Here is a 144,179-nt window from a genome sequence, read left to right as displayed (position 1 = left end):
GACATGCGGGTCCCATTTAGCAGCAGCGGTCTCAACGTTTGCAAGGCGGCAAGGGATCAAAAGAAAAAGGAAGTAGCCAGAAATCAGGGGGTAAAAAAATCCAAGAATAGAAAGAATTTTGGTTCATAGAGGATGACATGCGGGACCCATGATCCTGCATCGTAAACGGCTCGATCGGAGAGCGTTGAACGAGATGGCGCGATCGAGAAAAAAACAATGCCAGAGAGGCTGCCATCTGGGCCCTACATCCCTCGGCGGTGCGGATTTGCGTTGACTCGGCCGGCGAACCCGAGAATTCGATATGCACCACGTCCCGAGACACCATACGCAACGTTTTGGCCGTTTTCGTCGGGCTAGGTGGCCTCAAAAACGAGAAAAAAAACGTTTTGACATGCACAACGGACAGACCCAAAATCGTCGGCCATGGTACACCAGCAACCACGGCGCGACTTCAATTTCGTCGGCCATGGCAACTTTTCTTGTAGTGATAGACATTTTAGTTGATGTGCTTACTCATCGCCTCTAATCATGGCGAGCCGCTTTATTGCGTCTTAAATAATTGGAATGCATTTTTTCCATATTATTTCTTTTTATTTCCATACCTTGTTCAACCTCGTCTCCGATAAGTACTCTTTACTCGTACTGTGGTATATCATCTCTTGTGAACCATTCACATGCTTGCAAGCTAATCAGACGACATTCCACTGAGAGGGCCCATAGTATATCTATCCGTCATCGGGATGGACAAATCCCACTCTTGATCCATATGTCTCAACTCATACTTTCCGAATACTTAATCCCACCTTTATAACCACCCATTTACGCAGTGGCGTTTGATGTAATCAAAGTACCCTTCCGTTATAAGTGATTTACATGATCTCATGATCGAAGGACTAGGTAACTATGTATCGAAAGCTTATAGCAAATTGAACTTAATGACGTGATATTATGCTACGCTTATTTGAGTGTGTGTCCATTATATCATTCACCTAATGACATAACCTTGTTATTAATAACATCCAATGTTCATGATCACAAAACCATGATCATCTATTAATCAACAAGCTAGTTATACAAGAGGCTTACTAGGGACTCCTTGTTGTTCACATAACACACATGTATCAATGTTTCGGTTAATACAATTATAGCATGGTATGCAAACATTTATCATAAACACAAATATATATAATAACCATTTTATTATTGCCTCTTGGGCATATCTCCAACAGTCTCCCACTTGCACTAGAGTCAATAATCTAGTTTACATTTGTAAAGATATAACACCTTGGCCTTCTGGTGCTTATCATGTTTTGCTCACGGGAGAGGTTTCAGTCAACGGATCTGACATGCTCAGAAACTTATGTATTTTGCAATTCATTTGCGTCTCAACACATCACTCATTTTCCAAATGAGTCGGCATTAATTATATATGCTTAGTCCTCTGGTGGAACCTTAATTCCGTGGTCTGAAATAAGTCACTAATATTGTCACAAACAATATAGCTTCAAAGTTCTGACACTATCGGAACTACACCAAGTTCTCAAAGAACTTCTCGACTCAACATCCTCAGTCATTGTCAAAACAATGACATACTCTGCCTATGTATGTAGAATCCGTCACAATATTTAGAACTCATCTAAATCTAGCATAGACTTATTCTAGCTCATTGTGCTACCTTTTAAACAACACTTAGCCTAATTGAGATTGAAATTCATTTTTATATGTGACCAAACTAATATCGGTGTAACACCTTACAACGATTTGTTTGTCATTACTCCATATGAAACTATATATCCTTGGTTCTTCTAAAGCACTCAGGGATATTCTTACTGTTTGTCCAATGATCATCACATGAATCATTCTGGTATATGCTCCTAACTCTTTTAGAGCACAGGACATCTGATTTTGTACATATTATTCGTGATCTAAAATCACTCATGTGTTTTTACTCATCAAGTATCAAATACACTCAATTCTTGTTAAACCTTCACATGGAAAAGAACACCTTCTTAATATTTTTATATTGAACTACTTCTATATTCATTCTATGTACTTTAACTTAAACTTATTATGTGTTTCAATCTATCTTCATAGATCTTGACACTAAATATGTTTCAGTCCATATCCTTTCATTGAAGATAATTCCCAATGAAACCTTTTTAATCAATTATATAATTACATTATTTATAATCAACGATATGTCATCTACATAAAGTATTACAAATATGTCCCAGCGCTCCTGATACGTCCAAAACGTATCTACTTTCCCGAACACTTTTGCTATTATTTTGCCTCTAATTTGTGTATTTTGGATACAACTAACACGGACTAACGCTGTTTTCAGCAGAATTGCTCTGGTGTCCTATTTTTGTGCAGAAACTCAACTTTCAGGAAAATCCCCGGATATAATCGCAATGGGCCTATTTTCACAGAAGATTGATGGAGCCAGAAGACGAGAAGGAGGGGGGCCACGAGGCGCCCACCCCACAAGGCGGAGCGGTGGGCCCCTGGGCCGCGCCGCCCTATGGTGGCGATGCCTCGGGCAGCCCCTGACGCTCCCCTCTGGACTACTTAAGGCTTTCGACCTAAAAACGCACGGGGGTTCGACCATACTACCAGAAGACATCCAGAACTCCGCCGCCATCGCGAAACTCCGTCTCGGGACCAGAAACTCCATTCTGGCACTCCGTCGGGACGGGGAATTGGAGGAGATCATCACCATCATCACCATCGACGCCACTCCATCAACCAGCAATGTTTCCCCCATCCATGTGTGAGTAATTCCCCCACTGTAGGCTGAAGGGGATGGTAGGGATTGGATGAGATTGGTCATGTAATAGAATAAGATTGTTAGGGCATAGTGCCTAGTATCCGTTGTTGGTACTTTTATGATATTGTTGCAACTTGTTATGCTTAATGCTTTTCACTAGGGCCCGAGTGCCATGATTTCAGATCTGAACATGTTATCAATTCATGATGATATTCATTGCTTTATGATCTTACCTGCAAGTTGTATACACATATTGCTGTCCGGAACCCGAGGCCCCAAAGTGACAGAAATTGGGACAACCGGAGGGGAAGGCGGTGATATGAGGATCACATGTGTTCACGGAGTGTTAATGCTTTGCTCCGGTGCTCTATTAAAAGGAGTACCTTAATTACCAGTAGATTCCTAGAGGCCTGGCTGCCACCGGCTGGTAGGACAATAGATGTTGTGCAAGTTTCTCATTGCGAGCACGTACGACTATATACGGAACACGTGCCTATGGTTGTTTAGTACTTGGATACTGTTTTATTACTATCTGCAAATGCCCTACCTTGATTGTTACATGAGTTCTCTCATCCATGCAGCGCCCGTTCATCCATCCATGTGCCTACAGTATTTTAATCCTGATGTTTACTATAATCACTACTGCTGTCTTTGTTACACTGCTGCTGATATTTCACTACTGCTACTGCTATAAAACTGTTGCTACTGATAAACTCTTGCGAGCAAGTCTGTTTCCAGGTGCAGCTGAATTGACAACTCCGCTGTTAAGGCTTACAAATATTTTTTGTCTCCCCTTGTGTTGAATCAATAAATTGGGTTTTACTTCCCTCGAAGACTGTTGCGATCCCTATACTTGTGGGTCATCAAGACTATTTTCTGGCGCCGTTGCCGGGGAGCATAGCTTTATTTGCAAGTTCACAAATTCTCCATCATGGGTAAACCTCGCGATACTAAAGTCGCCATATTACCATCCACTACAAGAAAAGGTACAACTCTGAGTACCTCTGCTGCTCTTGATTCACCATCTGTGATAAGTCAACTTGTTTCACCACCACAAGCTTCACATGCTGGTACTTCTGCTGAATCTGAAAATTCCTCTTATAATTTTAATGATGCTTCTACTGTGCTTGATGATGATGGTTCGTTAGGTCCTTTTCTAGATGCTACAATTGCTAGGTCTAGACAAATTGAAAATGCTGAAATTCCTAATGAAAATACTGTTACACCTGTTAATTCACCTGAGTCTGTTGAATACTCTAGTGATGATCTTGATGAAGATTATGTGGAACTTGATGATGATTTTATTGATAAATGTAATGCTACTACTGGTCCAAGTAATATTAAAAAGCTTCTTGCACAACATACTGTTAGATATAAATTGTCTCCTGATCCTAAATTTGCCAAATCTCCTATAAACATTAAGGATAAGGGTTATGATTTTTCTCTTGATTTGTCTCACATATCTATTGTTGAGAAAACACCTTTTTGTGGTACTAAAAAAGAAAGTGCTGTAGAACACATGAATGAGCTTTCTACTTTGAGTAGCTTGTTCTCTGATGATATCAAGAAGCGTACTTATTTTTTTGCTAAATTTTTTCCTTTCTCATTGAAGGATGATGCTAAAACTTGGTATAATAGTTTGCCTCCTGATTCTATTGATAGTCCAACTGGTTTGCTTGATGTTTTCTTTCGAAAATACTTTCCTGCTAGTGCTCAACATATTGCTTTGCAGAGAATTTATAGTTTTGACCAGGAAGATGGAGATAAATTGCCTGAAGCTTGGGCAAGGTTTTGTTCTCTTATCAGAGCTCGGCCTGGACATGATCTAGAAAAGCATGATTTACTTGATATATTTTTATAGTGGACTAACCATTGAGTCTAGGGCATACCTGGATAGTTGTGCTGGTTGTGTTTTCAGGAAAAGAACTCCAGATGAAGCTGAAGAATTATTGGCTAGAATAGGCCGAAATCATGATGATTGGACTACACCTGAACCAGCCCCAACGCCAATATTGAAGAAGAGGGGTATGATTAAATTAAATGATGAAGATATGAGGGAAGCCAAGAAATCTCTTAAGGAGAAAGGTATTAAATCTGAAGATGTGAAGAATTTACCTCCCATAGAAGATTTATGCAAGATAACTCCCCCTTCATCCTTGATTGAGGTACATTCTCTTCAACGCTTTGGTAAAGAAGATATTCCGTACTCAAAACCTCCTGATCAATGTTTAGATTAGTTTGATAATTATATTGTTAAGCAAGATAATTTTAATATGAGAGTAGAGAATCATTTAATGGAAAATTCTTGAGCTATTAGTGAATTGCATGATATTGTGGAGAGAACCTCCAATGATGTTAAGATGCTTGTTAAACATTTTCATATGGTTCAAACTCAAACTGATCAACTCTAAAGTGCAAAATGACTTATTAAAAAATAGTTCTAAAGAAAAACATGCTTATGAAGTAACAACTAGAGGCAGTGTTTCTACTCAGGATCCTCTATATCCTGAGGGGCATCCCAAAAGAATTGAACAAGATTCTCAACGAACTGAAACTAGTGCTCCTTCTAAGAAAAATAAGAAGAAACATAAAGCTGTTGTAGAATCCTCTGAGCCTGTTAATGATCCTAATAGTATTTCTACTTCTGATGCTGAAACTGAAAGTGGTAGTGAACATGATAAAGATAATGATAAGAATGATGCTTCTGATAAAGAAGAGGTTGAAGATGAACCTGAAAAGCATGCTAAAAATAAAAAGTATACTAAAGAAGATTTATTGCTAAGAAACATGGTAATGAAAGAGAACCTTGGGTCCAAAAGCAAATGGCTTTTCCTGCTAAGAAATTAAAATCAAAGGAAGAAGAACACTATAATAAATTTTGTGATTGGATGAAACCTTTGTTTCTGCAAATCCCTTTGACTGATGTTATTAAATTGCCTCCTTATTCAAAGTATATGAAAGATATTGTCTCTAACAAAAGGAAAATTCCTAATGAGGAGATTTCCACTATGCTTGCTAATTACTCTTTCAATGGCAAAGTTCCAAAGAAGCTGGGAGACCCAGGTATACCGACTATCCCTTGTTCCATCAAGAATAATTATGTTAGAACTGCTCTATGTGATTTGGGAGCTGGAGTAAGTGTTATGCCTTTTTCTCTTTACAAGAGACTTTATTTAGATAAGTTGATACCAACTGATATATCTTTGCAAATGGCTGATAAATCTACTGCTATTCCTGTTGGTATATGTGAGGATGTTCCTGTTCAAGTTACTAATAATTGCTTAATATTAACTGACTTTGTTGTGTTGGAAATGCCTGAAGATGATAATCTGTCTATTATTCTTGGGAGACCTTTTCTTAACACCGCAGGGGCTGTTATTGATTGCAATAAAGGCAAAGTTACTTTCAATGTTGATGACAAGGAGCATACAGTTTATTTCCCCAAGAGGATTGATAAAGTATGTGGAGTTAATACAATTTCTAATGTGAGAACTATCAAAGTGGGAGTTATTGATTGTCCTATATATGAGCCTAAAGAAGGTTATCAAAGTATTATGATTGGATCCATATCAATACAATACAAGGTAACATGATTGATTTGAGGTTTATTTCTTCTTATGTCATGTAAAATTTATTTGGTGGCAAACTTGATCAACCTTGTTAACAAGTACATTTTATATGCATGAAAGAGCTAAACAACATTTCTTTCTTCCTCCACTTGCTTTACGTGTTGTAGTACTACTTGTTTTGCAAGATGCTTTAGTTGTTTAGAGGTTTGAAAATCTTTTTCTGCCATGTAATAATAATTTTAACACCCAGAAATGTGCATTTTTCACAGTTTCCAAAAATTTACAAAAATTATAGCGTTGGTCTTATTTTTCGAAAAGCCACCTGGGAGTGCCTAGGGCTGACCAGTGGGGCACCCCAAGGCTGCACCCCACCGGCCGGCGCGGCCAAGGAGGGGGCACGCCACCCTGTGGTGTGGGCCCCTCCTTGCCCCACTAAGTCATCTCTTCCTCCCATTCTACTCTCTCTCCCGAAAAAACTCGTACCAACTTTCTCTCACTCGCGTTTTTTCTCAAGAGCTCAGGATTTTTCGATCTCTTTGCTCAGCCCAGATTTCTGTCTGAAATTTGGCACATTTGCTCTCCGGTATGTGACTCCTCCGATTATCCAAATAGAATTTTGTTTGGTTGAGTATATCTTGAGTATTTTGCTGCTGTAGGTAACATGTTTAGTGAGCTAGTATGCTTGTTCTAAGTTGTAAAAATTAGTTTTGATGCATGATTAGTACTCTACCAAGTTCCTATAGTAGTTTCCCTCATTTATATGTCTCAAAATCAACTTTTATAATGTTTGTTGAAAAATTTCAGAAAATGGAGTGGAATAGGCACCAACTCAACCAACATGAATTGGAGGTGCATGAAGTTATGAGAGTTCACCGCAAAGAGGGAGTATACCCCTCCCACTACCCATGCACCGATTTCATGAGTGCAGGAATCTTTCAAGATGTTCAAAATCTGATTTCCAATGCAGGGTTGGAAGGTTTTGTTGTTGGTGAACCAATATGCAAAACTAACCATGTCAGTGGTGCAGGATTTTGAATTCCATTGGTCCCAATCTAACCCCATGGTTCGATATAAAATCTACAATAAAACTATCAACTTGCCCTTTGATGATTTTTTTGCAGCTATTAAAGTGCCACAATGGGGATCATGTGAGAAGATTAGGGGGCTACCGCATGAACTCTTGAGTCTATACAAGATGATCTGCCAAGGGAGAAGCTTCTCAGATGAGAGTGGTAAAATTCGTAGTATTCAACTCCCAGTTGTTCGCTATTTTGCTTACTTTATCACCAAGTGCGTACTTGCTAGAAAGAATGCAAATAAGTTATCTATCCAGGATTTGGTTTTCCTAGCTACTGCATTGCAACGTGATAGGACTTATAATCTGGGTGCTTTGATAGCCTTTAGACTTGCCACTAACCGTGATAAAGGAGGAATTTGTGGAGGACTCATCGCCTCTCGTTTGCTAGCTATGCATGGTGTAGAACCTCACCCTCTTGATCTTCAGGTCTCCATAGAGAAACTTGATATTGTTTCCATGATAAAACATGACGTTATTTCTGATTGGTCTAATTTGAGTAACCTGTCTTATGAGATAACATTTTACAAGAAAACTTGGAGAACAACTAAAAAACTGAAAGGCTAGTAGGATTGCCTGCACCTGCTTTGATTAACCTTGATTCCAGGAAAAATTGGTCGGTCACAGAAGATGAACTAGATGCATACATAAAGGAAGATGGCCATCATGCAGGGGACGGCACGGAGGAGGCCGAGGAACCCCTCGACTTGTCATCCGATGCAGCGAGTTCTTCACATCAACATTTTGGGCATGTGGAGCCTTCACCCTTTTCTTATGCACAGGGACCTTATTATGACCACGCCATGTATGATCCACCGGCGTGGAACCCTGACCCTCGCTGGGGTTGATCTCCACGTAGGCCAAAAGCCTAAGCTTGGGGGGAGGTATGCCGGCATCACTCATTCATTGCATATTACAATTGTCGGATACTTGTACATACTTGTTTCACTTCTTATGGTGGCCTCTAATAAGAGGGAGATGATATTTGGGGAAGTGCTGTCTAAAAACAGATTCTGGACTGACACAAAAAAATTCCTAAAAACATCCAGAACGCCATTTTGCAAAGCCAATTTTTTTGCATGTTTCCCAGGTTATTATCTAACTTTCATTAGTTGATCACTTTTCGATTTGAGCAGCGGAAGATTTTCGTAAAAAATGATTACTGTACTGCTGTCAAGTTTGACGGATTTCTGCTACTTTGTGTTTATGTGACTCTTTTAGTTTTCATTCTCTTGTTTTTGCTTTGTTTCTTTCCTAAAACACAAAAAGACAAAAAATATTTCTGTTGTTTCTCTTTACCAATTGTTTATTTTGGTTTCTTGTTCCTATTTTGCTTAATTTGCTATCGTTGGTTTGCTATGAGAAAATCCAAAAAGATTTTATTTTGTTTTGTTTGCCTGTTTCCTTTTGTTCTTGTTTCCAATTCGAAAACACCAAAAATATTTGTTGTTCTTCTTTGGTTTTGTAAAGTTCATTATGGAGTTCAGAGGTCTTCGATGGCTGGAGCTTGGTTTTCATTCCATATCATTCAAGCTACACAAGTGAAAGGCAATAATGACGATCTACGACAACTCGACTGTGGTGAAAGGCTGGTATGAAATCTATTTGTTTTCATTTTTGTACATATACTCGTCCATGTGAGCATGCTTAGTTGGTTCATGTGAGGTATATGTTATTTAAGAAAGTCTAGCAGTTCATGATCTCTCATGTTCAGCTCCAATCTATTAATATGAGTAGCATGTCATAAATATTTGCTTGCATTGTTTTATTCATAGATACGTATGACATTGTGGTATCCTCCTCTGAATAATTCACTTGAATCAACTTGGCACATGCTCACGCATGTATATGACTGAACAAAATTCAATTAAGCCTCGATGATTTACTTTGCCTCAGAGTTCTTGTATCACTTTTATGCCTCCGTTAATTTATTTTGTCGCAAGCATGATTATGACGGTTACTGCTCTCTTGATTGTCGCTTCCCAGTCTATTGCTAGCCTTCACTTGTACTGAGCGGGAATACTGCTCGTGCTTCCAAACCCCTGACAACCAAGTTATTCCAAAGTGTCCACCATAAATACCTATGCATGGCATTTCAAACCATTCCAAGTAAATTCTCATGTGCTACCTTTAAACCTTCAAAATACTTCTCAATTTGTGTCGATGTTTTATAGCTCATGAGGAAATATGTGGTGTTTTATCTTTCAACCTTGTCATTTACTCTTGACAGACTTTCATCAATGGACTAGTGGCACATCCGCTTATCCAATAATTTTGAAAAAAGAGCTGGCAACAGGGTTCCCAGCCCCAATTAATTAACTTTCATCAATAATTCTCTTCACATGTTTTGCCCTGATTCATCAGTAAGCAACTTAATTTGCAAATAGACACTCCTCCATGGTATGTGAATGATGGAAGGCACCCGAGGATTCGGTTAGCCATGGCTTGTGTAAGCAAAGGTAGGGGAGAGTGTCATCCATAATAAAACTAAAGTACGTGTGTAAACGAAAGAGAAGAGGGATGATTTACCTTGCTGGTAAAGATAACGTCCTTCATGGGAGCCGCTCTTGAAAGTCTGGTTGATGAGGTAGTTAGAGTGCCCACTACCATTCGTTGACAACAACAAACACCTCTCCAAATAATTTTACTTCTGTTTTAAAAATGAAAAGCTCTAGCACATGTTGATCCCTGCTTCCCTTTGCGAAGGGCCAATCTTTTACTTTTACGTTGAGTCACCATCCTTTCTTTGAGCACCCTCTTGAGAGCACAACTGTCATTCTTAGTATAATATGCTTGTCCCAAAATGTGATTAATTGTGGTATAACTTTGATGCTTTTATCTTTGATAATCTCTACTTCCAGTCTTTACACGAACATCAAAGGTGCCCGGGCATTTATGTTTTGCTGTACAAATACGGGCAAGCGAGATACCACTTTATCATACCCTTTCATGAACATTGCAATCTTGCAGATAGACATGATTCATGATGCTTATCATTAATTTGTTGGTACCTTTTCCATGATTGACATAGCTATTAGATGACTTTATTTGCATGCATCTTATCATGAATTGCTTAAGTACTTGTCCATATCATGAGAATATTTACATCATATGAGCAAATGTGTTCGTGAAAGTTCTTTTATCGCACTCAGTTGTTAACTGAATTGCTTGAGGACAAGCAATAAGCTAAGCTTGGGGGAGTTGATACGTCCAAAACGTATCTACTTTCCTGAACACTTTTGCTATTGTTTTGCCTCTAATTTGTGTATTTTGGATACAACTAACACGGACTAACGCTGTTTTCAGCAGAATTGCTCTGGTGTCCTATTTTTGTGCAAAAACTCAACTTTCAGGAAAATCCCCGGAAATAATCGCAATGGGCCTATTTTCACAGAAGATTGACGGAGCCAGAAGACGAGAAGGAGGGGGGCCACGAGGCGCCCACCCCACAAGGCGGCGCGGTGGGCCCCTGGGTCGTGCCGCCCTATGGTGGCGACGCCTCGGGCAGCCCCTGACGCTTCCCTCTGGACTACTTAAGGCTTTCGACCTAAAAACGCACGGGGGTTCGACCATACTGCCAGAAGACATCCAGAACTCCGCCGCCATCGCGAAACTCCGTCTCGGGACCAGAAACTCCGTTCTGGCACTCCGTCGGGACGGGGAATTGGAGGAGATCATCGCCATCATCACCACCGACGCCACTCCATCAACCAGCCATGTTTCTCCCATCCATGTGTGAGTAATTCCCCCGCTGTAGGCTGAAGGGGATGGTAGGGATTGGATGAGATTGGTCATGTAATAGAATAAGATTGTTAGGGCATAGTGCCTAGTATCCGTTGTTGGTACTTTTATGATATTGTTGCAACTTGTTATGCTTAATTGTAACACCCCTCTTTTTGCTAAACCTAGATTAGGGTTGTTTGTGCATCATTTCATGACCATCATGATTTCCTAAAAAAATGCATAATGGAAATGTTTTGAAAATCCTAAGTGTTGTTTAAATCTCCCTCTCTTTTTCAAATGTTTCAATAATTCAAACAGTTAAAAATGCAAAAGAGTTTGAAAACAAAATGAAAACAGAATTTGAAAAAGAGAGAGAAGAGAAACCCTCTCTATTTGGGCAGCAGCCCAATTCCCCTCCCTTTCTACTCTCCATGCGCAGCCCAGCAAGCGGCCCAGCTCGGCCTAGCCAGAGCCAACTCAGCCCGACAGAAGTTGCAGGGGGTTATCTGCAAAATTTGCTTCTTCCCCGCGCATCCAAGCAGGTGCCTGGCACCTCGCCGGCCCTCCGATCACGCCGCCGCGCTGCGATGCGCGCCGCCGCCCCCGATGGCCTATAAAGCCCCTCCGCCGCCGCCAAGAACCCTAGGCCGCCCAATCCCCCACTCTCTGTCTCTCTTCCGCGCGCGCAGGCCGAACCCTAGCTCGCCGGCCGCCGCTTCTCCCCGCAGCTCCGGCCATCCCCGAGCCCAGACGAGCACGCCATCAGCACCGCCTTGTCCTCTTCCATCTCCTGGCCAAAGGAATCGGCCGGGGATGCCCCCAATCGACGGGGACATCCCCTTCTTCTCCGCAGCCGGCCGCCGGCTACCGGCTCAACGCCGCCGCTACAGCCCTCCTCCGTCCTCCCCGCCGCCTCCATCCTTCTCCTGGTGAGCTCGCAGTGCTAACTCACCTCTCCGCCCTCTCCCTCTTGCCCTGCATCGCCGCCGCACCGAGCACATGTTCGCGCCGCCGCTAGACTGCGTCGCTGGCCTTGGTCCGGCGACAAATAGGTAGCGGCGCTGCCTCCATTTGATTCACCGCGATCTCATGCGTCCAACACGCCTAGTCTTGCGTCCTGGCGCCCCGCTCAATCGTGAAGTCCGTGCTCGACCAGAGAGCTGCAGTAGAGTACAGAGTTCTGTTTCAGTTTGAAGCGTAAGAGAACTCTTTGATCGTTGCTGCTAGTTAACCTGTTAGGTAGAAGTAGAAGTATCGTTCTATTTTGGCTAGAGGCAGCTTGTACGTGATCCCTGCACATAGTACATACACGTTTTCTGAACTGAGGATGTACTGAAGTTCTCGTTCCTGGAAGCCAAGAACCATTCTTGTTCCTGGAGTACATTCTGAATACATCTACTACTCACATGTTTATCTCCACTGAAATTCCTTCCCGTGTTGTGCAAATAGCTGCCAACCTGAGCCATTTCAACAACCAGAGAGAAGCTAACCACTCAGAATACTAGTTGTACATCAACGCCTTTGTTCAGTTTCGTTAGAAGAATTAGACCCAGGGAACCATCAGCACTACCAGGTGTTAAATTAGTTAATGTACCTGTGTTTCCAGTCCAGAAACTACAGTACCTAACTTTTAACTTCTAAACTCGGTGCTTCCTAGCAAATTGGTGAGATCTTTTAGAGAGTTCAAAATAGTAATTCGTATTCTGCTGTTTTTCATTTTCTTTAGAAAATACCGGACCTTGTAAATTTATTAACTAATTCATTTTAGATCATAAAAATATGTATAATATATCAAAGTTTTCAGAAAAATGAGATCTACAATTTTGTTACACAATCATGCATTGTTAAACAACTTAAACCCTAGTTGTTTTAGAAGAACTAAAATGTACCCCTCTGAGGTTCCGGAACTGCTAACCCTAGTCCCGTCGAACCCCAGTTAAATTGATGATCATGTCCTAGGTCTTATTTCAATACCTTTAACATGTCATGTCATCATTCTTGTCTGCGCATTGCATTATGCCATGTGTTGATTGTTGTTTTACCTTTCCGGTATTTGCTTCTTCGCGATCGATAGATCAACTGCCCGTGATGATGAGGATCGACAACGACGCACTTCAATAATTGTCCACTGATGAGCAAGTCAAGTACAAGATCATCAAAGATCCTTATTGGTTTGTCAGGGACAAACGCAAGCCCTAGCCTGGTTCATATTATGATTTCAAAATGCTTTTACTTCTGGTTCCTACATATTGCATTCGTTTCCAATATGTTTTATCGGCAGGGATAGTTATCCTATGTGTGTTGCATTTACCATCCTTGTAGCCTAAATATTCTGATCCACTGCTCCCAGCAAGACTAGGTTTGAGCTCGTGTGCATCGCTAGAGCTGTTATATCGAATATGCTTAGCCATGCTTAGTCGACGAATTCTGATCCATCCGGTTGATGAATCAGAGCTGCGAATGAACCTAGTTTGATAGGATGACGTGGTAAGATCAGTGATGATGTTAATAAACATGTTAAAGGCTTGGATGGGCCGCCACATGGGGATGTGGTGATTTGACTCGTTCTCGCCGATGCTAGGACCTGAGTTCTCGCCTTCGGAACCAAGACTGAGCGTACAGCCACACGGGGCCATGGGAACCCCTTGGCCCGAACTTGTCTAGCTTACCCATGAGTCAATTAGTTTGCGACTTCCATTTGGCATTCTGCATGGCGAAGGCGTGGAAAAGGTTTTCAAAGGTGCATCATACAGGGATGTGGCTAGGGTGAAGGATGCTGGAGGCATTGAACTGGATCCCCTGCGCACAATGACCGGGACCGCCTCGGAGAATGGCTACCTACGATGACGGAGTTCCCCAGTTAGATTGACTCATGGAATAGGCGAAGCAAGGGAAAGGTTTTGGTCGACCACCCTCTGCCGGCACACCAAGGAAGTGTGTAACGTACGGCGCTAAGAGTCGGTCGGCGCGTGTGGGTAAAGTTGTACACCCCTGCAGGGTAAATCTTTTCGAAAAGCCGTGTCCACGGTTATGGACGACTTCGTGATGGATTCTGTGATCATAGACAACATGAACCTAATCGTAAAATTGGAATCAATGTGTGATAAGGATCCCTCCTCAGGGTATCGAGGGGGTGCTCCTAGTTGATAGGTTCAGCAAATGATGAAGTTTTGGTGGATTCAATATGATGATCAGTAGAGCTAGTGATATCGCTCTCTTATCCCTTTTTAAAATGATCTGAATAGGCGAGCTTCTGCTCGCTCTTGTTTATAAAGGAAAACTGGCTTTACGCAAAATAAGCTCTACATAAAGCCTCGCATACCAGCTTTGCTAACAGGTTGTACTAAGTCTTGCTGAGTCCCTGTACTCAGCTTTGCATGCTTTGTTTCAGACGAAGTCGCTCCAACAAATGAAGGTTTCTAGGTCGACATCGACGAGTAGCTTGGGATTCCCAGGTGGCAGCCTGGAATCTATGGGCTGGGACATCGCCGTTATGCTCCTGGCCTCTTAGGCCTTTTGCTATCTTGCTATTTAGAATAGCATAACTTCGCTTCCGTTGATTGATGAAATGTCAGGTCAGTGACCTCTGCTTGTAATACTTTGGTTTTTTGCTCAGTTATGAGCTTGTATTACTCTTTGAGTCGTAGAGTCACTGTTGTGTTACCGATTCTCACCCTGTAGGCCCTAGAGATCTAGGTTAGGCTTATGCCAGATGGAGATCTGGGTTTGTCTAGCCTACGACCCCCGGGGTCGCCCACAGGTTTTGGTATCAGAGCAGGACTGCCTGTAGGAAACCCTTTACTATTGGTCGATGTTGAGTCTAGTGTTTGTGAAAACTATTTGAAAGCTAAAAGTATTTGCGAAAATCTGATTAGGATTCTTTTTATTCCTTATCTGGTATCGCTCTAATTCAGTGTCACACCTTACCTTGTGTTGATTTGAAAAAGTTTTACCATCTCTTCTGGTCTTTCAAAGCTTAGGTGCTCCAAGAGCAGGTCGTTCCTTAACCAGTTGACCTAGCGTTGACTTTTCTAAAGTCCTGTGTGTTCTCTAATCTCTCTTTGTTTTGTTTCGTCAGTGAGATTTCCTTCCATCATGATCTCTCTACTTTGTGGGTTCCACATTATTCTGTTTTAGGCTTCAAAATTTCCTTTCACCTTGGATGCCTCCTTTTCTTTTTATTGGATACTCCTGAAGCTAGGTATGGCTTCTTGAAAGTTATCTTGTGATTGCTACCTCGTAGTGTCCTTTGTGTTACTCAGTTAGTAGTTACTCCTCTCTCTCTGTTTAACCCTTGGACTTGAACCGAAGGTCCCGGATTGTGCTGGGTTCTTTTGAATTCAGTACATGATGCTGACCTTTAACCCAAGATCCATTCCGTTGATCCCTGTTGTCCATGGTCAAACCATACATCAGGTTGGCTAACTTCAAATTCACCTAGCCCTCAAGTCTTTGGTTGTAGTCGTGATTGAATTGCGGCAACAAAAGATCTTTCCTACCATTAGCTATGCCAGAGGTTGTGTAATGGAATCAAATGGATCACGGCAAGAATGCTCTTTGTGAGTCTCACATCTATGACCGTGACTCTGCCACACACACCTCTCTTTTTCCACATAAGTTTTACAAGAGTGTTATCTTGTGCATCTACATCTCAGGATTTCTAATTCTGATCATGTTCCTCCTCTTAGTTACTTTCTGACCTTTGTGTGCTAACTAGCAGCTAAGTTGTAAAGGTGCATTGGTGTTTTCCAGTGCATATTACACCTGTGGTCTTCCAAGACATTTCACTTTGAGATGTCATGAGAAACAAACTCCATCACCTCGTCCATTTCTAGGACCCATTCAAAGTGCTGTAATCCCCAGATTTAAAGGCTTATGTAGCTTCTAGTCTGTTCTACCTTAGAGTATCACACTCTTTTATATCTATAGGTCGTGCTAAGTCTCATGACCTTATCGATGAAGTGATGCTCTTACATATCTTTACTCGCCCTTCCTCCGAGCTACCCGTGCTTGGGAATGTTGGGGTGTTTGTATTGATGTGGCCCTCTGTATTCTTAGCAATTCTCATTTCTTTGAAATCCAAGGACGTTTGTGTCCTTCTTAGCATGATTGTTAACCAATCACTAAGCAAAGTTTGACTGTGTTCCCTAGTCTGTTATCTGGGCACACCTTCTTCGGTCAAAGAGTTAGGTTCATGCCGAAGCTCTCGAGACCACATCATGTGCTTTGTAAAACAAGCTTTCCCCTCGAACTCAGTGACATATTGGTGGTTCGTGATATTCTAGATGTCTTTCTAGAAGTATCTCCATGTTATCACCTAATCGTGTTGTCCAGTTCGTGAGTAAGCAGGTTCTATGAATCGCTAGTTCTCCAAGAAACCGTACTGGATATCCTCGACTAGTTGGTTGAGCTTAAAGAACAACTTGGAGAGTTGTAAGACAAGAGCTCTATCCGACTTGATTCTTCTTAACGGTATGTCTAGTTTTGTTTGTGTTGAAGTCAGGAAGTATCTCCTTTATGGATATGCTATCTTCCCCATGTTTGATTTAAGTTTGGGCTATCGTCAAATCAATCTCAGTTTCAAGGACTATCTTGATGATGTTTATACTCATGGTGTTTTACTTAAATATATCTTCATGTCCTTTGGTCTGACCAATACTTTTGCCTCGTTCATGCAATATATGAGTCTCTCATTGGAGTATCTTGATAAGTTTGTTGTTGAGCCCATCAATGACATTCTTAGTTTCTCCATGTCTAAAGAGGTTCACATTGAACAGTTGGCAGTAATGTTGGAAACGTTTAAGAACCATCTTCGTGATATAACGAAGTATGTGTTCCGGATTTTGGAAGTGATCTTCACTGGTTCACGTGCATTTGCTGAAAGATGTCGCCATGGATTCGAGTAGAGTTTCCTTTGTTTTCCTTGGGAATCATCGCAAGTCAGTCATGCATGTGCAAATTATTCTTGAGAAGTCAGGTTGTTACCTCTATTCCTTGAAAAGTTTCTCTATGCACACCAAGCCACTGATTGGTTTGTTGAAGAATGAGAAGAAGTTTAATAACTTCATTATCCTCTTTGATGTCCCCACCATGACTCAATTGTGTTACATTGCAAGTTCATGTGCACGTAATTGCCTTTGACAGTAGCAACCACATGGTTTTACACAATCTAGCTCAATCTTTTAGAGCTTGACCTTGTAGTCTATATCTTGAGAATCTAGCAGCTTGACCTTGGTGGTAGTTGTTCCAAATTTATATTTGGACATGCGGAGTCTGAAATATATTTACACCTAACCTAAGCTGAATCTCAAGCGGCAAAGATGGTTAGTGTTTCTCAAGGATTCATGACATAGGTCTCTTTGTAAATCTGGCAAGATTGATGTCGTGGTTAACGCAATTAGCCGGAAGATCTAAGGCCATAATCTCTTGAAACAACAAGAATAACCACTCTCCATAAGGATCTTGTGCGACTTATTCTAGACGTTGCCATTATGATGTCTTCTCAGTCCGAAAGTCTGACCTTCACTTGATGACCTACTAAAGGCTATTCAGAAGCCTTCTTTTGGTGTCTAGAACATCAAGGAGAACATTAGAAGCAGAGTTGCTAAGTGTCTCTCGGTCAATCCTTCGAAACCATTTCTCCGGTGAAAACAACTCCGTTAGGAGAAAATTTCACCTCCCGGTGATCCTTGCTACGTCGTTCGACAATGCATTTCCCCTTCCTTTGGATTTTACCTGAAGTTTTCTTTAATTCACACGTTGTGTGAATTCGTCAGCCATATGTGACCCCAGTACTTTTGAGCAAGCTTTAACCGAATGGCAATCCTCTTTTCACATTCAAGGTCAACATCCTGGGAGAAGTATCTTTCCTTAGGGTGCCAAATCTCCGTTGTCTATTCGTTCAAGTAACATGAAGTAATATCATAAACCTTGACCCTTCAGTAGCTAGTGCCTTTCCCTACCTTTGGTTTGTACTTGAAGGTCTAATCAATTCACACGTTGTGTGAATTCATCAGTCATCTAGGCCCTAGGCTTTTGAATACACTTCAATCGTTTCATGTACCCATACCAGAAGAGTGACTAGGATTTTTGAAGTCAAAAGTTTCCCTGGTTGCCTAATCATTTGTGCTTCTACGAGCCACCCTCCCAACGAGTGCCTTGTCATGGAATCAAAAGTAGTATAATCTCCTCGCTACCTTGTCCTTTGTATTCTTTTAAAGCGTGGAGAAATTGCCTACCAAAATTTGAAACTTCTTCAGTCTCCTCCGTTACCTTGACGTGTTTCATGTTTGTCAGCTCAAGAGTTGTTTCTAAGCACTCCTTCCATGAGTTGACCATGAGATACTCGATCTTCATGAAGATCCACCGTCCAGTGTCATTCCCTCTTTCCTTTAGAGTGAAGAAAGCAAAATGAAGATCTCTTCATGGTGTTGTGGATCAACTTCTTCATGATGTCTTGAATCAAGCTCTTCAAAAAGGAAGACCGTCGTGGTATCGACAAGATCGTTGAAGACCGGTGTAGTTCTTGTTACCTTCTCTATTCCTAACTTGGAATCTTGGGACGATTTTCTTTTAAGGGGGATAGATCTGTAACACCCCTCTTTTTGCTAAACCTAGATTAGGGTTGTTTGTGCATCATTTCATGAGCATCATAATTTCCTTAAAAAAATGCATAATGGAAATGTTTTGAAAACCCTAAGTGTCGTTTGAATCTCCCTCTCTTTTTCAAATGTTTCAATAATTCAAACAGTTCAAAATGCAAAGGGTTTGAAAACAAAATGAAAACAGAATTTGAATAAGAGAGAGAAGAGAAACCCTCTCTATTTGGGCAGCAGCCCAATTCCCCTCCCTTTCTCCTCTCCATGCGCAGCCCAGCAAGCGGCCCAGCTCGGCCTAGCCAGAGCCAACTCAGCCCGACAGAAGTTGCAGGGGGTTATCTGCAAAATTTGCTTCTTCCCCGCGCATCCAAGCAGGTGCCTGGCACCTCGCCGGCCCTCCGATCACGCCGCCGCGCTGCGATGCGCGCCGCCGCCCCCGATGGCCTATAAAGCCCCTCCGCCGCCACCAAGAACCCTAGGCCGCCCAATCCCCCACTCTCTGTCTCTCTTCCGCGCGCGCAGGCCGAACCCTAGCTCGCCGGCCGCCGCTTCTCCCCGCAGCTCCGGCCATCCCCGAGCCCCGACGAGCACGCCATCAGCACCGCCTTGTCCTCTTCCATCTCCTGGCCAAAGGAATCGGCCGGGGATGCCCCCAATCGACGGGGACATCCCCTTCTTCTCCGCAGCCGGCCGCCGGCTACCGGCTCAACGCCGCCGCTATAGCCCTCCTCCGTCCTCCCCGCCGCCTCCATCCTTCTCCTGGTGAGCTCGCAGTGCTAACTCACCTCTCCGCCCTCTCCCTCTTGCCCTGCATCGCCGCCGCACCGAGCACATGTTCGCGCCGCCGCTAGACTGCGTCGCTGGCCTTGGTCCGGCGACAAATAGGTAGCGGCGCTGCCTCCATTTGATTCACCGCGATCTCATGCGTCCAACACGCCTAGTCTTGCGTCCTGGCGCCCCGCTCAATCGTGAAGTCCGTGCTCGACCAGAGAGCTGCAGTAGAGTACAGAGTTCTGTTTCAGTTTGAAGCGTAAGAGAACTCTTTGATCGTTGCTGCTAGTTAACCTGTTAGGTAGAAGTAGAAGTATCGTTCTATTTTGGCTATAGGCAGCTTGTACGTGATCCCTGCACATAGTACATACACGTTTTCTGAACTGAGGATGTACTGAAGTTCTCGTTCCTGGAAGCCAAGAACCATTCTTGTTCCTGGAGTACATTCTGAATACATCTACTACTCACATGTTTATCTCCACTGAAATTCCTTCCCGTGTTGTGCAAATAGCTGCCAACCTGAGCCATTTCAACAACGAGAGAAGCTAACCACTCAGAATACTAGTTGTACATCAACGCCTTTGTTCAGTTTCGTTAGAAGAATTAGACCCAGGGAACCATCAGCACTACCAGGTGTTAAATTAGTTAATGTACCTGTGTTTCCAGTCCAGAAACTACAGTACCTAACTTTTAACTTCTAAACTCGGTGCTTCCTAGCAAATTGGTGAGATCTTTTAGAGAGTTCAAAATAGTAATTCGTATTCTGCTGTTTTTCATTTTCTTTAGAAAATACCGGACCTTGTAAATTTATTAACTAATTCATTATAGATCATAAAAATATGTATAATATATCAAAATTTTCAGAAAAATGAGATCTACAATTTTGTTACACAACATGCATTGTTAAACAACTTAAACCCTAGTTGTTTTAGAAGAACTAAAATGTACCCCTCTGAGGTTCCGGAACTGCGAACCCTAGTCCCGTCGAACCCCAGTTAAATTGATGATCATGTCCTAGGTCTTATTTCAATACCTTTAACATGTCATGTCATCATTCTTGTCTGCGCATTGCATTATACCATGTGTTGATTGTTGTTTTACCTTTCCGGTATTTTCTTCTTCGCGATCGATAGATCAACTGCCCGTGATGATGAAGATCGACAACGGCGCACTTCAATAATTGTCCACTGACGAGCAAGTCAAGTACAAGATCATCAAAGATCCATATTGGTTTGTCAGGGACAAAGGCAAGCCCTAGCCTGGTTCATATTATGATTTCAAAATGCTTTTACTTCTGGTTCCTACATATTGCATTCGTTTTCAATATGTTTTATCGGCAGGGATAGTTATCCTATGTGTGTTGCATTTACCATCCTTGTAGCCTAAATACTCTGATCCACTGCTCCCAGCAAGACTAGGTTTGAGCTCGTGTGCATCGCTAGAGCTGTTATATCGAATATGCTTAGCCATGCTTAGTCGACGAATTCTGATCCATCCGGTTGATGAATCAGAGCTGCGAATGAACCTAGTTTGACAGGATGACGTGGTAAGATCAGTGATGATGTTAATAAACATGTTAAAGGCTTGGATGGGCCGCCACATGGGGATGTGGTGATTTGACTCGTTCTCGCCGATGCTAGGACCTGAGTTCTAGCCTTCGGAACCAAGACTGAGCGTACAGCCACACGGGGCCCATGGGAACCCCTTGGCCCGAACTTGTCTAGCTTACCCATGAGTCAATTAGTTTGCGACTTCTATTTGGCATTCTGCATCGCGAAGGCGTGGAAAAGGTTTTCAAAGGTGCATCATACAGGGATGTGGCTAGGGTGAAGGATGCTGGAGGCATTGAACTGGATCCCCTGCGCACAATGACCGGGACCGCCTCAGAGAATGGCGACCTACGATGACGGAGTTCCCCAGTTAGATTGACTCATGAAATAGGCGAAGCAAGGGAAAGGTTTTGGTCGACCACCCTCTGCCGGCACACCAAGGAAGTGTGTAACGTACGGCGCTAAGAGTCGGTCGGCGCGTGTGGGTAAAGTTGTACACCCCTGCAGGGTAAATCTTTTCGAAAAGCCGTGTCCACCGTTATGGACGACTTCGTGATGGATTATGTGATCATAGACAACATGAACCTAATCGTAAAATTGGAATCAATGTGTGATAAGGATCCCTCCTCAGGGTATCGAGGGGGTGCTCCTAGTTGATAGGTTCAGCAAATGATGAAGTTTTGGTGGATTCAATATGATGATCAGTAGAGCTAGTGATATCGCTCTCTTATCCATTTTTAAAATGATCTGAATAGACGAGCTTCTGCTCGCTCTTGTTTATAAATGAAAAATGATCTGAATAGACGAACTATTCCGTGACTCTCGGAGAATCATGCTCTATTTCTATCGGCAATACTGCCTCAGCTCCATGGACCAAGAAAAACGGAGTTTCCTGTGTCGCTGTATTTGGTGTTGTTCGAATACTCCATAACACACTGGGCAACTCCTCTGGCCAAGTATGTCGAGCCTTCTCCAACGGTGCTAGCAGGTGCTTCTTGATACCATTGCAGATAATACCATTGGCTTTCTCGACTTGACCGTTGGTTTGCGGGTGCGCAACTGATGCAAAGTGTAGTTTAATGCTTACCTCTGCACAATATGCCTTGAATTACTTGGATGTAAAGTTACTACCATTGTCTGTGACGATGCTATGAGGTACTCCAAACCGAAAGACGATACTTTTCATGAACTTGATTGCCGACGCCCCGTCTGGTGAATTTATCGGCTTTGCTTCTATCCACTTGGTGAATTTATCGACAGCGACGAGCATATACTCGTATCCACCTGGCAAGGCTTTGTGTAATTTTCCCACCATATCGAGACACCACTGAGCAAAGGGCCAAGACAACGGTATTGGCATCAATTCTGCTGCCGGAGAATGAGGTTTTGCGGCAAATCTCTGGCACGCGTCGCAAGTACGAACTATTTCTTTCGCATCCTCGATTGCTGTCAACCAATAAAATCCTCCTCTGAAAACCTTGGCTGCTATAGCTCGGCTGCTTGCATGATGACCACATATTCCTTCGTGCACATCCTTCAGAATTAGCCTTCCTTCTTCGGGTGTGACGCACCTTTGTAACACTCCCGAAATACTTCATTTGTATAACTCCCCTTTGACCACAGTAAAGGCTTTAGAACGTCTAATAACTAGCCTTGCTTCAACTGGATCGTTGGGTATTTCTTTTCTTAGGATGTATGATATGTATGCTTGCATCCATGGAATTTGTACCATCATTATTAGGTCATGTTCCTCTTCTTCTTCCAGTGCCGCTTTTGTAGCCCCCGAGGGTTTCTCATCCTTCTCCTTCTTCTTTGGTTTCTTCGGCTTTGTAGATCGCTCGACTATCTCCTCCCAGAACACGCCTGGTGGAATCGCGAGGCATTGTGAACCAATGTTTGTAAGAACATCGGCTTCATCATTGCTTAGCCTGCTGATGTGATTTACCTCGCACCCGTCAAACAGCTTCTCTAGCTCATTATACACTTCCTTGTATGCTATCATACTATCATTGACTACATCACATTGATTCATGACTTGCTGAGCCACCAATTGTGAGTCGCCGAAGATTTTTAATCGAGTTGCGCCACAAGCCTTCGCCATCTTCATCCTGTGTATGAGAGCTTCGTATTCTGCCTCATTATTAGATGCATTTGGAAACGTCATCCGTAAGACATACTTTAATTTGTCGCCTTCAGGTGATATTAGTATCACGCCTGCTCCAGCTCCCTCTAATCTCTTGGACCCGTCGAAGTTCATAGTCCAGGTTCTCGATAAATCCGGGGGTCCCGTATTTTTGTAACTCCATCCACTCTGCGATGATGTCTGGTAGAATTTGCGACTTTATTGCTTTTCTTTTTTCGTACGTGATGTTCCGAGGGGAAAGCTCTATTCCCCACAGGGAGACACGACCCGTAGCTTCTGGATTGTTTAATATATTGGATAAAGGCGCCTCATTGACCACTATTATCGGATGCGCCGAAAAATAGTGCCGCAATTTTCTTGCGGTTGTAAACACTCCATATGCTAGCTTTTGGTACTGCGGATACCACTGTTTTGAGGGAGATAAAACTTCACTGATGAAGTATACTGGCCTCTGTACTCCATGGAGTTTTCCTTCTTCCTCTCTTTTGACTACGAGTGCTGTGCTGACCACCTGAGGCGTGGCTGCAATGTATAGCAAGAGGGGTTCCTTCTCCTTAGGCGCCACCGGGATTGGTGGTGTCGAAATTGTGCGTTTGAGATCCTCGAAAGCTCTGTCTGCCTCTTCGTTCCATTGAAACTTCTCTCCTTGCTTGATCAAAGCGTAGAATGGCAACGCCTTTTCTCCCAGCCTAGCGACGAATCTGCTTAAAGCTGCGACTCGCCCAGTTAATTGTTGTATTTGTTTCAACTTTGTTGGCTTCCTCATTGTTGCAATAGCTTGAATTTTCTCCGGATTGGCTCCGATCCCTCTTGTTGAAACTAGGAACCCGAGAAGTTCTCCTGCAGGAACGCCAAAGGAGCACTTTGTCGGGTTCAGCTTGAGGCAAAACTTGTCGAGGTTATCGAAAGTTTCCTTTAAGTCCTCGATCAATGTTGATCCCTCTTTTGTTGTTATGACGACATCATCGATGTACACTTGTACATTTTTTCCAATATGTGTTGCAAGACACTTCTGCATCATCCGCTGATATGTTGCTCCCGCGTTTTTCAGACCAAAAGGCATTGGTTTGTAGCAAAACACGCCATAAGGCGTAATGAACGCTGTCTTGACCTCGTCCTCTTCTTTTAATCTGATCTGGTTATAACCAGAATATGCGTCCAAGAAGGAAAGACGTTCACATCCTGCCGTGGAGTCGATGATTTGATCGATCCTTGGGAGGGGAAAGTGATCCTTTGGACAGTGTTTATTGAGACACGTAAAGTCGACACACATGCGAAGGACTTTCGTGTTTTTCTTCGGGACCAGCACTGGATTAGCTACCCACGTGGCCTCTGTATGTAGCTCTTTGATAAAACCAACTTCTCTAAGTCGATCAATCTCTGACAGCATGGCTTTGCGGTTTGGTTTCGAAAAACGCCGCAAAGGTTGTTTAATTGGTCTCGCTATTGGATCCAAGTTTAGGTGGTGCTCGGCAAGTTCCCTGGGTACTCCTGGCATGTCAGCTGGACACCATGCGAAGATTTTTCAGTGCTCACGGAGGAACTCGACGAGCGCGCTTTCCTATGCGAGGTCCATGTCTGTTGCAATGGACGTCGTTTTCTTTGGATCTGTCGGGTGAATCTGCACCTCCTTAGAATCCTTGGTAGTATTAAAGGTTGGCTCCCTCAGTGGCCTTCCTACATCTGGCAACACATCATAATCAGTTGTTAGCCTTGACGCCATATATTCTGCTTGCATCCCGAAAGTTTCCGACAGTCGATGAAAATCCTTGTCGCATTTATCAGCTAACGCGAAACTGCCTCTAACTGTAATTGGTCCTTTAGGTCCAGGTCTCCTCCACAACTGGTACGTGTAGTGTGGTACCGCCATAAACCTGGCATATGCTGGTCGTCCCAACAAGGCGTGATATTGCGACGGGAAATCCACAACTTCGAACTCCAGCCTTTCTATCCTGTAGTTTTCTCGGGTCCCAAACTGAACGTCGAGATTGATCTCCCCCAGCGGATAACTTGGCTTCTCTGGCGTGATACCATGGAAACGCGTGTCAGTTGGTTTTAGGTTTGCCAAGGATATGTTCAGCTTCCTTAGTGTATCTGCATACATAAGGTTTAGACTGCTCCCTCCATCTATGAATACTCGAGATACGTCGAATCCTGCGATCACTGCTGGTAAGATATGCGCCGACTGTCCTGGTCGAGGAACTTGCTGCGGGTGATCCGCTATTGTGAAGCCAATGTCTTGTCCCGACCAATTTAGGTACTCAATCGTTGGTGGAGGCATCTTCTCTGCCATGAACACTTGACGCGAGATTACTTTCTGAGCCCTGTTAGACGGCCTAGCTTTCTGAATCATCGAGACCGCGCCGTTGGAGTTGGGGTCGATATATGGAGGTGGGTGTGGTGATGCCGCTATTCTGAGCTGGTGCCGATTTTCGTCCGTAATTGCGGGAGGAGGTGGCAGGTGGATCCCACTCCTAGCCCCTGGGGGTTTCTATTTGTTGCTTGAGCATTGGCTTGCCCTGCAAACCTCAACATTGCTTGGAAATTTCGACAGTCCTTCTGCAGATGTCCTGACTGCCTCTTCCCATTATTGTCGAGATAGAAATGCATCTGACATGGCCCGTTCATCATATCCTCGGGAGATACATATGGTCTCTGGAACCTTGGTCCACTATTTTGCCTGTTATTCCGGGAGTCATCTCTATTGTCGCCTCGCTGCTTGCTACTCCTTTGATATTCATCTCTATTGTTTCCTCCAGTGCTTCCCCGAAAACCAGCCGATATTTGGCCAGGAGCATCATAACTCGAGAACTGCCGAGGAAATCGTCGTCTGTTTTGAAATTTTCGACTACGGTCCTCCTCCGGTGACCTGTGTCGTTTATTGTGAACAACATCTTCTCCATCTGCCCACCTGTTTGCTATCTCCATTAATGCTGATACTGTCCTTGGGTTGGTTCTCCCCAGGTCCTCGACAAAATCTCCTCGTCGAATTCCTTCCGCGAACGCATCTATTGCTCTCTCGTCAGATATGTTCTCTGCCGAGTTTTTAATGATTTTCCACCTATGGATGTACTTTCTCATTGATTCATCATGCTTTTGTCTACACGACCTCAACTCTTCTAGTGACGCGGGTTTTTTGCAGGTGGACCGAAAATTCTTGACGAATATATCATCAAAAATGTCCCAACTGTCGATGGAACCTGGAGGAAGCTTCTTTATCCAAGATCGTGCGGCTCCACTCAGGTGTACTTGAATGCTCTGCATGGTTGTTGCTCTGGTACCACCTATCAGCTTCACCGTCTCGAGGTAATCGACTAGCCAATCCTCGGGATCTTGCAGGCCATCGAATTTTTTGAAATTATCGGGTAGTTTAAACCCTGAAGGAACTCGAGTTTTCCGGACTCTCCTTGTAAAGCACGCTTACCCACACATATCCTCTTCATCTATTTCTGTAGAATGCCGCTGTTCCCTTCTATTTTGTCGTGCTCTGTCGACCCGTGCTTGAGTTGTTGTGTCTCTTGCCCCACTTGTTCTTTCGGGACCTGGTGCTGCTGCAGTGGGTCGTGGACTATTTTGCCTTGCTGATCCTTCGGGAGGCGAATTTATAAACATCGTTCCCATGGCTTCAACTCCTGCCATGGCCATATTGTACAATTCTTCTCTTGGATCTCCGGGAGGTGGCTTGGATGCGAGGATGAAGGCTTGCGTCGCCATGTACCCAGCCTCTGGTGTTTTAGGGATAATGTTCCCCCTCGTGTCTATCGACATAAAGGACATGTCGAGGTTTTGAACCAGATTCTCCCTATCTGCCTCAGGTATATTTTGCAAGCGAGATCTTGCTCTATTTTGTGCTGCTCTATGACTATCTCCTGACGTGCCAGATTGTTGACTCAAATTTGCTCTTCGCCTGCTTGACGCAGAAGCTGCTTCCTGCCTCCTATCCAGCTCGATTTTCTGCTTTTCGAGCTCTCGCCTGGTACGTGCAAGCCTATATTGATATGCTTGCAACTCCTCATGTGTCGCTGTTATGGTCATTGGCTCCGTACCATCAATATCTCTTGCGACTTGATCCCATACTGCCTGCGGAAATCGCACCATCTCTCGTGTTCCTGGTCCGATATATTTTGTTCCTAAACCTCGCGTGAGATCTGCAGGATCGACATACGGATTTCCCGCATCGTCGAAGTTCTCTGACGTCTCCTCCTGTGGGTGACTTGGTTCTCCAATTACATAGATCTGATGATATTTTGGATTCTAAACTTTGTCGGGTTTGGTGACACCATCATAGAGATTGGTGAAGACCTTTCCAACAATAGTGGATCTATCGATGAAGTTGAAGCTGTCGATGTTGCTCGAGTCATCGCTTATATCGGAGTCCGCAGATGACTCGAAAGACATGTCGCTGAAGATCTTGGCGAGTTTTTCACTTGCCATGGTGCTGATGAAGCGTGGCGGCGAAATCTCCTCGTCGCTTGACTCGATTGACGATGTTGAACCCGAAAAACCGGGATCGACCGCTGATAATCCCGATGAGATCGGAATTTCGAGACGATACGATCCTTCCTTCTCGATGCGGAAGTGGAACTTTCCGAACGTCATCTCCATGGGATCCTCCAGATACACATATGCATCCAAACGGGAGGGCGGGTGAGGAACAAAATCGACTAAACCAGTTTCGATCTGTTTACCTCTGTCCATCGCGTTGCTTGCAGTTGACGAAGTCGACGATCTTGAACGTGCCATCGAGATCAGCTCCTTGACACCTCTAATCCCCACGGTCGGCGCCAATTGACAAGGAATTAACTTATCAATGCCTACAGATTGTAGACTAGGGTTTTAGTCGGAAGTAGAGGGCAAGTAGATCTCGAAGGTTTCAGCCGAAAAGTACTCGACGATTATGAAAACTAGGGTTACGTGAAACAATGATTTGATCCTTTCTTTGTCCCTCAACTCCCCCTTATATAGGAGGCGGAGCCGAGGGATTCGTAATACACAAGTTACAGAGTCCGGGAGGGTTTCTAACCCGTCCCGTAGAATTACAAGTATGTATTTCCTAATACAACTCTAGCTTTCCTTAGTACTAACTTGGGCTTCCAAACTTTATATTCAGCGAGTCGTGGCCTTCAGTAAACCCCGGGTACCATCTTTGGCAGGCCCATTGGGGATGCCTATGTCAGCTATGCATACCAAAAATTTAAGAAAGGACTATTAGGGTTTATACCCATGCCATAACTCGTATGGTGTCATTTCAACGGATTATGATGATGCACTATTTAGTGTAAAAGCGGTAGTCTCTAAAGCATAATCCACAAAAATATAATGGCGTCATTTTTTCTCATCATTAATCCAACAAGGTTTGGATACGTCTCTCGGATACTCCATCATCACTATGATACTCCAAGAAACGTGAGTTGTAGAACAATTTCATAACTCTCTTAGATGTTCTCTAAAACTCGTAATTCAAATATTTCCACCATGATCCAATCATAGATATTTGACTTTTCTATTACGATGATTTCTACTTCATGCTGAAATTTATTTGAATCTATTCAAATGTTTCAAATTTCTTCCTTATCGAATAAATATATCCACATATATATACTCAATTCATTGTTGGAAGTTTTCATGAAGTAGAAGAATCTCCCGCACACAACTATGCCCAGTGAACCACATACATCATCATGTATGTTTCCACTAAGTTAGTTGCCCGTTCAACTCTTGGCCTATGAACGGTATTTCAATCATTCCTTTTAGAAGAGATTTGCAAGCGCCAAACGATTCAAAAATCAAATGACTCCAAAAATCCATTTGCATGGAGTTTCTTCATGCGTTCCTTTCTAACATGACCTAAATGGCGGTTCCACAAATAAGTGGAATTCAAATCATTTGCCTTGTGGCATTTTAGCGTCGGTGTTATGCATGTGTGTTTCACCATTAAGATTGATAATAACTTTTCCATCGTACATGGTGTAAGGTCATAATTTGAACAACTCATTGTTTTCATTTGACCAGAGCAAAATAACAATTATTAAGTTCTTTATTTTAAATTCTAAGGGCTAGGTAGAATGCCAACGACAAACATAATATATAACACATTATTATGTTCGGGGCGTGCATTATTACCATATTCCTTATCAATCACTTAGGCCATCGTATTCTTGTATTGCGTTGTATTGTATGACATCTCATACGAACCAATCTGGTACAAATACCCAAGAATTTCATTATGTGATCAAACAAGGAATACATCCATAACATGTATATCATCTATATACACCTGAGCTAGACTTTCTAGTCTTTTCTTTCTTTCTGCCAAAATATCTTTTGTAGTTTCTCTTTTAGCTTTCCTCATTCTCAGAAAACACTTCACCTTCAATAACTTCTAGGTCCATTGGTCAAATACCAATAACCTTGAGGTTCTTACTTTGAAGTTGATCATCATATGACAAGTGTTCCAGATTTCGTTATTAGTAACTTTGTAATATGACGAACAATTTCACTCATAATTTTATCCATCATATCATGACTACTTTCTGAGACCATGTCTGTACATGCTAGGCTCGTAAAGTTTAACCTCAATATTCGCATGTGCAAATCTGGCTTGCACCCGTTGTATGCACACGTAGAATCTATAACACCCGATCATCACGAGATGCTTCGAAACGATGAGTCTTAGCAACGGTGCATACTAAGAACGATCACTTCATGGATATGCGAATATCTTTAGTGCCCAACTTAGTTGGAGGATTGGGACGCCTGGCGTCTTCAACCTTCGTACATTCCCATAAAACTTATGAGTTCATGTAGTCTCACTAAATTATATTCTATCATCTTGCAATAAGGTCTGAGATATCACATATATCTCATACCTTGCTTATTTCTGAAAACAAAATTTCCAGCTCCTTACTTTTCAAACGGATTTGAACTTCACGGAGACAAGATGATTTTAGGTACTAATTGAAACCATTGCTCTTTAAATCAACAATGTGAGGTTTACTAAAAGTTTGCAATAGGACTTAATCATTTCTTGATTCTTTAACAATATGGTACCAGTCCGTAAAGTTACTTGTCAGACTTAACAGTATTTCCATCTCAATTACAAGACTAGCGCTTGGTAGATAACGGATGCCAATTCTACAAATTTAATTCAAAATACTATTTAGACTATGTTCATGATAATTAGTTCATGTTTTAATCTTATTACTAATGAACTCCCACTTAATACAACATCCCTCATAGTTATTAAGTGGCACACGATCCATATCCACTACACCAAAACTGATCATCACGTGAGATGATGTAGCTTCAACGGTGAACATAAACATGTTGATCATATCATCCATATGACTCGTGTTCAACCTTTCGGTTTCCTGTGTTCCGAGGCCATGTCTGTACATGCTAGGCTCGTCAAGCAAACCCAAGTATTCCATGTGTGCAACATGGCTTACACCCGTTGTATGTGAACGTAGAATCTATCACATCCGATCATCACGAGATGCTTCAAAAAGACGAACTGTAGCAACGGTGCATACGAGGGGAGAACACTTTATTATCTTAATATTAATGTGAGGGATCATCTTATAATGCTACCGTCGCGATCTAAGCAAGATAAGATGCATAAAGGATTAACATCACATGCAATTCATAATGTGATATGATATATCCCTTTAGTCTTTGCGCCTTTGATCTTCATCTCCAAAGCACGGACATGATCTCCATCATCAACGGGCATGATCTCCATCATCGTCGGCGTAGCGTCAAGGTCCATGGCGCCGTCTTCATGGTTGTTCACCACATGTAGCAACTATTACAACTACATTGAAATAATACTACAACATGAAATATAAAGACAACCATAAGGCTCATGCCGGTTGCCACAATACAATAATGATCATCTCATACATATTCATCATCACATCATGGCCATATCACATCACCAAACCCTGCAAAAACAAGTTAGACGCCTCTAATTTGGTTTGCATATTTTACGTGGTTTAGGGTTTTCGAGTAAGATCCAATCTACCTACGAACATGAACCACAACGGTGATACTAGTGTTGTCAATACAAGTTGCATGTCGAGCGTGGAGCAAGTCTCATGAACGCGGTCATGTAAAGTTAGCCCGGGCTGCTTCATCCCACCATCCGGCAAGATGCAAAGTACACGAACTGAAGACAACAAAAACATCAACTCCCACAAAACCATTGTGTTCTACTCGTGCAACCAATCTATGCATAGACATGGCTCTGATACCACTGATGGGATTCGTAGCATAGAAAACAAAAAAATTCCTACCGCAAGAACGAAAACCAAGCCAAGATGCAATCTAGAAGATGGGAGCAATGAGAAGATCATGAGACTAACCCTCGAAGATTTCCAAAGCCTACGAGATTAGATCTCGTTGTTGCAGAAGATGATCACTTGCTGCTTTCAAAAGCGCGTAGAAGATCTTGACGGTGCCACAGTCGGGCAACACCTCCGTACTCGATCACACGTTCTGTGTTGATGACGACGTCCTTCTCCCCGTTCCAGCGGGCAGCGGAAGTAATAGATCCTCTTCGGAATCCCGACAGCACGACGGCGTGGTGGCGATGGTGGTGGAGAACTCCGGCAGGGCTTCGCCTAAGCGCTACGGGAGGTGTATGAGGAGGGAGGTGTGCTAGGGTTTGGGAGAGAGGGGGTAGGGGCGCCGGCCAGGGGCTCCCCTATGGTGGTGCGGCCAAGTACTTGGCTGCCCCTCCCTCTCCTCCTCATTATATAGGTGGAACCCCAAGGGTTTGCCCAAAGTCTTCGAATAAGACCCCAATTCAAAAACTGCCTTATGGACGAAGCCTAGAGGGACAGGGACTCTCCCCTTCCCCCCTTGTTGGCCGGCAAAGGAGGTGGATTCCTCCATGGACTCCACCCTCCCACTTGGTTGTCTGGTTGGGTTTGGTGGAGTCCAACCGAGACTCCACCTTCCATGGTGATTTCATCCGAAAAGTTCTAGAACATTCTAGCGCCTTCCATAAATGCACCGGATCATTTCCAAACTTGGAAAGTGACTTCCTATATATGAATCTTATTCTCCGGACCATTCTGGACCTCCTCGTGATGTCCTGGATCCCATCCGAGACTCCGAACAAAACTTCGAACTCCATTCCATATTTCATATCTACTTAAAACGACATCAAACCTTAAGTGTGTCACCCCACGGTTCGTGAACTATGCAGACATGGTTGAGACTCTTCTCCGACCAATAACCAATAGCGGGATCTGGAGATCCATAATGGCTTCCACATATTCAACGATAACTTAGTGATCGATTGAACCATTTACATACGATACCGATTCCCTTTGTCTCGCGATATTTTACTTGTCCGTGGTTTGATCATCGGTATCTCCATACCTTGTTCAACCTCGTCTCCGACAAGTACTCTTTACTCGTACCGTGGTATATCATCTCTTTTGAACCATTCACATGATTGCAAGCTAATCAGACGACATTCCACCGAGAGGGCCCAAAGTATATCTATCCGTCATCGGGATGGACAAATCCCACTCTTGATCCATATGCCTCAACTCATACTTTCCGAATACTTAATCCCACCTTTATAACCATCCATTTACGCAGTGGCATTTGATGTAATCAAAGTACCCTTCCGTTATAAGTGATTTACATGATCTCATGGTCGAAGGACTAGGTAACTATGTATCGAAAGCTTATAGCAAATTGAACTTAATGACGTGATCTTATGCTACGCTTATTTGGGTGTGTGGCCATTATATCATTCACCTAATGATATAACCTTGTTATTAATAACATCCAATGTTCATGATCATGAAACCATGATCATCTATTAATCAACAAGGTAGTTATACAAGAGGCTTACTAGGGACTCCTTGTTGTTCACATAACACACATGTATCAATGTTTCGGTTAATACAATTATAGCATGGTATGCAAACATTTATCATAAACACAAAGATATATAATAACCATTTTATTATTGCCTCTTGGGCATATCTCCAACAATGTGGTGATGATAGGTGAGAAATGAGAGGTGATAATCCATGGTGGCGGAGTCATGGTGGTGTTCATCTTCATGGTCGGCGACGTGCTGTGACCGACGGTGTCATGGTGATGTTCGTCATCGTGGTCGGCGATGTGCCCATACTTATGACCGGCGTGACCGGCAGTGTCCTCGTGGTGTTCGTCTTCATGGTCGGTGACATGGTGATGCTTGTGACCGGCGTGAACAAAGGTGCTATGGTGGTCTTCATCTTTGTGGTCGGCGATGTGCCCATGCTTCTGACCGGCGTGACCGACGGTGTCATGGTGCTCTTCGTCTTCGTGGTCGGCGTCGTGCCCATGCTTGTGACCGGCATGACCGGCTTGTGGTCGGCGACATGGTGATGCTTGTGACCGGCGTGAACGATGGTGTTATGGTGGTCTTCATCTTCGTGGTCGGCGACGTGCCCATGCTTCTGACCGGCGTGACCGACGGTGTCATGGTGCTCTTCGTCTTTGTGGTCGGCGACATGTCCATGCTTGTGACCGGCATGACCGGTGGTGTCCTGGTGGTGTTCGTATTCGTGGTCGGCGACATGGTGATGCTTGTGACCGATGTGAACGACGGTGCTATGGTAGTTTTCATCTTCGTGGTCGGCGACGTGCCCATGCTTCTGACCGGTGCGGTGTGACCGATGGTGTCATGGTGATCTTCATCTTCGTGGTCGGCAACATGGTGATGGTTTTGACTGGCGTGGTCGGCGGTGCCATTGTGGTGTCTGCCTTCGTGATCGCCGACGTGCCAAAACTTGTGAACGGCGGCATGAGGCTTTTGTGATAGGTGAGGAGGTAATATCAGCATATGGATAAGTGGTGAGGCTATTACTGGGCTTGTATAAAACCAAACAGACTGAGCCATTCATTTCTGCTGGCCAAAAAATTCTGCACTGCCTGCCAAACAATAGGCCAAAACTGCACCGTGACCCGTCCGAAATGAGATGCGGTTTTTTCCCGCTGCGCCAATGATGCAAAAATTCGGTGGTCCTTAATGGGTCTGATCATCTATGCTGCCCAACTCGCGATGCTTCAGCGAAGCATAACGATGGATGACGTGAAATTGTTTGCGGTAGCTGCCGATCGAACCTAGGATGAAACCAACTGTTTTTTTACTAACCGGTTGAAACTGAAAGTAATTTCTATCGAGAAAAAATGAGGAACCTTACTTCTTCCTTTATTAGTGACTAGTTGAATGCCCATGCTTCGTCACGGCTCAAAAAAATTAACTAATCGGTAGAACAAAATTTATCGTATTAAATTTTAGTTCAAGAATCTAAAGATAACATTCTTGCACTCCAAGGCCTCCATCAAGACCACCTGAATCCTGGCCATCCGTTATGGGGACGTGGCACGCTGGCAACCGTCTGTTTATCCGATCGAGTGGCCCTAGCCATTGGATGAGGATCTGGACACTGCTCATATGGTCCCGGCCGTACATTCCTAGCTTTCCCTTTTCACTGTCCGTACCGTACCCTCCCAGCCACAGACTTGTGGGCCTGCTTTCCGTGGGACTCGTCTGTCAGCGATGGTGGGTACGTGGCTACGTGTGTTCAAAGGCCCGAATAGTAACACGCGGTGGCTGGGCTTGTGGTTCTGCTTCCCGCCAGGGGCAAAAAGGTCTCTTCGCGTCTCATTTCGTCCTTCCCTTGGGAGCCCGTAGGTGCGTGGTGGCCGGCGACGCGCCGCCGGGTACGACGGCCACAACGACGCATCAACGGGGGTAGAGAGGCCCCTCTACGCGTCCCTCCGCGTCACCCTGGGAACCCTATCCTCTCCCTTTCTCCTCCTTTCTTCCCCTCCTCACTCCCGTGCTGTGGCGGCAGATGGCTGTCTGCTAGGGTTTCTCACGAGGCGCGACAAGGTGGAGGCGAGCGACGGGGTGAAAGATCGAGATGTCGCCTAGAGGGGGGGTGAATAGGCAATTACAAACTCTTGCGGATTTGTCTTGTAAGAATGCGGAATTAAACTATCGTTTAGTTTACAAGCACAAACCCTAAATATGCTAAGCTCAACTAAGTGTAACAATAGCAACTAGAGCTAAGCAAGATAGGCACAAGATATATGTAGCACAAGTGATAGCAAGATATATGTACTTCAAGCACGATGGCTATCACAAGGAAAGAGAGCTCGGGTATAGAAATAACCGAGGCACGCGGAGACGAGGATGTATTCCCGTGTTCCCTTGCTTTGCAACAAGGTACGTCACGTTTGGAGGAGTGGAGGTCCCACGAAGGATTCCCCGCGCCACGAAGGCTCACCCTATTCTCCGAACCACACCCACGAAGGATAATGACCCTTTCCTTATGGTTAGCTTTTCCTCCGCTCCGGAGATGGCAAGCTCCACAACCACTTCACAAGCTCCACGAAGGAGAAGCCCGGGCCTGTCGTTGCCTAATCGACGGTACCTCGGAGGAGGGATCCTCACGAGGGGGAGAAGAAGTAGGGGCCATAGGGCGGAGTGCACACGGGACGGTGGTACGCGAGTTACCCAGCTTCGGAACACCTGCACGATGACAGGGCCTACTGCTGCTTGTCTGGAATTATCTGGGCGCTTTCGCGTTGTTACAATGAGTTGTGGTTGTTCTGAACGTGCACGTGAACGTGAACGTGAACGTGCCTCTAGGGCTCCCAGGATCCGGCTTATAAAGGCGCACGGATCTAGGGTTTACATGGAGAGTCCTAGCCGGATTACAGGTTGCCTAACTACGGTACAAGGTCTTGCCGTGTACGTCAAGGATCTGCCTTCCTCCCTACGTCGTACTGGATCCGGGTTCCACATGGGCCTCCATGGATCCGGGTTACTCCTGGACCTCCATGGATCCGGGTTACTCCTGGGCCTCCATGGATCCGGGTTACTCCTGGGCCTCCATGGATCCGGGTTACTCCTGGGCCTCCATGGATCCGGGTTCCACATGGACCTTCACGGATCCGACTTCCTCCGATGGTCGGTTGGGATCCGGCTTCCCTATCCTGGGCTGGACTTCATCCTTTAGGATCAACAGCAACTGGGCTGCCCGGTGGGCCATAAGCCATCACCACCATCTGTGGGCCACCCGGGCTTGCCGGAATCGGACCATGTCGATGGTATACCTATGAAGTATATCCACAACAGTAGCCCCCGGAGTTCTCCAAGATTCACCGTTCTTCCATCCAGCTCAGCTTGCGCATGTATCTTCATCCTTTGGCTGGAACGAATAATAGAGAATCTTGAAGGACTCCAAACTTCGTATCTCCAACCAAGTATTGGTCGGAAACTTCATGATCCAATGGTCAGATTCTTCGGAGACACCATCCAACGTAATCTTCGGTATGGATCCGACTAGCCAAATGTAGGTTCGGATCTGACTAGCCAAAATATAGGTGTGGATCCGACTACCCAAAATATAGGTGCGGATCCGACTAACAAAAGATTAGGTGCGGATCCGGCTACCGAAAATTGAGGTGCGGATCCGACTACCAAAAATTAGGTGCGGATCCGGCTACCAAAAATTGAGGTGCGGATCCGACTACCAAAAATTAGGTGCGGATCCGGCTACCAAAAAAATTGAGGTGCGGATCCGCCTACCAAAAGTTAGGTGCGGATCCGGCTACCAAAAAATTGAGGTGCGGATCCGACTACCAAAAGTTAGGTGCGGATCCGGCTACCAAAAAATTAGGTGCGGATCCGGCTACCAGAAAATTAGGTGCGGATCCGGCTACCGAAAATTGAGGTGCGGATCCGACTACCAAAAAATAGGTGCGGATCCGACTACCAAAAAATTAGGTGCGGATCCGACTAGTTAGCCAGATTTTCGCCATCTTTGAAATTTTTCTTGACATAACCATATGTATGTAGCCCCCGAGCGTTGAGTCGGCTTGCTCCAAGGAGACTCGATGCTCAGAAACTTAGCCCCCAAGCGTCAAGGTGGAAAATTTCCGGCCTATTGCTCCAAAGAGAACTTCATCGGTGTAGCCCCCGAGCGCCAAGGTGAATTTACTTGAAAATCCGGCTTGGTGCTCTTAGAGTAGCTTTATCTTTATATGTGACTTAGGAATAGCGTAAATCCCAAGCATCTAGGCGGAAATTTCCAGCACTGATACCCGAAAGGAAACACACTTTTCACCTAAGATCAAACCGCAGCCCCCGAGGGTTGGTTCCGGCAAAGCATAGCGGAATCAAGACTCAAGTTGCTTTTCCAGCTGTGCACGCCATGGATCCGCCTAACCTCGGGAGACTGTTGTACGTCCAAGTGTCATGTACCTGATACATAAACATAAAAACATATTTGTATTAAATTGTTTCTTTGATCATGTTCAACGAACAAATGTAAGGCGGAACAAAAACGGCCTTTGAACAAATGTTTTAAAGCTGAAACTATGCAGCAGTTGAACAACATAAAACTGTCAAGGCGGAAACAACTCGACTATCTTGAACAGTTAATGTAATTTATATGTTTTAAGCAAGTGCTGGTTTATCCGTTCTTCTGGTTTATATGCTTGACTTTTCGCGAGACGGCAAACTTTAAACACAGAACATCTGCTGAGGCGATAGCGCTTAATAGCGAAACAATCAAGAACCTCAAAAACAGAGGCCGGCTTTAAGTACCGAGATGTCACTACTAAGGAATCCACACATAAAACAACAGAAAACGTGTAGGCCAGAAAACTCAAGCTAACGCCCGAAGGCGGAAATTTTGCAGCGTACTGGAGCCTTAAGCGGCAAAAACAGTACAAAGTTTTTCACGAGCGCAAGGCAAATCGTGGGAAAGATATGACCAACAGCGAAAGCGGTAAAAGACTCAGGATATGAGTGAACCAATCTTAATCTCATGATCATAAAATATTAAAATATTAAATATAAATAGGACTTAGCTGTTTGTAGCGGAGTCAACGTCGGTCGTGGCGGTTTTTCTTCGGCGTTCCGTCGAGCCGGTGCGAGATTGATTGTCGCAGTGGTCCTGTAGGTGCGGATCCACCTACCAAAATTTAGGTGTGGATCCGACTTCCAAAAATTTAGGTGCGGATCCACCTACCAAAATTTTGGCATGGATCTGGCTACAAAAATATAGGTGCGGATCCGACTACCAAAATAGGTATGGATCCGACTACCAAAAATTGAGGTGCGGATCCGGCTACCCAAAAATTGAGGTGCGGATCCGGTTACCCAAAAATATAGGTGCGGATCCGAGTACCAAAAACGTAGGCGCGGATCCGGCAACCAAAAACATAGGTGCGGATCCGTCTACCAAAAACGTAGGTGCGGATCCGGCAACCAAAAACATAGGTGCGGATCCGAGTACCAAAAACGTAGGCGCGGATCCGGCAACCAAAAACATAGATGCGGATCCGAGTACCAAAAACGTAGGCGCGGATCCGGCAACCAAAAACATAGGTGCGGATCCGACTACCAAAAACGTAGGCGCGGATCCGGCTACCGAAACCAGAATTTGAAATTTTCAGATCTAAGGCGGAGTCTTCCTTAGGAAGGTCCAGCAACTCAGATCGAATCTTTGCAGCTGCGTCCTGCTCGGCGGCGGTCGTAGCTACATTACTTAACAGTGCGTTTCCGTCGAAATCAACGGTCTCGCAGATGAAGATGTGGAACCCGCCCGGTTCCGGCCTCCAGACGCCGCAGGCCCCACGGTGGGCGCCAACTGTCGTTGCCTAATCGACGGTACCTCGGAGGAGGGATCCTCACGAGGGGGAGAAGAAGTAGGGGCCATAGGGCGGAGTGCACACGGGACGGTGGTACGCGAGTTACCCAGCTTCGGAACACCTGCACGATGACAGGGCCTACTGCTGCTTGTCTGGAATTATCTGGGCGCTTTCGCGTTGTTACAATGAGTTGTGGTTGTTCTGAACGTGCACGTGAACGTGAACGTGAACGTGCCTCTAGGGCTCCCAGGATCCGGCTTATAAAGGCGCACGGATCTAGGGTTTACATGGAGAGTCCTAGCCGGATTACAGGTTGCCTAACTACGGTACAAGGTCTTGCCGTGTACGTCAAGGATCTGCCTTCCTCCCTACGTCGTACTGGATCCGGGTTCCACATGGGCCTCCATGGATCCGGGTTACTCCTGGACCTCCATGGATCCGGGTTACTCCTGGGCCTCCATGGATCCGGGTTACTCCTGGGCCTCCATGGATCCGGGTTACTCCTGGGCCTCCATGGATCCGGGTTCCACATGGACCTTCACGGTTCCGACTTCCTCCGATGGTCGGTTGGGATCCGGCTTCCCTATCCTGGGCTGGACTTCATCCTTTAGGATCAACAGCAACTGGGCTGCCCGGTGGGCCATAAGCCATCACCACCATCTGTGGGCCACCCGGGCTTGCCGGAATCGGACCATGTCGATGGTATACCTATGAAGTATATCCACAACAGGGCCCCTTCACAATCTTCCACGAAGAGATCACCGGGACACCAACCAAGCCAACTAGGAGATCACCCTCCAAGAGTAACAAGCTCACGGTCTCTCACTCGAACAAATCGTGGTGGAGAGCTCAACACTATGCAATGATGCAAAGCAAGAACACCGGAGGTGTTCAAGTCCTTCACACTCAAATCCCACCAAAGCAACGAATGCTAGGATGAGATTGGAGAGGAAGAACAAGGGGGAAAGTCAACCAAAGACTCCAAGATCTAGATCCCAAGAGATTCCCTCACTTAGAGAAGAAACGGTTTGGTGGAAGTGTAGATCTAGATCTCCTCTCTCAAATCCTCAAGTATGAGCAAGAATGGTTGGAGGAATCAAGGGAGAGAGCAACTTCTTCAAATGCAACAATGGAGGTGAGAGAAAAGGGAAGAAGTAAACAGCCCAAGGTGGAAGAAGGGCTATTTATAGCCCAAGGGAGAAAATAACCGTTGGGGAAGGTAGGGCTTCAAGGAATCCGGTCAACCGGGCCTGGGACCGGGCCGTCCGGTCCAGGGCCCGGTCCGACCGGGCCACAGACCGGACCAGCCGGTCCAAACCGGGGTACGGACCGGACCGAGACCGGAACAAGGAATTGATGCTCAGTGTAGGATCCGGTTGGCGCCCGGCCGACCGGTCGGCACGCCGGGCCGGCCTGTTGAAAGGCCGGCTGACCGGGCGGCAGACCGGAACCGACCGGCGCAGGGGCCGGTCCAACCGGGTCCATGACCGGGCAAGCAGGAAAACATGTTATATAAAAACTGTGATAACTTTTGTGTCCGGACCCCGATTGACATGAAACCAATTTTGTTGGAAATATGGAGACTCCTCACAGAATATTTTATATGATTTTAGAGAGGAAGTCTCCCACCGTCAAGAAACGGTGAAGACGTCCAAACTCGAAAACGCAATAGAAGATGCATGCGGATCCCGTTTTCGATGAACTTGGGCTTGTTGTAAAGCTAGCAACAAGCTCAAGAACCTCACATAGAGAAACACAAAGAAGAAATAAGGATATGCAAAGTATGCAAAGGATTGAGCTCCCTAAGACGATGCGATCAAGTTACCCAACCGAAAGCCCCTCTTAATAGTGCGGCTATCTATCCTATAATCCGGTCTCCCATCAACCACCTTGAGACCGGTAAAAGGAAAACCTATCAAGGCCATACCTTTGCCTTGCGCATCCCGCTTGATCTTGATGATAGCTCTTCAAGCTCCACTCAAGCCGGAATGCCTCACTTGATCATCGTTGCTTCGTGAAGACTCACAAATGCTCCCCCATACACCATGATGGGAAAGCTCTATTGATGCACATCTTCACATGTCCATCATCACCAAATGGACGGCAAGCTTCAAGTATGTGATCCACTCAAGATGCTCAACTTGAACTTGCCCAACTCAACCTTGTATCTTCTCATACTCTATCATACTATCTTGAGGTGTATAAAGAATTCTTCACTTGGAATCAAGCTCTCAAGATCTTGATCATTCATTGCTTATCACATAGGATAGAGCATGGCTAATATTGAGTTCCACATAAGAACTCCATCTTCATTTCTTCTTCTTGATCATATCACATATGTATCTTCAAATCGATGATCTTGATGCCAATACACAAGGTATATCTTTATCTTCATGGCATCCATACTTGAATCCAACACATGGAATACAAGTAGAACCTATGGAATATTCCTTCATATAAACTCAATGAAAACATTAGTCCATGGGGGTTGTCATTAATTACCAAAACCACACATAGGGGCAATGTACCCTTACACGGGGGAGTAACCACCGTGGCCTCCTCTTCTACCTTGAGCCCGTCTCGGAGCGCGGTGACGGCCAGGCTCATGGTGTGGTCTCGGCTATCTCGATCCCGAGCGACGACGACAATGGTGGCCTCTTCTTCGACCCTAAGAGCATCTCCACTCGTTTGGCCTCCCCACGCCGAAATCCGGCGTTTTTTCCGTCCGGATTGGGGGAAAATTAGGCCTGGGGAGGCCCATTTTCCCAGCCGCGAGCCCAGGATGGATCCAAGTTCAAACATAAGCTTAAGGTCCTTTGACGTAATTCGGCGAATTCAGACAAATTTGGGCGAAGCTCATTCAAACATAAGCGAAATTTAATAATATTTAATATATAGAGGCGAGTTCGTACATAAATAGGCCGAATTCGTACATATATTTGAATTCGGCAATTGGCAAACTAAAACTTATACGCCTCCTACATGCCGAAATGGCGGTAGAAGGACGTGTAGTCGCCGCCGTCATCGTCGTCGCTCGAGCAGGCGTCGTCCTGGGGCGGCGGCGCCTCGTACCAGCGGCTCGTACCCTGGCCAGCATCGCCGGCGCGTGGCGGTGATGGCCGGTAGATGTCGTCGTCCCTGCTCTCCTCGAGCTTGATCACCTCCCTGGGCGCGGCGTTCCTACCGGCGGATGGTGCGGCGGCGCGAGCGGCGAGTTGACGCGCGGCGTCCAGATCCAGCAGCCGCCGCTGCTGCTCCGCCTCCTGGCGCTCCCAATCACGCCTCGACCACTCCAGTGCGGCGTCCTCGGGGAGGCTGTTGTCGGCGGGCACCAGGTCCGTGAGCGACCTGGCGATCGCCTCCGCCACGGCGGCATCCTCCACGCGCTTCGCCTCCTCCTCGGCGAGCTTGTTTGCGGCGTTGTTGATGGCGGCCGCGGCGGCCTCCTTCTTCGACGACTTCCTCTTCCGCCCGCGCTGCGGAGAGAAAGGCTGGTCGCGGATGACGAGGGCGCCGCTGCTGCGCCCTCTGGTCGGCGGTGGCGACGCCGGTTCCTTCTTGACAGTCGAAGGAGATGCCCACTCCTTCTTGACGGTGGCCGGCGTCGACCCGCCGGACCTGGACGCCGACCGCGAGCCAGACGAGGAGGAGGATGGGTCCATCCTCCTCGGCATCCAGGAACTACCGTGCCGGCACGACACGGTAGCCGCCACCGGCGGCGGCATCCCCAGGACGGGGGAGTTCCTGCCCTCGTTGTGTGCGAGCACATTTTCAAGGGTGCGGCCAGGCGCGCTCCACCATCAGCGGCGGCCGGCGGCGTTGTTCCTTGCCGGAGGAGGAGGAGGGCCGTCGTACGCGGCGAGTTCGCGTTCGTACCTGCGCCGGAAGAACGCGGTCCACGCTTCGTAGTTGTTGGGGAAGAAGCGTGGATCCGCGCGCTGCTCGTCACTGAGAGTGACGAGCACCTCGTCGATCGCCGCTTCGAGTGCGCCCCCACCCGTTGGCCGCGGCGGGATCGGCACGCCGCCTGCGCTCAGCCTCCATCCTCCCAGCGCGCGGAAGTCTGGCGGCGCCGGGTAGCCCGCCATGTGGAGGAGCCGCCCCTCCCATTGGTGGAGAGAGCGGCGGCCGAAACCATTGTTTGCCGCGCCGTCGTTCGCCATTACTGTGGCCGCCGCGGGTTCGTGCGAGATCGGGGAAGATTTGGGGAAGGTGAGCGAGGAGGTGAATGCGGGACGCTGTAGATCGGCGATAAATAGAGGTAGCTGCGCGTGATACCTAGGCGACGGCATTAATTCGCCGCGTGGAAGCTACGCAGCCGGCGAATACTGACCGGCGGCAGGCTTTTACAGCGCGCGGAAGACGATGCGATGAGGACGACGATCGATGTCTCTCGCCGACAATTTGGGGCCACTAGACGCGCGGGAAGTTTCCTCGACGTTTCGCGCGCTTTCGTTTCGTCCGGAGTTCCCGAGCGCTCCCCGGGGGGCGGGGATGGCGTAGGCTCGCCGGATGAATTTAGGCCCAAATCCGGACTAAATCGAGGAACCGGAGTCCCGACTGGGCCGAATAACGCCGTCCGGATTCGAAAAACGTTCATTGAGGGCCTAGTCGGGAGACGAGTGGGGATGCTCTAAGTCTGACCTGGAGCGAGGCGGCTGCGCCAAGTGCGTCGGCGGCGGCAGCCGTGGCGACCAGCCCATCCCTAGTGGAGCCACAACAAAGCCCCTTCATTGTTGTCCCGTCGGAGGAGAACAACGGGAAGAGGGCTAGCTCGCCCTGGTTCTCCTTGTCCAAACTCCTTCTCCACCCACACGACCGCGTCCCTTCATCTGTGTGTCTTGCTCTTGCCGCTGCAGGTGACGTCCATGGCGACATGGTGAGGAGCTGGCCGGGAGATCGCGAGGAGGATGGAGGGGCACGTGACCGGATGTGGAGGACTATAGCAAAATCGACCCCAAATTCTCATCCCTGTCCCTCTGCAGAAACATGGTGCGTGTGCTCTGTCCTACCTCTCCCTCTTTAACGGGGGTGTGTGTGCTGACATTCAAGAGATCAACAATGTCTCGGAATATACTGCCGCAGGCCTGTTCCCTATCGATTTTGTGATCTTGAGCCACTAGAGCTGTTACAAAAACATGAGTAGAGCTTATTTCCTCTCCTTTTTTATGGGTAGGTTATGTTGCAAGGGACAAAGCTGTTAGCGATACAGGAGCTGCTATTGGTCTGGAAAGATCTCTGATCAGGAATTATTTTTGTATGTCTAAATCAAAGATGCATCATTGTGACAGCAAGCAAACTATATATGTTCAACTAAATAAAAGCTGCTTTCTTTACAGTAGACAAATTGTGTATCTTGAACTAAATAAAAGTTGTATTACTGCAGAAGTACACACATTGTATATACCTTTGATACTATCAGTATTGAATTTTGAGAGTAGGTAATCCACTCTGATTTACTTCCATGCAAAATGCAGAAAGGCAATGGAGATGTTCGCAACAACTTGCCCAACAACATTCTGGTCAACATTCTTGACCGACTCTCCTAATAATTGGAGAATTTGATAGGGAGAGAAATTAGAGATTCTTGTCATGCATGGCATATGGCAAGAGAAAAGCAGCACATCAACAAGAGCAGGGCATGGGTGAGATTAATTTGGTTTGGGCGGCGGCCTATCCCCCGGCCACGAGCCCGAGCAGGGCATCCCTGCAACGAGGTTGCTTATCCATCTCAGCTCTTCTCCTATCTGTCTTTTTGGCTTTCACAATTTGTAGATGTTGTATTAGATCTTAAAAAAGCATGCATCTCACCTCTCACGACCCCGGCCTGCCCCATCTCCCTCCAGGCAAAGTTTTCACCCTCTAATGTTTGGTTTAACCCAGTGGATCTATATTGGTGTATTTTTCTTGGCTCTATTTATTGTTGGTTTGTTGTTCACTGGAATATGCTCGATCTATGAGCAGCAACAAATGGACCTATTTGGCTATTTTTCCATATATTTGTTGCCTCCAAGTGGTGTTGGGTGCAAGGTGAGTTCCCTCTTAACTAGCCATTTAATCTCCTAGATGTGCATTCGTTTCACTTGATATGATTGAGATGAGAATGTGCAGATGCTTTTCATTGTGCAATTATTAAGTGCAACTCTGCATTTATTTTCCTTGTTTACTAGCAGTTTGATTAAAGTGCATAGTTTAGAAATGACAAATGAGGTAAACCATTTTACTTGAGAAAAGAAAACAGGAAATCGCATAGTTGTTGTTGCCTGTATACTGGTTATACTACTTATGAAACAGTACAGTTCTAAATATTTTGGGGTGAGGGCCTCATGCTGATCTGATGTGATGCCATGGTAATTTGACTGGCCCTGCAGGTGGTCGACACGCTAGGAGAATCGGTTCTGTGTGCCATGTATGACTCAGTTCTGTGTGCCCTGTATAATAGTGCTAGGCTTATGACTGTTTGAGATTTTCTAGAGTAGTTTGTTTGATATTTAATGTTAACCGATTAATGTAATTCTTGCAGGACTTTACAGACATGTTTGTCTTGATGCAACCTGGGAGTGGCAAAAGCTTCTAGTGAGTTCCCTGTATTCCATATTTAGTTTCTTAGGATAAGTCTTTTAAGTTTTACCTAGATATTGAACTGCTGAAAAGAAACATGGTCCCTGATGGGTAATGCTTTGCTTCTTTGTGTGTTTCTGATAATGTATACAATTTCTATGCCACTCTTGGTCATACAATTCTTTTAGAGTTTCGGTCCTGTGTATCCCTTTTTCCCTTGTTATGACAGTAGGTGAAACTGTTCACTACTAGCTTGGTTGGCTAAATTAGTACTTGGTTAATTGTTGGATTCAAAGAGTACTCAGCTAAATTCCGTTTTTGTAGTCTACTAGAAGATAAGGATAGTTGTTAGAGCTTATAATCAGGGTTTGGTACTGTATTACATGATGCATGCTAAATTCTTTACTACTCTGCTTTTATTCCACTTAACTATGTTGTATACTAAGTATATGAATTTTGGAGTGCTTGTTTGAAATTCTCATGGTGTATCTGCCTAGGTTGGATTTCTGTCCAGGTTATACTCTAGCCATGAGTGAGATGTTTGTCGATGATACTGGTTATGAGTTTGTGGTTGGAGGGTGTTATGTGGCTGCTAGGGTTTGGGAGGGAGAGAGGGGGCTGCGAGGGCGCGAGAAGGCCGGCCGGGGGCCTTTCGCCCACGGCCGGGCAAGAGGGAAGGGATTTCCTTCTTAATTCTTGCTTGCTTAGATTGATACATCTCCTCTCCAGAAGTTTACTTGACTCCCAAGCAAGGCTTACTTGACCCCTAAGCAAACCATAAGACTAACGGGCCCAGGCCCATGACGTACTCTAACACTACACCCCACCTGGACATGCAACTTGTCCTCGAGCTGCAACCTAAACAAACCATGACTCGACGCAACACAACCCTAACACCTAAAAACGAGCATTTTACATCTCAGCTTGTTTTATTACTCTCAACCTGAAATAGACTGGGACGCTTTATTGTTGACCCCTGAAAATAAAGTGGACACCATCCGCCCGTCGGACGTGCACCTGTACAGCCACCTGGATCCCATGGAAACTAACGGGACAAAAGGAGCTCGTGTGGCGGCCGACGGCGGAATGCAGTGGTGCTACGCGGTGCGCTCCTATCGGTGACACCATGCCTTCTTCCCGCCGGATGACTGTCGATGGCGCAGACTTTGAGGTCTCTACCCGCGGGAAAAACAGCATGTCCGCCGCCCGTGGGGGAAACCGCATGCCCAAGATCCCCGACGCAGCGGACGAGATCGAGGTCCGTTGCGCAACGAAGTGCAACTTGTAGGAGCTGCAGCTGCAGATCACGCATCTCCCGCACATGCCGATGCACTAGGAGGCCGCGCGCAACAGCCTGCAGCCTCACCGCCGCCGACACGTGGCTGATAGCGATCCAAGCCGGAAGCGATGACGGCGACGGAGGGAAACGGACCTGGTGGAAGGGCATCCCGGGCGGTGTCGATGTAGAGCCCGGGGCCAAGGTCGCTCCCACACCGCTGAAAGGCAGGTACGGCGTTGGTGGCGGCAGCAGTCGCGGCTGCTGTGCTGGTGGCGACGGCAGTAGCTGCTGTTGCAGCTGCCCACCGAACGGCTGGGACAGCGTCGGTGAGGACAGCAGCTACAGCGGCGGCGTTGGTGGTGGCGGCAGCTGCTGCTGCGGTGTTGGTGGCGACTGCAGCAGCAGCTGCTGTTGCAGCTGCCCACCGAACGGCAGGGACAGCGTCGGTGAGGACAGTAGCTGCAGCGGCAGCGTTGGTGGCGGCGGCAGCAACTGTTGTTGCTGCTTTAGCGTCCCGGTGGGGAAGAAGGCGGCCGGCTGCTGGAGAAGAGGGACCCCCGGCGCCGAGGTAGGGCCCGACCCGGAGATGGTGGACAGCGGCAACGGGGACTGCAGCAGCCCGGCGTCGGGTGGCGGCGACGACAGCAGCAGCGTCGGCTGCAGTGGCCCGACGATCGCGGCGGAGGCCGCCTGGTGCGTCGGCTGCCACGGCAGCAGCGCCGGCGGCGGTGGCGGCCCGTAGGGACCGGCCAGGAAGAGGCGGATCTCCTGGACAGCAGTGGTGAGATCGCGGAGGGCTGCGGTGATCTCCGCCGGGGAGAGAACGGCGGGGACGTCGGAGTGCGGCGGCGGCGGGTGGGAAGAATTCGGTGGAGGGTTGGACATGATCGAACCCGGGAAAGCTGATACCAAGTGTTATGTGGCTGCTAGGGTTTGGGAGGGAGAGAGGGGGCTGCGAGGGCGCGAGAAGGCCGGCCGGGGGCCTTTCTCCCACGGCCGGGCAAGAGGGAAGGGATTTCCTTCTTAATTCTTGCTTGCTTAGATTGATACATCTCCTCTCCAGAGGTTTACTTGATTCCCAAGTAAGACTTACTTGACCCCAGGCCCATGACGTACTCTAACAGAGGGAGAGCAGATTTTCCTTGAGGCATGCCATTATATTCTCCTGTGAGTAGATAGAAATGATGCAGGAACAAAAGGATCTCGACATGTTCGATGATAGGTAACTGACTGTGTTGATCTCTTGCTCATAGGTTTATGGCAATAGCAAGTGGGTTGTCCTCAGCAACAAGCATGTGTGGTAGTTTTTGTCTAAATGGCATGCCCGAGCAACTTTTAGACTGTAGGTGTATACCTATTTAGGATGAAAATGAATGCATTTAGAGCATCTTCAGTCGCGTCCCCCAAACCGTCCCCCAAACCGCGCCGGATCGAGCGTTTGGGGGACGTGTTTTGTTCGTGCCGCCTTTGGGGGACGTCGCTCCCCAGCCGCGTCCCCCAAACGCCGCCCCCAAACATTTAAATTACTTTTTTTAACACATAAACCATTTATCAAATGTAGCATATGAATAAAAATGTTTGCGAGGATTGTTTTCAAATTAAATTACAACAAACAATAAAACAAGTAATCAAATATAATAAATAGGGCTAGATGCTACATCAAGGTGCCACAGTATTTCCTTTGATCCTCCACAAATGCTCAACAAGATCAGCTTGAAGTTGCTCATGCACATTGCTGTCACGGATCTCTGCGTGCATGGCGAGAAAATCAGCAAAATCTGCAGGCAACTCATGATCAACCTCCGCAAGAGGGCCTTGACACTCATAGGGACCAACATGTGACCTAACATGATTCTTGCGGTCATCCTCGATGATCATGTTGTGCATGATCACACAAGCCTGCATCACCTCCCACATTTGGTCGTGAGACCAGCTTAGAGCAGGGTACCGGACAATGGCAAATTGTGCTTGAAGCACACCAAATGCCCACTCGACATCCTTCCTGCAAGCCTCCTGTCGTGTAGCAAAGTGGGAATTCTTCAGACCTGATGGATTCGAGATTGTTTTGACAAAAGTGGCCCATTTTGGATATATACCATCGGCTAGATAATAGCCTTTGGTATATTGGTGGCCATTGATCTCATAGTTGCATGGTGGAGCATGCCCTTCCACTAGTCTGCTGAACACCGGAGACCGCTGCAACACGTTGATGTCTTTGTGTGATCCCGCCATGTCAAAGAAAGAATGCCAAATCCACAGGTCATAATTTGCCACAGCTTCAAGCACCACACTGCAATATCCATGACGGCCTTTGTATATACCTTGCCAAGCAAACGGGCAGTTCTTCCATGTCCAGTGTGTCAACACCCGGATTTTTAAGTCCAGATGCCTGTCATGCCATACATCGCAATCCCAGGAATATTGTTGTTGCGAGACATAACAGCTGAATATCATAAGTCATCATTCATTACATACCATAGTCGTCTTTACAAATAGGGATCACATGATCCCATAGTACACACAGAGTCGATCTAGGGATCAACATTCACCAAGTTCATAGTTTCATAGCGGAAGCGTAACGTAGAAGGGACTCTCTAGTCCACAGGCCAACGTCTGACGTCAGAAGGCTCCCTAGTTGTCGTGGGCGTCCTGCTGGTCATCTTCTTCATACTGCTGTTCTGCTTCATAATCTGGCCATTTGAATAGCCAGGGACACAGCCGTGAGTACTTTAAAGTACTCGCAAACTAATACTAATGTAAGGGCTAACAATTCTAGTGGGGGGGTGCTAAGCTCTAGTTTATTTTGCGTAAAGCTAATTTTATTTCACAAACATTTTTGTAAACCACTCTTCATGTGCTAACTAACTCAAGTGGGAACATTAGTGTCATTCCCACAACCAGGTTGTGATTCCAAGTCAAAGTCTCCATTCAAGTTCAAAATCATAAGTCATCCTTCAGCATTCATAGTTTTCGAAAAGTTCTGATGACGGAACAGTATGGCCTTTCCAACTGTCCATAACCGAGGACGCGGCTATTCGAATAGGTTTAACTCTGCAGAGGTTGTACACTTGTGCCACAACAATTGCAATAGCTCGTCAGTGGGTAATCGGCCCTGATTTATCGTACGCAGTACGCGAACTACCAATCATAACCTTTCATTTACATACCCTAGTATAGGCACCTCTCCCCATGAGCTTGGCCTCCCAGTGAAGACCAACTGTCAACCTGGGAACTGCACAGGGCTTGGGCCGGACATTCACCTCATCGCGCATCATATCGTAACGTTTCTTTTGTGGTAGAGGCAGCTTTCGGCATAACCCCGATGACGCTTGTTTAGAGGGAACCCATACTAAGACACACAAACTTCTAGTTAAGCCCTACCCAGATTCAGGTATTGTGGGGGTACGGTAAAATTGGAATGGTATCGCATCCGAACCCAACCATCAGTATTTTTGAAACATTCACCAAGTCATTCACCAGTCATATTCACCTTCAAAAGAAATCATTCAATGGAATGCATCTTCATCCCAAGGTTTCGAAACTCCTTTAAAAATCTCTCAATAGAATGACTCGTCATTCCAAGGTTTTCGAAATCATTTCAGTTCCCAGTCTCCCACATGGAGTAGCCACTTTCAAATCAGTACTAGCATCTATGCAAGAGGGATGCTAAGTATTTGGTGTGTTTCTAGGCTAAGTTTGATACTCTTGTACTAGTCCAATACTAGCCAAGTGAATCATGAATCAAAAAGTACTTTGATAAAACAAAGGTAAATAAAGTTTGTAAGTATAAACGGGGAATTAAGATCATAAGCCTGAAGTAAAATAGGGGAAGGCTTTGCTCATCGAGAGCTTAGCAAGTGTGCAAGATTATTATCTTGCAACCAAAATGGTTTGCCTCAAGCTAGCTTGCATTGGTGGTAGCTTGCTAACTTTACTACTTTGATCACCAACTTGTACTTTGACCAAAGTTAACTATAAAAGTAACCCATCTAGAAAAAAACAAGTAAGAATTTGAAAAAAAATCAAAACTTAGGATGGGTTCATATAAATAAAGGTAAGAAACATGGTGCCTTGCCCCAAGGGGCGTTGCACCTTGCAAGAATATTAGTTTGCAAACTACATATCTTAGCTTGCAAACAATATCACCTTGCAAAGGTAATTTCTATCAGTGCTAGCCTGCGTTGGTAATAACTTGCAATACTATCAGCTTGCTACAGATTAACTTGCATCGGTATTGGCTTGCCTTGGTATGAAGTGAGGGTCTAAGTTCTCTTCTCCTTTCTCCTTGTTGTAGAAGTCCTCCCCTTCTTGATGGTCTCCGGTACTAGCGTCTAAAATACGAATACGGGATACACAATCATTCCACCAAACGTACATACTAACTACGCACACACAAGCTTCACACAATTTAAACTAGCATCCCACACTACTATTAAGTGGGTGGATGTGTTCCTCTTATTCAAGCAAAAGATACTTCCTCCCATTATCTTATTAAGATTTAATTTCTCTTATGAACAAAATATGACCTAGGTTGACCAAAGTCAACCTCTTCATACTCCTCATTTGAGAAAATGATTTAAATGAGGTTTCATACCTCATACAATTTAATCCTAACAAGGGTAATGATTTAAGGTCACCCAATACTCAATATGAGATTATATAGACCATGGTCCATACCTCATGTTGAAATACTTGGGACCAAGATTTAAATGAGAGAGAAACCTCTCATAAGATTTAGCACATAGTTGTAACTAGGTTAGCAACTACCATTGAGGTGATTGCACCACCTCAACAATACATTGGCTATTCTAACAATACTTGTACTCACACCAATATTCCAATTACACCTATAATACAAAAAAGGGGTGCATTGGTTGTGGGGTTTGAGAAAATAATTTCCTCTCTCTACATGGAAATGATAATTTCCATCTAGGGTTGGAGAAACACTTCTCTCTTATTGAAAACTTCTTAAGATTTAATTTCTCAAACAATCATACATGAAATCATGTTGACCCAAGTCAACCATTCATCATTATCATTTGAGAAATAGATTTAAATGAGGTAGAGTACCTCATGCCATTTATTAACACTACAAATGATTTAAATCTCTAAGGAATTCATATAGGTGAGTTTGGGCCAGGGGTCCAAACATCACATGAATTCATTTGAGACAAGATTTAAATGAAGCATAAGACTTCATATGAATTACTTAATAGTTTTGGACAATATCAACTAGTTAAACTAGCCATATTGCACATTGCTTAAGTTAGGGCATGATCATGCAAAGTGACCACACCATTTTATTTCATAAACAATTAGTGCAAGTCAAAAGTGAGCTAAAGGAGTTGGAATTTACTCAATAGCTATTTTGGTTGATTTTTAGGAATTATTCTAAGGCAGAAAAGTCCCTGACTTGTTATTTTTGTTAGATTAATTCTACAAAGAGATTGACCATGAGGCCAGTGGCATTGGATAGATATTTTCCTAAGCTTTCCAACGGTATAAAATTCACTAGATTTGGTTTAGCCAATTTGAAATGGTTGAATTTCAAAGTGGAGGCAGTATTACAATTATTTGAAAAAGTTTAAAACCAATTTGAACTAGCTGGGCTGGCGGGAAAGCAGAATGGGCTGAAAGATTTAAATATGGCCCAAGCCAGCCCGGTAACGTTTTGGGCCAGCTGACAAAGGGGCCCGCGCGTCAGTGAGTGAAACTCACCGAAACGGTACGGGAGAAGGTGGGCGGTTGGATTAGATGCAGATCGGGCGGCTGTGGATCGTCGTCGTCGTCGACGAGAGGCAGACGCGGGCACGGCGGAGGTAGGGGGTCGGCGGCGAGCTGGGACGTCGGCGAGCGGCGGCGTTGATGCAGGTCGATGTTGTAGACGACGGCGGTCCTCCGGGTAGCAGTGGCGTCTCCGGGGAGGGCTCCAATCGGCGGCGGCGTCTGCGTCGGCTTGCGGGTCTCCGGCGTGCAATTGGAGGGCTCCGGTGAGTAATTGAGGGAGAGAGATGGTCGAGGAGGATCAGAAGAGAGAGGGAAGCAAGTTTGGTGTGGAGATGGAGGCGGGATCGTCCTCCTTTTATAGCGACGCGAGGTGGCCAGAGGTCTACGGCGGAGCCGACATGGTCGCGGTGTTTCTGGCGAGTAATGGGGATGGGCGAGGGCGGCGTTAGGTAGGCGAGATCCAGGCGAAGCTAACGCGCGTGATGGCGAGGTGGGGGACGGTCTGGCGACGACGCATTGCATCCAGGTTTGCGGCGGCGCCCGCGGGAAAATGGCGAAGGTGTCGACGGCGGCAGGTGACGCGAGGACACGGGACCGTGTCAGGCGGGTTCAGGGTGTGGCGGTGATGCTCGACGCGTCGCCAGGGGGTCCGGGGGAGGCGGCGTTCCTCGGCGTCGCACGTGGCCAGAGTTGGCGGTGGACGCGCCCACGACGTCCACGGCATGGTCCTGGGCGGGGCTGGGCGCGTGTCCTCCGGCGAATGTAGTCGTTCATCTCGACCGGGGCAAGGCTAGGGAGGTAGAGGGAGGTGAGGTGGAGCCAGTAGACATGGGGGGCCGAGCTGAGGATGAAGGAGGAGAGGGGGAGCACGGCATGGCCGGCATGCCATTGGCATGGCCATGGCTAGGCCATGTCTTGCCCTTCCCTAGGGTTCCTGTGGTGGTGTGAGGCAAAGAGGGGGCAAGGGGACAATATGGTGTAGGTTGGGGGAGATTATGGGTAGTAGAACACTATTTCAAATAGTGTTGCATTTATGCCATATTGGTAATTTGCAATATTTGCTCAAATTTGGTTGAGTTCAAAAGGTTGACCAAATTGATAAGAGTGGGTTTGGTTTGGTTCTAAATGACCAGAGGCAAGGAGAGGTGGTGGTGGAATTTAGAAATTCAAAATATGTCAATTTTCACTAAGTGGGAGATTGTTCCACTTAATTAAAGGTGCCAACTTTGGAGGAGCAAAGCAATTGATCAAGAAGGATTGGGGCCAGGTGGTCTTTACAAAAAGTGTTCATCTTGATGTCCTCTTGGATGACATGCAAGGAGTTGGGAAAGTTTAGTTTGAAAAACTTGAAATGGAGAGGCTCAAAGTAGGGACCAGAATAATTATGGCAGATTTGACCATTATTGCATGTGATCCCCAATTGAGTTTGAATTTGATCTGAAAAGGGTTTCTTTGATTCCAAAAGTTGTAATATATGTTTAGTAACATTATTCAACTAATGGTGAAGGCCAAAATGGGCTAGGGTCAAGTTTTAGAAAAATGGCATAAGCCATCTGTGAGGGTTTTGTGATTTTCTCACCTTTATCCTTTCTCTTTTTATTGGCTTCAATTTGACAAGAGGGAGGTTTGTTTGATGCTAGGAGAAGTTGGATGCAAGGTTCCAACCATTTTGAGGCAAGGTTGGTGCCTAGGTCAAGAGTTGATAAATTGGCCCTATGTGTGTGTGAGGAAAATGGAATTATCCCACTATTGGGTTTCTCTCCATTTGATTGGACTTGACTTGACTCCAATGTCATTCTTATTAGTTTAGAAGCAATTTCAAACCATTGAAACCATTCCAAGAGGTCTAGCTCAAAGATTTGTAAAATTGGCCAAAACACATGAGAGATGACAAGTCAAGCTTTCTTATTTTTGTAAGGTGCTCCCCTTGCTTTACTTGAGCAAGGGTGAAGGGTCAAATTAGGTTTAGATTAGGTTCAGAGATGGTTTCACACCATTTTGGTAAAGGTAGAAGTGCATAGGACAAGAATTTGTGAAAATGGCTAGGGGTCACATATGCCTCTATGCATATGTGGCATTTGATTTTTAATTGAACTTGGCTTGACCCAAAAGATGTTGTTGAGAGTTGAAATGGTATCTAGGAGTGATCCCACCATTCAACTTCAAGTCTAGGGTCAAGATCCTTAATTTCACGAATTTGATATTTTGCTCTCATATGCCTCTATGGCATTATTACTCTCTTTTTGAAAACCTTGTGTTCCACATTTGGATTGCGTTGAAAAAGCACTAACTGGGGTTCAAGAAGGTTTTCCAATTCTCTACATCAAGTAGAAAGGCCTAGGGAAAGTTTTACAAAAAGGGCCATAGGCATATCTGCCTCTTTTCTTAAATAAGATTTTTCCTTTTTATTTTATTCTTCCAAGATTGGGGACAAGAGGGGTGAGGTTGAGGGTTTAGTAACTTTGGCAAAGGTTCACCACTAGTTAGCAGAAGAAAAGGGGTAAGGTTTCAGATTCACATATTAGGGCTATAGGCCCACATATAGTTTTTCCTTTATTCAGGGTTTCTCAAAATAGATCAAAGGAGTTTTGAAAAGGTTAGGGCTTAGGGTTCTTCTTATTTGATTTCTTTCTCTTTTTGTTTTTATTTGGTTTGTGATCTTTACTTGATCACTCTAGGGTTTTAGGGTGGGTCACATAAGCATACTAACACTCATCAAGGCAAGAACACAAGTAATAGATAGGAGCGATAAGCCTAATACCTTATATAAGAAAAGTTTTTGTTGGTTCTCATTTTTGGAAAAAGTAAATTCCTTTTTGCTTTGTTTTGAAATTTGGGGTGTTACACAGTGCATGCAATCGATGCTTCCAAGCATTCCAGGAAATCCTCTGGCAGCATTTTGTGCCATGATCCTTGCAGTCTCTTCCTCCGTTGGCCCTCTCAAGTAGTATTTGCCAAACTTTCCCACCACAGCTCGGCAAAACTTGTACATGCACTCAATGGCAGTAGACTCACTCATGCGAAGGTAGTCGTCCTGTGTATCGGCAGGTGCTCCGTATGCAAGCATCCTCATGGCGGCGCTGCACTTCTGAATCGACGAGAACCCGAGGACGCCTATAGCGTCGAGCTTGAGCTTGAAGTAGGGGTCGAACTCTCGAACGCCGTGGAGGATATTCATGAACAGCCCCTTGCTCATCCTGTACCGGCGCCGAAAATTGTCGGCATGTGTTGCGTCGTCGGCGAAGTAGTCGTTGTGCAGCATGGCATGCCCCTCCATCCTCTGCCGGGGCTTCGACTTCCTTCTTCCCATCCTTGATCCTCCGCGGCGCGGCCTCTTCCTCTTCTCCGCCTCAGCGTCAAGCATGTCCTGGAGGGACGCGATGATCAGCTAATGCTCCCGCACGTCGTCGTCGAAGGCTTGCTCGTCCTCCAGCAGCAGGGCAACCATCTCATCGTCGCTGTCCATGGCTACAGCAAAATCAATGGTTAAAATTGCGCCGAGGCAGACGACGGAACAAACAACGGCCAATCGCGCCTACCTGGCAAGTCGTCGAGCACTTTCTGTGCGCGGAGGTGGGGCGGATTTGACGGCGCGTTCTGGGACGCGCTGGCGACGCGGCGGCGGTGCCACGACCGGCGGGAGTCCCAGCCGCGACAACGGTGCCGACTCTCAGCAGAGATCAGACGCCCAAACGGCCGGGAAATTCAGCGGCGGCGGTGGGGTGGGAGGCGCGGGAAGGAAGGAGCGACGAGAAAAGAGGCACGAACCAACGGTTTATGCAAATAGTCGCCGACATGTGGGAGCCCGCCTCACTTTTCGTTGTGTCCGGCGTCCCCGGTGCGTCCCCTGTGGGACGGGGACGGGCTCGGGGCGCCGGACACCGTATGGGGGCGCGCCGGACAAAAATGGGCTTTGGGGGACGCGGCTGGAACGGTTTTTTTGTCCGGCGCGCCCCAAATCCCTTTGGGGGACGCTTTGGGGGACGCGACTGGAGATGCTCTTACCGCTGTCGTAGTAAGATCTCGAAAGTCTTAAATTGTTTCATGGAAATTAGTGTAGACTGATGTCCTGCATCTAGGTGAGATCTGTATTTGATGATGAGTTGTCCAAGCACAACCATCATATGGTTATGCTTAGGTCTTTTAAGTCATGTTGTTAGTATTGTTTCAAAGATTTGTGTGCCGGAATCCTTGGTTTGTTGTGTTTAAAGATTGTTTGGGCTGATCACATATGGCTTGTGGCTTGTGTCACTTGTACATGTTTGTCAATGTTGAGGAACATGGGAGTCACTCTACGTGCATGTAAATGACAGTCAGAGGATTCACATCTTTTAGTCTTCACCGGAAATGCATTTGTACACGCATGGATGGGTGCACGAGGTATCTTGTCCATCCACAGGCAGAGTTTGCTTTGAGATCAGAAAAAAGTATAAGTCGTTGAAAGTTCTAAAATATTGATGTGACTAGGAGGAGACATGACATAAAGTGACTGCTCGTGGACTGGAAAGATCACTGTGGCGCGTAATGTTTTCACCCATTCTTCCCGTCCATGGGCAAAAGCTGCTGCTGCTAATGGCCGAGCGGGTTGACTCTGCCTTCACCACGACATGCAGGAAGGAGCAGCTGCCGCCCGCATCTCGACCTGCCGAAACTAGCGCTGGACAGCGTGCTCGACGAGCTGTTGCCGGCAGGAGGAGGGCGCCTCGCTCGCTCGACCTCCACTTCCTAGCGCGCGACATGTGGTGCCGAAACTCGTGCTTGACTAGCACTGGCCTCCAACATCGCTCGCTGCACCTCCTCCCGCTCCTACCGGTCCAAGACCAAGCCGCCGCCACCTCGTCACCTTCGCACACGCGCTCCTCCCTGTTGCCTGCTCCTCACCGACCCCCCTCGTTCGTCACCCGCCCCAGCACGCCTTGGCTCAGCTGCCCGTGCCTCGCTTCGACGCTCCTGCTCGTGGTCGCCCCCGACCGCCCCGACCAACAGCTCCGCCTGTCACCTCGCGTGTGGCCCATCGCACCCACGCGCCGCCGGCACACCACATAGCGGCGCTCGCGACTCCCGCCTCGCTCGGCCACCTTACGCTCACGCGCTTGCGCACCGCGCGTCGTTGTCTCCCTGTTCGGCCGGCAAGTCCCGCCTCCCCGCGCGGCCTCAGGCCGCGTGCCGCCGCCTCCCATCAGATTACCGTCGGCAATACCGCTGCTCGTCCAAGCCGTGGAGACGTGGAGTCATGGGCGCGGCCGTGGCGGGGAGTCACGGGTACGACTGGGGGCACGGCCTGCGGGCTGCACGAGCGTCGCTAGGCCGGAGCGATGGTCAGCCATGTTGGTGGAGCAGCCGCGCCAGCGTAGCAAGCTGGCGGCGCATGCTGGGGCGGACAGAATGGTGGCGAGTCTGAGGATGCGGTCAATAATTTGGGGAGAGGGGAAATTGCGAGACGGTTCTCTTCTTTCCCTCTTCTTTTCGGTGCAGAGACGAAATCTCCGTGTCGGGCGGAGCAAAGGATGGGACCAGCAGATTGGCCGTGACACGTACGGGTGAGGAATCTATCTATACCGTTCAGACTACCACGGATGGTACAGATTGCTCACACACACTAGTGGAGAAGAGGCCTTTGGTCCCAAGCAAATGTCCCACTGCTGAACCAAACCGGGTCCAATGGGGGCATTGGTCCCGGTTCGTTTCTGCCCAGGACGACCCCACCCGCTGGCGCCTGTCCTGTAGTGGCCTTTGGACCCGGTTTGTAATACAAACCGGGACTAAAGGGTCCACCGCAGGCGCGGCAAAGCCGTGTCGAGCGTGGGAACCCTTTTGTCCCGGTTTGTAATACAAACCGGGTCCAAAGGCCCCCCTCTGGCTATATAACCTTGCCCCTGCCCAAGTGTGAGCCACACTTAGCCATTTTTTCACTATCTTCACAAGAGGGGTGTATTGCTTTCCTCTCTTCTTCACATGCACAAGAGGTGTTCGATGAAATGCTTAAGAGGATTTGCCACTTGAGTTTACACAAATCAAGCCACACTTAACTTGCTTTTTTCTTCTTCATCGAGGTTAACAACTTTATCCTTTTCATCTGCAATTAATAAAATGCATGTGTATATATACATCGTGATGTTCTGTAATGGTTTTGATCAGCTTAATTATATCATGCAGATGAATCGGCAATGGATGTACATTGACCGACGGTTTGACGAGTTCACTGCGGGCCTGGATAATTTTATGGCCGTGGCGGAGGCAAACAAACATGGTGGCTTCATGTATTGTCCATGTGTGGACTGCAAGAATACCGTAAATTACGCTCACTCGAGTCTCATTCACAGCCACCTTCTGCGATCCGGTTTCATGCCCAGTTACTATTGTTGGACCAAGCACGAGAGAAAGAGGGGAAATGATCGAATACAATCACGAAGAAGAACAGGATGATGACGGTTATCCCAATTTCCACAGAATACGATGATACCGCAGAAGGCAATGAAGACAATGAAGTAGAAGATCAAGAGGCACCAGATGAGCCTGCGATGATGATCTTGGCCGGGCCATTCTTGATGCAAGGAGAGAATGTGAAACTGAAAAGGAAAGGTTGGCCTTCGACAAGATGATATAAGATCACAACAAATGGTTATACCCAACTTGCGAAGATGGCCATAAAAAGCTAGGGCAAAGACACTGGAATTGTTGCAATGGAAGGCGAGAACGGTGTCACCGACTCGGGATTTGGAAAGTTGCTTGACAATAATTAAGAGGAAGCTTCCAAGGGGTAACGAATTGCCCGCCAGTACGTACGAAGCGAAGAAGATTGTCTGCCCTCTAGGATTAGATGTGCAAAAGATACATGCATGCATTAATGACTGCATCCTCTACCGCGATGAGTACGAGAATTTGGATGCATGTCCGGTGTGCACTGCATTGCGGTATAAGATCAGACGAGATGACCCTGGTGATGTTGAGGGCGAGCGCCCCAGGAAGAGGGTTCCTGCCAAGGTTATGTGGTATGCTCCTATAATACCACGGCTGAAACGCTTGTTCAGAAATAAAGAGCATGCTAGGTTGTTGCGATGGCACAAAGAAGACCGTAAGAAAGACGTGATGTTGAGGCACCCTGCTGATGGCTCCCAATGGAGAAAAATCGATAGAGAGTTCCCAAACTTTGCACAGGATGCAAGGAACTTACGGTTTGGTCTAAGTACAGATGGCATGAATCCTTTTGGAGAGCAGAGCTGCAGCCATAGCACCTGGCCTGTGACTCTTTGTATATATAACCTTCCTCCTTGGTTGTGCATGAAGCGGAAGTTCATTATGATGCCAGTGCTCATACAAGGCCCGAAGCAACCCGGGAACGACATTGATGTGTACCTGAAGCCATTAGTCGAAGAACTTCTACAGCTGTGGTCCCTAGCAGGTGTACGTGTGTGGGACGAGCACAAGCAGGAGGAATTTGACCTAAGAGCGATGCTTTTCGTAACCATCAATGACTGGCCTGCTCTTGGTAACATTTCAGGACAGTCAAACAAGGGATACAATGCATGCACACACTGTTTACATGAGCTCGAAGGTGATTATTTGGAAAAAGGTCAGAAGGTCGTGTACCTGGGGCATCGTCGATTTCTTAGGCTTACCCATCTCGTAAGAAAGAAAGGCAAGCATTACAACGGTGAGGCTGATCATCGGAGGAAGCCTCCCCATCGTGATGGTGTTGATATATTTGGTATGGTCAAGGATCTAGATGTAATATTTGGAAAGGGTCCTGGCGGACGGTGCATTCCGAATGACGATGCCGGACACGCGCCCATGTGGAAGAAGAACTCTATATTTTGGGATCTACCCTATTGGGAAGTCTTAGAGGTCCGCTCTTCAATCGATGTGATGCACGTGACGAAGAATCTTTGCGTGAACCTGCTAGGCTTTCTGGGTGTGTACGGGAAGACAAAAGAGACACCTGAAGCACTGGAGGACCAGCAACGTTGGAAAGAGCGCAAAAAGCTGCATGTGAGAGTTAAAGGACGTCATATAACCAGCTACGCGCTGACACAAGCAGAGAAGGAAATATTTTTTGACAGTCTTAGCAGTATCAAGGTCCCGTCGGCTTCTCCTCCAATATAAAGGGAATACTACATAGGGAGAACAAAACATTCCAGAACTTGAAGTCTCATGACCGTCACGTGATAATGACACGATTGCTTCCGATTGCATTGAGGGGCTTCTACCGGAACATGTTCGACTGCCCATTGTGAAGCTATGTGCATTCCTCACTGCAAGTTCTCAGAAGGTAATACAGCCAGAAATTCTCCCGAGGTTGCATAATGATGTGGTCCAATGTCTCGTTAGTTTTGAGCTGGTGTTCCCACCATCCTTCTTCAATATTATGACACATCTCCTCGTTCACCTGGTCGATGAGATTTCCATTCTCGGTCCTGTGTTTCTACACAATATGTTCCCCTTCGAGAGGTTCATGGGAGTCTTGAAGAAATATGTTCATAACCGTGCTAGGCCAGAAGGAAGCATCTCCAAGGGCTATGGAACAGAGGAGGTCATTGAATTCTCGTGTTGACTTTATTCCTGACCTTAAGCCGATTGGTGTTCCTGAATCGCGGCATGAAGGGAGACTAAGTGGAAAAGGCACGCTAGGAAGGAAATCAATGATATGTAGGGACGGGATTTCTTTGACTCAAGCACACTACACAGTTCTACAATGTTCCACCTTGGTGGCTCCGTATATCGGTGACCACAAGAACTTTCTATGCTCCCAGAACCCGGGGCAGTCGAACGATTGGATTAGACGTGAACACATGTCGACTTTCGGCGGTTGGTTGCAAAAACATCTCCTGAATAACAAACATATTGAAGATCAGTTGTACTTGCTGGCCCCGGACACCATCTTCGACTGTAGTGACTTTCCAAGGGTACGAGATAAATGGGAATACATTTTACACGATCGCCCAAGATAAAAAGAGCACCAACCAAAACAGTGGTGTCCGGTTTGATGCAATAATGAATGAAGGCCCAAATGACACATATTATGGTTACATAGAGGATATATGGGAACTTGACTATGGACCTTCTTTTAAGGTCCCTTTGTTTAGGTGCAAATGGGTCAACAAAACAGGAGGCGGGGTTCAGGTAGACAAGTTGTATGGAATGATAACAGTGGATCTCAACAATCTTGGGTATAGAGACGAACCATTCGTCCTAGCCAAGGATGTGGCCCAGGTTTTCTATGTGAAGGATATGTCTACCAAACCAAGAAAAAGGAAACATAAGGAAACAAATACATCAAACGATGAGCCAAAGCGCCACATAGTTCTTTCTGGAAAAAGAAACATCGTGGGAGTGGAGGACAAGACAGACATGTCAGAAGATTATAATCAGTTTGATGAAATTCCACCCTTCAGAGTGAACATTGATCCAAGCATCAAGTTAAATGATGAAGATGCTCCATGGTTACGACCGAAGAAGTTTAATTAAATGATGAAGATGCTCCATCATCAAGTTAATTGAAGAATGTTCATGGCACAAATGAGTATCTCAACATGGCAATCAATTTCCCATTTATTTTTTGTGTAATCATGTAACTGTATGTAAGATATTAAAAGTGGAGATGCGCCACGGGAGATTTCCCAACCCTTTCCCCAACACTGTTAGATGAGATGTAGTCGTTTAGGGGCTTGCAGGGAAAAATTCCGAGTAGCAGCTTCCGAAGATGTCGTAGGGCGTGTGCGCCAACGACATCTTCGAGAAACTGCGCCACGGGAGATTTCCCAACCCTTCCCTTCATCCATGGGAATGAAACTCTCCTTGGCTTGTTGATCTGCTTGGCAAGGCGTATCGATGCTCCTTTTATAGGCACGGCACCTCTTCTACTTTGTCTTGTTCCTTCGACAGGGCGTCGTGCGCTACATGCTTTATCTCATCGAGCAGTGCGTCCACCCATGCGTTCTTATCCTGCCGACATCTTTAGTCCCGGTTGTACCCACCAGCCGGAACTAAAGGTTACCCACACGTCCTTATCCCACCGACAGTTTTGTTAGATGACACAAAAAAGGATCTTTAGTCCCGGTTGTACCCACCAGCCGGGACTAAAGGTTACCCACACGTCCGTATCCCACCGACAGTTTTGTTAGATGACACAAAAAAGGATCTTTAGTCCCGGTTGTACCCACCAGCCGGGACTAAAGGTTACCCACACGTCCTTATCCCACCGACAGTTTTTGGCGCCACTGCGTTCCCGCCTATTTTTCTTCCCGCGCTTTCCACTGCTTCCCGCCTCCGTCCTCCCGCCATTTTTTCACTATATATATGTTGGCTTGGCCTCCATTTACATATCACATCTAGACTCATATCTGCAAACCTCATCACCAGGTCACATGGCTTCCATCGTATCTCTAACCCTCCGGGAGGCGGAGGCGCTTTGCGCGTCGAACTACCCCTGCCCGCCGGGCTACCGCGTCCCTACCGGCTGGTTGCTGAGCGTCGGAGGGGTACCGGTCCCTCCTGTCCCTCTAGGTGTGGCGCGCGAGATGGCCATCACGAACCACTACTACTTCGAGCTCACGCCAGAGCAGCGGAGGAATCCCCAGTGGCATCCCGACTACAGCCCGACTTGGGAGAGCTTCTTCATCAATCGGCGTGAGAGGGCGCTCGCCAAGCACGAGGAGGGCGGCCCGCCTCCTTCGAACTTCAACGAGGCCGGCCGTCGGCTGTGGTGGCGCGCCCGAACTCTCCAAGGCGTCATGGCCCACCGTGGCCCCCGCTGCGCTACCCTCGATCCCAGCCCACGCGTGCTCTCCCGCCGAGGTTTGACTACCGCGACCCCGATGCCAGCGACGATGATGACGGCGACTACGACGACTACAGTGGCGAGTACTATAGGGCTAGGCACGAGTATGACTGAATGACTCGAACAGTCGAATCTGGCCATGTATCTTAATTAATTTTCAGTTGAGCTAGGCACGAGTACTATAGGGCTAGGCACGAGTACTATCTGGCCATGTATCTTAATTAATTTTCAGTTGAGTTCTGTACTTTAATTCCACATGTAATCTGGCGGGAAACTTTTCTCATCATCAGCGTCTGCCACAACGACTTTATTGAAAATACAATAAAATAGATAAACAACTAGTCTAGTCGATCTACTCGTCGTCGGAGGTTGTCTCGGTCCAAATGTCGTCCCACCGAGGGTCGTTGTCGGCCCAAGTTGTATTCGGGTTATCGAGCTCGAACACGGCGACGGCCCGACGATGGCGCCTGTTGGACCTGCGTTGTGCCCGGAGGTCAGCGAAGAACGCGGCGGTGTTGTCGACGTCGTTGGGGAACTGCGCCCTCCACTGGCGCATCAACTCCTCGTCGTGCTCGGCGATTGCGATCCGGCGCTGCACCTGGCGGTGGCGGCGACGGTCCTCGTCGTCGACGAGGCACGGCGTCGGCGCGAGGAACTCCGCCTCCTCTAGCGATTCGACGTCTGGGAAGTTCATGTCGCACCGTGGCCACCGAAATCGCCATGCGGCCGCGTCGTAAGCGCGCGCCGCCAGCTCCGGGGTGTTGTACGTGCCGAGGGTGAGCCGGAAGCCACCGGCACGCATCTCGGTGTAGAACCTACCGTTCGGCCGCGCTCGGACGCCACGGAAGCCGGACGAGCCGCGACGACGCGGCGGCATCCCGGCGACGAATGAACGGAGGCGACGGCGACGTGTGGTTCCGCGCGCACGCGGCGCTTTATAGCATAGTGACGCGGCAAGTTTGGCGACAGGTGGCGCGGGGAAGCGGCGGGGCGTGGCACGTGGAAGCGGGATCTACACGTCGCACGGCGGTGGCGGCGGGGCGAGGCACGTGGAAGCGGCTGCGACACGTGGCACGGGGAAGGGACACGTGTGGCGGTGGCGGTGGTGGGCAGTACACGGCGGTGGCCCGTACATGGCGGTGACGGTGGTGGCCAGGCGGTGGCGATGGCGATGGTGGCCAGTACACGGCGGTGGCGACGGTGGCCAGTACACGGCGGTGGCGACGGTGGCCTGTACATGCATGGCGGTGGCGGCGGGGCGAGGCACGTGGAAGCGGCGGCGACACGTGGCACGGGGAAGGGACACGTGTGGCGGTGGCGGTGGTGGCCAGTACATGGCGGTGGCCCGTACATGGCGGTGACGGTGGTGGCCAGGCGGTGGCGGTGGTGACGGTGGCCAGTACACGGCGGTGGCGACGGTGGCCTGTACATGCATGGCGGTGGCGGCGGGGCGAGGCACGTGGAAGCGGCGGCGACACGTGGCACGGGAAGGGACACGTGTGGCGGTGGCGGTGGTGGCCAGTACATGGCGGTGGCGGTGGTGGGCAGTACACGGCGGTGGCCCGTACATGGCGGTGACGGCGGGGCGAGGCACGTGGAAGCGGCGGCGGTGGTGGGCAGTACACGGCGGTGGCGACGGTGGCCAGTACACGGCGGTGGCGACGGTGGCCTGTACATGCATGGCGGTGGCGGCGGTGGACACGTGTGGCAGTGCGGGGGCCTTTTTTCATTTGAAATAAGGCGGGAATGAATTTTTTTAAAAAAAGTGGCCTTTGGACCCGGTTTGTATTACAAACCGGGACTAAAGGCCTTTTTTGCGCGCGCAGCGAAAACGCAGCAAAAATGGCCTTTAGTCCCGGTTTGTATTACAAACCGGGTCCAAAGGGGGGGCTTTGGTCCCGGTTTGTAATACCAACCGGGTCCAAAGGGGGGGGGGTATAAAAGTGGTCCTTCGTCTCCGCGCGGAGATCAATCCCGCGGAGAAGACAACCCGACGCCGCCAGGCTGCCGAGTTCGCCCGCCGTCGCTGCCGCCGCCCCTGCCGCACGCCGCCGCCGCACGACGCCGCCTCCTCCTCAGCCGCGCGCACGCCGTGCAACCGCGCCGCCTCGACTCCGCCGGCTCGATCCTCTCCGCCGGCAACCGCCGCCGGCAACCGCCGCCGCGTCTCCGCCGCCTCCACTCCGCCGGCTACCGCCACCGTCGCCGCCTCCTCGCCGCCGCGCGCCTCCTCCTCCCCGGCCGGTAAGAGCCACCGCCCCCCACGGCCCCTTCCTCCTTTTTTTTCTTTCTTTTTTAGTCTTTTTTTTAGATTAGTTTGTTAATTAGTTAGAAAAATTAGATTAGTTTGTTAAGTTAGAAAAATTAGTTTAGTTTGTTAATTAGTTAGAAAAATTAGATTAGTTTGTTAAGTTAGAAAAATTAGTTAAAACAATATAGTTAGAAAATTAATTAGTAAAATTAGTTAGTAAAATATTTAGTTAGTGTGTTAGTGAAAAATAGTTAGAACTTTAGTTAAAACAATAGTTAGTGTGTTAGTGTAAAATAGTTAGCGCGCAAAAACGCCGGCGCCCCCCCAAATAGAGATGTACGCCGGCGCCCCCCAAATAGAGATGTACGCCGGTGCCCCCTTACGCGGTAGTGCCGGCGCCCCCCAAATAGAGATGTACGCCGGCGCCCCCTTACGCGGTAGTGCCGGCGCCCCCCAAATAGAGGATGTACGCCGGCGCCCCCTTACGCGGTAGTGCCGGCGCCCCCCAAATAGAGGATGTTGTGCCGGCGCCCCCTTACGTGGTGTGCTGACGCTCTTGCCGGCGCCCCCAAATAGAAGATGTTGTGCCGGTGCCCCCTTACGCGGTAGTGCCGGCGCCCCTGCCGGCGCCCCCAGAATAGAGTATGTAGTGCCGGCGCCCCCCAAATGGTAGTGCCGGCGCCGACTAACATATAGTGAAGTTATTTTTTAATTTATGTTAACGTTGGTACATATATATATGATTTGTTTTCGTAGCTACGATGCCGCGACAGCCGCCGCGCCGTGGTCTGACTCTTCTAGAGGAGATGGAGCAGATGGGGGAGGTCCGGGACTGGGCTCCGCCGGGGTGGCACTGGGAGGTCTTAGCTTCCGGGTCGCGCACCTTGGTGCGGAATCCGGGTCCCGTTGTCGACCCGGATATTCTTTGGTGGAGGTCTTATGGGCCACGGTCGTTTCAGAGGGAGCCGGCCCCGCCGGAGGAGGTAGCTCAGCGCATTGAAGCGGAGGACCAACACGTTCGCCGTTACATGTACGCGTTAGACAACATGTATAGGACCGGATGGAGCGTTATGCGGGGATCTCATGTTAGCTATGCTCCCGTTGTTGTTCCGTGGCTTTGGGGGTACACCCAGCGCGGCTCAGGACCCGGTCGGCGCCCTCTAGGACCCGGTCTGCGCGGTTGAGTGGTTGTAGTAGTGATTGATATGTATTAGGGTTAAATAAACATGAACACGATCTATGTATGCATGTAACTGCAGTATCTGCTTTCAGCACTATATTATCGATCCTTAGTTAAGAACTACATATGTAACTCCATTTTCAGTTTTCTGCATTATCCTTAATTTGATCATATGATGGTTCCTATATGTATAGCTTGCAGGTCGTTGTAGAAAGCATGGACAGAGATGAAATTCAAGAAAATTTCATGGAGGAACTCATAGCAAACGGTACTCTGGATGATCGCGACGACGACGTTATTCCAGATGATGGCCGTGACGATGTCACCGCAACTTATTTGAATGACTCCGGTGAGGGAGCGGAGAATATTGAGGAAGAAGATCCTAGTGGCGCCGGTGAGGAACAAGATCATCATAATGGCTCCCGAACTGTAGTTATCACCGAGGTATATAAATTAATTAAGCCGCTGTTGATCGACTAGATGCATTAACTAATTAAATTGTACTGACTATGAACTATTTCTTTTTTAGCCCTCCGGATCGAGCACTTCTTCTGTAAAGTCGAGGAAGCGAGGCCCGGCCAAAAAGTTGGATGACGGTGTTAGGCACGACATCACCCACATCGAAAAGGATGGTAAACCGATTGCTCCAGAGAAAGGTGCAAAGTCATTTATAGCTCAATGCGGAGTGCTTGTTAGGGACCACGTCCCGATCACCGTTCGAGAATGGCACAAGCCGAAGGGACTAGTGCTGTCTGCAGAGGAAGAAGCTCAAGGTCTTTATATCGATGATGTAGCCAAAAACAGCATTATGAACAAGCTCATGTCACATTTCAACATAGTACCCGAAGAGGGGGGTGACGCTGAAAAGGCCAAGATGGAGCAGGCCCTCCGCGAGTTTGGCAAGAAGAAGATGGCCGAACTATTCAAGAGCCACAAGAAAAAATTGTGCCGCCTTATCAAGTTAAAGAAGACTCCGGACAGTGAGAAGGTAAAAAATCACTGGGACGAATTCGTGAAGTACAGCACGGAGTCAGAAGAATTTAAGAGAAGGTCGGAAATAAATAAGGCAAATGCTTCGCGTTGAAGCTATATCACCAAATTACGGGTCCAGGTGGATACGGGGCTAACCGTCCTAAGTGGCAGGCAGCTGAGGCGGAACTGACCAGTAAAGGGATCAGATTAGGGACACACGGTTGGATCGAACGGTGCAAGGAGTGGTTCTACGGGATTGGGGGAACGTTGGATCCAGAAACAGGGAAGTGCATCTATAAGAAAGCTCATCTGAAGGTTCCCATTGATGCCCTGGAAAAAGCACATAGGGACGTGGAGGCGGGGTTGTTCCAGCCCGAAAGAGAGAACGATGAGCTGACACGCGCCCTTGGGAACAAAGAACACGGCGGACGAACACGAGGCACAGCGGAGCTCCGTTCCGTGGAAGTATGGCTTTCCTGCGGAAAGGAAGAGATTTCCTGATAAAAGCCATGAGAGGAGGAAGGCAAGGGAAACAGACCGCCTGGCTAACTTAGAGGAGGGTATGAGCACCATGCAAGCCCAATTAACCATGGTAACCCAAGTACTTACATCTCAGATGGCTCGGGGGCAGGCTGTAGATCCTGCACTGCTCAATGCCCGCGCCCCGCTGCAATCTCAACCACACCGGAAAAGCAGCGTGGCTTCCTCTCAGCAGGTGGATAATGATGATGATGATGACCAGGTGGTCGAGCCTCCTCGCTACCCCCCCGTGGATGATCTCACTGAGAGCCGTCCTTGTGAGCTGCATGTTAAAGTTTTCAACCTATCCTTCAAGGCAGCGGTCGGCATCCTCTTACCTACAAGGTCTTACCATTGCCGTCCGGTCCAAGACGACTTTGCTGTTGTGATGGTGGATGAAGTGTTGAGAGAGTATGAGGGGTTGGTGCTTGAGCACCCTGCAGGTGAAGATGGGGAAATCAAAGAACTGGGAGAAGCCCGTAGAACCACCGTGCAATGGCGGAAGGAGAACATTGTGTTTCCAGGTGAGAAGCCAACAAGCAGGCCACCTCCGCCTCCTCCGCCACCTGTGCAGTCTCCTCCGCGTGATGATTCTCCTCTACGCGATGATGATTCCCCTATCCATGACCAGTCTCCTCCGCGTGAAAATACTCCGCCGCCTCCTCCTCCTCGTCAGGAGACTCCGCCGCTTCCACCTAAGCAAAAGAGGAAGCGGTCCGCGGCACCTCCTACAGCTCCGAAGAGATCATCAACTCCAATGAGGGCACAGACTCCAGAGTTGTTACCACATGAGCAGACTGAAGAGCAAAAGGCGTTTCTTGCGCCGAAGAAGATGTTTATTCCACCGCAGACGGTGAAGCACTTTGCCGAGACAAGAATGAAGAGACCTGAGCTGAGAGCTGATTATGACCGCTCTCTTGGACAGTCCTCCGGAGCGAGCAAAGAAGCAAAAAAAGTCGCCCAGCTTGGACGACGGGACATTCAGGCTGCACCCCACTTCATCGTGGAGCCATATCATGATCCAGAGACGGCATCGATGATCGAACGGGTGGCTAGAGCTCAGGGAGCATCAGTTGAGTACGAAGATTACTATCCAACGGCTCAAGTGGTAAACAAGTATAGATACGGACCTGATCTCGTCAAACCTGGCGAGCTCGCGCGTCTAGGGACTCAGATGCGAAGGTTGCATGACTGGTACCTGAAAGCCTGTCGAAGATGTGAAAGCTACATCACGGTGTATCTTAGAGATGAGCATTACTTCCGGGGGGAAGACGAGATAAACCTTGAGTTAGAAGAAGCTGTTTCAGTTATTCAATCAAGACGCCCTCGACAAAGTTGTCATCGGTTGCTACTGCTCTGTAAGTGATTTATTTGTGTAATTAAGTTTGTAGCTCATTCATTTGCACTAACAATTATCCTCATTATATTCTTTGTGTACGCTATACATTTAATTATGCAGAATGAAGAAGCTGGAATACAAAAGAGGCAAGCTCCTACCGCTGGGGTTCATAGACCCAAACACAGTTCATGAAGTTACGGTTCGACGGTACCCCAAGGACACAGAGGACAACATCGTAATGTTTTTAGAGAAGCAAGCAGACAAAGAGGATATATTCTTTCCCTACAACTTCAAGTGAGTGTTATATATAACATACATTATGCTTGTGCACCTTCCACTTTATTCTCGTAATCATTGAGCTATGCTTGTGCAGTTTCCACTTTATTCTCCTAATCATTGATCTTCACCTTGGAGTCGTAAACGTCATGGACTCGAAACGTAAAGAATATGCGGAATGGGCGGACATGGCTGCCATCCTCCAGAGGTAGTTTCAATCAATTTCGTATTGGCATCTTCATCTTCTCTAATTCGAAGATATCATCAACTAATCAATTACTCATTTACTCATTATTTTTTGCCGGGCAGGACTTGGAAACGGTTCATCAATACTGTTCCGGGTGAATGGAAACCGGAGCTTACATTTAGAGATTACCCTGTAAGTAGTACTATATATATAGCTATGTCCGTGAAACTTTATATATGATATTTACTTTCAATACGATGCTTGATTATTAGTTTGATCGAACTATTTTTCGTAAAGTGTATGAGGCAGGAACAAGGGAATAACTTATGTGGATACTACGTCTGCACCTTCATGCGTGACATGTCCTGTCCCAAGGGTGGGGATGCCCAAATACACCACACTCGTGTACGATAACAAATTTTCACAATTAATCTTAATTAGTACCATCTATTGTATTGAGTTCCATTCATATATTGATCTCCTTTTTTAAATATAGATGACACGCCTGCGGGACACTCTCATAATAGCGGATCAAATAAAAGCAATTCAAGAGGAAATCGCGGGATTCTTTATTACCGAGGTCCTTACCCCAGGTGGAGAGCACTATCGGAAGATCGTGACGGCGGAGGATATTCGTTCAGAAGATGTTGTATTGTAAATATGCATGCATTACGTGTACTGTGTTGACTATGTCGTGTACTGTTGACGATGTCTATATATATTCATGACGATTTTTTGTGGTTTCTTGAATGATATATATGCATTGCTGAAACTCTGCCGCGGCAGAGAAACGCTGGTACAGCCTAAATCTGTGCCGCGGCAGAGAAATAGCAATTCTCTGCCGCGGCAGAGAAACCTAGGCCCGGTTCGTACCACGAACCGGGACCAAAGCCCTTCCACCGCGAGCTCCCTGGCCGCACCACGTGTCGAGGCCTTTAGGCCCGGTTGATCTTTGAACCGGGACTAAAGGGTACCCCCTTTAGTCCCGCCTAGTTGGTCCCGGTTCGGGAACCGGGTCTAAAGGCCCAAATGGACCGGGCCTATTGCCCCGTTTTCCACTAGTGACACCCATCCATGGGTGTACAAAATCGACACCTCAAAATATATACAGGAGAAAGTTGTTAGTGGTAGTAATACCATGAAGTTGCTTCTTTCATCAGAAAAACTTTACTGCAACCCAGCACTAAGTAGTCATCACTGTATACGGGGTAGTGTATAGCAAGAGATTATTTGTTTTCCTTACATATTATATTGACAGTATGCTTTTATCTGAAGCTTGAATGAATGGTGTGTTATTCATTAAAGCATTGTCCGTATTCTTGTCAACTCATTTTTCTAATGGATAAACCACTTGTGCTATTGTATGTACCAAGTTACTGAATTATCTACTCTGTATGGCACACTGTAAATTGTTCATTGACTTCAGATAGCTTGACCATATTTCTCACAGAACTTTTCTTTCGCTGAAGAGCTTTCTGGGCATCTTCTTGATAATAATCAAGTAAGAGCTATATCAATTGAGTTTAAGAATGTTACTATAGCCAGTGCAACCAGGAAAAGAGTCAGGCCAGAGAGAACAAAAGCAGATGATTTTGATGCAGGTTAATTTTCTATCCGAAATTTGAAATAAAGAAATGCACTGGGCCTTGTTCTCTGTATGCATCCGTGTGTATCGCAGTATTGCTTGTCAGGTTGTTGACATCATGATCTCGCTTGTGCTCTTGCTCTATCATACGTTAGGACAATTCATTGCTTCTTATTGAAATTGTGAAACGTCAATTTCTTGCTCATTGGTACATGGATTTCTAATCATTAGTCTTATATTTATCTGACTCATGGTGACTTATTTGCTTTGTCTATCTCCATGTTGCCTTGTACGTTCTCATGCTGGTGACAGTATAGACTCCTCGCCTTACTAGATGTGCAAGAACAATGACTGCTGGCCTCGGCTTATGCTCAGCGTGTCCATGGTAAGCAGTAATATGGTTGTCTGCATAGGAAGCAGTGCATCAATAGTAGTGTAAACTAAACTAGCGACTCTTAAATAAATAATCTTCTGTAAGTTCATAAGGTGTTATGTAACTGCAGCCCCCTAAATAATTAATGTTTTTACCTGTGCCTCAGTTGCCAAAAGGTGTATGGCTTGATCCTGACTAGGAATTGCTTTGGTATGTGCTAGCAAAACATATTTTTGTGCTTAAGAGTACAGCTAACACTGTCATATTCTTTTTTTTTTTAATTAAGGCTCGAGCAGAGCCCGGCTTTAAATTAATAAAGCCCCAACGGCAGAATTCATACCTCATCCACAGATACGAACAAGACACGACAAGACAAGATGGAGGGATGCTCCACACAACCACAAGCACAGGTTACAGGACCTGGACAGCACAAGATACAAGGTGAACGACCTAGCTCAACAGATGGTGAGGCGACGCCCCAACGCCAAAGCCTGCCACCAAGATAGACCGGACGCCACCTGACGCCGCTCGGCCCCAGAGGGGAGCACAAGACACTAGACACTATCTCTGATAGAAGCATGAAGAGCTCGGATCCTGCCAATCACCACTGTCATATTCTTTCGCAGGACTATGGATGGGTTAAGAAAGGGATGATCTTTACCTTTGTGGAGTATCTGGATAGGTAACTTTTGGCTTATCTGATATATATTATAGAGGTGAGGTGAACATTGCTTTACCTACTTGCCAGTCTGAGGTTCCTCTCTCTTCTCGTTCCAGGGACAAACCTCTGTGTAAGCTCAGGTCAAACAAATTCTGTGCAACAATTGAGGAGGCATTCCTTGACCAGTGTGGTTTCTTTGAGCTTCAAATAGATGGGGTGTGCTCGATGGAGCAGTCTATCAATGAGCATTTTGTCGCTGATGGCACATATGAAGTGACTGGTTCTGATACCGAGAAAGAGTGTCAATCTGTCAACAGAGAAGTGCATGTAAGCATTTAGCATATCTTGTACTGAATCTTCAGTAGACATGTCTCTTTAAATGCTCTTATTCACCAATACTGTATATCTGAATTTAATATATATTATTATTATTTTGGCCAATTTCCATATTGAATAAGCATCGGAATTCAATGTATATTATTTTGGCCAATTTCCCATATTGAAGAAACCGACTTTGCAGAAGTAATAAGAAAATTAGTTTTCTCTTTCCGTTAATATATTGAGCTTGAATATTACCTGAGGTCTAAAGTACCATCAGCTTCTATGGAAACTGAAGCGGTTGTTGTATATTTGCAACTGCTCCTTTAATTCTCTGCTAACTAATTGCATGTGGTTGCCGCTAGATCTAAATTTCTGCGTAGCATGGCGAGACAATGAGTTACAGAATAATTTGCTTCCGTTTTAAATTTCTCATTATTTAGTTGCTGTGAAATAAAGAGAACATTGGTTGAACCCTTAGAACTGAGCTTTAGAAAATTTCCATATAGCACTGTATTCTGAAACTGTCAACATTCCATCCATTGTCATCATTCTGCAAATCTGCTTTATGGTGTGCAGGTAGAAATGTTAACTCATGCATGTTTCATTATCGACATTATTAGCGGACGTTGATCCTAAGAATCATCAGGGTCAGGTCATTGTGTTTGATTTACTTTCGCTAACTTGAAAGTTATTGAACTCCATAGGATTGCAACCTATCTTATTAGTGGGAACTGCTATATTTATCCTTCGTGTCAGAGTTTACCCATACCTTGCTGATTGCAATGTTTATACATGTGCAAGGTGCTGATTTTTTGTGTGTAGAGAACATATGAACACACCGATGTTAGCATTCTTGATAGTTCTACATTTGGTGATATAGTGGTTGTTTTTATTTGTTTGATTTGAGGTGTTAGCTCAATTGTCATTGCGTTCTTTGCATCTGATTTTTTTGGGGGCTTTCTTAGGATTCTAGGCGATAGTTAACTTTATTGTGGCAGCACCATCGACTTGCTCGTGTGCATGTTGTAGATGCCACAAGGATAACATTTTTCTTTCATTGCGTTTAGCGCTACTTTTGAATGTTTGCAAACCTCCTATTTAGCTTTTTATCTTGCTACATTTTGCTAGGGTTACTAAATTCCTATCTGTGGTGCCTAACTATGTCACTGCAAGAAGTTTTTTTTAGATTCTATGGTAGTGATAATCTTATGCGTGTCTTTGATTTTTGGGCAGCATAAGTCTGTGATCCCATGGTGTCTGCAGCCCCGTCGCTATTGTCGGCATCGTGTAGGAGAAGCCCAGCCCCAACTTCCAGGACTTCGGAGTTTGACAAAAGGTGATTTTTTTTCTATGTTTCAATATCATAGGGTAAAGGTAGGATGGAGAGGGAGTGACGAACCAAGAAACATCAATTTTAGGTTGTATCTTGAAAAGAGGATCCATAATTTATGATAATTGTGTAACTATTAAGTGTCGCTGATGGTAGTATGATAATGTAAATGGAAACTTTGTTAATGTTTGAGCTGAAGCTTAGTCAAAGTAGATTATGTTTTCGATAATAAAAATTGAGCATTTATATAAACCTGGAGCTTTATCACCTTCATATCATTTTTTCTATATATCACCCAGTCAAATCTCGGTTTCCATTTCTATGTTTTTCAGACTCATTTCAAACCTGAAAGTGTAGAATTGGTAAATCTTTTGCTTTTCATATATGATTGTCCAAATCAGGAGGTTAATTTTTGTTGGTTAATTAATGGAATACATAAATGTTCAGTTCAAACAGAGATGTGCAGTACATTTTTTTTGTCCCTCCACATGTTCTTGGAGATATGCATTGGTACATTCAACGTTTACACTAATACAAAATTTACTAACCAGAAGCACAGAGAAACCACAAGTTACACCTACAGTGCAGCTGTGCAAGCTTCAATTATGTTTATTCTGATTCTTCATTTTTGATCTTCAGTAAAGTTCAGGTTACACCTACAGCTCACACATCAGCTCTATCTTTGCTGTTGCAGCCACCAACGCCGCCCTTGCTGTCGCATGAAGAAAACGACGAGGACCTCAACTCCTGGTACACCTGCCATGCCATGCTGCGGTGGAACAGCTGCGGGAGCCAGCGATTATGAGCGATATTGTTGTGGAGCCAGCGACTACGAGCGGCACTACTGCAGGGAGGAAAGAGGGAGCCGACTACTGCAAGCGGCGCTGCTGCTCGTGGGAGAGAAGGGGAGGAGCTGGGCTGCAGGCGGCACGGGGACGGCGAAAGCTGGCGTCGCCGGAGGTAATGGTTGTGGCTGCGGCGCCCTGTTCGTGGCTGCCATGTGGCAAGAAAAGTTGAGAAAGAGAGCATGCGGATTTGACATGGTGCCAGGGGTAATTTCATTCTCAGACAAAATATGGTATGAATATGTGAGTATTTTTCTTACCAAAAAGGAGCCCAAATAGCTATAGTGCCTTCTATAGATATATACGAGAATTGAAGTGGCATTTTTGAATTTTGAGATTTGCATTATATAATTATGTGTAAACCATTTAATTATACATTTTAATTATACATTTTTCACAATGTGTTTTTATATTTGCTTGCTCGCCCGCCGCGCCTTCCTATCTAGTTATGTCCTATTAGAGCTATGTTGTACAACCTCAACAGTTCCTTGTTTTTTCCGCGTTCTGTAAAATGTTTAAAAATTAATAAAAAATTGTTTATTCAAGGAATACAGTAGGAAAGAAGTTTTGGTTCACGATGCTACCTTATCTGATATGGTATCCATACATGGTACAAAACAAGTATCAAACTTGTTTCTTCATTCAGCCACCCTCCTTCAGCGGCATGTCGTAAAATAAATTTGTCGTAGAATCAATTTACTCCCTCTCATGGTCCCACCTATCTGAAAAGGCTAATAAACCCATCTTAATTCATCATACATGGTAACTAAAACCACAAACAATGAGTCTATAATCAATTCCCCACAAATTTTGGTGCATCACAACCTTTTAAATTATATTTTTTTCTTCCATTTAGGTATCTTCCTCTTCTCGGATGTCCATCGATTCTCTTATCGGCTATAGAGCCAATGTTTTCTTTTACTTCCAACCAGCAACATCGTACATTGCAACATTTCTTCATCGTATACGTACATTTTCCTAATCCTTGAATCTCCGCGATTGAAGTCCCTACCGGTGAACTCACCAGGTAGCCCCTCAACACTCTACCTTTTGCATGTTGTTGTTATTCTTCTCCGCTATGTTACCATCCTCCTTGGCATCTCTTTTCCATGTACCTTCTCCTACCTCAGGGAATTAATGTTTGAATCTTTGATACTCTTTTTTCTTCTCTCCATTCTACCTCCACATTTGTCCCTACAATGATGCTTGACTCCTTGCATTATTTCACTCCAACTTTGTCGTGCGATGATGCTCAACACTTAAAAGTAACATTCGTTGCGATGGAATATTAATAAATATTTACACATATTTTTCACTATAAAACACACATGTGAAAGTGCATGAACCTTGTGATTATGTTACAAACCCTGACATCTATTTTTCATTTACCATCTCTAGAGGCAACTTGCAGCAGTTCATATTCCCTCTTATGTCATAATTCGGTTAATCCCATCCAAGGGGGTTTCAGATTTTGACTTGCATGGACTTGTTCCCCCTCAATCTGATTCAGTAGCCACCAAATCGATGGATGGAGCTATATTTCACGTCTTGCTTTAATGAAGCGAAAGGTCCATGTAGAAAGTCAGCCCCACTGGATTCCACAAGTTTATAAGCACTTCAGACAAACACTCTCTTGGTTTCTGATTATCCGATAAATATTAATACATTCTTGGTGATATTGGTCACCCATATATCTCTTGCTAACACACACATGGTGCAAACCTCTCTAGCCTTATTCCATTCAAGAACTATCCTCCTTTGTTACAGACCTATCAAGCAACTTTTGCCTATTTCTCTAACTCGATGTGGTACGTGACCCATATCTTTCGTTCATTGGCTGAAGCTCTCTTACATAGGAACTATACCTTCTGACTTTTTTTTGGTTCCGCTCTTCTCCTAGTGTTGCTCCCTTGTTGCATGTAGTTGCCCCTAATTTCTCCCGATACAACATCAAGCATCAGAAATAAATATTTCTTTCAAAGACACTTCATAAAGCCTAGCTGTCAAGTAAGGTTGTTCTCTTATATTTCCAGAAATATATTAACTCGTTTGTTCATATTTAGAAGTAAATTACCTCTCTTATGGTAAAATACTTAGTGTCCTAGTGTGCCAGTAAGAATATGCAATTGTTCCTGAAAATACATGCAACAGAATCTATGCAAAGAAAATAGTCAAAAGTCAATATCTCATAAAATTTCGAAACAGAAAAGACACACTACTAATAACATATGAATTAAGAATATCGTACAAGTTGTTCCGTTTTTCTCGGGTAGTTGACAAATTTGATAGCCTAATTTGAGCAAACCCTCTCAAGTACATTAGACCCTTGTAGATAAAAAATGTTATATCCATCTAGATAAATTCCGACAGCAATGAAAAATAAAATATTCATCTGGCAGTATAATTTTCGAAACAAAAAAGCAAAATTGTATAGCTAGATTGACCAGTGTGCATAGCTACGGACATAGAGAAAATTTTCAATTCCTTGTATTTTGATTTACACTTCTGATAAATTCACTGCATCGATCTAGTCGATCTAGTAAGTTGTACGTGTCGTGCATAAGTGCTAGCTATATCCATCTAGACAATCTACGAAGCTCGCTAGCTTTTCTGTGTGTGAGTGCTGGCTCCATCAATCTAGCGAGCTTGGCTCATCGCATACAAATTAAATACTAAAAAAGTAGAGTAAGAGCCGGCTGAGATGTGCGAGGGAGAGAGGTTACCTGATTTTGATGGGAGAATAGATGACTCCACCCGGCGGGCGCTGTTGTGCTTGATCGGTGATGTGACGGGATCTAGGGTGAGTCTTTGTGCGGAACAAACAGCGCAGACCGGAGCAGGCGAGGTAGAGAATGGAGTCGGCAAGGCATGTTGGGCCAGGCGTTGTTGTGGTTGTTCTCTTCCCCTCCGGTGTGACACAGCTGCCGAGTCGATCTGCTTCTCCAGCCCATCCTCGACCCCGCACTCGGCCTCATCCGCTCTGGGATGGTCGCCCAAAGCCGCAACCTACTTCCCAAAGTCGCCGAATGCTGAGTCAGTTGGTTGTACAATACTCATTACCATATGCAACATACTGTTTAGTCATCTAGTACTGATCCTGAAACAGTCTATCTTCAATCTGAAAAAGATTAGAAGTGATTCAGCCTTTTACATAGCACATTCAAGGATTGTTCACTCTTTCATGTAATGGTAGTCATTCCTTCACATATGACTCTTCTCATCAAGCTCAATTAATAAATCTACCCGGAAGAAATTATAACACAATCAAATAATTATCATGGCCAGTTTGCTTCTTGTCATGGCCCAGCCATGGTGATGAGAATATAAGACAATGAAGCTGCATCCCACAACGAATTTCCAATTGACCAAGTTTACTCAAAATTTTAAGAAGGATAGGATGCCACTATGTTGGCAATTCTTATAAAATGTAATACTAAGAAAATATATAGGATTTTTATGTGATATATTTGGTGAAGACATGCCATGCCAGCAGCAAGACATGTCGTGTCAGCATCTTATTTCCTTGAGGGGTGCCAATTGACATTGCACTAAATAAGTTTCAGTAAAAGTTCAAAAGCACGGCTTCCATTATCTTAATGCATACGATGTACATATGACCAGTGGAATTTGAAGTGTGATTTGGTCTCTCATAAATATTTACATGCCTTTATATGTGACTAGGACAATGCCCGCGCGTTGCTGCGGAAGAAAAAAAGAATTGTTGATTTAGAAAAATTGATATACTCATTAGCAACATATATCCAAAATATTTTACAATTACATATTACCATCAATCTTTATAATTTACAAAGTGTTTGTCGGTCTTTATAGCAGTTGTCAGTTGATACATTTTCTTTATATATATTATCGTCCGTCTTTATAACTCACATGTGTCGTCACTCGTCGGCCTTTACAATTCAATGTAAAGAGATATTTTGATTCTTTTCTTTTGTGTACGCTAGGTAAAGGGGCCTCTCTGACCAATCATGTTGTGCTTCCGTGTATCCGTGTAGGTACATTCTTTTTCTTAGATGAAATAATATTTGTCGGTGCGTTGCATCGAGTTGATTTTTATTAAATATATCATCTATTTTGACCTAAAAAGCTAATTGGCGCCAAAGCTAACCAAAACCTCCCGACCCATCCAAATAAAATTGTGTCGATCCATTCACTTGGTCCTCCCTACCAACACCCATCAAAATCTATTCTCATTCTAAAAATGGTACGCAATGACCAGCTACTACTGTTTAAAAAAGAACGATAAGTACAACTTTAAAACCATGTACACTAAGTTCTACCCTTCAAAATATACACCAAATCCTAATTAACTATAGGCAAAATACTTTTGGTGGCTAATTGTATGAAAAGGCAATTAGGCTTTTGGAGACCTGAAGCTTATCCTAAGACACAAAATAAAAGTATTCAACATGTATTTTGTTTCTTTTCCCTAGAGAAACACTCTAGTCAAGAAAGAATGAATTCCTATGTTTGAAGCTCGGAGAGTAGAATCCTACTTCTCAACACATATCAAACAGAACACAAATCAACAATTCTTCGAAGGAATAGTCAATAATAAAAACCATTCTACAGCTAGAAAAAATTCTTTGAAAATAAAATCAGCATAGAAGAAGAAATATACAGAAGTTACAATTGTTGTCTCGTGCATACATTGACCAGTAAATATAATAAGCTACAAGCTAATTGGTTCATGACCTAGATTGGGCACCACGGGTAGGATTGTGAAGACCCTAGAGACAGCTATGTGTTCCGTGTTCGGATAGTACCAAATTAGAGACAAGCTGATGGTGATGCGTTGTTCTCTTGGTTAGCTGGTGCGGCTCCTTCCGTCCTCGACTCCACTGAAACCACCACGGGAGGAGAAGAGGCCGGTGCACGGTTGAGCATGCCACATGATCGAGGATAGGGGATTTCGACCTTGATTATGCGGTAGATATTCAGTGAGCCGCCGCCTCATGTGTGACCTCGAATCCTCAAAAAGCTTTCTCACCCATGACATCACCGTGTTGATTTTGCTTCCATCCTTCATGGCCGCCACCGTGGTTCTGGCTTCGCCTCTCGTCGAATCGCTAGCTTGCGTGTTGAAATGATCGATTAGATGCGGAGCAATCGATCGATCCGATATTTAAAGGCTCATAGAATACACAGAAGATGTCCTACGTGAGTTCGCGTGCAAGAGGTGGTATCTGATAGGAGAGAGGTTGATCGGGTCCTGCTTCTGACGGGATTCGCTACCAACTGTAACTTAGGTTGAGCGTTCTATTCGATTGCTCTGCACGGGATTATTGGCTAGGCCGGGCCAAGATGTACGAACAAAAGGTTCAGCTTACCCTATACGAATAGGGAACAAAGTAGTCAGTAGCAACAGACGAAACAAAAGAAGAAACAATGACGGACCAAACGGATCAAACCATGGAACCCGTTTCTCTCTTTATGCCATCATCATAAAGAGGAAAAGTGTATGTGCGTTGCATCAGGAGGAACAAAAAGTCGAGTGCTCATCCATGATGACACTACTCCTATATGCCATCATCGATGAACATGGTAACATTATTGTTAGGCTCTCGCCCACCGTATGTCCATACCGACATAACAGCGTCAGGAACAATGTGTTTTGACTTTTTTTTGTTAATCATCATCTTTTGTTAACTTGTGATTCGTTGTGAGAATGAACACATATTTAGAATATTTTGAAGTAATATTCCATAGCATATGCACTACTTTGATATTATACACCGAAAAAGAGGACAATAATGTCCTATCAAACATTTATCTAAATTTAGATGTATATACATAATACATAGTTTATAGATACATCTAAATTTTGATAAATCGAAAATAATTTTCTTGGGATGAGATAAGTACCATAATTAATGCTTTTTTTTTTGCAAAAAGCCGAAACAAATCCAAGTTGTGGTTGCGGCAAATCCAGGGTGAAATCGACATGGCTCCCTTCAGGCAATGATAATATTGTGCAACTAAAGCTCTTAAATCAGTCCTGCACGTACGGTAAGATTCTGCTGCACCCTACACTACCACTATTTTGATTCAGGGATTGAGCATACGGACAAATGGTGTCTGCTTCTGAATTTATATGAAGCTTAGAGCATCCCCACTCGTTGGCGCTCCCCACGCCCAAATCCGGCGAAATTTTCGTCCGGATTGGATCAATTTTTGGCATGGGGGGCAGTATATTTCCAGTCGTGTGCTCCCCAAGCGGCGTTTCTCGGGGAAAAAGAGGATGGCCCGGAGAGTCCGGACGAAAGAGGAGACACGTGGGCGTGAACGGTTGGTTTTGCTCCATCCGGAGTCCCCGAGCACTCCCCGGGGGGCCGGGGATGGCGTGGGATCGCCGGATGAATTTAGGCCCAAATCCGGACGAAATCGAGGAACCGGGGGCGCGACTGGGCCAAATTATGCCGTCCGGATGGAAAAAACGTCGTTCGGGGGCCTCGTCGGGGAGACGAGTGGAGATGCTCTTATGAAGCAGATACTTACAACAGACACCACACCATAGCATCTACACCACATTCATCCCAAGGGACTCGGTATTTTATTTGATTGCAAACAGCCGGTTCCGGCCGAGTGGCCGACCGAAAAAAATGCTCACATGCATTGCCCCTTCTGCATGTCCAAGCTCTCTAACACCTGCAACTGAAGATAGCTTGGGGATTCTGTGTACTTCAGTAGCAAAGCCAGAACCTTGGTAGTAGTTGGAGACAGGTGTGCTCCGCCGGAAATTCGGTCTCAACAATGATCGATGCTCTTAGCGGGGTCAACCGATTTCCAGCCAATTCCCAGTACGGCAGAGAGGCGCCCAAGCTGCGATCCTGATGTTGATCGACATAGATGGCGAAATCCCCCACGACATCCTGCTGTTGAAGAACACAGCGCGCCTCTCGTAGCCAAAATAAGAAGGGGAAGAAGATGACTCCGCGGAGGACGGCCATCCGCCGGCTCCTCCATGTCGTACTCTTGGCCATGGCGCCGCCCTTCCTTGGTTTCGACCACGTACGCCGACGAAACCCGACAAGAAAGGAATCAATCGCGCCTGGCCAACCCTCTAATTAATTGATATCCATGGCGTCCAGGCAGCTCCGGCCCGCACGAAACGTGATCTCGCTCACCCTGCACTGTTGACTTCTCTCGGCACCGGTAGTTTGACGGCGTGTCGTAGTTGTAGCAGGCTATGGCGAACCGCGGACTGCATGTCATCGGACTCCTCGAGCATGCCGACACATCGGAGATGCGACGGAATCTCCATAGATTGGCTCGGCGGTGTAGCTAAACTTGGGGCATCGTGTGGTTATTTATTTGAGGACACGATCGACGGGTTGTAGCTGGACTTAGAGGCGGCGTAGAACTCTCAGGAGAAAGAGATCGACAGAAACCAAACTAAAGGGAGAGCGAGGCTGCGTTAGTTATGCACTACGTCGCGGAATCGAACGTGTGCAGGTTCGATAAACCAGGACTTGTACCGAGATCAACAGGGACTCCTGTCTTTGGCGTGGTTTCGTCCGGTGGGGAGTCGCACGAGCGAACGCATCAAGGCCCAACACGACGGACCAAGAAAACGGACGAAATCAGACGGACCGAACCACGGAAACACTTCTCCCTTTATTATTAGGTATAGGTATAGATATGGTTGACATGAATAATTAGAATAAACCAAGAAAGATAAGCAGTGCATGTGGCTCCAATTCTCATCATACAACTTTTTAAATTCTGATCTAAATCATACCTAACAAACTTGCCTTGAGTAAGTTTTTTTTATAGAGGATAGATATATTAGGCATTGGCATGAACTAAGCTCAGGGGGTAAAAACCATGGATCTAAATTAAATCCCATCACTTCTAGGCTTCTATCCTCTTGCTCCACCACGACGTTATTAAAAACCCACGTGGAAACCATAAATAATAAAAAATAAATGAACAAAAATCCAGCACATGAGTGCTTCCTATGTGCTGCAAAAATCTACAGAACAGAAAAAGGAAACAAGAAAGTGATTGATAACCTAATGAGATTTCTTTAGACTTATCCTGGCAATCTGCTACCTACCCCTTAGCTCAAACTAATGAACTTCACACCCTACTGATCCTTGATCATTCCTGTCGTACTGATTTATACCAGTTTGATCCATTGACAAATTACGAAGATTCAATTGACAGAGACGAGTGTTGGTGAAACCATTACAGTCGAACCTAGTAATTACCATATCTTAAGGCCACACAAGGCAGCACTCTGGAAGCTCGGCTAAATCGGAAAAATGGTGCCCTCTCAGGCTCTCACTGAAATTGTTGTCCGAAGACGATCGAATCTCCTCTTAAATCTTCGCATCTCTCGCGGATAAAGGGATTAGGGAAAGGGGGCACGTACCAATGTAGATGGGCTCAATCCGGAGGCCGCCGGTTTCTAGCACGACGACGATGTGCTGGGGGTCACCCCTTCCAGAAATCGGCCATATGCCGCCGATCACCAGGTACTTCATGTCGGCGTCAATGCAGGCCGGCGACGCGCGGAGAGGCAAAAGTACGGCTGCAGCGGCGATTCCGTCCCGACGGAGGCCTTGGCGGTCTGCGGAAGTACGGGTGCGGTCCCTGCGGCTCCGACCCGTCTCGGACCTCGGCGCATCGGATGGACGGCTGAGCCGGCGGCAGCAGATGTTTAGGACCGACACAGGCCTTGATGACGTGCGGTTCAGGCGCGGCATCGACGACACAACTCTGTCACATCTGTGAATAGGGGGGAGGGCCGGAGTGGATTTGGAAGCGACACAAGGCTAGGGACGTCGGCGTGGTGGAGAACAGATCGACGACGCTGGCAGAGATGGTATAGAGATGGTGGTGGTCGCTACATCTGGGTATGGGCAGCCCGGCCCGGATGGCCCCGCCCGAACATCCCGGACCGGGCCGGGTCGGGCTTGCACTTCGGGCCGGGTTCGGGCCTGAAATCTGAGCCCGAACGTCGGGCCGGGCCGGGTTCGGGCCGGGTTCGGGCCTTCATTTTTGTGCATTTTAGCCTGGTCGGGCCGGACTTCTCGGGTCAGGCCGGGCTTTTTGCTCGTTCGGGCCGGGTTCGGGCTTAATTTACAGGCCCGACGCTCGGACCGGGCCGGGCTCGGGCCTGACTTTTTACCCGCGGGCTTTTTTCAGCCCGGCCCGAAACCCGGCCCGCCCGAACTTTGCCCAGGTGTAGTGGTCGCAGATGGGTTAATGATTTTTTTTTTTGCTCTTTTCTTGCTGCGCGGGGAGTACGGGAGCAGTTTTTTTTTTACAGAATACGGGAGCAGATTGGGACTTCGGGTTTGTTTCTTTCTTCCGCATGGGACGGGAGCTAGTATAGTTAGGTAGCTTAATTAGGGCGAATTATGGATTAAGATGTGCCATGCCGCTCGAGGCGCTAGCGCTAATCAAACATAATTTCTAGCCCAGCGGATTAGTGCGGTGGCATTGGTTTTTTAGATAAAAGGCAACAGCGTGCCCGACTTTAAATTAATAAAGCCCTGAGGTTTAACAAGGTTTACAGTGCTGCGGCATACAGCTTAGCCAAAAGTAACAACAGACTAGGGGAATAACAACGGTGATAAGACGAAACACAGGAAAAGCAGGGGCAAGCTCCATGGACAAGATATGCTAAGTCTTCACTGGCTTGGTTGTCCTGGTCTCACGGCGGCGTATAGCTCCCTCAGCTTGTTCTCCACCCACCGGAGGCCCTCCCTGTCGCTTGACTTTGCCTTGACGCTCCATAGCTGTATAAAGAGAGCAGTTTTGAAAATCACGTTAGCGGGATGGTTAATCACTTTCTTTTCAATAGTGAGTTTGTTACGAATGTTCCACAGGGCCCAAGATTGGGCGAGAAAGAGAAACCACAAAAGCCTACGGGCCCTTCCCGCAAGGCTGGAAAGAATAGCATGGAACTGTGGGAAATTTCCAGGGTTCCAGTTACAGTCGAGGATCTCACGGATTGCACTCCAGGCGAATTTTGCAATAGAGCAAGCGAAGAAAATATGGCCCGCATCTTCCATTTGGCCACAGAGGGCGCAGTTACCCGAGGCGGGGCCGTGGCGCGTCGCGATTTGCTTGCTGGAGGGAAGTCTGTCGAGGATGAGCTGCCAAGCGAAAATCTTAATCTTCAGAGGGACTTTGGCTGACCAGACGTCCTTGTGGAAAGCAACCGAAGCCCCTTGCGATAGTTTGGCATACAAAGATTGAACGGAGAACTTGCCCGAAGGTTCTAAAAGCCAAGATACTTTGTCTTTGTCACTCGAAAGGGAGAAGGGTTCAATGAGCCTCCCCAGATCGCTCCATTGCCGCCGTCCATCCAGATTGAGAGAGCGGCGGAAGGTGATATTGCTGTCCCCGGCATCTAGGGCCGCAGCCACCGTGAGGTTTGGGTTAGAGCAGATGTTGAAGAGGTCTGGGAACAGCTCTTTGATGGGTTGGTTACCGCACCACCGGTCAGACCAAAACAAAGTGCGACGTCCATCCCCAATGACGTGTTTCGCACCCAGCTTGAAGAAGTGTTTAATTTTGTGAAGGCTTTTCCAAAATTGCGAGCCCCCGTGTCCGGTGCCCTCGAACAGGTTATCGGCGTCGCGGTATTTGGCCCTGATAATCGTCGCCCAGATAGAAGCCTCATCTTGATACAGCTTCCAAATCCACTTGGACAGCAGCGCAATGTTCATCTTTTTTGAGTTAAGCAAGCCTAATCCTCCCACGGATTTCGGCCGGCAAACCGAGGGCCAGTTGACCATATGGTATTTACGTTTGTTGCCCGCTCCTTCCCAGAAGAATTTGGAGCGGTGTGAGTCAAATCTAGCATGAATCCCATCATGTAGAAGGAAGAGGCCCATGGCAAAAATGGGAATACTATCAAGGCACGCGTTGGACAGGATCAGGCGTCCCCCGGAGGTGAGAAGTTTACTGAGCCACGGTTCAATCCTGCCGGCCAGCTTGCGGACCAAGAACAACCATTGTTCCAGACGGAGCTTCCTGTCCGAGATAGGGAGCCCAAGATACATGAAAGGGAAGGCGCCGCATTTACAGTTAAGCTTATTTGCGACTCTTTGCTGTTCCTCCAAAGGCTGGCCCATAACAATGACTTCACTCTTATGATAGTTGATTTTCAAGCCGGACATGTCTTCGAAGCACATTAGCAAGAATTTGAGGTTGGCTATGTTGTCTTCCGTGTTTTGGATAAGGATGAGCGTATCATCCGCATACTGGAGGTGTGAGACCCCGCCAGGGATCAGGTGGGGTACCACACCCTGAAGGTGGCCTGCTGCCCCCGCGGCAGAGAGGATACCCGACAGAGCCTCGCCGATGAAGTTAAACAGGAGAGGAGATAACGGGTCCCCTTGGCGCACCCCTCTTTTGTTCCTGAAGTACGGGCCAATCGCACCGTTGATTGAAATGGCCGTCTGCCCGCCGGAAACGAGCTGCAGCACTCTGTGGATATAGGCTTCTTCAAAGCCTTTGCACCGAAGCACTTCGGCCATTGGTTGTAAATAGATGAAAGTGTGACATCACAAGAAGTGTAACATCACAAGAAGTGTGACATTGCATGTTTTACTTCAATAGTAAAGAAAACAAGGTACATATAGGTAAAGATATCTAGATAAGCCCGGTGGGCTTTTTTCTTCAGAACACAAATCGGCTAGTACCATGTGCATACACCACTGGATCGATCGCATGCCTAACTCGATCGACACTGATGGATGCACCAGCCGGCCCTCTTCCCTGTCAACACGCGACACGTATACAAGCTATAGCTCGTGGATCACATCATATCGTATCTGATAGATTCTCCATCGCTAGTTCGCTACTCGTTGTATTATTGCGTTCATTACTGTCACACTAGTTGCCCAATTCATGACCGTCATGCTAAATACACTAGGTTCTGCGCTGCCTTAGCGCGGCCGAATTACTGTTTCATGCGCGTTTTACTTCAATGGGCGTTCCACGATCTCATGTTTCTTTCTTTCTTCCTTAATTTCCACTGATGATTTCTTTCTCTCTTTTTTTTCGCCGCGGTAGCCGGTTATACTCTCCATTTTTTTCCTTGGTGCTCGACCTCTTTCTTATCGCCTTGTAGCGTGATGCTATTTCCTCGCTTCTACTATCATCACGTCGTACAAATTTCTGCCTCCTGTCCAGCTACACCCAGCGGCGCCGCTCCTCTCTAACCAAGTGGCCTAGCGCCAATGGCTCTCACCACGTTTTCACCAACCGTCCGCTCCGTTTTATCCACGATAAAAACATAGGAGTGGCGGGAGCGTCACCGACGACACCAACATGATAGCGGTTGCCACTACCATCAGACACATCAAAATTTCATCCCCCACAGGCTAGGAGCCACCGGCACACATGTCGCTCTAAGGCACGCTAGCCACGTGAGCTCCGGGGTGAATCCAGAAGCACGGGCACGTGTGGATCACGAGAGCGGGGCAAGACGAGCCCGGCAACGACCGGTGAGTTCAGCGACCCCTTGCGCGGGAACTTTGGCTTCCAGGTAACATATTCTTCTCCTCGATTTTCCTCCTATGCCTCGATATGTTCATCGCTCATCGTTGGAACCGGGAGTTCCCGTACCGGGGGCGCTGAACTCGCCGGTGGTTGTCGGCATCATCCACGCCTCGTGTTGCACGTGCATCTGGTCCTGGAGTCAACCCGAAGCTCACATGGTTGACGTGTGATACGTCTCAAACGTATCTATAATTTCTTATGTTTCATGCTACTTTATTGATGATACTCACATGTTTTATACATACTTTATGTCATATTTATGTATTTTCCGGCACTAACCTATTGACGAGATGCCGAAGAGCCAGTTCCTGTTTTCTGTTGTTTTTGGTTTCAGAAATCCTAGTAAGGAAATATTCTCGGAATTGGACGAAATCAACGCCCAGAACCTTATTTTTCCCGGAAGCTTCCAGAGAGCCAGTGTGGGACCAGAGGGGAGCCCTGGGGGCCCCACACATGGTGGCGGCGCGGCCAAGGAGGGGGGGCGCCCCCCTGGTGTGTGGACCCCCAGAAGCCCTCTGACTCCGAATCTTCGCCTATATAAGCCTCCCTGACCTAAAACATCGAGCCGAATAAGCCACGGTACGAGAAAAGTTCCAGAGCCGCCGCCATCGCGAAGCCAAGATTCGGGGGACAGAAGTCTCTGTTCCGGCACGCCGCCGGGACGGGGAAGTGCCCCCGGAAGGCATCTCCATCGACACCACCGCCATCTTCATCACCGCTGCTGTCTCCTATGATGAGGAGGGAGTAGTTCTCCATCGAGGCTAAGGACTGTACCGGTAGCTATGTGGTTAATCTCTCTCCCATGTACTTCAATACAATGATCTCATGAACTGCTTTGCATGATTGAGATCTATATGATGAGATTTGTAATCTAGATGTCGTTATGCTATTCAAGTGGGTTTTACTTATGTGATCTTCGGAGACTCCTTGTCCCACGTGTGTAAAGGTGACAGTGTGTGCACCGTGTGTGTCTCTTAGGCTATATTTCACAGAATACTTATTCACTGAGTTATGATTTGAGTTGGATGTCTCTATGAAATTGTGGTGTGTTAGTACCTCCTATGAATGCTCACAGTGACAGCGTGGGGTGTTTATTAGTACTTGGGAATACATCTTTAAGGTTTGCCTACATGATGAATTAGTGTTCGTTATCCCGCTAGAGAGTAGTTCAGAATAGCATAGTGAAGTGCTTATTTATATTCCTTTATGATTGCAATGTTGAGAGTGTCCACTAGTGAAAGTATGATCCCTAGGCCTTGTTTCCAAACAATGCAAGCATCGCTTATTTACTGTTCTGCTGCATCTTTACTTCCTGCAATATTACCATCATCAACTGCATGCTGATACGTCTCAAACGTATCTATAATTTCTTATGTTCCATGCTACTTTATTGATGATACTCACATGTTTTATACATACTTTATGTCATATTTATGAATTTTCCGGCACTAACCTATTGACGAGATGCCGAAGAGCCAGTTGCTGTTTTCTGCTGTTTTTGGTTTCAGAAATCCTAGTAAGGAAATATTCTCGGAATTGGACGAAATCAACGCCCAGGGTCTTATTTTTCCACGAAGCTTCCAGAAGACCGAAGGAGATACGAAGTGGGGCCAAGAGGTGGCCAGACAACAAGGCGGCACGGCCTAGGGGGGCCCGCGCCGCCCTGGTGTGTGGGCCCCTCGTGACGCCCCTAAACCTACCCTTCCGCCTACTTAAAGCCTTCGTCGCGAAAACCCCAGTACCGAGAGACGCCGCCGCCGCCAATCCCATCTCGGGGGATTCAGGAGATCGCCTCCGGCACCCTGCCGGAGAGGGGAATCATCTCCCGGAGAACTCTTCATCGCCATGATCGCCTCCGGATTGATGTGTGAGTAGTTCACCCCTGAACTATGGGTCCATAGCAGTAGCTAGATGGTCGTCTTCTCCTCATTGTGCTATCATTGTTGGATCTTGTGAGCTGCCTAACATGATCAAGATCATCTATTTGTAATGCTACATGTTGCGTTTGTTGGGATCCGATGAATATGGAATACTATGTTATGTTGATTATCAATCTATCATATATGTGTTGTTTATGATCTTGCATGCTCTCCGTTGCTAGTAGAGGCTCTGACCAAGTTGATACTTGTAACTCCAAGAGGTAGTACTTATGCTCGATAGTGGGTTCATGCCTCCATTTAATCTGGAACAGTGATAGAAAGTTCTAAGGTTGTGGATGTGTTGTTGCCACTAGGGATAAAACATCAATGCTTTGTCTAAGGATATTTGTGTTGATTACATTACGCACCATACTTAATGCAATTGTCTGTTGTTTGCAACTTAATACTGGAAGGGGTTCGGATGATAACCTGAAGGTGGACTTTTTAGGCATAGATGCATGCTGGATAGCGGTCTATGTACTTTGTCGTAATGCCCAATTGAATTTCACACTACTCATCATGATATGTATGTGCATTGTCATGCCCTCTTTATTTGTCAATTGCCCAACTGTAATTTGTTCACCCAACATGCTATTTCTTATTGGAGAGACACCACTAGTGAACTGTGGACCCCGGTCCATTCTTTTACATCGAATACAATCTACTGCAATACTTGTTCTTACTGTTCTTTGCAAACATCATCTTCCACACTATACCTCTAATCCTTTGTTACAGCAAGCCGGTGAGATTGACAACCTCACTGTTACGTTGGGGCAAAGTACTTTGATTGTGTTGTGAAGGTTCCACGTTGGTGCCGGAATCCCTGATGTTGCGCCGCACTACACTCCGCCACCATCAACCTTCAACGTGCTTCTTGGCTCCTACTGGTTCGATAACCTTGGTTTCTTACTGAGGGAAAACTTGCTGCTGTACGCATCACACCTTCCTCTTGGGGTTCCCAACGGACGTGTGTCTTACACGCCATCAAGCATTTTTTTCTGGCGCCGTTGCCGGGGAGATCAAGACACGCTGCAAGGGGAGTCTTCCACTTCCAATCTCTTTACTTTGTTTTTGTCTTTCTTTACTTTATTTTATTTACTGCTTTGTTTGCTTTCTTATATCAAAACACAAAAAAATTAGTTACTTGCATTTACTTTATTTACTATCATGTTTGCGTTCTCTATATCAAAAACACAAAAAAATTAGTTACTTGCATTTACTTTATTTAGTTTGCTTTATTTACTATTGCTAAAATGGGTACTCCTGAAAATACTAAGTTGTGTGACTTCACTAGCACAAATAATAATGATTTCCTATGCACACCTATTGCTCCACCTGCTACTACAGCAGAATTCTTTGAAATTAAACCTGCTTTACGGAATCTTGTTATGAGAGAGCAATTTTCTGGTATTAGTTCTGATGCTGCTGCTACCCATCTAAATAATTTTGTTGAACTATGTGAGATGCAAAAGTATAAGGATGTAGATGGTGACATTATAAAATTAAAATTGTTTCCTTTCTCCTTAAGAGGAAGAGCTAAAGATTGGTTGCTATCTTTGCCTAAGAATAGTATTGATTCATGGACTAAATGTAAGGATGCTTTCATTGGTAGATATTATCCTCCTACTAAAATTATATCTTTGAGAAGTACCATAATGAATTTTAAGCAATTGGATAATGAGCATGTTGCTCAAGCATGGGAAAGAATGAAATCTTTGGTTAAAAATTGCCCTACCCATGGACTGACTACTTGGATGATCATCCAAACCTTTTATGCAGGATTGAATTTTTCTTCGCGAAACCTATTGGATTCAGCTGCTGGAGGTACTTTTATGTCCATCACTCTAGGCGCCGCAACAAAGTTTCTTGATGATATGATGATTAATTACTCTGAATGGCACACAGAAAGAGCTCCACAAGGTAAGAAGGTAAATTCTGTTGAAGAAACCTCCTCCTTGAGTGATAAGATTGATGCTATAATGTCTATGCTTGTGAATGGTAGATCTAATGTTGATCCTAATAATGTTCCGTTAGCTTCATTGGTTGCCCAAGAAGAACATGTTGATGTAAACTTCATTAAAAATAATAATTTCAACAACAATGCTTATCGGAATAATTCTAGTAACAACTATAGGCCATATCCTTCTCATAATAGTAATGGTTATGGTAATTCTTACGGTAGATCTGTTTTGCCTAATGAGGAAAAGATGCTAGAAGTTGAAAGAGCTACTAAGAACTTTATGCAATCACAGTATGAGCAAAATCAATTGTTCACTAAAACTATGAATGAACAATCTACCTTGTTGAAAAATATAGGAAATCAACTTGAAAATCTGAATATGGAAGTTTCTGGTTTGCAAACTAAGCTTTCAAATGCTGAAAATCGAATCTCATACTTGTCTCAGTCACAATCTTCTTTAATTAATAAAATGGCTGCTAAACCTGAGGATAATGATAATAAAATTGCTACTACAGCAAACGCCATCCAAGTTCGAATAAATGAAAATATTAGATTGATGGCTGAATTGTGTGCTAGGTGGGAAAGAGAAGAAAATGCTAAAGAGAATAATGTAGCTAAAGTGTGGACTATTACCACCACTAGTAATGATAATGCTTCACATGTTGCTACACCTCCGACTATCAATGGTAAAATAATTGGTGTTAGCAATGTTTCTACTCCTAATGCAAAGCGAGCAAAACTGCCTGAAACTGCTAAAACTGCTGAAACTGCCTGTGATAAAACTGCTGAAATTTTTCAAAATATTGGGGACAATGATCCCATTGCTTTAGATCATAATGATTTAGATTTTGATGATTGTCACATCTCTGAAGTTATAAATTTCTTACAAAAACTTGCTAAAAGTCCTAATGCTAGTGCTATAAATTTGGCCTTTACAAAACATATTACAAATGCTCTCATTAAAGCTAGAGAAGATAAACTAAAACTTGAAACTTCTATTCCTCGGAAGTTAGAAGATGGTTGGGAGCCCATCATTAAGATGAAGGTCAATGATTTTGATTGTAATGCTTTATGTGATCTTGGTGCAAGTATTTCCGTTATGCCTAAGAAAATCTATAATATGCTTGACTTGCCACCATTGAAAAATTGTTATTTGGATGTTAATCTTGCTGATAATTCTACAAAGAAACCTTTGGAGAGGATTGATAATGTTCGCATTACTGTTAACAATAACCTTGTCCCCGTTGATTTTGTTGTCTTGGATATTGAATGCAATGCATCTTGTCCCATTATATTGGGAAGACCTTTTCTTCGAACTGTTGGTGCTACTATTGATATGAAGGAAGGTAATATTAAATATCAATTTCCTCTTAAGAAAGGTATGGAACATTTCCCTAGAAAGAGAATGAAGTTACCTTTTGATTCTATCATTAGAACAAATTAAGATGTTGATGCTTCATCTCTTGATAATACTTGATACACACTTTCTGCGCCTAGCTGAAAGGCGTTAAAGAAAAGCGTTTATGGGAGACAACCCATGATTTTACTACAGCACTTTTGTTTTATATTTGAGTCTTGGAAGTTGTTACTACTATAGAAACCTCTCCTTATCTTTATTTTATTGCATTGTTGGGCCAAGTAAAGTCTTTGATGGTAAAGTTCATACTAGATTTGGATTACTGCGCAGAAACAGTTTTCTTGCTGTCACGAAATTGAGTCGCCACGTCTGTAGGTAACTCATAAAAATATGCCAATTTACGTGCGTGATCCTCAGATATGTACGCAACTTTCATTAGTTTTGAGCATTTTCATCTGAGCAAGTTAAGTGCCCCAGAAAAATTCGTCTTTACGTACTGTTCAGTTTTGACAGATTCTGCCTTTTATTTCGCATTGCATGTTTTGCTATGTTTGATGGATTTCTTTGTTCCATTAACTTTCAGTAGCTTTGTGCAATGTCCAGAAGTATTAAGAATGATTATGTCACCTCTGAACATGTGAATTTTTGATTATGCACTAACCCTCTAATGAGTTTGTTTTGAGTTTGGTGTGGAGGAAGTTTTCAAGGATCAAGAGAGGAGGATGATACAATATGATCAAGGAGAGTGAAAGCTCTAAGCTTTGGGATGCCCCCGTGGTTCATCCCTGCATATTTCAAGAAGACTCGAGCATCTATGCTTGGGCATGCTGATACGTCTCCGACGTATCGATAATTTCTTATGTTCCATGCTTGTTTTATGACATTACCTACATGTTTTGTTCACACTTTATGTCATTATTATGCATTTTCTGGAACTAACCTATTGACGAGATGCCAAAGGCCAGTTGCTGTTTTCTGCTGTTTTTGGTTTCAGAAATCCTAGTAAGGAAATATTCTCGGAATCGGACGAAATCAACGCCCAGCATCTTAGAATTCCACGAAGCTTCCAGAACAACCGAGAGCCACCAGAGGGGAGCCCTGGGGGGCCCACACATGTAGGCGGCGCGGCCCAGGCCGTGGCCGCGCCACCCTATTGTGTCGGCGCCTCGTCAGCCCTCCGACTCCGCCTCTTCGCCTATTTAAAGGTCCCTGACCTAAAACTTCGATACGGAAAAGCCACGGTACGAGAAACCTTCCAGAGCCGCCGCCATCGCGAAGCCAAGATCTGGGGGACAGAAGTCTCTGTTCCGGCACGCTGCCGGGATGGGGAAGTGCCCCCGGAAGGCATCTCCATAAACACCACCGCCATCTTCATCACCGCTGCTGTCTCCCATGAGGAGGGAGTAGTTCTCCATCGAGGCTAAGGGCTGTACCGGTAGCTATGTGGTTAATCTCTCTCCTATGTACTTCAATACAATGATCTCATGAGCTGCCTTACATGATTGACATCCATATGATGATGATTGTAATCTAGATGTCGTTATGCTAGTCAAGTGAATTTTACTTATGTGATCTCCGGAGACTCTTTGTCCCACGTGTGTAAAGGTGACAGTGTGTGCACCATGTGGGTCTCTTAGGCTATATTTCACAGAATACTTATTCACTGTTATGGATTGCATAGTGAAGTGCTTATTTATATCCCTTTATGATTGCAATGTGTTTTGTATCACTATTCATCTATGTGCTACTCTAGTGATGTTATTAAAGTACTCTATTCCTCCTTCATGATGTAATGGTGACAGTGTGTGCATCATGTAGTACTTGGCGTAGTTTATGATTATGATCTCTTGTAGATTATGAAGTTAACTATTACTATGATGGTACTAATGTGATCTATTCCTCCTTTCATAGTATGAAGGTGACAGTGTGCATGCTATGTTAGTACTTGGTATAGTTGTGTTGATCTATCATGCACTCTAAGGTTATTTAAATATGAATATCGAATGTTGTGGAGCTTCTTAACTCCGGCATTGAGGTGCTCTTGTAGCCCTACAGAAATAGAGATGTTCATCATCCAACAAGAGAGTGTAGAGTGGTTTTATTATGTGATCAATGTTGAGAGTGTCCACTAGTGAAAGTAGGATCCCTAGGCCTTGTTTCCAAATACTGAAATCTCCGTTTATTTACTGTTCTGCTGCATGTTTACTTACTACACGCCAACAAGCACTTTTCTGGCGCCGTTACTACTGCTCATATACATTCATACCACCTGTATTTCACTATCTCTTCGCCGACAATTGTATTAGGTGTGTTGGGGACACAAGAGACTTCTTGTATTGTGGTTGCAGGGTTGCTTGAGAGGGATATCTTTGACCTCTTCCTCCCTGAGTTCGATAAACCTTGGGTGATCCACTTAAGGGAAACTTGCTGCTGTTCTACAAACCTCTGCTCTTGGAGGCCCAACACTGTCTACAAGAATAGAAGCACTCGTAGACATCAAACACTTTTCTGGGGCCGTTGCCGGGGAGGAAAGGTAAAAGGCACTCACACTCTGGTCCCAGGTAACCAAACACTTTTCTGGTACCGTTGTAAGTGCTCGAAGCTATTTCCTTTAGATCCTGCAATTGCATCTTTTTGTTTCTTGTTTTACACTAGTTAGGCATAATGGACAACAATGAGCTTCTTATTCTATTTCCTGAGTTAAGACATGGATTGTTTGATGTGAAAATTAAAAAACCTATGGAATCTTATTTGCATGCTAGTAGCAATGATATTAGTATGAACGCCTTGAACACCATTGTTGATAATGATATAGAAAGTTCTAAGCTTGGGGAAGCTGGTTTTGATGAGCATGATATTTTTAGTCCCCCAAGCATTGAGGAGAAAATTTACTTTGATGATACTTTGCCTCCTATTTATGATGATTATAATGATAGTAGTCTTTTGGTGCCGCCTACTATGGAGGATAAATCTGATTATGATTACAATATGCCTCCTATATTTGATAGCTACTTTGTTGAATTTGCTCCCACTACAATTAATAAAATTGATTATGCTTATGTGGAGAGTAATGATACTTTTATGCATGAGACTCATGATAAGAACGCTTTATGTGATAGTTATATTGTTGAGTTTGCTCATGATACTACTGAAAGTTATTATGAGAGAGGAAAATATGGTTGTAGAAATTTTCATGTTACTAAAACACCTCTCTATATGCTGAAAATCTTGAAGTTGCGCTTGTCTAGTCTGTCTATGCTTGTTGCATTATGCTTCATGAACTTGTTTATCTACAAGATTCCTTTTCATAGGAAGCATGTTAGACTTAAATGTGTTTTGAATTTGCCTCTTGATGCTCTCTTTTGCTTCAAATACTATTTCTTGCGAGTGCATCATTAAAACTGCTGAGCCCATCTTAATGGCTATAAAGAAAGCACTTCTTGGGAGATAATCCATGTGTTTATTTTGCTACCGTAACTTTGTTTTATATTTGTGTCTTGGAAGTTGTTACTAGTGTAGCAACCTCTTCTTATCTTAGTTTTATTGCATTGTTGTGTGATGTCTACGCCCCCCTCCTTTCCCTGTAGACAGTGTTGGGCCTCCAAGAGCAGAGGTTTGTAGAACAGCAGCAAGTTTTCCCTTAAGTGGATCACCCAAGGTTTATCGAACTCAGGGAGGAAGAGGTCAAAGATATCCCTCTCATGCAACCCTGCAACCACAAAGCAAGAAGTCTCTTGTGTCCCCAACACACCTAATAGGTGCACTAGTTCGGCGAAGAGATAGTGAAATACAGGTGGTATAAATATATATGAGCAGTAGCAATGGTGCCATAAAATAGCTTGCTGGCGTGTAGTTGATGGTGGTAATATTGCAGCAGTAGTAACACAGTAAAACAGTAAACAAGCAGTAGTAACGCAGCAGTATTTAGGAACAAGGCCTAGGGATTAGACTTTCACTAGTGGACACTCTCAACATTGATCACATAACAGAATAGATAAATGCATACTCTACACTTTTGTTGGATGATGAACGCATTGCGTAGGATTACACGAACCCTCAATGCCGGAGTTAACAAGCTCCACAATTTGTTCATATTTAAGTAACCTTATAGTGTAAGATAGATCAAAAGACTAAACCAAGTACTAACATAGCATGCACACTGTCACCTTCATGCATATGTAGGAGGAATAGATCACATCAATACTATCATAGCAATAGTTAACTTCGCAATCTACAAGAGATCATGATCATAGCATAAACCAAGTACTAACACGGATGCACACACTGTCACCATTACATCGTGCAGGAGGAATAGACTACTTTAATAACATTGCTAGAGTAGCACATAGATAAATTGTGATACAAATACATTGCAATCATAAAGAGATATAAATAAGCACCTCACTATGCCATTCAACAATGAATAAGTATTCTGTGAAATATAGCCTAAGAGACCCACACGGTGCACACACTGTCACCTTTACACACGTGGGACAAGGAGTCTCCGGAGATCACATAAGTAAAACTCACTTGACTAGCATAATGACATCTAGATTACAAGCATCATCATATGAATCTCAATCATGTAAAGCAGCTCATGAGATTATTGTATTGAAGCACATATGAGAGAGATGAACCACATAGCTACCGGTACAGCCCCGAGCCTCGATGGAGAACTACTCCCTCCTCATGGGAGCAGCAGCGGTGATGAAGATGGCGGTGGAGATGGCAGCGGTGTCGATGGAGAAGCCTTCCGGGGGCACTTCCCCGCTCCGGCAGCGTGCCGGAACAGAGACTCCTGTCCCCCAGATCTTGGCCTCGCGATGGCGGCGGCTCTGGAAGGTTTCTGTGGTTTTCGTCGAACGTATCAGGGTTTTCGCGACGGAGGCTTTAAATAGGCGAAGAGGCGGCGCAGGAGGGTCGAAGGGGTGGCCACACCATATGGCGGCGCGGCCAGGGCCTGGGCCGCGCCGGCCTATGGTCTGGGGGCCCAGTGCCCCCCCCCCCTCTGGTCCTTCTCGTGTGTTCTGGATGCTTCCGGTGAAAATAGGAACCTGGGCGTTGATTTCGTCCGATTCCGAGAATATTTCGTTACTAGGATTTCTGAAATCAAAAACAGCAGAAAACAGGAACTGGCACTTCGGCATCTTGTTAATAGGTTAGTTCTAGAAAATGCACGAATATGACATAAAGTGTGCATAAAACATGTAGATAACATCAATAATGTGGCATGGAACATAAGAAATTATCGATACATCGGAGACGTATCATTGTGCCAAGTAAAGTCTTTGATAGTAGAGTTGATACTAGATTTGGATTACTGCGCAGAAACAGTTTTCTTGCTGTCACGAAATTGAGTACCTACGTCTGTAGGTAACTCAGAAAAATAAGCCAATTTACGTGCGTGATCCTCAGATATGTACGCAACTTTCATTCAATTTGAGCATTTTCATCTGAGCAAGTCTGGTGCCTCTAAAAAATTCGTCTTTACGGACTGTTCTGTTTTGACAGATTCTCCCGTTTATTTCGCATTGCCTCTTTTGCTGTGTTGGATGGATTTCTTTGTTCCATTAACCTCCAGTAGCTTTGTGCAATGTCCAGAAGTGTTAAGAATGATTGTGTCACCTCTTAACATGTGAATTTTTAATTATGCACTAACCCTCTAATGAGTTTGTTTCGAGTTTGGTGTGGAGGAAGTTTTCAAGGGTCAAGAGAGGAGGATCATACAATGTGATCAAGAAGAGTGAAAGCTCTAAGCTTGGGGATGCCCCCGTGGTTCATCCCTGCATATTTCAAGAAGACTCAAGCGTCTAAGCTTGGGGATGCCCAAGGCATCCCCTTCTTCATCGACAAATTATCAGGTTTCTTCTCTTGAAACTATATTTTTATTCAGTCACATCTTACGTACTTTACTTGGAGCGTCTGTTTGTTTTTATTTTTGTTTTGTTTGAATAAGTTCATGCTTGTGTGGGAGAGAGACACGCTCCGCTGGTTCATATGAACACATGTGTTCTTAGCTTTTAATGTTCATGGCGAAGGTTGAAACTGCTTCGTTCATTGTTATATGGTTGGAAACAGAAATGCTACATGCGGTAATTGGTATAATGTCTTGAATAATTTGATACTTGGCAATTGTTGTGCTCATGTTTAAGCTCTTGCATCATATACTTTGCACCTATTAGTGAAGAAATACGTAGAGCTTGTTAAAATTTGGTTTGCATGATTGGTCTCTCTAAGTCTAGATATTTTCTAGTAAGGTGTTTGAACAACAAGGAGACGATATAAAGTCTTATAATGCTTACAATATGTTCATATGTGAGTCTTGTTGCACCGTTTTATACTTGAGTTTGCTTCAAACAACCTTGCTAGCCTAGCCTTGTATTGAGAGGAATTCTTCTCGTGCATCCAAAACCTTGAGCCAAAAACTATGCCATTTGTGTCCACCATACCTACCTACTACATGGTATTTCTCTGCCATTCCAAGTAAATACTTCATGTGCTACCTTTAAACAATTCAAAAGCTATTATCTCTTATTTGTGTCAATGTTTTATAGCTCATGAGGAAGTATGTGGTGTTTTATCTTTCGATCTTGTCATTTACTTTTGACAGACTTTCACAATGGACTAGTGGCTTCATCCGCCTATCCAATAATTTTGCAAAAAGAGCTGGCAATGGGGTTCCCAGCCCCAATTAATTACAACTTGCATTAATAATTCTCTTCACATGTTTTGCTCTGATTCATTAGTAAGCAACTTAATTTTGCAAATAGACACTCCTTCATGGTACGTGAATGTTGGAAGGCACCCGAGGATTCGGTTAGCCATGGCTTGTGTAAGCAAAAGGTTGGGAGGAGTGTCATCAATAATGAAACTAAAATACATGTGTAAACAAAAGAGAAGAGGGATGATCTACCTTGCTGGTAGAGATAACGTCCTTCATGGGAGCCGCTCTTGAAAGTCTGGTTGATAAGGTAGTTAGAGTACCCATTACCATTCGTTGACAACAACAAACACCTCTCAAAATTTTACTTTTATACTCTCTATATGATTTCAAAACTTAAAAAGCTCTAGCACATGATTTTATCCCTGCTTCCCTCTGCGAAGGGCCATTCTTTTACTTATTGTTGAGTCAGTTTACCTACTTCTTTATGTCTTAGAAGCAAACACTCGTGTTAACTGTGCATTGATTCTTACATGTTTACCTATTGCATTCATTATATTACTTTGCATTGACAACTATCCATGAGATATACATGTTACAAGTTGAAAGCAACCGCTGAAACTTAATCTTCCTTTGTGTTGCTTCAATGCCTTTACTTTGAATTTATTGCTTTATGAGTTAACTCTTATGCAAGACTTATTGATGCTTGTCTTGAAAGTACTATTCATGAAAAGTCTTTGCTATATGATTCAGTTGTTTACTCATTATCTTTACCATTGCTTTGAATCACTTCATTCATGCTTTACAATAGTATGATTAAGATTATGTTGGTAGCATGTCACTTCAGAAATTATCTTTGTTATCGTTTACCTACTCGGGACGAGTAGGAACTAAGCTTGGGGATGTTGATATGTCTCCGACGTATCGATAATTTCTTATGTTCCATGCTTGTTTTATGACATCACCTACATGTTTTGTTCACACTTTATGTCATTATTATGCATTTTCTGGAACTAACCTATTGACGAGATGCCAAAGGGCCAGTTGTTGTTTTCTGCTGTTTTTGGTTTTAGAAATCCTAGTAAGGAAATATTCTCGGAATCGGACGAAATCAACGCCCAGCATCTTAGAATTCCACGAAGCTTCCAGAACACCCGAGAGCCACCAGAGGGGAGCCCTGGGGGGCCCACACATGTAGGCGGCGCGGCCCAGGCCCTGGCCACGCCACCCTATTGTGTTGGTGCCTCGTCAGCCCTCCGACTCCGCCTCTTCGCCTATTTAAAGGTCCCTGACCTAAAACTTCGATACGGAAAAGCCACGGTACGAGAAACCTTCCAGAGCCGTCGCCATCGCGAAGCCAAGATTTGGGGGACAGAAGTCTCTGTTCCGGCACGCTGCCGGGACGGGGAAGTGCCCCCGGAAGGCCTCTCCATCAACACCACCGCCATCTTCATCACCGCTGCTGTCTCCCATGAGGAGGGAGTAGTTCTCCATCGAGGCTAAGGGCTGTACCGGTAGCTATGTGGTTAATCTCTATCCTATGTACTTCAATACAATGATCTCATGAGCTGCCTTACATGATTGAGATCCATATGATGATGATTGTAATCTAGATGTCGTTATGCTAGTCAAGTGAATTTTACTTATGTGATCTCCGGAGACTCCTTGTCCCACGTGTGTAAAGGTGACAGTGTGTGCACCGTGTGGGTCTCTTAGGCTATATTTCACAGAATACTTATTCACTGTTATGGATAGCATAGTGAAGTGCTTATTTATATCCCTTTATGATTGCAATGTGTTTTTTATCACTATTCATCTATGTGCTACTCTAGTGATGTTATTAAAGTACTCTATTCCTCCTTCATGATGTAATGGTGACACTGTGTGCATCATGTAGTACTTGGCGTAGTTTATGATTATGATCTCTTGTAGATTATGAAGTTAACTATTACTATGATGGTATTAATGTGATCTATTCCTCCTTTCATAGTATGAAGGTGACGGTGTGCATGCTATGTTAGTACTTGGTATAATTGTGTTGATCTATCATGCACTCTAAAGTTATTTAAATATGAATATCGAATGTTGTGGAGCTTCTTAACTCCGGCATTGAGGTGCTCTTGTAGCCCTACACAAATAGAGATGTTCATCATCCAACAAGAGAGTGTAGAGTGGTTTTATTATGTGATCAATGTTGAGAGTGTCCACTAGTGAAAGTAGGATCCCTAGGCCTTGTTTCCAAATACTGAAATCTCCGTTTATTTACTGTTCTGCTGCATGTTTACTTACTACACGCCAACAAGCACTTTTAGGCCACATTACTCTTGCTCATATACATTCATACCACCTGTATTTCACTATCTCTTCGCCGACAATTGTATTAGGTGTGTTGGGGACACAAGAGACTTCTTGTATTGTGGTTGCAGGGTTGCTTGAGAGGGATATCTTTGACCTCTTCCTCCCTGAGTTCGATAAACCTTGGGTGATCCACTTAAGAGAAACTTGCTGCTGTTCTACAAACCTCTGCTCTTGGAGGCCCAACACTATCTACAAGAATAGAAGCACCCGTAGACATCAAACACTTTTCTGGGGCCGTTGCCGGGGAGGAAAGGTAAAAGGCACTCACACTCTGGTCCCAGGTAACCAAACACTTTTCTGGTACCGTTGTAAGTGCTCGAAGCTATTTCCTTTAGATCCTGCAATTGCATTTTTTTGTTTCTTGTTTTACACTAGTTAGGCATAATGGACAACAATGAGCTTCTTATTCTATTTCCTGAGTTAAGACATGGATTGTTTGATGTGAAAATTAAAAAAACCTATGGAATCTTATTTGCATGCTAGTAGCAATGATATTAGTATGAACGCCTTGAACACCATTGTTGATAATGATATAGAAAGTTCTAAGCTTGGGGAAGCTGGTTTTGATGAGCATGATATTTTTAGTCCCCCAAGCATTGAGGAGAAAATTTACTTTGATGATACCTTGCCTCCTATTTATGATGATTATAATGATAGTAGTCTTTTGGTGCCACCTACTATGGAGGATAAATCTGATTATGATTACAATATGCCTCCTATATTTGATAGCTACTTTTTTGAATTTGCTCCCACTACAATTAATAAAATTGATTATGCTTATGTGGAGAGTAATGATACTTTTATGCATGAGACTCATGATAAGAATGCTTTATGTGATAGTTATATTGTTGAGTTTTCTCATGATACTACTGAAAGTTATTATGAGAGAGGAAAATATGGTTGTAGAAATTTTCATGTTACTAAAACACCTCTCTATATGCTGAAAATCTTGAAGTTGCGCTTGTCTAGTCTATCTATGCTTGTTGCATTATGCTTCATGAACTTGTTTATCTACAAGATTCCTTTTCATAGGAAGCATGTTAGACTTAAATGTGTTTTGAATTTGCCTCTTGATGCTCTCTTTTGCTTCAAATACTATTTCTTGCGAGTGCATCATTAAAACTGCTGAGCCCATCTTAATGGCTATAAAGAAAGCACTTCTTGGGAGATAATCCATGTGTTTATTTTGCTACAGTAACTTTGTTTTATATTTGTGTCTTGGAAGTTGTTACTAGTGTAGCAACCTCTTCTTATCTTAGTTTTATTGCATTGTTGTGTGATGACCCACAAGTATAGGGGATCGCAACAGTCTTCGAGGGAAGTAAAACCCAATTTATTGATTCGACACAAGGGGAGACAAAGAACACTTGGAAGCCTTAACAGCGGAGTTGTCAATTCAGCTGCACCTAGAAACAGACTTGCTCGCAAGAGTTTATCAGTAGTAACAGTTTTATAGCAGTAGCAGTAGTGAAATAACAGCGACGAGTAACAAAGACAGCAGTAGTGATTATAGTAAACAGCAGGATTAAAATACTGTAGGCACGGGGACGGATGACGGGCGTTGCATGGATGAGAGAAACTCATGTAACAATCATAGCAGGGCATTTGCAGATAATAATAAAACGGTGTCCAAGTACAAAGCAATCAATAGGCATGTGTTCCATATATAGTCGTGCGTGCTCGCAATGAGAAACTTGCACAACATGTTTTTTCCTACCAGCCGGTGGCAGCCGGGCCTCAAGGGAAACTACTGGATATTAAGGTACTCCTTTTAATAGAGTACCGGAGCAAAGCATTAACACTCCGTGAACACATGTGATCCTCACATCGCTACCATCCCCTCCGGTTGTCCCAATTCTTGTCACTTCGGGGCCATTGGTTCCGGACAGCGACATGTGTATACAACTTATAGGTAAGACCATAAACAATGAATATCTTGATGAAGCAATAACATGTTCAGATCTGAGATCATGGCACTCGGGCCCTAGTGACAAGCATTAAGCATAACAAGTTGCAACAATATCATCAAAGTACCAATTACGGACACTAGGCACTATGCCCTAACAATCTTATGCTATTACATGACCAATCTCATCCAATCCCTACCATCCCCTTCGGCCTACAGCGGGGGAATTACTCACACATGGATGGGGGAAACATGGCTGGTTGATGTAGAGGCGTTGGCGGTGATGGCGGCGATGATCTCCTCCAATTCCCCGTCCCGGCGGAGTGCCAGAACGGAGACTTCTGGCTCCCGCGACGGAGTTTCGCGATGTGGCGGCGTTCTGGAGGGTTTCTGGCGACTTCGACTTCCTCCCGTGCATTTTTAGGTCGAGGCCGATAAATAGTCCGAAGGAGGGCGTCGGAGGCCGGCCGAGGGGGCCACACCACAGGGCCGCGCGGGCCCCCCCTGGGCCGCGCCGCCCTATGGTGTGGGGCCCTCGGGCCTCCACCTGACTTGTCCTTCTGGCTCCGTTAGTTTCCTGGGAAAATAGGGCCTTCTGCATAAATTCCGAGGATTTTCCCGAAAGTTGGATTTCTGCACAAAAACGAGACACCAGAGCAGTTCTGCTGAAAACATCGTTAGTCCGTGTTAGTTGTATCCAAAATACACAAATTAGAGGCAAAACAATAGCAGAAGTGTTCGGGAAAGTAGATACGTTTTGGACGTATCAACCCCCCCCCCCCCAAGCTTAGCTTATTGCTTGTCCTCAAGCAATTCAGTAACAACTGAGCGATAAAAGAACTTTCACGAACACATTTGCTCATATGATGTATATATTCTCATGCTATGGCTAATACTTAAGCAGTTCATAATGAGATACATGCAAATAAGATCATCTAACAGCCATGTCAATCATGAAGAGGTACCAACAATTAATAATAAGCATCATGAATCATGTATATAAGCAGGATTGCAATGTTCATAAGAGAGTATGATAAAGTGGTATCTCGCTTGCCTATATTTGATTGGCAAAACATAAATGCCCGGGCACCTCTGGAGTTCATAGAAAGACTAGAAGTAGTGATTGTCAAAAGATAAATACATCAAAGTTATACCACAATCAATCATATTTTGAGACAAGCATATTATACTAAGAATGATAGTTGTGCTCTCAAGATAGTGCTCAAAGAAATAATGGAGACACAACATAAAAGTAAAAGATTGACCCTTCGCAGAGGGAAGCAGGGATTAACATGCGCTAGAGCTTTTCATTTTTATAAATCAGGAGTAAAATTATTTTGAGAGGTGTTTGTTGTTGTCAACGAATGGTAATGGGTACACTAACTACCTCGCCAACCGGACTTTCAAGAGCGGCTCCCATGAATTATTGCATATTTATGTGGCACTCCTTCCAACCTTTCTTACACAAACCATGGCTAACCGAATCCTCGGGTGCCTGCCAACAATCTCATACCATGAAGGAGTGCATTTTTATTTTATTTTTATTATGATGATGACACTCCCCCCAACCTTTGCTTACACAAGCCATGGCTAACCGAATCCTTCGGGTGCCGTCCAACAATCAGAAACCATGGAGGAGTGTCTATTTAAATTAATTAATTTGGGACTGGGAATCCCATTGCCAGCTCTTTTTGCAAAGTTATTGGATAAGCGGATGTGCCACTAGTCCATATGAGAGTCCGTCAAAAGTAAATGACAAGGTTGAAAGCTAAACACCACATACTTCCTCATGAGCTATGAAACATAAACACAAATTGAGAAACATTTTGAAGGTTTTAAAGGTAGCGCATGAGAATTTACTTGGAATGGTTTGAAATGCCATGCATAGGTATTTATGGTGGACACGCTGGAATAACTTGGTTTTCATGTGGTTGGAAGCACGAGCAGCGTTCCCGCTCAGTACAAGTGAAGGCTAGCAAAAGACTAGGGAGCGACAAATCAAGAGAGCGAATCGTCATAATCATGCTTGCGGCAAAATAAATTAACGGAGGCATAAAAGTGATACAAGAACTCTGAAGCAATATAGATCATCGAGGCTTAATTGACTTTTTTGTTCAGTCATATGCATGCGTGAGCATGTGCCAAGTCGATATAAATGAATTATTCAGAGGGGGATACCACAATGCCATACTTACTTATGAATAAAACAATGCAAGCAAACATCCATGACATGCTACTCATATTAATAGATTGGAGCTAAACATGAGAGATCATAAACTACTAGACTTTCTCAAATAACATATACCTCACATGAACCAACTAAGCATGCTCACATGGATGAGTATATGTACAAAAATGAAAACAAATAGAGTTCATACCAGCCTCTCACCACAATCAGATTGTCGTAGATCGTCATTATTGCCTTTTCACTTGTGTAGCTTGGATAATATGAAATGAAAACCACGCTCCAGCCACCGAAGACCATTGAACTCATAAAGAACTTTACAAACCAGAGAAGAACAGCAAATGTTTTTGGTGTTTTCGAATTTGAGAATAAGAACAAGAGGAAACAAGCAAACAAAGCAAAATCTTTTTGGGTTTTCTTATAGCAAACTAGCAATAGCAAACAAAGTGAAACAAATGCAAGAAACCAAAGCAAACAAATGGTGAAGAGAAACAACAGAAATATTTTTGGTCTTTTTGTGTTTTGGAAAGGAAACAAAGCAAAAACAAGAAATAGCAAACTAAAAGAAACACAGAAAAGCGAGATGGCAGAAATCTGCCAAAACCTGACAGCAGTACAGAAATCGATTTTTACAAAAATCTTACGTTGCTCAGCTCGAAAAGTGTTCAACTAATGAAAGTTAGATAACAACCTGGGGAACCTGCACAAAAATTGGCAGCTCAAAATGACGCTCTGGCTATTTTTGAGAATTTTTACGGTAACATTCCAGATTCTGTTTTCAGGCAGCACTTCCCCAAATATCATCTTTCTCTCATTAGAAAACCACTCAAACGAACAAAACAAGTATGTACAAGTATCCAGCAACCATAATATGCAAAGAATGAGTGATGCCGGTATACCTCCCCCCAAGCTTAGGCTTTTGGCCTAAGTGGAGTTCAATCCCATCGATCCCATGAGGTAGTGTCTCCGTAGTATGACGAAGATGGATCGTATTCCGGGTATGTGCTAGAAGAAGCACCCGGATACGTGACGGTGTGGTCGTAGGAGGCCCCGGCGTCCTCGGAGTCATGTTGCTGGTGGAAGTCTTTTATCTTCAAATGTTCATCCACTTCCTCCTTAGTGTACGACCATGATTGCCTGTCAATACTGAACAAACCTGGTTGGGGAAGAGGAATTTCTTTCTCATCCCCGTCAGAAAACAACATTCTATAAACCATATTATCTAAAGTAGAATCAGTGGTAACAAAATGATGACTCTTCATAGCAGTAATATCGAGTCTCCTAGGGGCCAATGGCACATCATTAGGATCAATAGGAAGCCTTAGATAAGTTAAAACACGCAGTGCAATAGTTCCTCCAAAAATAGGCCCCCTGTTAGTCAGGCGGCGAGCAATAAGAGCACCAAGGTGATAAGATGTCTGACCAGTGAGTGCAATATTCAAGAAAGCAAGATGGTAACTAGAAATGTTGCTAGTGTTCTCCCTACCAAGAATGCTAGTAGCAATGTAGTATGCAAAATATTTAATGGCGGGGAGTTGAATGTTCCTTATCTTGCCCCGCTGAATGGTGCGACAATCATCATCGGTGATCCCTCGATAGAGCTCCAACAAGTCCCGGGGGTTGTCATCAATCCTGCTTGCTGTACCTACAGGGACAATATCCAATGCACGACAAAAATCCTCCAATTTCATAGTAACAGGATTACCATAGATCCTGAATGCAACCGTCGGCTCATATTGTTTGTTGTTGAAATGGAAACTCTCGACGAAGATTTTGGTGAGCATGTAGTATTGCTCCCTTTCATCTCCCACATAGGTGGTTAACCCTGCCCTGTTGACAAGGGCGAAGAAATCCTCCAATATCCCTGCATTCCTAAGAAAATCATAGCATGGAAAAGACGAAGCATTAGGAGCCCCGTTGTCCTCTTCGGGCGCGAAGCTAGGCGCGATGATGTCTTCATTGTATGATCGCCTAATCCGGGTGGCGGCCCTAGAAGGCCTCCCGGTGCTGGTTGTTCCTTTTTTGAACAACTCTCCAAAGTTGAACTTCTTCATAGCTTCTCTGAAATTTTCAACAAGTGATATAAAATTTGGTTTGGTGACATATAATTGAGGGAAACTACCATAGGAACTTGCTAGAGTACTAATCATGCATCAAAACAAGTTTATATATCTTAGAACAAGCATGCAAGCTCACTAAACATGTTACCTACAGCAGCAAAATATTCAAGATATACTCAACCAAACAAAATTCTACTTGGATGGGTGGAGGAGTCACATACCGAAGAGCAAATGTGCCAAATTTCAGACAGAAATCTGAGCTGAGCAAAGAGATCGAGAAATCTGGAGCTCTGGAGCAAAAACGCGAGAGAGAGGAACTTGGTACGAGTTTTTTTCGGGAGAGAGAAGGTGCTGGGAGAAAGAGATGACAAAGTGGGGCAAAGAGGGGCCCACACCACATGGTGGCGCGGCCACCTCCTAGGCCGCGCCGGCCTGTAGTGTGGCACCCTCTGGTGCCCCACAGGTCATCCTCTGGTGCTCCCAGGTGCCTCGTCGAAAATAGGACCAACGGTATAATTTTTGTAAATTTTTGAAAACTTTGAAAAACGCACATTTCTGGGTATTTAATTTATTATTACTGGCCAGGAAAATTCTTTGAAATCTCCAAATAACTAAGGAACTTTGCAAATTAAAAATGCTACAGCAACTAGAGCAAGTGGAGGAAGAAAGAGATGTTGTTTACCCTCTCTATGCATGTAAAAGGTATTTGTTAACAAGGTTGATCAAGTCTTGCCACCAAATAAATTTTACATAGCATAAGAAGAAATAAACCTCAAATCAATCATGTTACCTTGAATTGTATTGATATGGATCCAATCACGAGAGTTTGATATTCTTCTTTAGGCTCATATATAGGACAATCAATAGTTCCCACTTTAATACTTCTCACATTAGTAATAGTATTGACTCCACATACTTTATCAATCTTCTTGGGGAAATAGACGGTATGCTCCTTATCATCAACATTAAAAGTAACCTTTCCTTTATTGCAATCAATAACAGCCCCTGCGGTGTTAAGAAAAGGTCTCCCAAGAATAATAGACATATTATCATCTTCAGGCATTTCCAACACAACAAAATCAGTTAATATCAAGCAGTTAGTAGTAACTTGAACAGGAACATTCTCACATATACCAACAGGAATAGCAGTAGATTTATCAGCCATTTGCAAAGATATATCAGTAGGTATCAACTTATCTAAGTAAAGTCTCTTATAAAGAGAAAAAGGCATAACACTAACACCGGCTCCCAAATCACATAGAGCAGTTTTAACATAATTATTCTTAATCGAACAAGGAATAGTAGGTATACCTGGGTCGCCCAACTTCTTTGGAATTTTGCCATTGAAAGAGTAATTAGCAAGCATGGTGGAAATTTCCTCATTGGGGATTTTCCTTTTGTTAGTAACAATATCTTTCATATACTTCGAATAAGGTGGCAATTTAATAGCATCAGTCAAAGGGATTTGCAAGAATAAAGGTTTCATCCAATCACAATATTTATTATAGTGTTCTTCTTCCTTTGATTTTAGTTTCTTAGCAGGAAAAGGCATTTGCTTTTGCACCCAAGGTTCTCTTTCATTACCATGTTTCTTAGCAATAAAGTCTTCTTTAGTGTACTTTTTATTTTTAGCATGCTTTTCAGGTTCTTCTTCAACCTCTTCTTTATCAGGAGTATCATTCTTATCATTGTCATTATCATGTTCATTACCACTTTCAGTTTCAGCATCAGAAATAGAAATACTATTAGGATCATTAGCAGGTTCAGAGGATTCTACAACATTTTTATGTTTCTTCTTCTTTTTCTTCTTAGAATGAGCACTAGGTTCAATGCGTTGAGAATCTTGTTCAATTCTTTTGGGATGCCCTTCAGGATATAGAGGATCCTGGGTAGAGACACCACCTCTAGTTGTTACTTCATAAGCATGTTTCTCTTTAGAATTATTCCCTAACAAGTCATTTTGCACTTTAGTGAGTTGATCAATTTGAGTTTGAATCATACGGAAATGTTTAACAAGCATCTTAACATCATTGGAGGTTCTCTCCACAATATCATGCAATTCACTAATAGCTCGAGAATTTTCCATTAAATGATTCTCTACTCTCATATTAAAATTTTCTTGCTTAACAATATAATTATCAAACTCATCTAAGCATTGTGCAGGAGGCTTCGAATACGGAATATCTTCCCTAGTAAAGCGCTGAAGGGAGTTTACCTCAATCATGGATGAAGGGGGAATTATCTCACATATATCTTCTATGGGAGGAAGGTTCTTCACATCTTCAGATTTAATACCTTTCTCCTTGAGAGACTTCTTGGCTTCCCTCATATCTTCATCATTCAATTTAATTAAACCCCTCTTCTTCAATATTGGCGTTGGAGTTGGCTCAGGCGTAGTCCAATCATCATGATTCTGGCATATTTTAGCCAATAATTCTTCAGCGTCGTCTGGAGTTCTTTTCCTGAAAACACAACCAGCACAACTATCCAGGTATGCCCTAGACTCAATGGTTAGTCCACTATAAAATATATCAAGTAAATCATGCTTTTCCAGATCATGCTCAGGCCGAGCTCTAATAAGAGAGCAAAATCTCGCCCAAGCCTCAGGTAATTTCTCTTCATCTCCCTGGTCAAAATTATAAATTCTCTGCAAAGCAATATGTTGAGCACTAGCAGGAAAGTATTTGCGGAAGAAAACATCAAGCAATTCTTTTGGACTTCTAATAGAATTAGGTGGCAAATTATTATACCAAGTTTTAGCGTCATCCTTTAATGAGAATGGAAAGATTTTAGCAACAAAGTAAGTGCGCATCTTGACATCATCAGAAAACAAGCTACTCAAAGTAGATAACTCAGTCATGTGTTCAACAGCACTTTCTTTTTCAGTACCACAAAAGGGTGTTTTCTCAACAATAGCTATATGAGATAGATCAAGAGAAAAATCATAATCTTTATCCTTAATGTTTATAGGAGATGTGGCAAACTTAGGATCGGAGACAGGTTTATATCTAACGACATGTTCCATAGCAACTTTTTAATTTTTCTTGCATCGGTAGTAGCATTGCATTTTTCAATAAAATCATCATTAAGCTCCACATAATCTTCCTCAGGATCATCACTAAAATAATCAAGTTCAGGTGAACTAACAGGTGTAGTAGCATTAGGAGTTTCAGTATTTTCAATTTGTCTAGACCTAGCAATTGTAGCATCTAGAAAGGATCCCAATGAACCACTATCATCAAGCACAGCAGAAATATTATCAATATTATGAGAGTTTTCAGATTCAGCAGAAGTACCCGCATTTGCAGCATGCGGCGGTGAAACAAGTTTATCAATCACAGATGGCGAATCAAGAGCAGCAGAGGTATTCAGAATTGTACCTTTTCTTGTAGTGGATGGTAATATGGCGATCTTAGTATCGCGAGGTTTACCCATGATGGAGAATTTGCAGCGAACAATATTAATCCAAGTGAACTTCCAAATAAAGCTATGCTCCCCGGCAACGGCGCCAGAAAATAGTCTTGATGACCCACAAGTATAGGGGATCGCAACAGTCTTCGAGGGAAGTAAAACCCAATTTATTGATTCGACACAAGGGAGACAAAGAACACTTGGAAGCCTTAACAGCGGAGTTGTCAATTCAGCTGCACCTGGAAACAGACTTGCTCGCAAGAGTTTATCAGTAGTAACAGTTTTATAGCAGTAGCAGTAGTGAAATAACAGCAGCAGAGTAACAAAGGCAGCAGTAGTGATTATAGTAAACAGCAGGATTAAAATACTGTAGGCACGGGGACGGATGACGGGCGTTGCATGGATGAGAGAAACTCATGTAACAATCATAGCAGGGCATTTGCAGATAATAATAAAACGGTGTCCAAGTACAAAGCAATCAATAGGCATGTGTTCCATATATAGTCGTGCGTGCTCGCAATGAGAAACTTGCACAACATCTTTTGTCCTACCAGCCGGTGGCAGCCGGGCCTCAAGGGAAACTACTGGATATTAAGGTACTCCTTTTAATAGAGTACCGGAGCAAAGCATTAACACTCCGTGAACACATGTGATCCTCACATCGCTACCATCCCCTCCGGTTGTCCCAATTCTTGTCACTTCGGGGCCATTGGTTCCGGACAGCGACATGTGTATACAACTTATAGGTAAGACCATAAACAATGAATATCTTGATGAAGCAATAACATGTTCAGATCTGAGATCATGGCACTCGGGCCCTAGTGACAAGCATTAAGCATAACAAGTTGCAACAATATCATCAAAGTACCAATTACGGACACTAGGCACTATGCCCTAACAATCTTATGCTATTACATGACCAATCTCATCCAATCCCTACCATCCCCTTCGGCCTACAGCGGGGGAATTACTCACACATGGATGGGGGAAACATGGCTGGTTGATGTAGAGGCGTTGGCGGTGATGGCGGCGATGATCTCCTCCAATTCCCCGTCCCGGCGGAGTGCCAGAACGGAGACTTCTGGCTCCCGCGACGGAGTTTCGCGATGTGGCGGCGTTCTGGAGGGTTTCTGGCGACTTCGACTTCCTCCCGTGTGTTTTTAGGTCGAGGCCGATAAATAGTCCGAAGGAGGGCGTCGGAGGCCGGCCGAGGGGGCCACACCACAGGGCCGCGCGGGCCCCCCCTGGGCCACGCCGCCCTATGGTGTGGGGCCCTCGGGCCTCCACCTGACTTGTCCTTCTGGCTCCGTTAGTTTCCTGGGAAAATAGGGCCTTCTGCATAAATTCCGAGGATTTTCCCGAAAGTTGGATTTCTGCACAAAAACGAGACACCAGAGCAGTTCTGCTGAAAACAGCGTTAGTCCGTGTTAGTTGTATCCAAAATACACAAATTAGAGGCAAAACAATAGCAAAAGTGTTCGGGAAAGTAGATACGTTTTGGACGTATCATTGTGCCAAGTAAAGTCTTTGATAGTAGAGTTGATACTAGATTTGGATTACTGCGCAGAAACAGTTTTCTTGTTGTCACGAAATTGAGTACCTACGTCTGTAGGTAACTCAGAAAAATAAGCCAATTTACGTGCGTGATCCTCAGATATGTACGCAACTTTCATTCAATTTGAGCATTTTCATCTGAGCAAGTCTGGTGCCTCTAAAAAATTCGTCTTTACGGACTGTTCTGTTTTGACAGATTCTCCCGTTTATTTCGCATTGCCTCTTTTGCTGTGTTGGATGGATTTCTTTGTTCCATTAACCTCCAGTAGCTTTGTGCAATGTCCAGAAGTGTTAAGAATGATTGTGTCACCTCTTAACATGTGAATTTTTAATTATGCACTAACCCTCTAATGAGTTTGTTTCGAGTTTGGTGTGGAGGAAGTTTTGAAGGGTCAAGGGAGGAGGATGATACAATGTGATCAAGAAGAGTGAAAGCTCTAAGCTTGGGGATGCCCCCGTGGTTCATCCCTGCATATTTCAAGAAGACTCTAGCGTCTAAGCTTGGGGATGCCCAAGGCATCCCCTTCTTCATCGACAAATTATCAGGTTTCTTCTCTTGAAACTATATTTTTATTCAGTCACATCTTACGTACTTTACTTGGAGCGTCTGTTTGTTTTTATTTTTGTTTTGTTTGAATAAGTTCATGCTTGTGTGGGAGAGAGACACGCTCCGCTGGTTCATATGAACACATGTGTTCTTAGCTTTTAATGTTCATGGCGAAGGTTGAAACTGCTTCGTTCATTGTTATATGGTTGGAAACAGAAATGCTACATGCGGTTATTGGTATAATGTCTTGAATAATTTGATACTTGGCAATTGTTGTGCTCATGTTTAAGCTCTTGTATCATATACTTTGCACCTATTAGTGAAGAAATACGTAGAGTTTGTTAAAATTTGGTTTGCATGATTGGTCTCTCTAAGTCTAGATATTTTCTAGTAAGGTGTTTGAACAAGGAGACGATGTAAAGTCTTATAATGCTTACAATATGTTCATATGTGAGTCTTGTTGCACCGTTTTATACTTGAGTTTGCTTCAAACAACCTTGCTAGCCTAGCCTTGTATTGAGAGGAATTCTTCTCGTGCATCGAAAACCTTGAGCCAAAAACTATGCCATTTGTGTCCACCATACCTACCTACTACATGGTATTTCTCTGCCATTCCAAGTAAATACTTCATGTGCTACCTTTAAACAATTCAAAAGCTATTATCTCTTATTTGTGTCAATGTTTTATAGCTCATGAGGAAGTATGTGGTGTTTCATCTTTCGATCTTGTCATTTACTTTTGACAGACTTTCACAATGGACTAGTGGCTTCATCCGCCTATCCAATAATTTTGCAAAAAGAGCTGGCAATGGGGTTCCCAGCCCCAATTAATTACAACTTGCATTAATAATTCTCTTCACATGTTTTGCTCTGATTCATTAGTAAGCAACTTAATTTTGCAAATAGACACTCCTTCATGGTACGTGAATGTTGGAAGGCACCCGAGGATTCGGTTAGCCATGGCTTGTGTAAGCAAAAGGTTGGGAGGAGTGTCATCAATAATGAAACTAAAATACATGTGTAAACAAAAGAGAAGAGGGATGATCTACCTTGCTGGTAGAGATAACGTCCTTCATGGGAGCCGCTCTTGAAAGTCTGGTTGATAAGGTAGTTAGAGTAGCCATTACCATTCGTTGACAACAACAAACACCTCTCAAAATTTTACTTTTATACTCTCTATATGATTTCAAAACTTAAAAAGCTCTAGCACATGATTTTATCCCTGCTTCCCTCTGCGAAGGGCCATTCTTTTACTTATTGTTGAGTCAGTTTACCTACTTCTTTCTGTCTTAGAAGCAAACACTCGTGTTAACTGTGCATTGATTCTTACATGTTTACCTATTGCATTCATTATATTACTTTGCATTGACAACTATCCATGAGATATACATGTTACAAGTTGAAAGCAACCGCTGAAACTTAATCTTCCTTTGTGTTGCTTCAATGCCTTTACTTTGAATTTATTGCTTTATGAGTTAACTCTTATGCAAGACTTATTGATGCTTGTCTTGAAAGTACTATTCATGAAAAGTCTTTGCTATATGATTCAGTTGTTTACTCATTATCTTTACCATTGCTTTGAATCACTTCATTCATGCTTTACAATAGTATTATTAAGATTATGATGGTACCATGTCACTGCAGAAATTATCTTTTTTATCGTTTACCTACTCGGGACGAGTAGGAACTACGCTTGGGGATGCTGATATGTCTCCGACGTATCGATAATTTCTTATGTTCCATGCTTGTTTTATGACATCACCTACATGTTTTGTTCACACTTTATGTCATTATTATGCATTTTCTGGAACTAACCTATTGACGAGATGCCAAAGGGCCAGTTGTTGTTTTCTGCTGTTTTTGGTTTTAGAAATCCTAGTAAGGAAATATTCTCGGAATCGGACGAAATCAACGCCCAGCATCTTAGAATTCCACGAAGCTTCCAGAACACCCGAGAGCCACCAGAGGGGAGCCCTGGGGGGCCCACACATGTAGGCGGCGCGGCCCAGGCCCTGGCCGCGCCACCCTATTGTGTCGGCGCCTCGTCAGCCCTCCGACTCCACCTCTTCGCCTATTTAAAGGTCCCTGACCTAAAACTTCGATACGGAAAAGCCACAGTACGAGAAACCTTCCAGAGCCGTCGCCATCGCGAAGCCAAGATTTGGGGGACAGAAGTCTCTGTTCCGGCACGCTGCCGGGACGGGGAAGTGCCCCCGGAAGGCATCTCCATCAACACCACCGCCATCTTCATCACCGCTGATGTCTCCCATGAGGAGGGAGTAGTTCTCCATTGAGGCTAAGGGCTGTACCGGTAGCTATGTGGTTAATCTCTCTCCTATGTACTTCAATACAATGATCTCATGAGCTGCCTTACATGATTGAGATCCATATGATGATGATTGTAATCTAGATGTCGTTATGCTAGTAAAGTGAATTTTACTTATGTGATCTCCGGAGACTCCTTGTCCCACGTGTGTAAAGGTGATAGTGTGTGCACCGTGTGGGTCTCTTAGGCTATATTTCACAGAATACTTATTCACTGTTATGGATAGCATAGTGAAGTGCTTATTTATATCCCTTTATGATTGCAATGTGTTTTGTATCACTATTCATCTATGTGCTACTCTAGTGATGTTATTAGAGTACTCTATTCCTCCTTCATGATGTAATGGTGACAGTGTGTGCATCATGTAGTACTTGGCGTAGTTTATGATTATGATCTCTTGTAGATTATGAAGTTAACTATTACTATGATGGTATTAATGTGATCTATTCCTCCTTTCATAGTATGAAGGTGACAGTGTGCATGCTATGTTAGTACTTGGTATAGTTGTGTTGATCTATCATGCACTCTAAGGTTATTTAAATATGAATATCGAATGTTGTGGAGCTTGTTAACTCCGGCATTGAGGTGCTCTTGTAGCCCTACACAAATAGCGATGTTCATCATCCAACAAGAGAGTGTAGAGTGGTTTTATTATGTGATCAATGTTGAGAGTGTCCACTAGTGAAAGTAGGATCCCTAGGCCTTGTTTCCAAATACTGAAATCTCCGTTTATTTATTGTTCTGCTGCATGTTTACTTACTACACGCCAACAAGCACTTTTCTCGCGCCGTTACTACTGCTCATATACATTCATACCACCTGTATTTCACTATCTCTTCGCCGAACTAGTGCACCTATACATCTGACAAGTGTATTAGGTGTGTTGGGGACACAAGGGACTTCTTGTATTGTGGTTGCAGGGTTGCTTGAGAGGGATATCTTTGACCTCTTCCTCCCTGAGTTCGATAAACCTTGGGTGATCCACTTAAGGGAAACTTGCTGCTGTTCTACAAAACTCTGCTCTTGGAGGCCCAACACTGTCTACAAGAATAGAAGCACCCGTAGACATCACATGCCCAAGGCATCCCCTTCTTCATCGACAACATTATCAGGTCACCTCTAGTGAAACTATATTTTTATTCCGTCACATCTTATGTGCTTTACTTGGAGCGTCTTTATGTTCTTGTTTTTGTTTTGTTTGAATAAAATTGGATCCTAGCATTCATTGTGTGGGAGAGAGACACGCTCCGCTGTTGCATATGAACACATATGTTCTTAGCTTCATTCTTAATGTTCATGGCGAAGGTTGAAACTGCTTCGTTAATTGTTATATGGTTGGAAACAGAAAATGCTACATGTGGTAATTGGTATAATGTCTTGAATAATTTGATACTTGGCAATTGTTGTGCTCATGTTTAAGCTCTTGCATCATGTACTTAGCACCTATTAGTGAAGAAATACAGTAGAGCTTGTTAAAATTTGGTTTGCATGATTGTTCTCTCTAAGTCTAGATATTTTCTGGTGAGGGTTTGAACAACAAGGAAGACAGTGTAGAGTCTTATAATGCTTGCAATTTGTTTTTATGTAAGTTTTGTTGTACCGGTTCATACTTGTGTTTGCTTCAAACAACCTTTCTAGCCAAAGCCTTGTATTGAGAGGGATTACTTCTCATGCATCCAAAATCCTTGAGCCAAAAACTATGCCATTTGTGTCCACCATACCTACCTACTACATGGTATTTCTCTACCATTCCAAAGTAAATTGCTTGAGTGCTACCTTTAAAATTCCATTCTTTGTCTTTGCAATATATAGCTCATGGGAGAAAAATAGCCTAAAAAACTATTGTGGTATTGAATATGTACTTATGTGTTCTATTTCTTAATAAGTTGCTTGTTGAGCGATAACCATGTTCCTGGGGACGCCATCAACTATTTCACTTTGTTGAATATCATGTGAGTTGCTATGCATGTTCGTCTTGTCTGAAGTAAGGGTGATTTATCATGATCAAATGGTTTGAGTATGCATATTGTTAGAGAAGAACATTGGGCCGCTAACTAAAGCCATGATCCATGGTGGAAGTTTCAGTTTGGACAACAATCTTCAATCTCTTATGAGAATATTATCTGTTGTTGAATGCTTATGCATTAAAGATGAGTCCATTATCTGTTGTCTATGTTGTCCCGGTATGGATGTCTAAGTTGAGAATAATCAAAAGCGAGAAATCCAATGCGAGCTTTCTCCTTAGACCTTTGTACAGGCGACATAGAGGTACCCCTTTGTGACACTTGGTTAAAACATATGTTATGCAATGATAATCCATGTAAATCCAAGCTAATTAGGACAAGGTGTGGGCACTATTGGTAATCTATGCATGAGGCTTGCAACTTATAAGATATATTATACATAACACATATGCTTTATTACTACCGTTGACAAAATTGTTTCTTGTTTTCAAAATAAAAGCTCTAGCACAAATATAGCAATCCATGCTTCCCTCTGCGAAGGGCCATTCTTTTACTTTTATGATGAGTCAGTTTAGCTACTTCTTTCTATCTTAGAAGCAAACACTTGTGTCAACTGTGTGCATTGATTCTTACATGTTTACCTATTGCACTTGTTATATTGCTTTATGTTGACAACTATCCATGAGATATACATGTTACAAGTTGAAAGCAACTGCTGAAACTTAAATCTTCCTTTGTGTTGCTTCAATGCTTTTACTTTCAATCTATTGCTTTATGAGTTAACTCTTATGCGAGACTCATTGATGCTTGTCTTGAAAGTACTATTCATGAAAAGTCTTTGCTATATGATTCAGTTGTTTACTCATTGTCTTTACCATTGCTTCGAATCGCTGCATTCATTACATGTGCTTACAATAGTATTGATCAAGATTATGATAGCATGTCACTTCAGAAATTATCTTTGTTATCATTTACCTACTCGAGGACGAGTAGGAACTAAGCTTGGGGATGCTTGATACGTCTCAAACGTATCTATAATTTCTTATGTTCCATGCTACCTTATTGATGATACTCACATGTTTTATACATACTTTATGTCATATTTATGCATTTTCCGGCACTAACCTATTGACGAGATGCCGAAGAGCCAGTTGATGTTTTCTGCTGTTTTTGGTTTCAGAAATCCTAGTAAGGAAATATTCTCGGAATTGGGCGAAATCAACGCCCAGGGTCTTATTTTTCCACGAAGCTTTCAGAAGACCGGAGGAGATACGAAGTGGGGCCACGAGGTGGCCAGACAACAAGGCGGCGCGGCCTAGGGGGTCCCGCGCTGCCCTGGTGTGTGGGCCCCTCGTGACGCCCCTAAACCGACCCTTCGGCCTACTTAAAGCCTTCGTCGCGAAAACCCCAGTACCGAGAGCCACGATACGGAAAACCTTCCAGAGACGCCGCCGCTAATCCCATCTCGGGGGATTCAGGAGATCGCCTCTGGCACCCTGTCGGAGAGGGGAATCATCTCCCGGAGGACTCTTCATCGCCATGATCGCCTCCGGATTGATGTGTGAGTAGTTCACCCCTTGACTATGGGTCCATAGGAGTAGCTAGATGGTCGTCTTCTCCTTATTGTGCTATCATTGTTGGATCTTGTGAGCTGCCTAACATGATCAAGATCATCTATTTGTAATGCTACATGTTGAGTTTGTTGGGATCCGATGAATATGGAATACTATGTTATGTTGATTATCAATCTATCATATATGTGTTGTTTATGATCTTGCATGCTCTTCGTTGCTAGTAGAGGCTCTGGCCAAGTTGATACTTGTAACTCCAAGAGGGAGTACTTATGCTCGATAGTGGGTTCATGCCTCCATTTAATCTGGGACAGTGACAAAAAGTTCTAAGGTTGTGGATGTGCTGTTTCCACTAGGGATAAAACATCAATGCTTTGTCTAAGGATATTTGTGTTGATTACATTACGCACCATACTTAATGCAATTGTATGTTGTTTGCAACTTAATACTGGAAGGGGTTCGGATGATAACCTGAAGGTGGACTTTTTAGGCATAGATGCATGCTGGATAGCGGTCTATGTACTTTGTCGTAATGCCCAATTGAATTTCACACTACTCATCATGATATGTATGTGCATTGTCATGCCCTCTTTATTTGTCAATTGCCCAACTGTAATTTGTTCACCCAACATGCTATTTCTTATTGGAGAGACACCACTAGTGAACTGTGGACCCCGGTCCATTCTTTTACATCGAATACAATCTACTGCAATACTTGTTCTTACTGTTCTTTGCAAACATCATCTTCCACACTATACATCTAATCCTTTGTTACAGCAAGCCGGTGAGATTGACAACCTCACTGTTACGTTGGGGCAAAGTACTTTGATTGTGTTGTGCAGGTTCCACGTTGGCGCCGGAATCCCTGGTGTTGCGCCGCACTACACTCCGCCACCATCAACCTTCAACGTGCTTCTTGGCTCCTACTGGTTCGATAACCTTGGTTTCTTACTGAGGGAAAACTTGCTGCTGTACGCATCACACCTTCCTTTTGGTGTTCCCAACGGACGTGTGTCTTACACGCCATCACACGCCAGCAAGCTATTTTCTGGCGCCGTTATTACCACTCATATACATCCATATTACTTGTATTTCACTATCTCTTCGCCGAACTAGTGCACCTATACATCTGACAAGTGTATTAGGTGTGTTGGGGACACAAGAGACTTCTTGTATCGTAATTGCAGGGTTGCTTGAGAGGGATATCTTTGACCTCTACCTCCGTGAGTTCGATAAACCTTGGGTGATTCACTTAAGGGAAACTTGCTGCTGTTCTACAAACCTCTGCTCTTGGAGGCCCAACACTGTCTACAGGAATAGAAGCGTGCGTAGACATCAAGCTATTTTATGGCGCTGTTGCCGGGGAGGTAAGGTAAAAGGTATGCACATCCTCCGACTACTAAGCTATTTCCTAGCACTGTTGCCGGTCTGTGAGTGCTCGAAGCTATTTCCTTTAGATCCTGCAATTGCATCTTTTTGTTTCTTGTTTACACTAGTTAGGCTTAATGGAAAACAACAACAAAATTAGAGATCTTTATGAACTTTATATTGAATTAGGACATGATGTGTTTGAAGAGAGAATTAAAAAACCCATGGAACTTTTCTTGCAAAATAGTTGTAGCAATGTTATTAGCATGAACTCTTTGAATACTATTATTGCTAATGCTATGGAAGAATTTAGACTTGGGGAAGCTGGTTTTGATGAGCATGATATTTTTAGTCCCCCAAGCATGGAGGAGAAAATTTACTTTGATGATACTTTGCCTCCCATTTATGATGATTATAATGATAGTGGTATTTTGGTGCCACCTACTATGGAGGATAAAGTTTATTATGATTATACTATGCCTCCTATATTTGATGATGAGAATAATAATGATAGCTACTTTGTTGAATTTGCTCCCACTACAATTAATAAGAATGACTATGCTTATGTTGGGAGTAGTAATTATTTTATGCATGAGCTCATGATAAGAAGGCTTTATGTGATAGTTATATTGGTTAGTTTGTTCCTGATGCTACTGGAAATTATTATGAGAGAGGAAAATATGGTTGTAGAAATTTTCATGTTACTAAAACACCTCTCTACATGCTGAAAATTTTGAAGTTACTTGTGTTTTATCTTCCTATGCTTGTTACTTTGTTCTACATGAATTTATTTGTGTACAAGATTCCTTTTCATAGGAAGTGGGTTAGGCTTAAATTTGTTTCACACTTGTTTCTGATGCTCTCTTTTGATTCAACTCTTATTTCTTGTGCGAGCATCATTAAAATTACTGAGCCCATCTTAATGGCTATAAAGAAAGCACTTCTTGGGAGATAACCCATGTTTTATTTTACTACAGCAATTCTTTTTTATATTTGTGTCTTGGAAGTTGTTACTACTGTAGCAACTTCTCCTTATCTTTATTTTATTGCATTGTTGTGCCAAGTAAAGTCTTTGATAGTAGGGTTGATACTAGATTTGGATTACTGCGCAGAAACAGATTTCTTGCTGTCACGAAATTTAGCAGCTCCGTCTGTAGGTAACTCAGAAAAATCTGCCAATTTACGTGCGTGATCCTCAGATATGTACGCAACTTTCATTAAATTTGAGCATTTTCATCTGAGGAAGTTTAGTGCCCCAGAAAAATTCGTCTTTACGTACTCTTCTGTTTTGACAGATTCTGCCTTTTATTTCGCATTGCCTGATTTGCTATGTTTGATGGATTTCTTTGTTCCATTAACTTTCAGTAGCCTTGGGCAATGTCCAGAAGTGTTAAGAATGATTGTGTCACCTCTGAACATGTGAATTTTTGATTATGCACTAACCCTATAATGAGTTTGTTTTGAGTTTGGTGTGGAGGAAGTTTTCAAGGGTCAAGAGAGGAGGATGATATATGATTAAGAAGAGTGAAAAGTCTAAGCTTGGGGATGCCCCCGTGGTTCATCCCTGCATATTTCAAGAAGACTCAAGCATCTAAGCTTGGGGATGCCCAAGGCATCCCCTTCTTCATCAACAATTTATCAGGTTTCTTCTATGGAAACTATATTTTTATTCCATCACATCTTATGTACTTTACTTGGAGCGTCTGTGTGCTTTTATTTTCGTTTTGTTATTTTCATTCTCTGAATAAATTCATGCTCGTGTGGGAGAGAGACACGCTCCGCTGTTGCATATGAACACATATGTTCATAGCTTTATTCTTAATGTTCATGGCGAAGGTTGAAACTGCTTCATTAATTGTTATATGGTTGGAAATAGAAATGCTACATGTGGTAATTGGTATAATGTCTTGAATAATTTGATACTTGGCAATTGTTGTGCTCATGTTTAAGCTCTTGCATCATGTACTTTTCACCTATTAATGAAGAACTACCGTAGAGCTTGTTGAAATTTGGTTTGCATGATTGGTCTCTCTAAGGTCTAGATATTTTCTGGTAAAAGTGTTTGAGCAACAAGGAAGACAGTGTAGAGTCTTATAATGCTTGCAATATGTTCTTATGTAAGTTTTGCTGTACCGGTTCATACTTGTGCTTGCTTCAAACAACCTTGCTAGCCTAAGCCTTGTATTGAGAGGGATTACTTCTCGTGCATCTAAAATCCTTGAGCCAAAAACTATGCCATTTGTGTCCACCATACCTACCTACTACATGGTATTTCTCTGCCATTCCAAAGTAAATTGCTTGAGTGCTACCTTTAAAATTCCATTCTTTGTCTTTGCAACATATAGCTCATGGGAAAAATAGCTTAAAAACTATTGTGGTATTGAATATGTACTTATGTATCTTATTCCTTAATAAGTTGCTTGTTGAGCGATAACCATGTTCCTGGGGACGCCATCAACTATTTCCTTGTTGAATATCATGTGAGTTGCTATGCATGTTCGTCTTGTCTGAAGTAAGGGTGATTTATCATGAGCTGAATGGTTTGAGTATGCATATTGTTAGAGAAGAACATTGGGCCGCTAACTAAAGCCATGATCCATGGTGGAAGTTTCAGTTTGGACAACAATGCTCAATCTCTTATGAGAATATTATCTGTTGTTGAATGCTTATGCATTAAAGAGGAGTCAATTATCTGTTGTTTATGTTGTCTCGGTATGGATGTCTAAGTTGAGAATAATCAAAAGCGAGAAATCCAATGCGAGCTTTCTCCTTAGACCTTTGTCCAGGCGGCATAGAGGTACCCCTTTGTGATACTTGGTTAAAACATATGTTATGCAATGATAATCCATGTAAATCCAAGCTAATTAGGACGAGGTGCGGGCACTATTGGTAATCTATGCATGAGGCTTGCAACTTATAGGATATATTATACATAACACATATGCTTTATTACTACTGTTGACAAAATTGTTTCTTGTTTTCAAAATAAAAGCTCTAGCACAAATATAGCAATCCATGCTTCCCTCTGCGAAGGGCCATTCTTTTACTTTTATGTTGAGTCAGTTTACCTACTTCATTTCATCTTAGAAGCAAACACTTGTGTCAACTGTGCATTGATTCTTACATACTTGCATATTTGCATTCATCATATTACTTTGTGTTGACAATTATCCATGAGATAAACATGTTGAAGTTGAAAGCAACCGCTGAAACTTAATTCTTCCTTTGTGTTGCTTCAATGCCTTTACTTTGAATCTATTGCTTTATGAGTTAACTCTTATGCAAGACTTATTGATGCTTGTCTTGAAAGTACTATTCATGAAAAGTCTTTGCTATATGATTCAGTTGTTTACTCATTTTTTTTACCATTGCTTCGAATCACTTCATTCATTACATATGCTTACAATAGTATTGATCAAGATTATGATAGCATGTCACTTCAGAAATTATCTTTGTTATCGTTTACCTACTCGAGGACGAGTAGGAACTAAGCTTGGGGATGCTTGATACGTCTCAAACGTATCTATAATTTCTTATGTTCCATGCTACTTTATTGATGATACTCACATGTTTTATACATACTTTATGTCATATTTATGCATTTTCCGGCACTAACCTATTGACGAGATGTCGAAGAGCCAGTTCTTGTTTTCTGCTGTTTTTGGTTTCAGAAATCCTAGTAAGGAAATATTCTCGGAATTGGACGAAATCAACGCCCAGAATCTTATTTTTCCCGGAAGCCTCCAGAGAGACAGAGTGGGACCAGAGGGGAGCCCTGGGGGCCCCACACATGGTGGCGGCGCGGCCAAGGGGGGGCGCACCCCCCTGGTGTGTGGACCCCCCAGAAGCCCTCCGACTCCGACTCTTCGCCTATATAAGCCTCCCGGACCTAAAACATCGAGACGAACAAGCCACGGTACGAGAAAAGTTCCAGAGCCGCCGCCATCGCGAAGCCAAGATTCGGGGGACAGAAGTCTCTGTTCCGGCACGCCGCCGGGACAGAGAAGTGCCCCCGGAAGGCATCTCCATCGACACCACCGCCATCTTCATCACCGCAGCTGTCTCCTATGATGAGGAGGGAGTAGTTCTCCATCGAGGCTAAGGGCTGTACCAGTAGCTATGTGGTTAATCTCTCTCCCATGTACTTCAATACAATGATATCATGAACTGCTTTGCATGATTGACATCCATATGATGAGCTTTGTAATCTGGATGTCGTTATGCTATTCAAGTGGGTTTTACTTATGTGATCTTCGGAGACTCCTTGTCCCACGTGTGTAAAGGTGACACTGTGTGCACCGTGTGGGTCTCTTAGGCTATATTTCACAGAATACTTATTCACTGAGTTATGATTTGAGTTGGATGTCTCTATGAAATTGTGGTGTGTTAGTACCTCCTATGAATGCTCACAGTGACAGCGTGGGGTGTTTATTAGTACTTGGGAATACATCTTTAAGGTTTGCCTACATGATGAATTAGTGTTCGTTATCCCGCCAGAGAGTAGTTCAGAATAGCATAGTGAAGTGCTTATTTATATTTCTTTATGATTGCAATATTGAGAGTGTCCACTAGTGAAAGTATGATCCCTAGGCCTTGTTTCCAAATACTGCAAACATCGCTTATTTACTGTTCTGCTGCATCTTTACTTCCTGCAATATTACCACCATCCACTGCACGCCAGCAAGCTATTTTCTGGCGCCATTATTACCACTCATATACATCCATATTACTTGTATTTCACTATCTCTTCGCCGAACTAGTGCATGATACGTCCAAAACGTATCTACTTTCCCGAACACTTTTGCTATTGTTTTGCCTCTAATTTGTGTATTTTGGATGCAACTAACACGGACTAACGCTGTTTTCAGCAGAACTGTTCTGGTGTCTCGTTTTTGTGCAGAAATTCAACTTTCAGGAAAATCCTCGGAATTTATGCAGAAGGTCCTATTTTCCCAGAATATTGGCGGAGCCAGAAGGGCAAGCCAGGTGGGGGCCCGAGGGCCCCACACACTAGGCCGGCTGACATAGGCATCCCAAATGGGCCTGCCGAATATAGTACCCGGGGTTTAATTGAAGGCCCACTACCCGAAGAACAAGAAGGTTCGAGAGCCCAAGATGTATTTAAGGAAAAGATAGAATTGTAATAGGAAGTGTTATTTGTAATCTGGCGGGATGAGTTAGAAACCGTCCCGGACTCTGTAAACTTGTATAGCACGAATCCCTCGGCTCCACCTCCTATATAAAGGGGGAGTCGAGGAACGAAGAATCAATCGAATCTACTGTCAACATAACCCTAATTTTCATAATCGTCGAGTACTTTTCGCCTGAACCTTCGAGATCTACTTGCCCTCTACTTCTAACTAAACCCTAGCCTACAATTCATAGGCATTGACAAGTCGATACCTTGTCAATTGGCGCCGTCTGTGGGAACTAGAGGCGTAAGGATCTGATCTCGATGGCACGTTCAAGATCTTCGACATCGTCGACCGCAAGCAACACAATGGACCGAGGTAAACAGATCACTGCTAGTCTTGTCGATTTTGTTCCTCACCCACCCTCCCGTTTGGATGCATATGCGTATCTGGCGGAGCCCATGGAGATGACGTTCGGGAAGTTTCACTTCCACGTCAAAAAAGAAGGATCGTACCGTGTCGAGGTTCCGATTTCGTCGGGATCGTTGGACGTCGATTCCAATTTTTCAAGCTATACATCATCAACCGAGTCTGGAGAAGAGGAAACCTCGGCGACACGCTACGTCAGCACCAGAGCAAGAGAGAAACTTGCCAAGATCTTCAACGACATGTCGTTTGAGTCATCTGCGGACTCATATATAAGCGATGGCTCAAGCGATGTCGACAGTTACGACTTCATCGACAAATCTCTCACAGTGGGCAAGGTCTTCATCAATCTCAACGATGATGTCACCAAACCCAACGTAGATCTGAGTACAAAGTATCATCAGATTTACGCCATTGAAGATCAAGAGGAGACATCTGAGGCTTTCGATAGTCTGGGAAATCCATACGTCGATCCCTCCAATCTGCGACAAGGCCTGGGCAACAAATACGTCGGGCCAGAGCCACGAGATAGAGTTCAACTTTCACAAGCCGCGTGGGACAGAGCCACGAGAGCTATGAACGGTACAGAACCAATGGCTACCACGGCCACAACAGAGGAATTACAAGCATATCAATATAGGCTCGCACGAGCTGCCAGGGAATTAGAAAAACAGACAGCCGAGTTGAACAGGAGAAAGGAGGCAGCCTCTGCATCCAGCAGGAGAAGGGCAGATCTAAGTCGACAATCCAGAACTTCGGGTGATAGCCACAGGGAAGCTCGGAACAGAGGAAGATCAAGGCTGCAACACATACCCGAAGCAGAGAGAGAACACTTGGTCCAAAACCTCGACATGTCCTTTATGTCGATAGATACAAGAGGAAACATCATCCCTAAGACACCAGAGGCTGGGTATATGGCGACACATGCTTTTATCCTTGCATCCAAACCACCTCCAGGTGATCCAAGGGAAACATTGTACAATATGGCGGTCGCAGGAGTTGGAGCTATGGGGACAGCGTTTGTATCAACGCCTCCCGAAGGAGCGGCAAGGCAAAATAGTCCACGACCCGCAGCAGCAACAGCGGCAGTACCTGAAGGGCCAAGTGGAGCAAGAGACATAGCAGCACAAGCAAGAGTCGATAGAGCGCGGCAGAGCAGAAGGGATCATCGGCAATCCCCAGAACTTAACGACGAAGATATGTGTGGCTTACCATGCTTCACAAGGAGAGTCCGAAAAACTCGAGTCCCCTCAGGATTCAAGTTACCCGATAACTTCAAGAAGTTCGACGGCCTTCAAGATCCAGAGGATTGGCTAGTCGACTATTTGGAGACGGTGAAGCTGACAGGAGGAACTAGGGCAACAGCCATGCAAAGCATCCAGGTGCACTTGAGTGGAGCCGCACGATCGTGGATAAAGAAACTCGCTCCAGGATCCATCGACAGCTGGGAAAGCTTCGAGGACGTGTTCATCAAGAACTTCAGATCCACATGCAAAAAACCCGCGTCGTTAGAGGAGTTGAGAGCGTGTCGACAAAAGCCAGATGAGTCAATGAGAAAATATATCCAGAGGTGGAATATCATCAAAAACTCGGCAGAAAATATATCTGACGAGAGAGCAATAGATGCGTTTGTCGCAGGAGTCAGGCGTGGAGATTTTGTCGAAGACTTGGGAAGGACCAATCCAAAGACAGTATCCGCGTTAATGGAGATAGCAAATAAATGGGCAGATGGAGAAGACGCTGTTCACAACAAACGACACAGGTCGCCAGAAGAGGACCGCAGTCGAAATTATCAACCAAGGCGACGGTTTCCTCGGCAGTACCAGAATTATGACGCTCCAGGACAAATTTCAGCAGGTTTTCGAACAAACACAGGAGGAAACAACAGAGATGATTATCAGAGAAGCAGTGAGCAGCGAGGTGACAATAGGGATGATTCTCGCAACAACAGACAAAATAGCGGGCCTAGGTTCCCAAGGCCTTTCGTGTCCCCTGAAGAGATGATGAACGGGCCGTGTCAGATGCATTTTTTCATCGACAACAACGGTAAAAGACAGTCAGGGCACTTGCAGAAAGACTGTCGAAATTTCCAAGCAATGCTAAGGCATGCAGAAAACGTTAATGCTCGAGCAGCACAGAGAAATCCTCGAGAACCCAGAAGCGAGGTTCACCTACCACCACCTCCCGCGATTACAGACGACAATCGACACCAGCTCAGAATAGCGGCAGCACCACCACCACCACCTTACGTTGACCCCAACTCTCATGGGGCAGTGTCGATGATTCAGAAGGCAAGACCGTCAAATAGAGCCCAGAAAGTAATTTCACGACAAGTGTTCATGGCAGAGAAAATGCCTCCACCAACTGTCGAATACCTTAATTGGTCAGGGCAAGATATTGGGTTGACCATAGCAGATCATCCGCAGCAAGTTCCTCGACCAGGGCAGTCAGCACTTATACTACCAGCAGTTATTGCAGGGTTTGACGTCTCTCGAGTGTTCATAGATGGCGGCAGCAGCTTAAACCTCATGTATGCAGACACACTGAGGAAGATGAACATATCCTTGGCAAACTTGAAACCAACAGACACAAGGTTCCACGGCATCACACCGGAGAAGCCAAATTATCCATTAGGAAAAATCAACCTCGACGTTCAGTTTGGAACCCGAGAGAATTATAGAATCGAGAGGCTGGAATTTGAAGTCGTGGATTTTCCGTCGCAGTACCACGCATTGTTAGGACGACCAGCATATGCTAGATTTATGGCAGTACCACATTACACATACTTGTTGTGGAGATTGCCTGGACCGAAGGGACCAATCACAGTCAAAGGAAGTTTCGCCCTAGCCGATAAGTGCGACAAGGATTTTCATCGACTGTCAGAAACTTTCGGGATGCAAGCTGAGTATTTGGCGTCAAAAAGCATGACCGACTACGACGTGCTGCCAGACGTTGGAAGGCCAAATAAGGAGTCTACTTTCAATACAGAGAAAAATTCTAAGGAGGTGCAGATTCACCCGACAGACCCGAAAAAGACGACATCCATTGCAACAAATATGGATATCGCATAGGAAAGCGCGCTCGTCAAGTTCCTCCGTGAGAACTGGAAAATCTTCGCATGGTGTCCAGCTGACATGCCAGGAGTACCCAGGGAACTTGCCGAGCACCACTTAAACTTGGATCCACTAGCAAAACCAATCAAACAACCTTTGCGGCGTTTTTCGGAACCAAACCGCAAGGCCATGCTATCAGAAATAAATCGACTTGAGGAAGCTGGTTTTATCAGAGAAATATCTACAGAAGCCACATGGGTAGCTAACCCAGTGATGGTGCCGAAGAAACACACGACAGTCCTTCGCATGTGCGTCGACTTTACGTGCCTCAACAAACATTGTCCTAAGGATCACTTTCCCCTCCCAAGGATCGATCAAATCATCGACTCCACGGCAGGCTGTGAACGTCTTTCCTTTTTGGACGCATACTCTGGTTACAACCAGATCAGATTAAAAGAAGATGATGAAGCCAAAACAGCGTTTATTACACCTTACGGCGTGTTCTGCTACAAGACAATGCCCTTTGGTCTAAAAAACGCGGGAGCAACATATCAGAGAATGATGCAGAAGTGTTTAGCGACACAGATCGGGAAAAACGTGCAAGTATACATCGATGATGTCGTTATAACATCAAAAAAGGGGGCAACGCTGATCGAGGATCTCAAAGAAACTTTTGACAACCTCGACAAATTCTGCCTGAAGTTGAACCCGACGAAGTGCTCTTTTGGCGTCCCAGCAGGGGAACTTCTGGGGTTCCTAGTTTCAGCAAGAGGGATTGAAGCAAATCCCGACAAAATACAAGCTATAGTAACAATGAGGAAGCCAACAAAGTTGAAAGAGATACAGCAGCTAACTGGGCGAGTCGCAGCATTGAGCAGATTCGTCGCCAGGCTAGGAGAAAAAGCGTTACCATTTTACGCTTTGATAAAGCAGGGAGATAAATTCCAATGGAACGAAGAGGCCGATAGAGCTTTCGAGGATTTGAAACGCAAAATTTCGACACCACCAATTTTGGTGGCGCCAAAGGAAAAGGAACCTCTCCTGCTGTATATTGCAGCCACACCTCAAGTGGTTAGCACAGTCCTAGTAGTCGAAAGAGAAGAAGAAGGCAAAATCCATGGAGTACAGAGGCCAGTATACTTCGTGAGCGAAGTTCTGTCGCCCTCAAAACAAAGATACCCTCAGTACCAGAAGCTAGCATATGGAGTATTCACCACAGCACGAAAGTTGCGCCACTATTTTTCGGCACATCCGATCATAGTGGTCAATGAAGCTCCTTTGTCAAATATACTAAACAATCCAGAAGCTACAGGTCGTGTCTCCCTTTGGGGAATAGAACTTTCCCCTCGGGACATCACGTATGAAAAAAGAAAGGCAATCAAATCGCAAATCCTCCCCGACTTCATCGCAGAGTGGATGGAGTTGCAAAACACAGGACCCCCAGATCTGTCGAGAACATGGACAATGAACTTTGATGGGTCCAAGAGACTAGAGGGAGCTGGTGCAGGAGTAGTACTCATATCCCCTGAAGGCGACAAGTTGAAGTACATCCTTCGGATGACGTTCCCTAACGCATCTAACAATGAAGCAGAATATGAGGCTCTCATACACGGGATGAAGATGGCGAAGGCCTGCGGTGCAACTCGACTAAAAATCTTTGGCGACTCACAGTTGGTGGCACAGCAAGTTATGAACCAATGTGATGCAGTCAATGATAGCATGATGGCATACAAGGAGGTGTACAACGAGCTCGAGAAGTTGTTCGATGGATGCGAAGTAAATCATATTAGTAGATTGAGCAACGACGAAGCCGACGTTCTTGCAAACATCGGGTCGCAGTGCCTTGCGGTCCCGCCAGGTGTATTCTGGGAAGAGATAACAGAGAGGTCCACCAAGTCGACAAAAACAAAAAAGAAGGAGAAGAAACCCTCGGGGGCTACCAAGGAAGAGCAAGAAGAAGAAGAAGAAGAACAGGACCTGGTCATGATGATACAAATACCATGGATGCAGACGTTTATATCATACATCCTCAGGAAAGAAATACCCGATGATCCAGTTGAGGCAAGGCGAGTAATTCGACGCTCCAAAGCTTTCACGGTAGTCAAAGGGGAACTATACAAGCGGAGTATTTCAGGCGTCCTGCAAAGGTGTGTCACACCCGAAGAAGGAAGAATAATTCTGAAAGATGTACACGAAGGAATCTGTGGCCACCACGCAAGTAGTCGAGCTATCGCAGCCAAGGTTTTTCGGGCAGGATTCTACTGGTTGACAGCAATCGAGGACGCCAAGGACATAGTGAGAACTTGCGACGCGTGTCAAAGATTTGCCGCAAAACCTCACTCTCCCGCAGCAGAACTAGTACCAATACCACTGTCATGGCCCTTTGCTCAATGGGGACTTGATATGGTGGGCAAGTTACACAAATCCTGGCCAGGAGGAAAGGAGTACATGCTAGTAGCTGTCGACAAATTTACAAAGTGGATAGAAGCGAAGCCGATAAATTCACCAGACGGAGCATCTGCAGTACAATTCGTAAAAGGCCTCGTCTTCAGATTTGGAGTGCCCCATAGCATCGTCACAGACAACGGCAGTAACTTCACATCCCAGGAATTCAAAGACTATTGCGAAGAGGTAGGCATCAAGCTGAACTTTGCGTCAGTTGCACATCCTCAAACCAATGGGCAAGTCGAGAAAGCCAATGGAATCATCTGCAATGGCATCAAGAAGCGCTTGATAGGACCACTAGAAAAAGCACGACATACCTGGCCAGAAGAACTACCAAGCGTGTTGTGGAGCATCCGAACAACACCAAACACAGCAACACAGGAAACTCCGTTTTTCCTGGTTCATGGAGCAGAGGCAGTACTACCAATCGAGATAGAGCACAACTCTCCACGTGTCATTGAATACGATGAAGAAACGTCGAGAAGAGCGCTAGAAGATGACATGGACGCACTTGATGAAGCTCGAGATGAAGTATTATCTCGGGTAACCAAATATCAACAGGACCTGAAGAATTACCACAGTCGACGTTTGCGACCGAGGTCTTTTCAGGTGGGAGACCTAGTTCTTCGGCTCACGCAAAAAAGCCATGAAAAACTCGAATCACCATGGCTTGGTCCCTACATCGTCACAGAAGTAGTGGGAGGAGGAGCATACAGGATAAAGGACAAAAAGACAGGGGTGGAGGAGCCAAACCCCTGGAACGTGGCGCAACTCAGGCGGTTCTATGCCTAGAGTCGAAATATAGTCCTTGTAAAACTTCAATGTACTGAAACACCCGCGAGTTTTCAGACGCACTCTTTTCCTTTTTCGGGGCACCGAGTGGGGCCGGAGAAGGTTTTTAATGAGGCGGGCTCGCGGTGCTGCAATATAATAAAGATAGTGGAATTATATATCTTTTTCTCGACAGGATCAGGGGTCTTCCTCTAAATGATACAATATAGATACAAACACAGTGTCGACAAACGCAAAAGAAGCATCTTGCCTTGGTAAAAATACCTCGCCAAAATAAAAAGAGATATAGACAAAATAGTGATCAACAAAAGGCTCGGGGGCTTGCACCCACAAAAAATAGTACACGGTGTATATTATCTTGCCTTGGGACAACCTCGCATTATAATAAACAACAATATCGCAATCAAAACGCCCGGGGGCTTGGCGACAAAAAACAATACAACGACTTTACAATATAGATCATATACACGGGACATAAACTCTGGACAAGTTCATCTTCAAGGATTTCCCAATATATTGTCTATGGTCAAGCGCTCATTGTTTACAGTGCGAGTGCTGTGCTCAGCATAGCTACCCTTCACGAAGAATTCGGAATCCAACCGAAGGAGTTCATCCATCATATCTTCAGCAACAGGAGTAACAATGTCATCATATTTGCCGAAGTTCCATCTCCGCTTCGACATCTTCTCCAAACACTTTGGAACAATTTGCTCCATGTCTAACTTCGGGCAGCAGATTTTTATCATGATCATTGCAAACCTTGCGCCAGCTGCCAACTGGGCTCGTACAAAGCCATGAATACGAGGAGCATCTCGAAATTTGTCCATCAACGCAGGAAGGGTCTCTGGCATCTTATTGCGAGGAAACATGGTACCATAAACTAGGGACAAAGTCCTTGTACAGAAGTCAAGATACTTGCGAACCTGAAGCGCGCGATCTTGAAACCTCACGATTTGGCGAGTCCGTTCGGGCGTGCCCCAAAAAGACGACCCATGTTCACGCGCAAGCCGAAGAAGAACATTGGAACGAGCTTCGACACGTTCATCTTCAGTAACAGCATCCAAAAAAGCACCTATTGTTTCTTACAAAAGGTCAGTACGTAATAAGGAGGCAAGCAGCAAAGGAAAAGAAGCACGACAAAGATAAATGAAACATACCCGCCATATCCAAGCTAGCATCCATTAGCAGCTGGAGCATAGAATCTTCCCGAGACGCAGCTGCAGCAGCTTCAGCAACAGCAGAGTCCTTTTCAGCAATGGCAGTTTGAGCTTGTTGGAGTGCAATTTTTTCTTTTTCAGAAGATTCTCGGGATTGTTCCATTAGCTTAAGCGATTGTTTCCTCGTGGACTGAAGCTGCTGTCGAAGTTCATCCAGTTCTTGCGACAAGGTATCGTCGACAGGTGCAGTATCAGCAAAAGCTCTCCTCGCACGAGAAGGAGGCGACGACACATTGGAAGGAGCAGAAGTTGGAGTATAGTTATCAAAAATCAACTGAAATTTAGACAAGACAACATCAAATGACAGATAGAGTTTTTCATTAATCTCTTGGAATAATTACAAAGGCATTACAGTGGAGCTAAGGAAATAAGTGTCGCCAAACAACTACTTTGGCGACAAGCGCAAAAGAAACAGAGAAAAACAGAGACATGTAACTAGACCTCCGGCTTTGACGAGCTAGGAGTCGACGATGGCTTGAACCCGAGATAGGCCAAGATCTTCTTCGAGTTGGGCTTGGCTGCCTTGATCAGCGATCTCCATCTTGATTGCTCTATCTGCTCGGTGTCGCCAACTTTCGTCCAATCAACAGATTGTTGACTGTCAACAACCAAAGCGATAGTGCTTTCCACAGCAATTTTCATATTTTCTTGGCGCATCTTCAGCCCAAGGTCTTCTGGTGGATCAAAGCACTTGGCCAAGTTAAGGAAAGTTGCGGGTTCCTCTTTCTTCGGGAAGAAATAAGGAAAGAACCGCGACAGCCCTGATCTGGCATGATCAATACCTTCACGTGCCTCTGACCCATGAAACTCCAAGACGGAAAGGGCGTCAAGAAGGGCATCATTTTCGGGATCTTCAAGCTCAAATTCTTGAGATGTCCTATCTGGCAAGATAGAAACTTCTTGAGCAACAAGTAAAGGCAAAAAAGAAAATATAAAAGATATAAAGCGGTTCAGATATTTACTGAGGAAGCGGCGACTTTGCGTCCTTATACGCTTAAGGATCGTTTCCTCGCGAGCAGCTTGCGCAGTTATATGCTCACTCAGCGAATTCTCGGCAGCGTGAAGTCTTTTCCTCAGATCTTCGACACCAGCAGCTTCAGACTTGGCCTTGTCAGCCTCTGCTTTAGCATTAGCAGCGTCCAATTCGGCCTTTTTACGAGCTTCCTCACTTTGCTCTAATTTTTGAGCTAGTGCATTGGAACGCTCGCTCATAGCCGCCATTTTTTCTATCGAGAAAGGTAGAATTTTGTTGAAATATCGACAACAAAGGAGTAACAGAGTAATGGTACAAAAGACAGCGGCAAGGCATCACCTTCAGCTTGTTGAGCATATTCACGATATCCAACGAATTGGGCACCGATACGAAGAAGATCTTTGATCATAGGCTGTTAAAAAAAAAGGGGGAGACAAAAGCAAGAAAATTTCGGTATGAGGAAAGTATAATGGCACTTAGAAGCAAACAGAAGAAAGACAAACGAGAATATGAGGAACTTACATCGTCCAAGAGAGGATTCGAAGAACTACTCAATTGGAGACTTGGTTCTGGAATTACTTCAGTCCTCGCCCTTTTTGGCGAAGGGACACGGGGGCTCGAGGGAGGAGTAGGTATGCCGACATTTTGTTGAGGAGGCGATGATTCCTCCCCTTCAACTGGTTTTTCTGAAATAACTAAAGTATGTGACGTGCTCGTTCGAGCAGCCACATCTAAAGTTGGTGTTTCTTCATCATCACTGTGACAAAATAGTGGCAGCATAAAAAGCAAGGCAAAATAAAATCCTTCAAATAGAAAAGGAAAAAGAGCAAGGAACTTACGAGCTGATGATACTCTCGATATATGGATCATAAGCTGCTTTTCGAGGTGCAGGAGCAGTTTCTTCGGGTTTCGAGGTCCCGGAATCTTCGGCATTGCTCCTTTTCCTTTTGTTCTTCGGAGAAACAGCAGGAGGAGGAGATTGTGCTGATGTTGTTCCTTCAGAGGCAGCATCCTTCTCAATAGATCCCGCAGATTTTCGAGAATCTGCGGGTTCATTCACAAAAGAGGGGGTTTCCTGGTTGTCATCATCGACAACGGTTCTTTCTTCGACTTCTCCATCCTCAGGAAGAGGAGGAAGGGAAGCCATAGTAGGATGGTTCTACAAGAAAATAGTGACAAAATAGAATAAGTGAGATACCAATACAATAAGATACAAGGAAAAGATCAGAACAAGATAGAAACTCGAGAAGATAAAAATACCTCGGGAAGAGGATTAGAAGCACTATATGGTTCCACTCGACAGGAGGAGGGAATAGGATCTTTCTTGCCTAGTCGAGAAACTCTTCGAACCAATTTCTCCAGGTCCTTTACAGAAAGATCACTAGAGAGTCTGTTGGCGTCATTTTCACCAGAATACGTCCAAAGGGGATTTTTGCGAGCCTGAAGAGGCTGCACTCTAATCCTAAGGAAATAGGCAGTGATTTGAACACCAGACAGCTCTTTGCCTCGAGTGTTTTGAAGCTGATGGATGCGAGACATGAGTGCTTCTGTCGCCTTTTTCTCTTCTTCCGAAGCTTCGGCATCCCAGGAACGACGACGCTGAATCCTGGCACTTCCGTCAAAAGGAACTATGTTGTGCTCCACAGAATTGGCGCTTTCTTCGTGAATGTAGAGCCACTTTTTCCGGAGTGCTGTGGCGAGTGAGTCGCGTGCGCGGTGGCATCAACGGCAATGGGCAGAGTAAGGTCTGTGCGTGCGGAAGCTTTGAGAGAATCGGGCGCAGGAGAAGTTTTGCGAAGGGGAAAAGATGAGCGGCGCAAGTGAGGGGATGAACGGAGGTTGAAGAAAGGTTTATATAAGAATCGGGTGAAGCAGCGTGCCGTTGGATGGAGAAATCGTGTGGTGAGAATAGATCTTCTAGATACAAGGGTAACATGGTATTTTTACTGAGATAGGCGTTACCGTACGTGCGCCAGAAAAAGCGGAGGACGTGTGTCCCCCACTTGCACGACGTGTCAACGTGGTGGGAGCAATGGACCCACAGGGCAGAAAAATCACGACTACTCGTCAAGGATGAAGTAAAATTGATTAAGGGAAGAATGTCGACAAGAAAAATAAAAAGACGATTGGCGACAGCAAGAATTATTCAATACTTCGGGAGTTTTTGATCAAAAACAAGTTTTTGCCCAAACGCTCGGGGGCTACTTTGAAGAAATAAAAATTTCGAGTGTGACAATATAGAAATGGCGAGAGCCTATGACCAAATACAAGCATTTGTTCATAGCCTCGGGGGCTACTCCCATCGGGAGCGCTGGTCGCGCACCCGATAGAAATAAAATATCGAGAAGAATTATAAATATAGCGGCAAAGGATACTAATCTGTGGAGCCTACACCCAAGCACAAGTTCTTGTCTGTAGCCTCGGGGGCTACTCCCATCGGGAACGCTGTTCGCGTGCCCGATGAAATTTTCGAAGTAAATATATTTCGAGTTACACAGATAACTCTACATATACTCCCATCGGGAAGGCAATAAGTCATCAAATATGACTCGAGAAAATGTGCTATTCCAGCAGTCGAAAAGCACTCGACAATATATTCTCAGAACGCCAAAAGTTGCGATCAATTTCTGAATGCCGCAAATTTGCGAAGGTAAGACCCCAGATCCATTCTGCTGGGCGTGGCATCGCCAAAGACTGCGCTCTGCTACTTTTATCCGTATCAACAGATACGAAGAAAAATCCTAACGGACGTGTTAGGTACCCGATAAATTTGACTGGGACTCGACAGAATGGTAAGACCTTAAGCGGCACCTGTCGAAGTTTACACCAGTATCCCGAGATCATGTCCAGGGACGTGATCTTGAAGTAGGTTTTTGCGGATTGCCACTAGAGCAGTTAACTAGTACCTGATCCATCAGATGAACTAGCCCCAACTACCAGTATCCCTGTACAATATAGAATTTTATGTGAAGAAATATAAAAAAGTTAAAGCTTTCGAGAAAAAAAATAAACAGTGGAGATTTTCCCTGACTCTACGATTCAAGCAAAATCTCGGGGGCTACTGACATAGGCATCCCAAATGGGCCTGCCGAATATAGTACCCGGGGTTTAATTGAAGGCCCACTACCCGAAGAACAAGAAGGTTCGAGAGCCCAAGATGTATTTAAGGAAAAGATAGAATTGTAATAGGAAGTGTTATTTGTAATCTGGCGGGATGAGTTAGAAACCGTCCCGGACTCTGTAAACTTGTATAGCACGAATCCCTCGGCTCCACCTCCTATATAAAGGGGGAGTCGAGGAACGAAGAATCAATCGAATCTACTGTCAACATAACCCTAATTTTCATAATCATCGAGTACTTTTCGCCTGAACCTTCGAGATCTACTTGCCCTCTACTTCTAACTAAACCCTAGCCTATAATTCATAGGCATTGACAAGTCGATACCTTGTCACCGGCGCGGCCCAGGAGGGGCCCGCGCGGCCCTAGTGTGTGGCGGCCTTCGGTCGGCCCCCGACGCCCTCCTTCGGACTACTTATTGCCTTCGAAGTCGCCAGAAACCCTCCAGAACGCCGCCACATCGCGAAACTCCGTCTCAGGAGCCAGAAGTCTCTGTTCTGGCACTCCGCCGGGACGGGGAATTGGAGGAGATCATCACCGCCATCACCACCGACGCCTCTCCATCAACCAGCAATGTTTCCCCCATCCATGTGTGAGTAATTCCCCCGCTGTAGGCTGAAGGGGATGGTAGGGATTGGATGAGATTGGTCATGTAATAGCATAAGATTGTTAGGGCATAGTGCCTACTGTCCGTAATTGGTACTTTGATGATATTGTTGCAACTTGTTATGCTTAATGCTTGTCACTAGGGCCCGAGTGCCATGATCTCAGATCTGAACATGTTATTGTTTCATCATGATATTTATTGTTTATGATCTTACCTGCAAGTTGTATACACATGTCGCTGTCCGGAACCAATGGCCCCGAAGTGACAGAAATCGGGACAACCGGAGGGGATGGTAGTGATGTGAGGATCACATGTGTTCACGGAGTGTTAATGCTTTGCTCCGGTACTCTATTAAAAGGAGTACCTTAATATCCAGTAGATTCCCTTGAGGCCCGGCTGCCACCGGCTGGTAGGACAAAAGATGTTGTGCAAGTTTCTCATTGCGAGCACGTACGACTATAATTGGAACACATGCCTATTGATTGCTTTGTACTTCAACACCGTTTTATTATTATCTGCAAATGCCCTGCTATGATTGTTACATGAGTTTCTCTCATCCATGCAACGCCCGTTATCCGTCCCCGTGCCTACAGTATTTTAATCCTGCTGTTTACTATAATCACTACTGCTGTCTTTGTTACTCTGCTGCTGTTATTCTACTACTGCTACTGTTATAAAACTGTTACTACTGATAAACTCTTGCGAGCAAGTCTGTTTCCAGGTGCTGCTGAATTGACAACTCCGATGTTAAGGCTTTCAAGTATTCTTTGTCTCCCCTTGTGTCGAATCAATAAATTGGGTTTTACTACCCGCGAAGACTGCTGCGATCCCCTATACTTGTGGGTCATCAAGACTATTTTCTGGCGCCGTTGCCGGGGAGCATAGCTTTATTTGGAAGTTCACTTGGATTGATATTGTTCGCTGCAATTTCTCCATCATGGGTAAACCCAGCGATCCTAAAGTCGCCATATTACCATCCACTACAAGAAAAGGTACAACTCTGAGTACCTCTGCTGCTCTTGATTCACCATCTGTGATAAGTCAACTTGTTTCACCACCGCAAGCTTCACTTGCTGGTACTTCTGCTGAATCTGAAAACTCTTATAATATTGATAATGTTTCTGCTGTGCTTGATGATAGTGGTTCATTGGGATCCTTTCTAGATGCTACAATTGCTAGGTCTAGACAAATTGAAAATGCTGAAACTCCTAATGCTGCTACACCTGTTAATTCACCTGAACTTGATTATTCTAGTGATGATCCTGATGAGGATTATGTGGAGCTTAATGATGATTTTATTAATAGATGCAATGCTACTGCTGATGCAAGAAAAATTAAAAAGTTTCTCGCACAATATACTGTTAGACATAAGTTATCTCCTGATCCTGAATTTGCCACATCTCCTATATGCATTAAGGATAAAGATTATGATTTTTCTCTTGATCTATCTCATATAGCTATTGTTGAGAAAACACCCTTTTGTGGTACTGAAAAAGAAAGTGCTGTAGAACACATGATTGAGCTTTCTTCTATGAGTAGCTTGTTTTCTGATGATGTCAAGATGCGTACTTACTTTGTCGCTAAAAATTTTCCTTTCTCATTAAAGGATGATGCTAAAACTTGGTATAATAATTTGCCTCCTGGTTCTATTAAAAGTCCAACTGAGCTGCGTGATGTTTTCTTTCGAAAATACTTTCCTGCTAGTGCTCAACATATTGCTTTACAGAAAATTTATAGGTTTGACCAGGGAGATGAAGAGAAATTGCCTGAGGCTTGGACAAGATTTTGTTCTCTTATCAGAGCTCAACTTGGACATGATTTAGAAAAGAATGATTTACTTGATATATTTTATAGTGGACTAACCATTGAGTCTAGAGCATATTTGGATAGTTGTGCTGGTTGTGTTTTCAGGAAAAGAACTCCAGACGAAGCTGGAGAATTATTGGCTAGAATAAGCCGGAATCATGATGATTGGGATATACCTGAACCAACTCCAACGCCAATATTGAAGAAGAGGGGTTTAATTGAATTGAATGATGAAGATATGAGGGAAGCTAAGAAGTCTCTCAAGGAAAAAGGTATTAAATCCGAAGATGTGAAGAATCTACCTCCCATAGAAGATATATGTGAGATAATTCCCCCTTCATCCATGATCGAGGTAAACTCCCTTCAACGCTTTACTAGGGAAGATATTCCGTATTCAAAACCTCCTGCTCAATGCTTAGATGAGTTTGATAATTATATTGTTAAGCAAGAAAATTTTAATATGAGAGTAGAGAATCATCTAATGGAAAATTCTCAAGCTATTAGAAATTTGCATGATATTGTGGAGAGAACCTCCAATGATGTTAAGATGCTTGTTAAACATTTTCAAATGGTTCAAACTCAAATTGATCAACTCACTAAAGTTCAAAATGACCTGTTAAAAAATAATTCTAAAGAGAAACATGCTTATGAAGTAACAACTAGAGGCGGTGTCTCTACCCAGGATCCTCTATATCCTGAAGGGCATCCCAAAAGAATTGAACAAGATTCTCAACGAATTGAACCTAGTGCTCCTTCTAAGAAAAAGAAGAAGAAACATAAAAAGGTTGTAGAATCCTCAGAACCTGTTAATGATCCTAATAGTATTTCTATTTCCGATGCTGAAACTGAAAGTGGTAATGAACATGATAAAGATAATGATAAGAATGATGCTTCTGATAAAGAAGAAGTTGAAGATGAACCTGAAAAGCATGCTAAAAATAAAAAGTATACTAAAGAAGATTTTATTGCTAAGAAACATGGTAATGAAAGAGAACCTTGGGTGCAAAAGCAAATGCCTTTTCCTGCTAAGAAACTAAAATCAAAGGAAGAAGAACACTATAATAAATTTTGTGATTGGATGAAACCTTTATTCTTGCAAATCCCTTTGACTGATGCTATCAAATTGCCTCCTTATTCAAAGTATATGAAAGATATTGTTACTAACAAAAGGAAAATCCCCAATGAGGAAATTTCCACCATGCTTGCTAATTACTCTTTCAATGGCAAAGTTCCAAAGAAGTTGGGCGACCCAGGTATACCTACTATTTCTTGTTCTATTAAGAATAATTATATTAAAACTGCTCTATGTGACTTGGGAGCCGGTGTTAGTCTTATGCCTTTTTCTCTTTATAAGAGACTTTATTTAGATAAGTTGATACCTACTGATATATCTTTGCAAATGGCTGATAAATCTACTGCTATTCCTGTTGGTATATGTGAGGATGTTCCTGTTCAACTTACTACTAACTGCTTGATATTAACTGATTTTGTTGTGTTGGAAATACCTGAAGATGATAATATGTCTATTATTTTTGGGAGACCTTTTCTTAACACCGCAGGGGCTGTTATTGATTGCAACAAAGGGAAGGTTACTTTCAATGTTGATGATAAGGAGCATACCGTCTATTTCCCCAAGAGGATTGATAAAGTATGTGGAGTTAATACTATTTCTAATATGAGAACTATCAAAGTTGGGACTATTGATTGTCCTATATATGAGCCTAAAGAAGAATATCAAACTCTTATTATTGGATCCATATCAATACAATACAAGGTAACATGATTGATTTGAGGTTTATTTCTTCTTATGCTATGTAAAATTTATTTGGTGGCAAGACTTGATCAACCTTGTTAACAAATTCATTTTATATGCATAGAGGAGTTAAACAACATCTCTTTCTTCCTCCACTTGTTTTACTCACTGTAGCAATACCTTTGTATCTTTATTTTATTGCAATGTTGTGCCAAGTAAAGTCTCTAATAGAAGGTTGATACTAGATTTGGATTACTGCGCAGAAATAGATTTCTCGCTGTCACGAATCTGGGTATGATTCTCTGTAGGTAACTCAGAAAAATCTGCCAATTTACGTGAGTGATCCTCAGATATGTACGCAACTTTCAATAGTTTTGAGTTTTCTTATTTGAGCAACGGAAGTACCTCTTAAAAATTCGTCTTTACTGGCTGTTCTGTTTTGGCAGATTCTGTCTCTGTTTTTTGCATTGTCTCTTGTAGACTTTAAGTAAGGCTTTCTAGACGTGGAGAGCTGTAGCTAATGTTTTATTTAGTTCTTGCAATGTGTCACTACAGGACTAAAGTGGATTAAAGTCGAGTACTAACCCCTCTAATGAAATTTATGAGAAGTTTGGTGTGGCAGAAATTTTCAAAGGTCAAGAGAGAAGGGTGATATAATGTGATCAAGAAGAGCCCAAAGCCTAAGCTTGGGGGGAGCAAGGCTTCCACCAGCAGCATGACTCCGAGGACGCCGAGCCCTCCTACGACTACACCGTCACGTATCCGGGTGCTTCTTCTAGCACATACCCGGAATATGATCCATCTTCGTCGTACTACGGAGGTGCTACTTCATGGGCACCATGGGATTGATCTCCACTTAGGCCAAAAGCCTAAGCTTGGGGGGAGGTATACCGGCATCACTTATTCTTTGCATATTATGGTTGCTGGATACTTGTATATACTTGTTTAGTTTCTTTGAGTGGTTTTCTAATGAGAGAGAGATGATATTTGAGGAAGTGCTGATTAAAAACAGATTCTGGACTGTCACCATAAAAATTCTCAAAAACAGCCAGAACGTTATTTTGCGAATCCAATTTTTGTGCATGTTCCCCAGGTTGTTATCTCACTTTCATTAGTTGAACATTTTTCGATTTGAGCAGTGGAAGAATTTCTTAAAAATCGAGTACTGTACTGCTGTCAAGTTTGACGAATTTCTGCTGCTTTGTGTTTATGTGACTCTTCTAGTTTGTCATTTCTTGTTTTTGCTTTGTTTCTTTCCTAAAACACAAAAAGACCAAAAATATTTCTGTTATTTCTCTTCACCATTTGTTTGTTTTGGTTTCTTGCATTTATCTTGCTTTATTTGCTATCGTTGGTTTGCTATAAGAAATCCAAAAAGATTTTGCTTTGTTTGCTTATTTCCTTTTGTTCTTGTTTCCAATTCGAAAATACCAAAAATATTTGCTGTTCTTATTTGGTTTGTAAAGTTCATTTTGAGTTCAATGGTCTTCGGTGGCTGGAGCGTGGTTTTCATTTCATATTATCCAAGACTACACAAGTGAAAGGCAATAATGACGATCTACGACAATTGGATTGTGGTGAGAGGCTGGTATGAACTCTATTTGTTTTCATTTTTGTACATATACTCATCCATGTGAGCATGCTTAGTTGGTTCATGTGAGGTATATGTCATTTGAGAAAGTCTAGTAGTTCATGATCTCTCATGATTAGCTCCAACTGATTAATATGAGTAGCATGTCATGGATGTTTGCTTGCATTGTTTTATTCATAAGTAGGCATGACATTGTGGTATCCTCCTCTGAATAATTCATTTATATTGACTTGGCACATGCTCACGCATGCATATGACTGAACAAAAGTCAACTAAGCCTCGATGATTTAATTTGCTTCAGAGTTCTTGTATCACTTTTATGCCTCAGTTAATTTATTTTGCCGCAAGCATGATTATGGCAGTTACTGCTCTCTTGATTGTCGCTCCCCAGTCTATTGCTAGCCTTCACTTGTACTGAGCGGGAACGCTGCTCGTGCTTCCAAACCCCTAAAAACCAAGTTGTTCCAAAGTGTCCACCATAAATACCTATGCATGGCATTTCAAACCATTCCAA

The sequence above is a fragment of the Lolium perenne genome, chromosome 4, assembly GCF_019359855.2.
Source record: "Lolium perenne isolate Kyuss_39 chromosome 4, Kyuss_2.0, whole genome shotgun sequence".
Classification (NCBI taxonomy): domain Eukaryota; kingdom Viridiplantae; phylum Streptophyta; class Magnoliopsida; order Poales; family Poaceae; genus Lolium; species Lolium perenne.
The sequence above is the reverse complement of the archived record's forward strand: the minus strand, read 5'-3'. Positions refer to the sequence as shown.